Below are 116,901 nucleotides of genomic sequence, written 5' to 3' on the forward strand. Positions count from 1 at the left end.
TTATGTGTCAAAGAACTGTAGGTCTAGGGTTGTGGCTGTGCAAACATCACACTTGATGCATGGGTTTGCCCAGGAAGGTAGGCTGACTTCTTGTAGCAGTTCTGTGTTAGCACTGCTAATGAGTGATGCCCATTTTTGTGCTGAAGGGGATGCTGTGAGCACAGCACTGCTCAGCCCATCACAGCACATCCTCTATCCTGGCAGCATACCCTACCAAATATCTTACTAATCAGTGCATAGCAAAAAATGACTGCAGCAATCTAATGGAACTACTGCTTCCAGCTAATGATATAGTTCTGTTATTGCAACAGCTGGTGTTGCTCAAACTCCTATGAGATAAAAATATATTCTATACTCATGTATTTTCTAATTATAATAAACCTATTTATAAGCAGTTCCATAGATTTTTAGGTAGCTCTGACTGTGGGTAGTTCCCTTTCTCCTTCTTTTCCTGGACAGGCTCCACCCTTGAGTGCTAAGGGAGCTGGCGGGGGTGATTGCTGAGCCGCTCTCTGCCATCTACCAGCACGCCTGGTTAGCTGGAGAGGTCCTGGAGGATTGGAGGCTTGCCGATGTGATTCCCATCTACAAGAAGGGCTGTAAGGAGGATCCGGGGAACTACAGGCCTGTTAGCCTGACCACTGTGAAATTCTGTATTTCAAATTACAACAGTCATTGAATATTACTTAAAACATCTGATTTTACGGATCCATCTGCTCCTATTGTGATGGTGTGACATGTCAGAAAAAATAAGAGGATGAGCACATCTTGAGTGAGCTGGGGGTTGGCCTCTTCTCTAGCGTAATCAGTGATAGAACTAGAGGGAATGGTTTTAAGCTGCGCCAGGAGAGATTCAAGCTGGACATTAGGAAGTATTACTTCTTGGAAAGGGTATTGGAATGCACTGCCCAGGGAGGTGGTGGAGTCACCAACCATGGGAGTGTTCAAGAAACGTTTGGATGTGGTGTTGAGGAATATGATTTAGCTGGGAAGTATTGGTGATGGTTGGACTAGATGATCTTCAAGGTCTTTTCCAACCTTGATAATTCTGTGATTCTGTGATTTGACAGACGAGGTAACCAAGACAGTCTGGATGACACAAAGCTCAACTAGCAGAGAAACCTGATGAGACTGTATCTATAATCTGTGATCCCCTTTGCCAATGTACCGTAAATAAGGAAAGGGGAAAAAATATTGTGAGAAAATGCAAGCAAGCAGAAACGAGTTAATAAAAACATTTTTTTCTGCTGAACAAGCTCTTTCTTATTCCAGGCATTAATTCTAGTCAAATAAAATCTTATAAATTTATGTATTTAAGAATAGCAGTGCTGTAGTATTACAGCACCCTCCTTGTAGATGATGGAGAATGTTATCTGATGATCAACTCTGGCACAGGACTGAAGAATATTTTCTTTGGGAAACAATTTAATTAGAGAAGAAAAATACATATTTTCATGAAGAACTGACCTTATCTTATTTGTTTATTTCTTTTTGTCTTCAATGGCAGCCATTTACCTTTAACTGTTTAAATGTTTAAATGCTATTGAGTTTTATCCCTGACAAGTGTGTTTCACTTTCCCCTGGTCTCTTAAGCAACTTAGAGACTGATTTCTCTTGAACTATCAAAAAATGTGGCTGCTCACCAACCTTTGGATTTTAAATGCCTTTATAAATCTTTCCACATCAGAGTATTGAAAATTAATTAATATTAATTGTGCAGTTGATATCGCAATTCACATTTTTGGCTTCCAAAGCATGTGATGATAACTTGAATTCCGCTGAGGACACAGGGCAATTAAAAGAACATCCAAAAAATCTGCTCAAGAATTCTTGGCGTATCAATCAGCATTTAAATGATTTAATGTGTTTCAAATTGCATATGTGAGAGAAAAAACTTTTGCTTTTTAATAACATTTCAAGAGTGAAACCGCTTTAAGGCAACAAATTATTACATAAAGAGGAATTGCTGCCTTATTTCCAACAGTCTAGCATAACTGACAATAGATGCTATTCATCTATTCTACTTTATAAAGTGTTCATAACACTTGAAACAAAACAAAACAACAACAAAAAAGGATGAATAATGATAGAGGGTTTTTTTTTGGTTTTTTTTTGGGTTTTTTTTAAGTTAGTTACATATTTTCACTGAGACGAAAATTGGAATTACTGAACAATTATTTTTGAAGGCACATGAATTGAAGAAATTGTGACATTATTATCTACACTATAACTTGTATTTTTTTAATTGCTGGAGCTACACACAGGAAGAAAAAAATCTTGAAGAACATAATCATGAAAAAATCAAGCTCCAGCTTGATTCAAAAGTAGTTATAAAAAATGCTTGTCCAAAAAGAATGTACGCTTCTGTTTTCTGAGAAGAGGATGTAATTTTTATACTTAGCCCACACTTGTGGGCTAAGAAACTCACCAGCTATAAATCTCGACAATCAAAAAGTCACAGCTTTTCAATTCCTTCCATTTGTTTCTTTTGTTTTTAGCTTGCTCTAACATGCAAATGTCAGCTTAATTCATCTTTACTGTGAGCAGGTCAAGGTTGGTGATCTCAACTCTCTGTGTGAGGTTGCATGTGGAGTTGTATGTCCAGCTGTGAGCCCCAAAGCCGTAAGTGCTCTGGAGAGAGTCCAGGGAAGGGCCACTAAGTGATGAAGGAACACCTCTCCTTTGAGGAGAGGCTGAGAGAGCTGGGACAGCTCAGCCTGGGGAAGAGGAGACTCAGGAGGATCTCATCCATGTCCATAAATACCTGAAGACAGGATAAAAATTGGACAGAGCCAGGCTCTTGTCAGTCCTGCCCAGTTCCAAGACAAAAGGTAGTGGGCACAGGTGGAAATATAGGAGATTCCCTTTGAACACCAGGAAGCAATTCTGTGCTGTGTGGATGATGGAACATTGGCACAGGTTACCCACAAAGGCTGTGGAGTCTCCTCCTTGGAGATCTCCAGAAGCCACCTGGACATGGCCCTGGGCACCCTGCTTTGGTTTCCCTGCTGGAGCAGAGGTTGGAACAGATGGATCCAGAAGTCCCTGCCAACCTTGGTCAGTCTGTGAATCTGAAATGAATATCATCTAGCAAAATTTACCCTATGTTAAATTCAGCTTTGGCTCACTTGCCTTTTGACGCAGTTGTGTGTCCCCTTTTCTGGGGATTCCTCTTTTTCAGTGGCCTTTTTTGTTGATCTCAGTGACTTCTTACACTTTTCCTAAGTGAAGGAAATGAGGGAAGTGAGTTTGGTTACAGCTCTCAGATGCAGCAAGGTTTGACATAATCCACAGTGGCAGCGTTCTCAGAGGGATGCCTTGGAAAACACATTCTGGACTTCTAATACAGAAAGGTGACTGCAGCAGTGTTTCAGAGGCAGCATGTAAATAGGGAAAATGAGAACACTGCAGTCAAAAAGCACGGCTGGTGAGTACAGAATGACTGTGGAAATAGTTCACGTACTGAGTAGGTGTGACTGCCATGCAAACACGCTTCTCAGCCATGGAACTGGGCTCACATAAAATCAGTCCCAGCCTTTCATGATGCTGCTGGGATCTTCAGTTTAAGTAGACTCACCAGAAAAACTGTTTCATTAATTTGCAAGGGCTCGTATAACGCTTGTGGCTCCAGAAGAATTAAGAGAATTAACTGCAATGTAAGTCTTTATTATACAATGAGGAGACCTTGCACTTCTCCCAAAGGAGTGTCTTTCAAGGAAGCCCAAAGTAGTTATAGATAACAAAGACCTGTCCTAAATTCTCATCTACATAAACTGGAAAAGTATGGTATGGTCCAAAAAAAAATTGCATAGTTACATACATATCTATCTGTGCAAAGAATCTGTAAACCTCTAGATTTCCAGAAACACTTAAATGTGCTATTAAACTTTAAGTGCTTTCAAAATGAAAGCTCCCAAGCCAGCAGCATTTTCTGTGAAGGTCTGTCACGTATTGGCTGCCTCTGATAAATCTGGCTCTGCCTACGTGGAGGACTGAGGGGAGAACAAGGAGAAGTGCTGGCCACGTTTTGTTCCCACTTAAACTGGCATAATTCCATGAACTTCAGTAATGTTGCTTCTCATTTACTCCTGTGCAAGACTTTGATTCAACAAAGCACTTACATATGTGCTGAAAGCCCTCACTGAGCAACAAAATCCCCTTACTGAACTGTAAGCGAAGTCAGACGGACCTCACTGTATCTGCTTGGGTGTTTTGAAGTTAAACGTGCACTTAAAGTCTTTAATGGTTAAAGGCCTAACAATGCAAGAGGGGATTCAGTTCTATCCCCTATAATCTCCTGTAAAACATTCATAATCTTTTTCTTTTTTTCTCTTAACTATAGTGCCTGATCTTGTTTGTCTTGTCTTAGCTCTAAATGCAGTTTGATCCACAGAAGGCTCCAAGTGCCATCAGGCTTCATCAAACCGAGCTGAGGCTGGGAATACTCTTAACGTGGTAAGATTGGCTCCTTATGCTGTTGTATGAAACAGGGAACGTGTGTTACATCCTTTTGTGAACAAATGTTAGTTTTGCAGTGCCAAATAAGAATATTTAGTATTGCTTTTGCATAAGTAGTTGAATTCTGGAGTAAAAAAAATTGTGGGGGAAAAAATAATTGTGACAATCATAGGATCATCCTCGAGAAAATTCAGGAGGGTTTTAAACAGAAGAGAGAAAGATGCTGTGTGCAACACTGCATTGAAAGTGAAAATTCAGACATAGCAATTGTTACTCGTAACTGATAACTTAATATGGAACCAATGGTGAAGTGGGACAGAGGCAGAGCCCTTGCCATTGCCACAGGACTAACACTTCTGGAAGATGTGTTTGGACTGGAAGACATTTTCTGAAGCTGGATCACTTAAGAGTTCTCTGGGTACTCTGCAGGCACTGCACAGTCCTTTTCATACAACAAGGGAGTGCTAACATTTAACAAGTTCTTATTTCCCCCTCAGTCTCCTTGGAAAGCTGTTCCAGAGCTTTTCTTCTGGTTTCCAGGCTAAATTTATTAATCACTGCATAAATATTTACTCGTATGCTGGTATTTCCTTTTATTTAAAGAGTGGTAGAGTGCTTTTCCTCATTAATGTTTACTCTTCTACTGCCAGTTGTAGTTGTTTCATCTCAGTGAACCCTGTACCACCTTTTATCTCCAGGCTAAACAGCTGAACAGATGAAGATATAAGCGTGGCAACCTCAGTGCTTCTGCCCCAGATCTATACTGCCCTGGTACACCCCAAACACCATTTATGTGGTGGTGGTTTGGCTTTTTTCATTTGTTTTGTTGTTCTAAACTTCCTGCTGCACATGAGCATTTGGAGATACGTGTCTCTGGCAGTAGCATGTATCATGCTTCAGATTCTCTGTACAGGCAGCAGGATTCCTCTTCAAGGCAGCCTAAAGGCATCTTTCAGAAGGAAAACATTAGGAGCCATTGAAGATAAGGAGGGGAGAAACATCTGAATTGCTCTCTTCTGCATTCCCATCTGAATTTCTTTCTCAAATATGGGAACAGCAGTGAACTCCTGTGGAAGAAGTTTAACTTGGTGATTTGAGCAAGTTCCACACACGCAAACCTAACTCTGGATTAAATAACACAGATGCCCAAGGCGCTTTTACAAGAGGAGTCTGAGGTGTGACAACGTGAAGAGTCAAAGAATGAGCTCTAGCTCTGGAGGAATCACCTTGCTGTATTAAAATTGCTTTGCTGATTTCACTCTTTGGATCACAGCTAAAATTCAGCTTTAGTCCTGGGAGATCTGTTAGTCCCGTGCCCTCCTTTGCCCTCGTCGTTCCGATGTTTTCTTGCCTTGCTAACTTTGCAGTAAGAGTGCAAACACCAGTTTGGCAGAGTTAATGCAGAAGAACGCAGCCATGTCTCAGATCTGCAGTTTCGATGCTTTTAACTTTACACTATTATGACGAACAAGATTTTCCAAGAATTGGGCAATTACGAATGTTTAGTCAACATGATATTTATGATACTTGCCGAAGTATGTTGTTATATTTTGTACTGTAGCTTTTAGGAGTCTCTGTAAACTATGCTCTGTAAACTGTAAGGGCTGCAAGTTTGTACTGTAATTGTTTAAAGTCTTTTCAGTTAACCAGGTCTGATGTGTTTTCCATGAGCCCCCCGGGAAATTTGGAGGCTGCAGATTATTTGGCACTCACCTTTCTGCTTTGGCATGGAATTAGGGTGTCCAACACAATGTTAGCATGCACTATGTCACCTTGGATGCAAGCTACAGAGATGTAAGAGAATGTTTTATTTCTTGTCTTAAATATTGCTAGGCACTCTTCATCAGCTTCCACTTGAGAAGTGACTGTGTTGATGTGAAGCACTTCTTGCCCAGTCTTTACTTACTTCGTGGACTGTTCAAAGACTTGGTTATTAATAATTCTATTAAATCTCTGGCCTCTCTTTGAAGGATATCACATATTTATTAGGTGCATGTCGCACGGGATTGTTATTTGGTAGTGATGTGTAACTGTGATCATTCAGAAACAGTTTTTCCACACCAGCTTGCTCAATAGCTTTTATTTGTGGTCTGGAAGCATTAGCGCAAAGCTGCAGCTAAACTGGCAGATACAGAATCTTGGCAAAATAAGCAGAGCAGTGTCCTGTAAAGTATTAAAATACAAATAATCCTCCATATAATATTAGCAAGGCTGGTTTTGAATTATTAAACAAAAAAGTTGTGGTTTTTTTCCTTTCAGAAAGGTGGATGAAATGTCTTCTGAGAGATCTACAACTCTGGAAACCCTGCCACAGAGAGGAGAATTAAGAAATGAAAGCTTGATCGATTTGGTTAACCAGGAAACAGATAAAAAGGAGACGTGATAATGTTCTGTGAAACTAAGGAGGAAAAGGATTTTGGAGGGTAGATTAGTTTCAGTGTAACAGCAAAATATGTGATAATGTTTGAGTTCCCATCATGGTTTTAGTCCTGTTGGGTCTAAAAATGTAGTGTATTCAGAAGGACAACAAAAAATAGTTAATAAAGTGGTTATTGAGCTTTACTTGTTGCGTTCATGTTGTTCTTGGAGCATTTTAAAACAAGGCTGGCTATATTTCCGGAAAGAACAGCATAACATGGAGTTGGTCTGCCAAATACAGAAATAACTTCTAGAATACCTGTTTGGGGGGATATAATTATTCCGTTCACCTCTAAAACCAACACGAGACGTTTTTAACTGCTGCACTGTTCTCAGACCTGATTCCCACTCACAGTGAAGTCAAGGAAAGATGTATAAATTCTGCATGGCGTATTGATCCTAAAGCCTTCAACCAGGCACAAGATGCTTTGTTTATTATCCCTAGATATGTGGTTCAGTCCTGCAGCAAGTGTTCAAGAAGGTCTTTCAAACAGTTGGAAAAATAAATACAACTGACATTTCTCTTAAATTGTGGTGGAATGCACTCCAGCTGTATTTTTTATACACATTTTCCCCATGTGCTATGTGCTTGCATTCTTTCATGATGAATGATGTTACTGTGTGTTGGAGTTGTCATGCTATCTTTCTTGTTTGGATCAGGAATGTGTAGGAGGCCATCTGAGGACAGAATACTGTAGGACCTCATGTCATATTTTTCATCTTCATGCTCATAGCGTGGAGCTGAGCAGTGGCTGAGCGCTTTGGTTTGGGGGAGATTTTCAGCTGAAGCAAAGCACAGCCTGCCTTGTTCCTGCTTACGCTGTGTCTATGAGAGTCAGGGTCTCTATCTGGTATCGTCTGATCGCTCGTTTCAGGTCTTCATGCACAGATTTGGCTTTCTGATAGGTAAGGCAAAGCAGGGCCTGGGCCATGCCGAATGCTCCTACACACCATGGCAGATGTGTACATTACACATTGCCATGAATCACTGTGGCTTCACTGAAACTAATAAACCTGCCTTCTACCCAGATCTGGGAGAGCGTTTCATACAAAGGAGGCCTCTGGATCAGGCAGGGAGCATACAAGACACAAAGTTGATCTTGTAAATATCTAGTTTCAAAATAGGAAAGAAATGACAATGCATAGTGCCATAAAGAACATACGTCATCGCACAGTATATTACTCAGATGGCACAGATCTTAATAGGGACATGCATTTTGATTGCTATTTTTTACTTTATTTGTGACTACGCATTAGAGTTACAGGAATGAGAAGAAACACAAACAGCACGTTGCTTAATTAGAAAGTTTCTAAGAAATACAAGAAGTCTATTAATGTCTCTTTCTGTTCTCTCCAGTGATTTCAGTCTAGATTTTGAATTTTGAAGTTTGCTCAGTATTTTGTCTTCCAGTGGAAAAGCAAGCAGAACTAGCCTCCTCAGTCTCCTTTTTCTCAGTGTTCATCTCCCTTCCCCAGATGTCTGCTGTTGCCACTTGGCCAGCCTTCCTTTCTCCTCTCCCCCTTACATTCCTTACTGCACAGTGGCTTATTTAGTGATTGCTTACTTTCTTGATCCTGGTGAAGCACAGCAATGAAGAAACCTGCCTGAGATAGGAATGCAATGGCTTCAATGCATTAACAAAGGCCCACTGTTGGGCAAGTGCTTTAATCACTCAGCTGTTGTGCTGAAACTCCACTTTTCCTGTTCTCTGTAACAAAACCACATAGAACCCCCTTTGGGATGTGGGCAGAATTTAGGGGCCTGACAAAATCTAGACTGCAACAGAGCCACTGATGGCCTCAGTTGGCTCCCCAGACTTGGAGGACACAGTGTTCTTGCAATATGGGCAGTCACTGCAGGATCTTGCAGGATGATCAGTGCACACTGACATGGAGACACCTAGAAGTATCAGGCGATTAAATTCTGGATCACTCCCACATACTTGAGCAAAATTTATGCACCGAAAGTCTTTTAAGCTTTTAATTTTAGAAACATAACACTTATATGAAGCAGCGTGCAGCACCTGAATAAGCTCTGGAAGAATAGATTTGTGTGTTGCAGGTGTCAGGGGACCGCTCCTGCAATAGAAATAAGCTTACAAGAAAAAACACATGCTCAGTTCTTCAGAGGGGCGGCCTGTCTTGACAGTGGTCTGTCCAACCGGTGGGACAAAGCAGAAGTTAATTGTAACTGGAGAAACAATGATTAAGAAGGCACGGAGAGATGAGCTGCTGCTCAGGTGATGTTTAGGAGTCATAAAACTTCTCTAATCATTCCAACTACCATCTCCATCCATTTCTGAGTACTCCTATTAAGAAGTTTAAAACACAGACATCTGAGATGGTTTAAACAGAGAATGAAGACAGAAAAATTGCTGGGGAGCATTGTTGATTCAGCCACTTGCAAACTCAGCCTTTTCTATGGAGGACAAAGCTGTGCTGAGGTCTGACACTCATCTCTGCCTACATTTACCTGGGATACGGATTCAAAACGCTTGGATGGATGTTTGCAGGGAGAAAGAGAAGGGAATGTTTTCATAGAATTATAGAATTCCTTGCTCTGTACATAGGAATGATGCAGGATCCAGTATCGACAAAAACATGAGTCACATATTCCACATGCAGCACGGAGCTTGTAAGTGGGCAGTGAAGTACAGTTGCTGGAGCGTGAGTCATCAGCTTCATGTGAGTGGGCAGTCAAATCCTGCATAAGCTGATTTTTCAGAGACATTTCTAGGAGTATTTTGAAGTACAGTACATGGCAGGCGTGTCCAACTCACAGCCTGCATGCAGCCCAGTGCAGTTTGCAATGCTGCCCCACACCTGCAGTACGCATATACCAGCAATGATCAAACACTGACGTGCTACTAACCCAACCTGGGCTGAAACCAGGACAAGGAGAGGGAACAGTGCAGTGCTAACTCAAGTTATGGCAAATAATTTTAAGCATTTTGATACATTGGCTAAACACAGTCCTGTGAACAGCAACAAATATGCAGCCATGCTTTCCATTGTGATAAAGGAATTTGAGAACAAGTTTCAAGATTGCAAAAAATAAAAAAAAAATCTTTTTTTTGGTCTGCTTGCCACTCCATTTTCAGTTGCATAAATACATGACCTGCCGATTTTCAAGTAGAATTTATAGAGTTGCAATGAGACATTCAACTCAAAAATCTGATCACGTCTCCCTACAGGGCTTTCAAAAGACCTGTCTTAACAGAAAGAAATATTCCTCACTTCACAGTCACACTTTATTCATGTCAGTATTCCATTCCATTTTGTGGCTGTGTGGCAGATGACAGCAGAAGGGCAGTCTGACAGAATGGCATCTGACATGGAAGTGCGCATGAAGCAAAGGTGTGTCATTGAATTCCTCCATGCAGAAAGAATAGTACCCATTGACATTCATTGATGCTTGTTGAACGTTTATGGAGAGCAAACAGTGAATATGAGCACAGTGAGGCAGTGGGTGGTGCGTTTCAGCCCTGGCAACAGAAGCAGTGGGTCACCTCCACAGGGGCAGGCTTTTATGAGGACAGCATACAGCCTCCTGTTTATTGCTAACGAAAATGCAGAGCTAATGGTGATGACTATGTTGAAACAGGCGTTCTATTCATTCTATCAGTGTTATTGTGCTTACTGTATCTGTTGCAGTTTCTATGGAAACAAATAAGAGGCATTACTTTTGGAGTGACTTACGCATACACAGCCAAAGACGTGTGGCTCAGACAAGCCAAAAGACTGGACACCCATAGTATATGTGGTTGGTGGCCCTGCATATGGTGGGGTGGTTGAAACTAGGTGATCATTATGGTGCTTTTCAACTCAGGCCATTCTATGATTCTTTGATTCTATGTGGATCATAAGGAACAGGCAACATGGCCACTTACCCAGTCTTAAGAGGAAGAGAACCAGCTCAAGCATTGATAAGATCCCCTCTCAGTCTTCCCTTCTCCAGACTCAAGAGTCCTGAGTCTCTCAGCCCTTCCGTGCATGGGAGATGCTCCAGGCCCTTAATTGTCTTTGTGGCCCTCCACAAGACTCTCTTGAGGAGATCCCTGTCTTTCTTGAACTGAAGAGCCCAGACCTGGACACAGTATTCTCTATGTAACTTTACCAGGGCAGAGTGGAAGGGGAGAATCACCTCCCTCGTTCTGCTAGCCACACTCATCACACACTTAATGCATACTCGGATCCTGTTCTGGACACAAGGTACACTAACTCATAGCCAACCTGCTGACCATGAGATTACCCAGATTCTACTCCACAGAGCACCTCTCCAGCAGCTTAGCTCATAACCTGTACTGATGCACGCATGAAGTTGGCCTTTAAGGTCCCTTTTCAACCCAAAACACTCTGTACAGGACACGATATCCACGAGTGCATGAGAACCACAATCTCTCTTTAACTCTTAGGGACACATAAGTGAGCAGAGTCAGACCCACAGCAGCCAAATCTGCCCCTTCCCATTTCCAACCACCCCCTACAGCCCGTTCCTCAGGCAGCCTCTTTGTTTTCCCTCTAGTCTCGTTGCACTCTGCACCTCTCCCCCATTTTCTGGGGCTCTAAGGCAGACAACACACTACGACGCTTTTCCAGGTTGTGGGGAAGACGAGGATCCCGCCGGGGCAAGGCAGGGCCGAGCCTCAGCGCTCCGACCCCGCTCCGCCGATCAGGGATGAGGCTCTGGGGACCCCAAACCCTCCCGGGGGCGGTCGCTGCCGCACTCCGCTTGGGACAAAGCGCCGAGGCCCCACAGGGAGCTCAGCGGCACCCGTCCGGATCGCACGCCCCGGCGGCCGGAAGACAGGGCGGGGGGTGAGGGGTGGGGAGAAGGGAGGACCGGCCCAACCCGGCTGAAAAGGAGGGTTCGCTCGCCCGTCGCCCCCACCACCGGCACCCCGCGAGCCCCGCCGGCGTTGCTCGTGGTGGGGGCGGCGGGCAGAGCACCATGGCCGTGTCGTGGAGGAGCTGGTTGGCCAACGAAGGGAGCAAGCACCTCTTTCTGGTAGGGCGCTGCTGAGGGGTTTGGAGACGTTGAGGGGGCGCCGCTTCCCGCCCGAGCGTGAGGTGGACCCGGAGCCGGGTGGGCGGGCGCAGGGCTCTGCGTGTCCCGGTGTCTTTGTTAGCCCTTATGGGCAAAGTTTGGGGTATAAAGGGTGTCTGCAGCCGTTATGGGTAAAGTTTGGGGTATAAGGGGTGTCCGCAGGTCCTGCTCCTCCTGCCTTTGTCTCCGTTTCGGTGCTTTGAGCCTGGAGTTGCGTTTTGTGCTTTGCCGACTCCCAGGAGCCCTCACTCACAGAACTTTTGTATTTTCAGTGTCAGTGAAAACGTGTCACATAAAGGCTGCCCTTCCACGTGCATTACTACTGAAATACTTTTGCTAACCGCTCTAAGCTTGTTTTCCATTTTAAAAAAACCTGTGTGAAACTACGTGCATGTGACTTACAAACTGAATGAATACAGTAAAGTCTGTCCGTATGACTTCCAGTCTCTCTTCTTTTGGTTTTAGTTTTTCTGGCTCTCGCTGAATGCGTGGTTCTTCTGGAAGACCTTCCTGCTCTACTGCCGAGGGCTGCAGTATTACTATCTGCATCAGATGTTAGGGGTGAGTCACCTGGACGCTGAGTTTTACTCTGGAAATGGGGATTCTGGGAGAAAGGAAAGGGACAGAAACTATTTGCAATGACAAAGAATGCCTGCAAGCACTGCAAAGTTGGAGAAGATCAGACAGGAGATTACTGCAAGACTGATGGCAATTACTTAGCAGTAGAAAGTTGCCAGTACTGAGAAGAAGAGCCACTCAAGTGTAGGACAGGAGTCCTTCCCCTCCATCCTGCCTGCTGCTGGCAGGCTTGAAGGGATGCAAACATGCTCAACAGCATGGAGCCCAACCTCTGTCATCAAAGCATTAGCCAAGCTGATAGGTTGTGCTCTTATTCATCCCAATTTGCTTCAGGATCTCTTGATTCTTTTCAATCTCGGGTTGTTGTTCGTTGGTTCTTTTCAGTCTTAGGTAGCCATGCTCATAGGTTCAGTGTAAATCGTTGTAATTAAATAAATATTGTTTAAATTTAAAATTTAAATAAATATTGTGAAAACAAAGTCTTGGAAGGTGAGTAATCTATTGAAGACTTGTCTGTTGACTATAACATCCACCACCACCAAAAGAATTGAGATAGGGACTGGTTCTAAATCCACAGTTATGCAGTCATGGTTGCTTGGAATGATTTTTATCCAAAGAGGCAGATTTGGTGATAGCAATTTTCTGAAAAAGTCTGTAGAGTTGTAGAGGATTTTAAAATCCAAGTAGAAGTGCATGAATAACGCTATGCTTTGTGACACTGTGGACTTCAGTGGTAAGCTGACCTGGGGCAAAAGCAGGGATGCTGCATGTCCTAACCTGCTGTACATCATCTCTTTTATCTTTGGTAGATCCAGGGTGTATGTTTTTCACATGGTTGATAGCATTGCCAGAGCTCTCCAGTTCCACAGATCCTTGTGAAACTTGCTTGAAAATGAGCTGATGTAGTACTTGCATATTTTACAACAGTGGCTTTTTTATGAGGAAAAAAGCAGAAAGCGTTTTCATTTTATTATGATCTCAAATGGCTTTGCAGCCCAGTGCATCCATTTGAAAATAGCTTTGGCTCCTGGCAGAGCAAGTAGGTTGTTTATAAAGCAAATGTTGTTGGGTCAACATGTAGGGTCAGGTTGTCAGCTGATATCAATCAGCAAAGTTCCTCCCAATTCAGAAGACTCATCTGCCTTTTGCCAGCTCGTTTTCTGGCCATTTTTTGGGGTTTTTCTTTTGCTTCGAAATGAGACAGTTAATAGACAGCATAGTCTGCACAGCCATTGGCTGTCTCGTGTTCCATCTCTATAACCAGCCTCATTTCTCTTCCACACATGGGTGAGCGGCTTGCATATTTCTGAATTGGAAAACAAAGATCTTGTGTCTTGGTGAGGTTCACTCAGGTGTTTTTTTTCTTCTCTTGTACACCATGTTAAAGTAAAATCTTAAAGAGTATTCTCACTTGAAGCCCTGAAAGATTTATCACATGCAGTGTTACTGCTTTCCAACAAGAAGTGTTGCTGTAGAACAGGAGCTAACCATATCAAATAAATACTTGAGTATCTGAAATATATTCAACTTGCCATACTTTTACACTATTACTTTCCCATGTGAAGGATGAGGTTATTCTTTCCTTCAGTTGTCACTGAAATGGTTCAGTTTCCATCAGCCTTCATCGGAAGATGGAAGCTCGGTTTTACTCTGTGTTTGTGACCTTAAACAAGATGCTTAGCGTGGGATTTTAAAGTTATTAAGGTACTGAGCTCTTACTCAGGTGTGTCTCTGAATGTGTCTGGTGCTATATTCAATGTCTGCAAAAACTTAGTAATAGTACAGTGGTGTCCTGGGAGTGCAAAGATAGGTCAGGTACAGTGGTGTGGTTAGGAAGAGCACATCATTTAACACTGCAAAGTTTGGTGTGTAGATTTACATTGCATCAGATTTTATCGCTTTCCCCAGTTTGAATCTTGATGAGGAGTCCATGAGCTACTGTGGAATCTCTGTCCCTTGAGGTTTTCATTCAGGTTCAAAAAGTACTTCAAGATCATGAAGTTCAAACATTGACCTGACTTATGGAATCCAATTACTAAATCATGTCCCTTAGTGCCATGAAAACAAATTGGGCAGAACTCTGAGCAAGCTTAGTTTGAATTTCACGTTGAACTTGCTTGAAGTAGGAAGTTGGAAAAGAGAGTTCCTGAGGTCCCTTCCTATCTGAGTAATTCTGTGGTTATAAGACTCTTGCAGGATAAATTAAACCAGAACCTGGTGGACGTAAAAACCCTCCCCAGTACTTCTGCCTCGATGAACTGCTTCTTTCGATAACTGCTTGTAGCACTGCTGATCATAACCTTGTCCTATGAATGGTTTTAGGGCTGTGTGTTCAGGAATATGATACAGATGAAGCAACTCACATTTTTATTACTTAGAAAGTGCCGACTTTTGGCATTGTGTAGCCTAGAGAAAAGAATGGGAAGGTGTGGAACGAGCACTGATTATGTTTAAGAGTGTAGCAAAGAGGAAAGGAATACTCTCCATATGAGAGACACTACAAGACATAGCAGATGTAATTTACAGAAAGGAGGATTCATGGATTCCTTAATGTAACTTCAGTGTTTTAATTGTTGGAGATTTTATGTCTGCTTGGACAGGTAAATTGTCCAGGTAGTTTATTTCCTTTTATACTTCCACATTTCTCCCTTCTCTAGCTTCACAGGTCTTTTTCCAAACAAATTCACTTGCATCTGATAAACAAATTTAGTCCAGTATTCACAGTTGGCCTCATAATTGAGCTTAAATCTTGGTTTTGACAGAACTGAACAAAATACCTTTTTCTTGTTCCTTGGTTTAATTGTATGCATCAGTACAGGATAGGGGCTGACCTACTGGAGAGGAGCTCTGCAAAGAAGGACCTGGGTATCCTGGAAGAAAGCAGGTTTGCAGTGAGACAAGAGTGCTCCTGTGGCCAGGCAGGCCAGAGGTATCCAGGTGTACATGAAGAAGACCATGGACAGCACATCAGGGGAGGCGATCCTCCCCTTCCACTGTGTCCAGATCTGGGCTCTTCAGTTCAAGAATGACAGAGATCTTTTCAAGAGAGTCCTGTGGAGGGCCATGAAGACAAGGGCCTGCAGCATCTCCCATGCAGGGAAAAGCTGAAGGATCCAGGACTCTTGAGTCCTTATTTTGACCTTCCAGTACTTGAAGGGATAACATAAACAGGAGGAGGAATGGCTGATTACAAGGGTGGATGTTGATAGGACAAGGTGAAATGGCTTTAAACTGAGACGGGAGGTTTTAGTTAGATATTAGGAGGAAGTTTTTCACACAGAGGCTGGTGACGCACTGGAACAGGTTGCCCAAGGAGGCTGTGGATGCCCCATCCCTGGATGCATTAAAGACCTGGCTGGATGTGGCTCTGGGCAACCTGGTCTGATGGTTAGCAACCCTGCACATAGCAGGGGGGTTGAAACTGGATGATGATTGTGGTCCTTTTCAACCCAGGCCATTCTAAGATTCTAAGAGAGGCGACCTTACCAACATTTATGAATATCTAAGTGCAGAAGTCAAGTAAAAGGGGTTGAGCTCTTTGTAGTGGTGCCCAGTGACGGAGCAAGGGGCAATGGGTACAAACTAGAGCATAGGAAGTTCTGTGAAAACGTGAGGAAAATCTTTTCTGTGAGGGTGACAGAGCCTTCTGGTTGTTCTAGTTACTTCTATTTGTCTCATCATTTATTGTGACAATTAAATTATGCCAGACTGTGCTCTCAGTGATGCTTGTGCATTTTCCCTTGCATATGTAAGCATTAAAAATAATTGTTTATTTGACCCATTGTTTTCTTTAGTATCAGAGTTTTTTTGCTGTTTAGTTGCCTTGTAACCAAGGTATCTGGGGTTTCTTCTTCAGGTTATTACATGCAGCAAAAATATTTACTAATAGGTTTATGTTACTATGGTAACTGTATACGTGTGTGTATATATGGATACATGTGTGTGTATGTAGGATCTCCTAGTGAAGGCTCAGTGTTAATTCCCAGTTCCTTATCTTGACAGTCTCCCTGAATTTGTAAACTGATCTTTTTTGTGCATTTTCTTTGCCTCATTCCATTTGGTTTTTGCTTGTTTTTGTTGTTTATTAAAACATTTTTTCTTTCATCCCGTTATCCTTCCTGGACAGGTTGGAGTTCAGCATTTGTTTCTTACATGGTTGTAAGTTACAAGCCAGTGAAGACCCTGGGTTCTGTACTATATAGTTCTTATGCAGGTGTTTTGTTGTGGTTTATTTTTTAAGTTCAGGTGGCAGTAGTCCTATGGAGGACACTAAAGTTACTTACACGGGCAACTTCCACCTTGTTGTGTAGCAGTATTAGCAGAGGTACCTCTTAAATGAGTACTGAAATCTTTACCACATTATTGTGTTAATGTCATTGCTCTTACTTTTGCATTGACCATGATTGTAGAGCCTTAGAATCAGTGAATTGCCAAGGTTGGAAAAGGCCTACAGGATCAGCCAGTCCAACCATCCACCCATCACCAGTAGCTCTCACTAAACCATATCTCTCAACACAATGTCTAAGTGTTCTTTGAACACCTCCAGGGTTGGTTACTCCACCACAGAATCACAGAATCACAGAATTACCCGGGTTGGAAGGGACCTCAAGGATCATGTAGTTCCAACCCCCCTGCCTAGCAGGGCCACCAAACATACGCATTTACTAGATCAGGTTGCCCAGGGCCCCGTCCAACCTGGTCTTGAACACCTCCAAGGACGGGGCATCCACAACCTCACTGGGCAGCCTGTTCCAGGACCTAACCACCCTTCTAGTAAAGAACTTACCCCTAACATCCAACCTAAAACCAAAAAGAAAAAATGTTTTAATAAACAACAAAAACAAACAAAAACCACCTCCCTGGGCAGCCAATTCCAGCACCCATGTGTTGATTAGTGAGTAATTATGGCCCAAATATTTCTTCAGTTGATGAATAAAGGTATCCTGTAACAGACCAACAGTGGCAGGTCTTGAAATAGCTTAATTACACACAAGAATAATGGTTTTACAGACTGTTATCCACTGTGTTAGAGTGAGGGTGAATAATTCAGCATAGAGGAAGCCTTAGTAGAAGATTTCAGATTGTACTTGGGCAGCTGTGACTCAAAATGGGCAATCAGCAATTTAGTGCCTTGGCCTTGAGTTACTGTGTGGTGGCTCTCCTTGGGCCTTGGTATCTTTAATCCTGTGTCTCATAACTGATCTTCTGGAGTTTAGGTCATGCTGCACCTCAATCAACCACTCAAGCTGTTGTTGCAAATTAATGTTCACATTACTGTCACACTTTGTTCTGTTGCTGCAGAGGGTGAGTTGAACACTTGGATTTTGCGAGATAACTTGAAATGTATTCCAGTCCTTGTGTGTGTCATCCATTCTGCCTGGCACAAGAAGTATTATTTTTTTAGGATCTTATTTTCTGGCATCAAGATCATAACAGATTAATTAATACAGATGAACGTTTGATCTGAAATCTTATGAGTGTCCTTTGTGTGAAGATTATCAGAGAAATTGGAAGCTAATACTGAATTCCAGATTAAGATAGTTGCTTTCTTTAGATTGCATGAGTGATTTAAGCTGAGTGAGTGAGCTAGCACAAAGGGACTGTATATAAAAAAAGAGGAACATGACCTAAATATGAGAACAGAAAGGGGAAAATAAAAACAACTTTTGAGGATTGCCTGATAGGTGGGGTTTAAGTGGCAATATTGATTCTTGATACTGCATGGAAGATAAGCTGTACCTCATAAAAGAACTAAAAATATCATTACCATTGCCTTATTATCATCTTAGATTATATATGCTCTGTTATCCTAAATAAAAGGGTACTTCGTGAAGAAAAGGAAGCTGGGTTAAACTCATTGCGTAACACAGTTTTTCCTGCCTAGGAAAATATTTTTATCTACTCCAATACTTATTTGCGGAGATGGTCTTCAGAACCTGTCTGTAGGATGTGATGCTGCTTATGGATTTTCCCGCTCATATTCCCAGTTGGAAGGGCCCTGCGAGGATCATTGGGTCCGAGTCATGGATTTGAGGAAGTTCAAAGAAAGTTCTTCAGAGAGAGAGTGAAGGAGTGATCTTCAAGGTTCAAGGTTTTCTTCACTAGGAGAGTGGTTAGGCCCTGGAACAGGCTGCCCCGGGAGGTTGTGGATGCCCCGTCCTTGGAGGTGTTCAAGACCAGGTTGGACAAGGCCCTGAGCAACCTGATCTAGTAAAGGTGTATGTTTGGTGGCCCAGCTAGGCAGGGGGGTTGGAACTACATGATCCTTGAGGTCCCTTCCAACCCGGGTCATTCTGTGATTCTGTGTGAGTGATGCTTTTCCCACACCATGACTTGGTTAGGATTGTTGCATGTAAATGGCAAAGGCCTGAGGATCAGAAGTACCACATTTAGGTATGGAAGTGTGCCTGTTTTTCTGCCATTTTTCCTACGGCTTAAAAAGTGAGAGAGAGCAATATTTGTTGGTTTTCCTGAATTCTCCTCTAGAATGTCATTTGCAACCATGTACTGAATATTAGATTGTAAACCTGGAGTTGCAGCTAATGTTCATCTCTGTTTACAGCTAACAAACTTTGGGAATTCTCTGATACACAGTAAGTTTTTTTAGCCCTCAAATACTGAAAAATCTTCTCTCACTTTGGAGAAGCTCATTTTGCTACCAGCAACACTCCGAGCATCCGATGAGAGCTGACTCTTTGCTTTGCTGTCCTAGTTAGCATGTAATGTTAGCATACAGCAGGCAGTGATGGCTGGAGAGAACTGTGTTCCCTATATATATCTATGGAGCCTTTTTCTGTTGCTGTATAGTGGGAAAATGCTGATTTCTTGTGTGGAGAAGAAATCTGTCCTAGTTTTTGAGATCGCAGCTTCAAGTTAGTAATGAGTCCAATTCCCTCCTACAGGTGCTGCAGGTTTCCTTAGTGAATTTGGTTAATTCTTTAGCTTTTCTATGCCTCTTTTCCCCTCAATAAAATGAGTTAAAAGCATGTGTAGTACTGAATATACAGAAGGATGCTGTCAGATGCTCAGATGAAGAAAGGTGTCCAGCAGAGCTTTTGGAAGTGTTTTTTTCTCTGTTTTTGATCCTGTAGCAATTTCATGTGCATATACATGAAATAACACATTTATTTTTTTTCCTTAAGGCAATGATAATCTTAGGAAAAAAAGAGAATTATAATTCTCTCACTGTTGAACTAGTTAGTATTGCTACGTATTTTCTTCTAGAAGCAGTAAGTTGCCTGGGAGCAAAAAAATCTTTTATTCTCCTATTGTTCCAGTGGCAGAATGTTCCAATCCAGTTTTACAATCCAGGAATGCACTCTGTTAATTAGTTATTATGCCACCCAGTCAATACAAAGGAAGTCAAGAAAGAGACCACTTGGAAACCATTTGGAAAGAATTAGTTTCATGGGGATCTTTTAAGCCTTTGGATATATGTTAAGAGCAAATGTAGTGCTGTGTTATTCTGAGTCTTGCATGAGTTGTGGTTCTCAGAATTGCTAACAGTATTTCTTTACTGTTGTTTTCAAATTACTCTTGAGCTTCTTTTGGCATACGTTGCCTCGTTTTATTTCTTCGGAGTAAAACCTGAAATGAACCATTCATGAAACTATTTCAGTCACGCTTTCCTAGAAGTGCACTGCGTTTCTGGAAAAGCCATTTCCTGCTTTTTTCTTAACCTTTGTACTGATGCTGATAGCATTGAATAGGGTTTAATGGAAGGTGATTGCTCACTAGGAATGACTCTGGGAATTAGAATGTGCTATTTGTCAAAGAATGGCATAGAAAAGCACAGCTCCTTGTGTTTGTGGAAGGACTGGAAGAGCTGGATTAGGGCTGTTCTTTAACTCTGCTCATGGGTCATTCAGGCTCTTTCGCATCAGTAGAACTATTATTTTCCTGATTTGGTACAATTTTTATTCATTTAGAAGTAACTACTTTAGAACATTCCAAAATAGACTGTTCTGTTAAAGTTTTGCAAATACAATAGTTGTGCCTGATAAAGGATACCTGATACATTGGGTGACTGATCCATTGCCTGGTTTATGTCTTAACTAAGTCAATATAAGTTCTTCAGAAACTCATGATATGTCATGTAGACCATACAATAGAAGTTATTATACTCAAGAAATTCAATTAGAAAACTGTAACAAGTTTTTATTATTATTATTATTAGTAGTAGTATTATTTTATTATTTATTTGTTTAATCTTTTGGGTCTTCGTTAAGACATGCAGGAATAATTCAGCTTAGGTTGAAGTTCTCTGGCTCTGGGCAGCCTGGCCTGGTGATTCGCAACTCTGCATGTAGCAGGGCCTTGAAACTAGATGATCTTTGTGGTCCTTTTCAACCCCGGCCATTCTGTGATTCTCTGGTTATTTCTCAAAATGTGCTCGTTTATTGCTGGAATTCAGTAACACATCAGCAAGCTGTAATAAAACTGCATATATGTTTTTAATGGCCGTGCTTTGAATGTGTTACATTTTTAGCTTAGAGGGAAGGTTAATGAAAATACAGGCAGTCTTGTGTAATGCAAGTAGCTCATTGAGGAGGCATTTTACTTGTTCTTAAGTCTAATGGCTTCAGGGGTACTGCTAGTTTCCCTGATAGTCTGAAAATACTTATTGATGTTGTAAATTCACTTTAGACAGTAATGTTGGCAGAGATAAAGCTAAAGTGGGCAAAGATGAAGAAATACTTACTATGGATGTATGCATCATTGCTTAAATCATACTTTGAAGTGGAAATTTTAGTTGGCTGGAGTTGTGGTGGTTGTCCAGATCTACATTAGAAGACAGTGTACGTGGGTGTTACTAATCATGAGAGCAGGCACAAAGCTCCTGTCCCTTTGTGTGTAATAACCAGCCATTTATACACAAAAATGATCTTTCCAAGTTTGGTGCTTTTGGTGTGTTATGGTACAGAGAGCTGTGTTCCTGTTGCTTTCTTTGGTTCTACTAGGTTATGTTTTATCAATTTCTATAACAAGTAGATAAGTCTCTGAAAAAGCACCAAATAGCCTGAAGTTAAAAGGCTTGTGTAATATTTTTAAGATTGAAAAATAAATTTATCTGGTTTTGCTTGATAAGAAAGATATGACTTAATTAATTTTTCTTCGTTTCTTTTTTGGACATAAAATTTTCTTCCTGAAGGTCCATACTGGAAAAGTGATAGATCTTTAGTAACTTGTATGTTATAATATGTGTATGTGCAAAACAAAAACCTAGGCAGCATTTTACTTATCATACAGAGCTATATCAGTTTTTTGTTAATTTCTTTAGGATTTGGAAAACTTGGATTTAGAGAACACTGGAAGCAATATTGTTCTAGAAATCTGTTGACGTTCTGAAAGCACCTCTTATAAAAGCTGGTAAATGGTAATTCAGCCTAATAGCTGGGAGAACAATGGCACATTGCTAACTTCTTTAAAATTCATAAATGAATGAGAAACTAAAATAAGCTGAAAAAATACAGTTATGACACTAATGTGTGCTTTATTCATTTATTTGACAAGTGTTTTTGTTCTAATTATGTAAGTTCCAAATATACCGATTAAAAACAGTAGTGAAATTAGATTTCATTAATTTTCTGCGTACTGAGTAGTTAAGTGAGCCTGCTTTCTTTGGGTCCAAATGTGGCATGGAATAGTGTGAATGAATGAGGAATTTAGTGATGATGCCCGGACAGTCCTTGAAACAATATTATCAATTCAGCTTAAACCAATCTCTAAGCCCCTTTCAGTAGTCTGGTTTTAATTCAAAACTTATTTTGAGTAATTTTTTGATGAAAAGTGGGAGCTGTTTCCTTTCAGAGACCAGGTTGGTGTGCCTTGTGCATCGTTGTATGTGCAAAATGATATGAAACTCTGTTGTTCTGACCAGCCAAGAGAACATGGGAGCTATTTAAGCAGAAACAGAAAGGACCTTTAGTACTGCTTAAAATGTTAAGAGCATCTTTTCTCCCTTTTGTCTGACTCTTCCTGTATTTGTTCAGCTAGGATTGTGTGTTAGCAGAGCTTCAGCATCTGTCCTCAATCTCAACTGCTGCCTGGTCCTGCTCCCAATGTGCCGCATTCTCTTGGCCTTCCTCCGGGGATCTCAGAAGGTGAGTACTGTCCTCAGAATGCAGAAGTTAAGGAGGAAAATGCTCTGGTTTATATTGTCTAAACATAATAAGAGCTAAATGTTTTATCACTGTTTATTCTACGGTATATGCCAACATGGTGCAGTAGCACAGATGTTCAGACTGGACCAGATTCTGAGGAGACTGACTTAGATATAGATGTCTCTGTTCACTGCAGGGAAGTTGGACAGGGCGATTAAAGGTCATCAAATCCAGCTCAAATGACTTTATGATTCAGTGAAATTCATCCTCAATTCATGACCTCACTGACATCAATGCTTTGGCTGGCATTGTCTGGTTTGATTGGACTTGTGATGAGTTTTTTGCAGTCTTTTTGGTAGGACGTGGGATTGCAGTGGAACTTTGACCAGATGAGTTCTGCTCCTTTTCCAACTCTCATGTAAAAGACATCTGTGTCCCTTTTACTGCTATAGTAGAATTGTGGTAGAGTTCAAGAGCAAGAAAAAATTCAACTCTCTATGACTTGTAAAGTGCCACTGGAGATGAAATAACTAACTAAAAGTACTCAACCCATTATATTGGTTATTGCAGGAGGAAAAAGACTTGTGGCAAAGCTAAGAGGGCTTCTTTTCTATGCATGTATTCAGTAATTGAGCTTGTTTGTGATTCACTGGTTAGTTCAAGATAAATGTAAGTTTTTGGGGAAAATGACTGTTTTCTAGATGGTTGAAAATTGAACCCACCAGTCCTATTCATCCTGTGGCAGTACCTGTAAGGCTGGATGCCTGTAGATGCTCAAGTGAGGAGTCAGTGACAGCTACAGCAATTCTAGCAGTTATAATGCTAGAATTATGAATTTTAAGAGCTGAAGAGACATTATTTTATATGCTCTTAACATCATTGTAGCATCTTTGTAACTGGTGCAACTGAAAGTTCGTAATCAGCACCTAAAAATTGTCTTATTCTCATCAACCTGTAGTTTTTAGATTAGGTGCTGTGCTTACAAGGTTATTTAACGTCATAAAAGCTGAAGTTATTGTTAAATCCCTTCAATTGCTGTTAGTATTTTTTTTTCTTTGCTTTGTTTTAGCAGAGAGATTGCTTGAATTCTTCTCTTATTAGGTTGCCAGCAGGAAGACCAGAAGGCTGATAGACAAAAGTAAAACTTTCCACGTGACATGCGGTGCTACAATATGCATCTTTTCAGGTGAGATCTTACTGTTGTGAGCATATATGTGTTCCCTTCTTTGGGAACATGTTGAACAAAGCAGTATTTGGTGGTTCTTCCTGTACAATACATTTGGGGGTACGCTTGCTCTGTGCTTTCCTGCCTTACATTGTGAATGCTTTCTTAGCCATCTATAGGTTTTATTTTCCCTTTAAACACATGAAGTTATGATCTAGATCTCAGGCTTTCACTAAAATTACAGTTTTTTGAAGGAAATGAGATCAGGTCAGAATCCGCCATTGTAAATGATTCTAGATGGTGGTTCAGAAATTTGTGTGAAAAGGTGAGATGCTGCCGAGTGTTCTGCAGTGGAGACCAATTCCACATTCAGTGAGGAAGAAACATTCCTTGGTGGGCACCTTTCAGTGCTACTTCTCAGCTGAAGCCCTTCAGTGAGAAATTATTGCTATAGTGTGGAAAAAGTCTTAAAATACATACAACTTTCTGCTAGGAATATCTAGTAGACCCTGATGCATCCTTCATTTTTAATGGGATTGTTACTTGGCATCTGAGGAGCCACTTTTGTTTTGTTCAGGGCAGAATATACCTCTTGTTGATCTCAGTTTTCCTTCATGGTTTTTTTATTTGTTTTAGTCTTACATGTTGCTGCTCATCTGGTGAACGCTCTTAACTTCTCTGAGAATTACAATGAAGATTTTCTGGCAATAAATGCAGCACACTATCGTGGTGAGGTGAGCCAACTCTCCTTTTAAATTCTGATTATAAATGCATAATTTAAATATTTTAGTGTTGGCATATCTTATTGCATTGTACAATCCATTCTGGGAGCTGTACTGTTTAGATCACTGCTGCTTTTTGCACTGAAAAAACTGTCGTATGGATTGCTATGGATTTTATTCTCCTCTGCACGTAGTATGTTTTGATGATGTTGTTAAGCCAGCAGTATTCACACTTAATTCACTAGGAGGTGGAAGTAAATCCACCAAGTCCTTTAATCTTGCCCTTTATTCTGCTGTTTCTTGCTTCTCTGTGTTTCTTGTGTGGACTGAGCTGGAAGACTTCTGCTGCTGTTTTGAGGCAGATACATTCTGTATTTCCAGTGTTGAGAATGTAGTGCTGACATATATCGGGGCTATGATAATAGTTGGGACTTGTGACTGATCTGCACTTCTGAACTGCAATGGGAACTGTGTATGCTAAGAGTGGAATTACTGGTCTGCATCAACTGGGCTGGAAGCTAATTTCTACTTACAGAAGTGACTTGTCTGCCTATGATGCAGGTCTTTTGAAGGCATATCAGAGTCCGAATCCCTTCTGCACTTGGCACTAGAAATGTGAAGATTTCAGGATTAAGATTGAAGTCCAGAACTTTTTCTTCCCTGGGCTCTGATCTTGTTTACGTTCATTCTAGTCTCAAGTCTTCATCTACCAAATTAATTGGTAAGGATTTAAAATGATTCCATCCCAGCTGCATCCTTTCCTGGAAAAGGAGAACTTGAGTCAGCCCAGGCTCGTAAGGACCAACAACCAAGGTCTTTTGCTCCCTGGGTGAATGACCTAATTCCTAATTCCTGAGCTGTGCTATGGGAGGCAGACATACCAACACCAACTGTTGTGCTGAGATTCTGGATTGAAGTCAAGAGTGTGTGTGTGTGCTAGGAGTGGTCTGGTAGATAGAGTCTCATCAGAAATGTTGGCAAGAGCTTGCCTCAGGGAAGAACACGCCAGGTTATGGATGACAGCCTCCGCTAAACAGAATTAAGAATTTTGCAATAGAAAATGGATACGAAGCAAGTTTTTAGTAACTCTAAGATGGAAGGTTCTTGGATTTTAGGTACTTTAATAGCTCTTGAGCATTTCTGCTTGAATTCCTCTTAAATGTGTTTCATTAATTGTGATGAGCAATCTGGATGCTACTGGCATCCTGTGTTCGTGGTTGGAAAAGTGTGCATATTTGGATGCAGATGATGATGGGGATGCTTAATTTTTCCTGAGTTGTATGAAAAGTGCCTACCTCCCTTCACTGCCTTTTGCTACAAGTCGGCTTGTTAAAAATGTCTGTGCAACGAAGACGAAAATTTTACAAGACTTAAGATCTGGGGAGTGGGACAGTTTTCTGTGAGGATAACAAATCCCCTCATCTCCTTCTCATGGAACTTCTCTGCTTCCACCTTTTCTCTTGTGAAGGACACTGGAGCATCTGGCCTTCTTTTGTTACCTTCTTAGAGTTCAGTCTTGCTTCAGAGGGGTCCACTGCCTACTTCTTGGCGATGTAGTCGGCAGTAAAATGCTCTTCCATTTTATTTCCAGATCTCTCACTCTTGTGTCCCTCTTTGTCCTTCCAAAGGTATGATGTAACTGGGTGAGGTTAGGTTTTCAAGAAATAGTTATCTGCAAAATTACCTGGCTCCCAGTTTTTCATGATGTTATATTTTGTCTTTGCTCAGGAAATGCAAAGGCAAAAGTTTTAGTTGATCTTGAATTGCAGTCAGTATAAACTCTCATCCAACCCATTCCTGCATCCAGAATTAGAGACTACTTATGGCATCTATTGTGTGTGAGCTGTATGAACTACATATGAGCCTTTTTTTTCCCCTACATTATTCACATGCATATAGAATTATTTACTGATCTTTTTTTTCCCCCCATTTGTTTTTTTAGGACCCAAGGAAACTCCTTTTTGCTACTGGTAAGTCTTTTGTAAAACCAAAAGAGAAAGTTTGTTGCTCTTCTTCATCGATCCCCGGACAAAACAATTTGATTATCAGTTTGTGTGATGCATTTGTTGTATCTCAGCTAAGCTATGTTGTTTGTGTTAATGTACCGTGGGTTTGCTTACCCAGTAGTCATGAGGGAGGAATTACATAAGCCTCTGTAGTAGGATGAGCAACATCTTCAAAGCTGTTGTTGTCCAGATGAGTCAGTAGAAAATGATGAGTTTCAAACAGAGATTCTGCATGATATTAAAACCAAATTCCTAAATGATTTAATTTCTAGAAAACAAAAACATATCCAAAAAGCAGTCTTCTTGCTTCAGCAGGTTTATTAAAAAGTTTTTTGAACTTCAGAGAAATTTAAACCACTACCCAGCTATCAAGCTTCAGCACTTTTGAAGTGTAAATAAATAAAGACGTATTTGGGGCAGGAATTTGAAAGAGAGCAACATTTTAGTTTCGAAGGGGTTAGGCACAAGCTTGAGCTGTAGTGCTTTGCAAGTGCAGAAAAGGTCTTCTTCTGATGTTATATCTTTCACTCCTATTTATATCAGATGCAAAGCTACTGACTTGGTAGCATTTAAAGCAAGACCCAAAGGAATCACTCTGAACAGCAGTAAATTTGGGTTACTGAATAGGCCTGTAAATGTGTCAGTCTTGATAAGTTTGCTGTTTACTAGTGACTCTGGGGAAAGTGCTTTCCAAAAACCTTAAGCAAGCTCTAGATGAGTTGGGAGCAGTGGAAGTAAAAAAGTGAGATAGTAGAAATTGATGTTACTACAAATGAATTGGATATATTTGTGTCAGAGGGGAGATTGATTGCAGACTGCATATCCAACTAGGTTAAGAAGTGAACCATAGAATATACTGAGTTGGAAGGGAACCACCAGGATTATTGTGTCCAACTCCTGGTCCCACATAGGACTGCCTGTAAGGAAGGAGGCAGCAGGGAGAATGCATATTTTCTAATACAACTGTTTTTAACTGTAACCTTTCCATGAAAGGATAAAACTGTGCAAAAACTTACACAGATTTTAGGCCCAGGATTCTTCTTACTGCGTGTAAAAGCTGAGGTTTGATTTGAGATGCATCAGTTTGGATATAAGATCTCTCAGCAAATGGATGAAGAGTGGTTATGAAAGGATGAGATTGTCTCTTTATCACTAGAAAGTCTAAAATCGCAATTAATTATTTTAAACTAAAAAGGCTAGCTTGTTCTGAAATATAGGATGTGATCATCTGAAAAGATCTTGGACCCCCTATAATCTGTTTTTACCATTGTGCATCCATGAAATCAATTTGAGACACATTCTGATGCTAAAAAGATACTTAAATCAGTGACTGGCCTAGCTGACTTTGCTTAAATCTAAACATGTGGTTTTTAGACCAGGAGCTATGCTTAAAAACTTCTAAGAGTTTACATTCTTCAGGAAGTGAAGTATTTCGACATAATGCTTCGTGGCTTCTAGTTTCTTAGTTCTCAGTTCAGACACTTAGTTCCTTGGATAGCAATTTTGATGATAAAGTGCTCATCACCAAAGTGTTACTCTGGTTGGGATTTGTCCAATCTGTCTTTAGGCAGATGATATACTGTACTTTTTTGGGCAGGATTCTACTTTAGGATGTGATGAATCATAGTCTAGAAAAACTTAGTTTTCTCCTTTGAGAGTTCATATTTGAGCAGATGAGTCCAATCCTTAATTTTTTTTTAACCTTCTTCAGTTCTGGCTGTAGATCACTCTCACAGACCTTGCTCTACAGGCAACAATTTTAAGCATATTACAGTGCCACAGAGAATAATTTCGGGCTCTTTCTCATTCCAGGATGAAATAAATGGGTTGGCAAACACTTGCAGTGACAGCTTGCATTGAAATTGATTTGCTTGAAATTTTGTCCCTGATCAGGTTTATAATTGTAGTGTTCAACAGAGTTTAGAGTTTAGACTAAAAAAGAAATGCCTAAACTTGTGCAGTCAGCCTTACAAATAAAGATACAGGATTGCTCATCTGTCTGGCAGGTAAATATGCCTCCCCAAAATTCAAATATAAGTTATATGATATTTGTTTTAGTTCCAGGTCTGACTGGAGTCATTATGGTGTTAGTGTTATTCCTAATGTGCACAGCTTCTACATATGCCATCAGGTAAGACATAATCTGATCATTATGCTGAAGAATGCTATTTGAGTAATCATATTCTCCTACAGATTGGAGGCAATGAAGGGCAAGTGCAATGTGAAACAAGAAATATTCAAATGAATGTTAAAAATACCAGCTTTCTTGCCTTTTTTTTTTTTTTTTTTTTTTCTTCTTTTAAAGTAACTTGCAATCAGATTAGTGCAGAGAATTTTTAATTACAAAAAAACTGGTTAAATTGCCTTCAGAGTAGACTTTTTTGGAGGGACTTGCACAGTTAGAAATCTGGGCCTCTACAAATATGAATAGTTCTTTTCTCCTATTTGTATTATAGTATTCAGTAAACTAAACATATGATATGTTCTGTCCAATGCACAAATAAGCTCCGTTTGGAAGATAAGGTGATATCTTTATTTGCATTATTTTCACCAATTAATTTTAAAAACATTGTTTTAAAGAACCAGCCAAAGCAAAGCAAACAAAAACAGAACTGTGCCGTCAAAGTAGAATGTGGCTGTTGTTTTTTTACTTTAAAAGGTGCAGTGCATTACTGACTGAGAATAACTGTTGGGATTCCTGATGGTTTGGTTTACTGAGCTCATGTTCTGCACCAACATTATTGAATATGTATTGTTGTTAATTAAATGAGCAGTACCTTGAAGGACCTAACCCAACATAGTAGCCTTTTATAGGCATGTGTTCTGATGTTGATACAGTCTTTGGTGAATTAAAAGATTGACTGTGAAAGCATCATCCCAGTTCTGCAAACATTGCAGGATATTTTGTCTTCAAACAGGAGGTGCTCAGCTGCTGTGAGCTTGATGTGTGGTTTAGAACTATGTTGGAATAATGTCTTCTCTCAGAAGCAGTGTTACTGGGTGCTTAATCGAGAGAGCAGTTCAGCAAATTCTTGTGCATTCTTCCTAGCCAGAGGTACAGAGATCTTTGTGAGGAATTGGAAGGTACAGAAGTACAGGATAAGACTGCTACACCAGGTAGCAGACACAGTTGCATATTACAGAGCCCATGCAGACTGCTCTTCTTGTGATAGAAAGCCAATTTAGGGAGGATGGAAGAATGAGACAATTACTTCCCGCTACAGTAGTGAGCCAGAACAGTCTTGTTTTCTCCAAGGCCATTAGAAATTAGAATAAAAGGAGACCCCAGCTTTTAGTAATGTTACAGAAACCTGAGAAAATGTTTGCAACTGCATACATGTCCTTAGAATTAATAATTTTAAGGTTCGTGTAACATAAGTTTCCAGCTTTCTGAGTTACATCTTTGCTATTTCCTTCTCCAGTTACTCTAATTGCAAATGTGTTTTTGTGCCATCTAGCCAGCAGAATGAAAGCTCTGAGCAGATCAGCTGCATCTACTATTACTTAATCAGTAACTCTTATTTAAAGACTTGTCCTGGCTTCTCTCTCAGGCGTATGGCTTGAGCTTGTCTTTGTGGTCTGTTTTACTAAGGAAACAAGCTTCTGTGTGCATCTGTCTCTCCGTTCTGTTTCTTTCCATGTGGATTCTCAGGTGCCTAACGATGGCTAAACTCATGCTGCAGTTTTTGGGAAAAATAATTTCAAATGTTTTTTTTCTTAATTAAACTTGTTCATATTGTCTTGGATTTCAGCTCTAACACTCTCTTGCACAGTGAGCTGCTTAATCTTCCTTCATATGTTCCTCCTGAATCTTTTCTGTTCTTGATTTTCATACCATTTTCATGTCTTTACCTGTTTAGTAAACCGTATGAGTAAGTATAGAGAGAACTGAATTAGCTTTCAATGATTTAAAGGTGGAAAGTGAATTATGTTTGAAATTTTTTTACCATATCATACCTCAGAATCACATCACCATTTTTTTTGTTCAGTAATTGTTTATTGGAAGGCGTATGAAGTTGCTAGAAGCTGCAATAAATCATGTGGATAAACGTTGACATTTTAACTAACTTTCAAATTAATGTTCCTCAAGATCATTTCCACTGAGCACAATTACTAGCAGTATTGGAAATTATATGTTTAGAATGGCTCAAATGACATCTCTTTTTATAGTAAAATACTCCAGTATTTGGTTTCATGTACTTAACTTATCTTCCCCTTCAAAGCTATCATCTGTAACTGGGTTAAAAACATGCTGTTTTTAGGGTTATGCTGTTTACTGTATCCCTTTAAAAGTGTTGCAGTCTTACACTGTCCTACATTTCTCAGTAAATTCCCTCTTGCTGATATTCACCTGCTACATTCTCAAGTAAAAATAATTAAAAAATAATAATTAAACAACTTGATCTCCAATTTCCATGAATTTGGGTTGCTGAGAAATAACATTCCTTCTTTTGGTTAATGTCTGTTTTAAACTCTAAGAAGTAGATAAAGAAAACAATGCTCTGAAGAGCTGTATGAATATGACAGTATGAAGGTTACTGAGCATGTTAGAATGTGTGCATCTCTAGGACACAGCTTAAAAAGAATACAAGGAATAAAATACAACCATTAAAACTCACCTCACAATAGAAGGCTGAGGGATCTTGATATCTTTTATTCAGGGAGGTGAGGCTGAGAGGACTTGATTGTGCTTAAGAGAAGTTGCCAGATGAGGAACCGGTGTTTATAATGGAGGCATCTGCAAAGAAAGCTGTGAAGAGGGTGAAATGTTGAAGTGACTGAAAGCCAAAGCTTAGGCTTATTCAGATCAAAGACGTGCGTTCTAATCAGTGATAATGTTAGTTGTTGAAATCAACTTGTAAGGAGTTGGAATTGACTTTCCATTGCTGAAATGTTGAAAACTTCGTCCATTCTGTGGGAAAAAGGAGAAAAGAAAAAAAAAGAAAAAAGTGCTCAATAAAAATAAGTTCAGTGTGTAGCTTCTGGTGTTTTAGCAAGATGCCAGATTAAGCAAGAGCCCCAAAACCTGTTTCAAATTCAGAGGTAAGCAGAGGTATTCTTTCTGCCTTGTAACGTACTTCCACATGTACTTCCACAGCACATATCAACACTCTTTACTTTTGTCTTACTGATGCTTGATCCCACCGCTCCTTACAGATACTGACGAGTAACTTTGTAGAAATGCCTACCAGACTGTGGGTAGTTACAAATGGTTTAAGTAGCCTCAGGGATGGAAAAGTGTTAGTGTGATGCTGAATATGGGAAGGATGATGGGTTGATTAAAGGTTTGCAAAAACTTTGTTGCTGTTGCTAGGTTCCTAAGAACTGCCCTTGCTTGGGTTTTCTTCCAGGTTACCCTCAAACAGATTGTCAGAATTGATTTCTTTTCTGTCTTGAGAAATGAAACAAACCCTGTATTTAGAAGGAAACAATGAAGTGTACTTTTAAGATGTATCAAAGCAAATGTAAGCAACAGTTTATTTATAAGACTGGAGAGGAAAATAATTTGGAAGAAGTTAGCTATCTCAGAAGAATTGCTTCTTAAATGATATTCTTAAGAGTTTGGGTTACTTTTTATTTAATAGTTATTTTGACTTACTTATGTGCAAGCTTTTTTGTTTTGGAAGGGACTTTTCTACCATGTTGTGAATGTGAGAGATGTTTATCTGCTAAGAAGTATCTTCTTGACCATTTGGTTGGATTGTTGTTGTTTTGTTTTGATGACTTTTTTACTCAGGAGAAAGTCAGTTCTTAACCTCAGCTCCAGATGGACATTTTCATTGGAATTGGTTCTGTTTAAATTTCCTAACAAATTACTGCTGAAATCTCTTTCCTCTTCACATGCCCTGTTCTTAATAGTGGTGATGTTCTTGTTCATCCCAACGCCATCAGTCCTAGAGCCCAACCATATGCATTTCCTCTGTCTGCAAAGTTCTGGCTGTCCTCTTGTTGCCTTCTTGCTGCAGTCCCCTTTTTCTGTTGCATCTTCTTTCCCTCCAAGCCCACAAACATTTCTTACACCTTTCCCACTAGCTTATCTTCTTCTGTCTACTGTACCTTTTAGGATGCACTCATGGTACTTTGAACACTGTAGTCCTGTGGCTGCAGAAGCTTAGAGATGCGCTGTGGCGATGTAGGACCTATGGAAGTAGGAAAGTCTCCTAATTTAGAAAATAAGTCTTCAACTGCTCTGAATGTTCATTTCATTCTCTTTTGCTTTTTAATTGTGTGCCAGTTGCCTTTTCTTCTCAATACTTAGCTTGTTTGCCAAGATTGTATTTCTGTAGGAATACACACTGGCCTTTAACTATTCGACATGTGTGCATGCTGAATAAGAATATTCTATGTGCACAGATCTGCTTTTAACTAGCAATGATTCTGTCTGAGTGAAATAGCACTGAAACATGGTTTATTCTTTTCAGGGTTTCAAACTATGACATCTTCTGGTATACCCACAACCTTTTCTTTGTCTTCTATATACTGCTGATGCTGCATGTTTCTGGGTAAGTAAATGAAAAATACTATCCGTTTTCCTGAGGCACAGGAGCTGTTCTCTTGCCTGTTGTTTTTCCTGAGGTCACTTGTATTGACCAACTTCTTGACAAGATACTGTCATTTTCAGTTCTTCAAAAGGTAATTTTTTATTTATTTTTTTTTTTTAAGTAAAGTTCAGGCTGTACCTTGGAGAATCAGCTACCCAAAATTTCTTCACTTTCAAGTTCCTTTGTTGGCCATTTTACCATTTTCTACAGGGAAATCAAGAAAACATTTTATCTTTATGTGCCCGCTCATCTGGCTGCTGAGAGGCGGATAAAAAAATTGCTCATCTCTTTATTCTCAACCTTCCATTTTCAACCCTAAGGAGAGGGAAGGAATGGCCTCTCTCTAATTATTACTCATTGCTGTAATAAGCAAAACTTCTTGCTTTCACAAACATCGGATGCTGATATGTCATCAAGATTGCTTTTGTTCAGGTCTGTATGTGGTACAAAAAACCCAGATGTACTGTAGGTTAAAGCAGCTTTCATAAACTATGCTGTGTGGAAATGTGGTCTGTTAAGATGAACAAGCTTTCCTCTGTGAATTTAAGTGCAGAGTTTGATGTAGGAAAGGAAAGGTATATTTGAACAAGGTTAATTTCTTCATGTCATCAAATATCTATTGAAACGTGGAACACTGGAATGTCTGCACAGCTCTGAGCACTGCTGTTTAAACAGTAAAAGGTAATTAGGCCTAGCCAGATCACAGTAGGAATATGTTGTTGAACAAAATAAACGCAGCTTGAGATCCGCTGAATTGAAATAATTAGTTGAAAACATTGAAACCCGTGGATATAATTCTGGTTTTCTAGTGGGTTTTCTGTATTTTAATTTTCCTTTTTCTGTGGCATGGGTCTTCATCATACCTGGCAAAGATGAATCTAACCTGTTCTCCCCTTCCTGCGTCAGGAAGAACTTTTGCTAGATTATTCCTGACAGGTGTTTGATTTCTTCTTGAAAACATCTGATGAGATCTTCTTACCTCTTTAGACAGTCAGTTCTAGTGATTACCTTGTAAGTGTTTCTCATGTTCAGTTTAAATCATCTCTGCCTTATCCTCCTCCTGTTGTCCTCTCAGCCACGTTGCCACTTCATGAAAGAGGGAGGCTATTCAAACAAGTCTGCAAACCAAGACTGCAGAAATTCACCAAGCTCTGAACAGGCATCTCCTCCTACAGAGCCTCTTTAATGTTGAATTGGAAGATCTTTCAGAATGTATCTGAAAGAACTGAGTGTCAGATGAAAGTGAGAGAAAGTTGAGTCATGGAGAGTGGGAGTCAGTTGAAGATGAAGATGCCTAAATTTAGGTCTCTGCATGTTTTCTGAGTGTCTACCTCCCATTGTAATCCAATGAGTTCTAAGAAATGCAGCCAATGGAGTGTGGAGAAAGCTTGAGCTAACCTACTGCTACAAAGATCTACATGTAAGTTATGTGGATTGTTCTGGGCTCCATTTGTTATACTGATTGGAAGATCTATTCTGAGAATAAAGAAAAGTTTGACTGTCATGCTTATATGCCCAACTGACTCCTACATGGCAAGTCTAAAAGATGCTTAGTCAGTCTATGGAGCAGATGCTTCCTATGACTGGACAGTATAGGCATATTGGGTGAGAATTTACCTTTTTTGGAATCTCTTCTATGAGCATTCCCACAGTATTCTTAGATTCTTGCTTTGTTTCAAACCATTACGGGTATGTTGTTATTGTATCCTCTTTTTCAGGGTATCCAGACACTTCTCAGTGATATGTAAAATGATATGATTCATTTGTCATATGTTATTGGTCTGTTCTTTTAACTTTACCAAAATGAAGAGAAGAATCTTTTGGGGAAATTATCCTTAAAGACTTTCCTTCATTTTGTATTTCTTGCAACGTGATTTTCAAATATTGAAGTGGCTTAAGGCTACGTTAATTTATCTATATTACAAACCTTTAGTAGCAGCAACAAAAAGTATTTTATGTAAAGCGAAAGCTTGATGTTTCTATTACCAATTACAGGAGGTACAAAATCCACAAAGCATTGTGAAGGAAATACATATTTGATCTAATTCGTTATTAATATAATTAAGTTAATAGAAGTTGAGAATAAGGCCTTTGTCTTGTCGGTAGAATTATTCAAGGGTTTATCTCTGGAAGGGTGAAAATTCCAGACATCAGCCTTTAGCAGAAAGAAGAGTCCTCAAGCAGCTCACCTTGAGCTCAGCAGCAGAAAATAGCTGAGAGAATTGAGCAGTGTAATTACTTATAAAAATTGAATAATTTTTGGCATCTGTAGCATATTGTAAAAGCCAGAAGTAAATGTTACCTGTGTTTTGAGGGTGGAAAATCGGGGCACACAGCAGATATTGCTGTGTGCCCATGTGAATAGTCTACATGCTGTATTTCTCAATATGAAGATGTCAGCCACTTCCACGTGGCTCATCCTTTTGCTAAGGATCTGTATCTCCTGCTTACTGATATCCATAGTGAGATTTCATGGGTACAAATGTTGCACTAAATAAATATACGGGAATATATCATAGACTCCTAAGAGTTATGCATAACTCCCCATTTCTGGGAAATGGCCTTGCACATGTTAGAGCACTTGTATTTCCCTGGCATCTTCAGAAATGGAAGTCATTGCAGCTGCCATTAGAGGCAGCTTTGTCATCCCAGATTGCCACTCAGATAGCATGTTTGTAATAGTTCGAACAGGCTAGAGATCACTGGAGGAAATGCTCATGTTTGCAGTTCAGCTATTTGTGTCACAGGAAAGAACTTTGAATCCCCTTTTGGGATGTCCAGAGGCCAGAGAAGCTGTGTGAGCAGCTGGCAGGCAAACATATGTGGTTGGTTGGAAAAGTACTGTACAGGCTGTGATTTTCAGCTAAATCTATCAGGCACCATAATGTATAAGGAGCAGGGAATTCACATAATGCTCATAGTCTCTGTCGCTTTGCAAGTATGCAGTGACCAGCAACAAAGGCAGATTCAAGTGATAGGGATGATCAGGCAATAGATGCATAGTTGTAGGCACACAGACAATTGTCAGGTGATTCTCCCAGGGTCAGGCATGAGATTTAGAGCAAGTTTGACTTTCAACCTGTACGTCGCTCACAGGAAAATGTGGAAAGCATGTCAGCAACTGTCAGTAGGGAAGGATGCCAGTAGTCGGTCAGAGGCCATTTAAGTTGGGAGTGTTGCAAATGTCTCCTACTTCTCTCTGTTCTTGTGAATTAGACTCTGTCACTATTACTGTTGTGTGTGTGTGCTGAGGGTGTGCGTTCTTATTGTGTACTTCAGTCTTCCCAACGTGCCCAAGCAATGCTTTCTCTTTTCCAGGCTGCACAAGCTTAGTTCCCTCAACCTTTCTTCATAAGAGATGTGTTCCAGTCCTCTGGTTATCTTCATGGCTCTGGGCCTTTTCTAACAGCTCCATGTATTTTCAGTGTTGTGGGCTCCAGGCCTAGGTGCAGTGGATACAGTCTTCCAGATGGGGGCTCTTGAGGACACAGTAGATGAGAACAATCCCCTCCCTCACTCTTTTAACCACTCTTCTGTTGATGCAGCCCAGGATATCGTTGGCATTCTGGGCTTCAGGTGTATACTGCTGGCTTGTGTTAAGCTTTTTGTCCACAAGGACACTCAAGTCCTTCTCTGCAGGGCTGCTCTCGAGGAGTTGTTCCTTCAGTCTTCATACATATCTGGGATTGCCTCATCTTGCTCTTGGCCTTGTTGAACCTCATTTGGTACTTGTGGGCTCACTCTTTGAGCCCATTCTGGTGCCTCTGGATGGCATCCCATTCTTCCTCTATATAAAATGCTGCACTCAGTGTCATCAGCAAACTTGTTCAGGGTGCACTCAATCACACTGTGCAGACTTTTGATGAAGATGCTGAAGAGCACGTGTCCCAATATGGACTGCTGAGGGATAACACTAGTTACTGGACTTAGTAAATCTATTGGCTACGGCCATCAAACCATTTATATGCAAAATAGTCCAGTAGTTTTCAAATCCATCTCTCCAATTTGGGGATAAGGATGTGATGTAGAACCCTATCAAAGGCATTACAGTCCAGGTAGACATTATCACTTGCCCTTCCTTTTTCTAGTGATGCCATCACTTTATCATAGGTGACTGTCAGATTGGTCAGGCACAATCTGACCATGATGAATCATGCTGGTTGCTTACAGGTGGGTCTTCTCCGCGATCTTCCCAGTCACAGGCACAAGACTCACTGGTCTGTAGATCCCCGAGTCTTCCTTTCTTTCTTTCTTAAAAATGGGAGTGTTGTTTCCCTTTTTCTAGTCACCAAGGTCTTCACCTGATAGCCATGACGTCTCAAATGTAGATGAGCCTTGTGACTGCTTTCTAAAATCCTCTCCAAATTAAGAGAAGTTGCTTGGTTTGAACTGCTACTTAAGTACCTTTGTTATTTTTCTTTTCCTGTAGGGGAGTGCTCAAGTACCAGACCAACTTAGAGGAACACCCACCTGGTTGCTTTAATCCTAACAAAACGCTCCTAGGGAATATGACAGAACCAAAGTCTTTTGAAGAGCTGTTTCCTGACTATACTACTGAGCCTTTCCCAGAGGACTTAACATTTCCAGAACCCCTTGTACAAAGTAACTTTATGAGAATTTGTTCCAAGGAACCCAAGTTCCAGTCGCACTTCCCAGAGGTCTGTATGATCCGACATTTCAGGTATTACAAGCCATGCCAAGTCTTTCAGTGAGCCATAACCACTAATTATTGCTTTTCCAGACCAGATGTTTTAATAATGGAAAATATTATTAAAACCTTTACAGGCATTCAGAGATCTGGTGGGGAAAAAACAATCTGTATTAAATCTTGTATTGCATTAAAATGTGGTGCATAGAATAGAGTGGAAAAATATCAAGAGACTGTAATGTTCTTTTTTGTACACAATGATAAAGGTATATTGGTCTTGCTACAAATGTGTCTTTAAATTACAACATAGTAGTTCAGAGCAAACATTTATATAACATTCATATGACCCTTTTCAATGCATTGTGTGGCATTAATTAATTGAAATAATCAGGTTCCATTTGTTCTCTTTTTTTAACCATGTGGCTGCAAGTTCTAATAGCATTTCTGGGGTGTGGTTGGTTGTGGTTTGGCTTTGTGTAGTCTCTTGTTTGCAGAGAATACTACTAAATGTGGAATTGGTGCATGGATATGATGATAGTGAGGACAGATGAGCCTTTTGTTTTCCATTTTTTTTTTTTTCTTTTTAATGCTTTGCGTAGGATCTTTGTCTTTGTGCAGATTTGCTCATTTCTTTTCAGAAGAGATGAGCAGAGCTATATGAGCAAGTAGCCTGAGGAGACTTGGGAATACTGCATTCACAAGTCTAAGGCCTACCATAACAGACCTCACAAGAGTTTCTCCTTATTATTACTACTGTTTTCTTGTATGTTCCTTTTGCCCAGAGAGGTTGTGGATGTCCCTTCACTGGAAACATCCAAGGTGAGGCTGGATGGGGCTCTGAGCACCTGATCCAGCTGCAGGTGTCCTGGTTCACTGTAGGGGAGTGGGACTAGATGGCGTTTGAGGGTCCCTAGCTAATTCTACTAGCTTCAGGGTTAACCTGTTCTACCACTGGCATGTATTCATAATAAGAATCAGTCAGTACTACACAGAAGTGTTCCAATAAAATCCTTTGAAATGTGTATTTTATTAGCTCTTGCAAACTAACTGCTGGGCTGGGATTTTGCTACAAATGTGTTCATCTGAGCTGGTCACCCTATGGGCACTTCTAGGGAACAATTTCTGCTGTTATACACATCTTCCGCAAGGACAGTTGAACTGTGCTTTAACTTTCCATTTCTCTCACTTCTCTACACTCTTTTCTATAAATTCTATAGCACAAGGATTGCTTGTTCTTTTTAACTTTTTGCATGTACTTGAGATAATTAAAACAAGGTAATTGTCTCATAGTATTGCAAGTCAGACAGTGTTCTTCCTTGGAAGTAGTTAACCAGTCTGTAATGCTCTAGTCTGTCAGATTTTGAAATGGGCTATGTTCTTTGTGATTCACTTCTGAAAACAGTTGCAATCCAACTGTATAGCACCAGAGTAACATGGTTACAAATGAGATCAATGCTATTTTATAACTGATTAGTTTTATGACTGAAAGCATTTGTGCTTGTGGATGTTGCAGCCAGTTTGTCTAAGTTCCCATTATGTGCTTGGATTTCTGTGTGTAGAAAGATGTGGAGATGACTTGCGATCAAACACTGTTCTGCAATAAATGAGAAATGAGATCCTGCAGGCACTTATGTTATTTTGAAATTAGAAACTGTAAAATGAAATGGCTTTGAATGAAATGAAATTATATGTCTGCTGTTCTCCCATAGACTTGGTTTTGGATTTCTGGACCTCTGTGCTTGTACTGTGTAGAAAGGCTATACCGCTACATCCGCAGCACCAAGCCAGTCACAGTAACATCAGTGATAAGCCATCCTTCCAATGTCCTTGAAGTAAGAATGATCAAAGATGACTTCCGAGCAAGGCCTGGTCAGGTCAGTTAATGTGTCCCTAAAAAAAAATCACTGTTGTTCATGTATCATCTTCTCTAGAGATGACTTTCCCTTTCTGTATACTAATCCATCGCTGAATGTTTTGGACGTACATTTTCTTTTATTTTTCTTTTTTTGATTTTTTAGTATGTTATTCTACACTGTCCAAGAGTGTCTGGACTGGAAAGCCATCCATTCACCCTTACAATGGTAAGAAAAAAGAGCTTTTCTCTGTACTTTCCCATTTATTTGTATTTGGTAAACAAATGGTCTTTATTGCCTTCAGGGTTGGAAGTCCTTCAGGAGAACTTATTTTTCATTAATGAGGATACCAATGAATATGAAATGGCATGATTATTATGTATGATAGTATTGAATGCATATTCAATTTTCCCCACTGTTGAGAAAATAATAAGGGGAACCTTTTTAAAATTCTTCTGTAAGTGGAAAACATAATAAATAAATAGAATCCATGTGGTTTTTGATCATTCAATTTTGTAAGAGAGCTTTTAGCCATCTATTCATAGACCTTAATGCACAATGAATATGAACTTAACTGAATTTTTGGTGGGTTTTTTGCTGTTAATCAAAATGAACAGAGATTCTTGCCTTTTCCAAACAGAGTTAGAAAAGCATCAAGGTTTGGTTTGTTGGTTTTTTTTTTTTCTAAAATAGTTTTCATCAATAGTTGTTTTTTTTTTTGTTTTTTTTTTTTTTTGTTTGTTTGTTTTTTCCTAAAATGTTTCTAAAGTAGTCTTCTGCTTTATTATAGGAAGAGATATATCAGTAGGGGTGTAGGGCTATAAGGGTGATATCTTGCTGGGGGCCTGTTATATGGCTAATCAGGATAAAGAGAAGAACAAGGTATTCTATGAGCAGCTTGCAGAAGTTGTGTGATCACCAGCACTTGTTCTCATGGGAGACTTCAACTTCCCTGATATATGCTGGAAATACAATACAGCGCAGAGGAAGCAGTCCAGGAGGTTTCTAGAGTGTGTGGAAGATTGCTTCCTTATGCAGCTGGTACGAGAGCCTACCAGGGGTGGTGCCCTGCTAGACCGGCTCTTCACTAACAGTGAAGAACTGGTGAGTGATGTGAAGGTTGGGGTCTGTCTTGGGCAGAGCGACCATGAAGTTGTAGAATTCTCTGTTCTTGGAGATGTCAGAAGGGTGACAAACAAAAATGCCATCATCTTGGACTTCCAGAGGGCAGACTTTGACCTGTTCAGGACACTTGTTGCAGGGGTCCCTTGGGAGTTGCTCCTTAAGGGTAAAGGGGTCCAGAAAGCCTGGATGCTCCTCAAGGTAGAAATCTTAAAGGCACAAGAACAGTCTATAGGGGAAGAAGACCAGTGAGGATGAACCAGGAACTGTTGAGACTCTGGAAGAAAAAGAGAGTGTCTTCTGAAAGCAGGGACTGGTTGCTTGGGGAGATTACAGGCAAGTTGCTAAAGTATTCAGGGAGAAAGTTAGAAAGGCAAAAGCTCAGCTTGAGCTCAGATTGGCCACTGCAGTAAAAGAGAATAAGAAATCCTTTTACAATTATATCAGTAGTAAGAGGAGAACCAGGGAAGATGTCCATCCTTTAGTTGATGCAGTGGGGAATGTGACCACTGAGGATAAGGAGAAGGCTGAGGTCCTCAACACCTTCTTTACATCTGCCTTTAATAGGCAGATCAGTTATCCTCAGGGCACTTTATGCCCTGATCTGAGAGTCTGGGGTGCTATGCAGAATCTACCCCCAGTGATTCAGGTGGAGACAGCGAGAGAGCTCCTCCTCCATCCAGAGTACCACAAGTCCATGGGACTGGATGGGCTCCATCCTGGGGTGCTGAGGGAGCTGGTGGGGGTGATTGCTGAGCCGCTCTCCACCATCTACCAGTGTTCCTGGTTATCTGGAGAGGTCTCAGAGGATTGGATGCTTGCTGATGTGACTCCTGTCTACAAGATGGAGCATAAGGAGGATACAGGGAACTACAGGCAAGTCAGCCTGACCTTGGTACCTGGGAAAGTTATGTTGCAGATCATCTTGGTTGAGATCACATGGCACATGTGGGATGTCCAGGGGGTCAGGCCTAGCCATCATGGGTTCATGAAAGGCAGGTCATGCTTGACCAACCTCATTTCCTTCCACAACTGAATGACCACACTGGTAGGTGAGGGTAAGGCAGTTGATATAGTCTAACTAGACTTCAGCAAAGACTTTAGCAAAGCCCTAGACTTTGACATGGTCTCTCACAGTATTCTCCTGAGGAAACTGGCTGCCCGTGGCCTGGACAGGTATACCCTTCTTTGGGTAAGGAACTGGCTAGAGGGTTGTGCCCAGAGGGTAGTGGTTAATGGAGTTAAGTCTGGCTGGTGACCCATTACAAGTGTTGTCCCCCAGGGGTCAGTACTGGGGCCCATCATGTTTAATATCTTCACTGATGACCTAGATGAGGGTACTGAGTGTACCCTCAGTAAGTTTATAGATGACACCAAGATGAGATGTAGTGTCAATCTGTCTGAGGGTAGGGAGGCCCTTCAGAGGGATCTGGATAGGCTGGATTGCTGGGCTGAGGTGAATGGGATGAGGTTCAACCAGGCCAAGTGCCAGGTCCTGCACTTTGGCTGCAGTAACCCCATGCAGCACTACAGGCTTGGGGCAGAGTGGCTGGATGACTGTGAAGAGGAAAGTGACCTGGGGGTGTTGGTTGATGCTTGGCTGAACATGAGCTGACAGTGTGCTCAGGTGGCCAAGAAGGCCTGTGGTGTCCTAACCTGCATTAGAAATAGTGTGGCCAGCAGGAGCCGAGAGGTAATCATCCCCTGTACTCAGCCCTGGTGAGGCTGCATCACAAGTACTGTCTTCAATTTTGGGCTCCTCAGTACAAGAAAGACATTGAGGCCCTGGAACGTGTCCAGGGAAGGGCAATGAAACTGGTGAGGGGTCTGGAGCACAAGTCTTATGAGGAGCAGCTCAGGGAGCTGGGATTGTTTAGCCTGGAGCAGAGGAGGCTCAGGGGAGACCTCATTGCACTCTACAGCTTCCTGAAGGGAGGTTGTGATGAGGAAGGGCTTGGCCTCTTCTCCCAGGCAACAAACAGGACCTGAGGAATTCCACAACCACAGGTTGTACCAGAGAAGGTTTAGACTGGGTATTGGAAGGAACTTTTTGTGTCAGAGAGTGGTCAGGCACTGGAATGGCTGCCCAGGGAAGTGGTGGAGTCACCATCCCTGGCAGTGTTCAAGAGGCGTCTGGATGAGGAGCTATGAGATCTGGTTTAGTGGTTTGCTGTAGCTATGGTAATGGGAGGATGGTTGGACTGGCTGATCTTGTAGGTCCCTTCCAACCTTGTGATTCTATAATGCTGTAAGTGAAGTTGTAGAACATTGTGATTATTTTTTACTCGGCTTAATTCATCTGGAATGGGAATTGGGCCTGAAGGAGATGGATTGGAATAAAATGAAATGGTACATTAATACACCCAAAGTTTTCAAGGAGTGAGCAGTGCATAGTCCTTGGAGATGCTACAGCAAAGTCTAAGTTGGAACAGTTGTGGTTTCCCTTTTAGTGGCAATATACACCTAGGTCCTGTCCACTTCCAATTCTTTGGTTTTGTGGTTGATTTATTTTGATTATTCTGGGTGCCAGGCAGGCAAGCTAGAACTTTCACAGTTCAATCCACAGTGCCTTCCACTAAAATAAACTTCTTGCTGTGAACCTGGTAGTGAATCTCCTAGAGAAATATGCCTCTGTATAGCTTGATGAAGCAATATTAGCATTTGCGAAGCCTATATTTGCAAAGTGCTTTTGGCTAGCTGCATTAACAGTAGAAAGCAAAGCCATGTGTTATTTATCTGTTATTAAATCCAGCAAGCCATTTTAAGGCACTCTGTAGAGCACCTAAAAATAACTAGATATGCAGTGGTAAAAATGATATACACTGCAGTACTGATGGAATGGTAGCTAGACTGTTGTGCGGAATTACTTAGTTCGTATTTATTTATATTTATGATTGGTTTAGCAATCAGAAGATAAATTCAAAGCACTCAGCATAGACCTCAGATTGCTCTTCACTCTCATTTGACAGTAGCACAGCTATATTTATTAAATAAGCTTAATTAAGTTACACCTGTTCTGTACCAGTGGACATCCCTCATTTAAATGCTAATCTCAGAATATCTCGTTGTTGTTTTCAGTCTGTCCATCTCAGTGGAATTTAAAATCCTTGTAGTATTTTCATCATTAGGAATAGGTACACATTCTGGAAAATACAGAGCTCTCAAAGATATACTCCCCTTGTATTGGAATAATGTCATCAAAATGTTAGACCCCATTCAGCAGTCTTTCTCTGGTAAAAATTTCTTGTTTTTCAGAGATTTTCTTTTTCAGAAAGAATGACTGCTGACATGGAACCGTGTGGTTAGATCATGGGTTAAATATGGTGTTGTATTAAAGTTGGATTCTTTGCATGAGTTGAGTTGAGGATTTCATCTGTTGTTTAAAATGGCATACTATAGTGATGCTCATTATTAAAAAAAAATGTTGTTTGAATGAAAACTTCTAAATTTAATAGCTATGGAAAGTATATCTCTGGTACTGAGTCTCATATTCAGTTATTGTACCTTTTATTTCAGTTAAATACACAATTCTACTTGATAAATTGCAGTTGATGTAATTTTTACATGTATATTAAATGTGTAACATTAGAATTGGCAATTTCCACTCCATTTCCACAATGTATTACATGCACGCGCATAAATATATATATAACACACATATATATAATACCAGACCTGGCAATTTCTATTCATGCTGAATTCTTTACACTTTAAAGTACAGTGATGCCCTTCAGCATAACTGCTGGAAGATCGTGTATGGATTTTAATTATTTTAAGATATGAGATTTTAAGATACGAATTTATTACTGGATTTATGACTTTCATTTTTCTGTTACTACAAATGTATTTCAGTTGAACCTTGGCTATGCTAGAAAAAAAATGGCTGTTTTATAGCATCATAAGGATTTGTGTCTGCGTTTGTGAGTGAGAGTCTTCTTGCCCAGTGTAAGCAGGGGACAGTCATTTCCTTGTCTTTTTAGGTCACAGAACATGTCTTGGGCTGCAGCACTGCTTAGAAAGCGTTTTTTGATTTAATACAATTCCAGTCATGGGACTGTGCTTATAGAGTGTGTATACAATGTCTAAGTTCAGGTTTTTATTTCCTGCTTTTATCTGACCTACTTGTTTTTACTAAGCAAGTTGGAAAACTACTACTGCTCCTTTTTTTCGCTGATGGTAATCCCAGGATTACTCCTCTTGGTTAGTACAGGAACATGGAGCTAAGAGCCCTAACGAGAGCTTTTGGGTGCTGAATTACAATGCAGTATTGCCTGCAGCAGATCTGGGGGAAGACTACAGCTTTCTCCCTTTCACCATTGTCCTCTTTGGGTGCTTAAAAGAGAAATGAGCAGTTCAGGCTTACCACTTCAGCAAAGACTAAGTAGAAATGGAAACGAAGGGGTGATTCGGCCTGAAGGAGTCATGCTGATGTTTTACTAGTCCCTTTTAGAGGTTATGTAATATTTGCAGTTTAGCTCACTCTCTTACATAACGCCAGGGTGGAGGAAAACTCTGGGAGACTGCACAAAAGGTCCTGAACCCACTTCTATTGCGTTCTTGTAAAGCTCCCATGTATTTCAGTCAGTGCCAGAGGGAGCTGTGAATTTTAACTGGGTGAACATAAAGATGTGGGCATTGTTCAGAAATGTGTGCAGTGGTGTTTGTTTTCTTTTCCCCTTTGTCGACTGAAAACATTCCTCCCCATGCTGATGGAAGGAATGAGCAGGAGTAATTGGTTCAGAATGCACACAGGAATTTGGAGGAGCAAAAGTCATGTTGCTCTGAACTCAGAGCTGCCAGTCTAGCTTCGTTTCTACCAAGTGACTTGGTTCTGCTGTCACAGACTTCATGTGACAGAAACATACAGTGGTTAGAAAAGACCTGTGGGTCCATCTGTTCCAACACCCAGCGCAGGGTGCCCAGGGCCATTTCCAAGTCACTTGTGGAGGTCCAAGATCTCCAAGGAGGAGACTCCATGGCTTCTGGGGGCAACCTGTCACAGTGCTCTGCTACCTGCACAGCACAGAAGTGCTTCCTGGTGTTCAGAGGGAACCTCCTGTGTTCCAACCTGTTCCCGCTGGCTCTTGTCCAGGCACTGGACACCACCAAGAGACTTGCTCCGTCCAATTTTCATGCTGTCTTCAGGTATTCATGGACTTGGGTGAGATCCCCCCCTAAGCCTCCTCATCCCCAGGCTGAGCAGTCCCAGCTCTCTCATCCCCTCCTCACAGAAAAGGTGTGGTGTTTTGGTGATCCTTTATTGGACTAGCTGTAATGACTATGTTGAGAAGTACTGTTCTGTAGCTGAAGATTTGCTCTGTGAAACAGCGTAATTGAGCTCTTCAGATCTGTTGTAGTTTGCATGGGAATATATAGGAGGCATTACTTCTGGACAAGCCTTCGTAGAATATGAGTTTCAGGAAATTCTCCCTTTTCTTTTGAGCACATAGGGTTCAATTTCTCTAATTTCATTATGGTTTCTCTTAATTATAGCCTGTATGAAGAAGAAAACTAAGGTTTGCGACTTACTGTAGCATTAGTTTTCTTTCCACTCCCCCATTCCCATCTTAGACCTTCCACTTTGAATTGAGGTCCCTGTCTTTCCAGAAACTTAACCACAAACTTACTGCAACTCTTGATTAGTTGCAGTAGCACACAAAAAAAGTGATACCAAACCATAACTGCATTCATCCTTTTTTCCTTTTTTTTTTTTTTTTTTTTTTTTTGCTAATAAGTAACTGAAGAAGTAGTGTCTCTAGAAAAATAAGGTGATGCTCTTGTATGTTTTTGAAATTGCTTCTTGCATTGGCACAGAAAGTTGGCAGTAAGTCCTGTAGAAATAGCTTTGTGTTTTGTAGATGTTAAGTCAGAAGATGTGCTGGATACTTTCATGTGGTCTCTGCTGCAAAGTCAGTGCAAGCCACAAACACTTACAAGCCTCAGTTTTGACAGCTTAGCTACTGAGTCTGATATCTACACCCAGCACCCTCATATAACAAGAATCTTGTTTTATCAGCATTGAATTATTCTGACAAAAGAAGGTAGAAAACAATTACATCAGTTCAGATTGAACTCAGATTGTGACAGACCATGAGGTAAGGACATAACCAGAAACTGAATTCTTCTGGATTTTTGGATGGCTGATATCTGAGATTGGGTGAAATCTTCTGCTCTGCAAAAAGCATCTATGAATACATGTTCAAAAGACTGCCTCTTTCATTTATAACAGTTGTTTGTGTCTTAAATGATTTTTTTCAGGTATTCTGACATTTCTCCATAACAAGATACCTGAAGTCTTACTTCAGCACTCAGGAAATGAGAAGTCAGAGTATTATTAGTTGCATGTAGATACTGAGACAATGCTTCCCATAGAATGATAAAATGTGGTGGAGTCCAACTCTGGGCTCCACGCTGAATCAAAACCCAACGTCTGGGAGCAATATCCCAATGCTCCCTGAGCTCCAGCAGCTCAGGATTGTGCCCACTGCCCTGTGCAGGCTGTTCCCTGTCCACCACCCCCTGGTGCAGACCCTTTCCCTCACCCCCCAGCTACCCCTCCCCTGACAGCTCCATGCCGTTCCCTCAGGCCTAGTTTCAACAAAAACTAGTTTGATCTGTATCCAAATTAAAATTGTAAAGTAATAAAATTAGTGAAACCTAGACAGAGAAACTCCTAAACCCATTAATCATCTCACAGTAAACAGGAGAATTAGCTGAAGGAGGTGTTCAGGACAAATTATCTTAAGCTGCCTACATGTCTTCAGGTTATTGCTTATTTGCATGTTTCCTACCTTATAAGGTTTTTTTCTTTTATTTTTCCTCTGTAGATTGACTTTTCCTTTTTCCCTTCCAGTCTGTTTTAATCCAGATACTAAGTGCATTTAGGCCTGATAGGATTACAAGGTGATGGCTGTGATCTGTGCATTTAGTTTGGAGCCTGATGCCTTGTCAGAAAGGTCTCAGCAAATAATACATAAGTATAAATGACAGTGTCACAATGAATAACATATTTGTTATTATAAAAGAAAAACAGGGTTTTGAAGAGCAAGTTTATCTCTGTCCCTGGATAATGAGAGTTCACCACTGACAGTCTATGGAGCTGATGTAGAAATACATACAAAAACTAGAGAAATAAACACTACTACAGGAAAGGCCCGGGGGCACGAATCTTAAATACTTCATCCAAAAAATGGAGAAGTTTGCCAAAGTAAAAAGGATGTAAGGACATAAAGAACTAAGTTCATACTGACAGATAAATACAACAAAAACATTCTAGCGTGATGACATTCTAGTAAACTTTGTTAAATACCTCATGCAAATGGTTATGAAACTTGGCTTTATAAAATGATTCATGGAACATTTAGGGAAATGCAGATATTATGAAGTATCTTGCTGGCAAACTGAAGAAATCCCTGGAGCATGTCTGCTCTTCATAGAAGTAGAGTCTAGCAGCTGTTCGACAAAGAATTTAAGTAAAACAAAAATAGAATAGTTTAATCTTTCAGATGCCTTTAGAGCACTTCCTTAGACATGTTTATCTGGTTTGGTTTCACATTGGGCTTTATAGTTCTGGGGACTGCATAAAAACCATAAGTAAAGCTCTGTTTTCATTTAAACTTACAAATCTTTTTCTTTTGGATAAAGGTATCACAGAAGTTGTTATTTTCAAGTTTGCTAAATCCTATGTTCTCCTTCTGCAGATATTTTAAACAGAAGGTGTCATATTCAGACGTTTTTTTCTGATATTATAAAAGCAAGTTTATAGTATATGATAAATTTTCTCTGGCTGTAGCAGAGGAGGGTTTTTTCTCCCATCAGAAGCAGTGTTTCTAGGTTAGGTTAGAGAAAAGCCTAGGAAGTGAAAGAGAAAATTTAAGTTTCTAAGCCTTAGTACAGTTAATACATTAAGAAAGTATTAAAGAAATCACTTTCTCCTGCTGTCTTAAAATTAAGAGCCTGCCTGCAGTAAGTGCTTAGGGATGATGGAGACAGAGCCTGATGTGCCATTCTGTTCCCTTGGCTGTGCATTTGTCAACTCAAGGCAGTGCTGCTCAACCATGAGTTTATATTCCTACATAGGACTCAAAGAGCAATCCTGGGTTGAAATACAGTTCTGCTTGCCTTCTGCTCCATCAGGGACAAATGTTTGCAACCTGAGCATCCCATAAAGTTGTGGTTTGTTTTTCCTATTAGCTAGCAACTTGAAATGCATAATATGGGCTGAATGTAAAGAGTTGGTGTGTTTTGAGAAATGTAATGTATCCACTGGGATTGGAAGGCTAGTCTGCAGGTTTTTTTGTCTTGGTTAAGTTACAGAGGCAAAAACAAAAGACTCACTAGTCTGTAAGTGTAGCTTAGTAGTGCATCGATACTGCAAACATTTCATGGGTGAGGCTGTTGCAGACTTACTAGAAATCAGTCTGGGCATATTAATTACTTAATATTAACAACATTTTCTGAAATGCATAATGAAAACTGCTAGTTGTCTCAGACCTATGATACCTCTAGTGTCTGTTTGAATTTCCACTGTCTCTTTTGACCTTTCACAGCCACCAAGGCTGAGCACCTCTGAAATCTGGCATTTGCTATTCAAAAACAGGGGACATTTAACATTAACAAGAGTTTTACATTTTCAATTACTGGTCTGCTTACAGTCTGAAGATGTGTATTATGCTAAAAATCCATGGGTTTCCCTGGTGTAAGAGTGACATGAAGGAATGAATGTTCATAGGCTGACACTTGAAAAAAGAAAAAAAACCTGTTGTTTTGAATACTGAGAGTAATTTCACAACAGAAGACTGCAGGGAATGAAGTAGCAAATACTCAGTTGTAGGCCCACAGGATTTAGTGGGTGTGGGTTTGTGGTTTGTTACAGACAGTGTTAGACCTCAGATGACCAGAATGATCCTCCTTGCTGCTGCAGCTGGCCAGTGATGCATCCCAAACATCCCACAATATTTTGGTGTGTTTTTTTCCACTAGCTAGACTGCAGGTGTTTGGAGTTGGACAGCGAGTAGTGTAAAGGAATGGAAAGTGAAAGGGAAAAGTGCTTGGGATATGTTTCTGCAGCTGGGCTGATTGCTAAGAGTCAGATCCACAATAGGAGGGCTCTGGCTGAAGCAGAGAGTATTGAAAACATGGTGGTCCTGTCTTGATCATCCAGACACCCCTGATGCTTAAATTATATTCCATGGTTAGAATTTTCCCACAGTCAGAGATGTGCTGCTGTCTGCCAGTTAAATTTGGATAGCTATGTGGCTCTCTAACAGGGAAGGCTCTTAGACAAAATCTGATTTGTAGTATAACTTGAAGCAGACAAATTAACAGAGCCTTTCTGAGATTTTCCTCACCTCTGCGGCAGNGCTCCACAGATCAACCTTTTTTCCCTTTGAAATTTGCTTCATATGGGATGCGTTAGTTAAAAAAGGGGTAGCCCAGTGTTACAGCATTCACCTCCTATGAGTCAGTCTGAAGTCTAGCTACTACTTCTTGGCTACCTTTATATAGCATGCCTGTGTTTGTCATCACTCCTCTTCATTTTGTAATGTCAGAATGAATCATTTTAGGAATGTTTATACCAGTTTTATATGAAACCAGACAAACTACAGCTTACGATCTTACTGAGATTATGAAGTTCACATGCTCTTGTCAGTTGACAGTTCAAAAACCTTTTTTTTTTTTTTTTTTTTTTTCCCTTCCCCAGTGTGGGAGGGAGAATAGGTTGGTTGTGTGTAGTTCTTTCTGTTTTTCTTCCAGTCCTGCCTCTTTTCCAGCTATGCTGTCTTTTGTATGTTTTCCTTGATCTGTGCAAGGATTTCTCTTGAGTCTGGAGCAAGGATAGGCTGATGGAGCAGGGGTTGGCAGCACAGCTGGTTCCCCCTGGCAGGCTGTCACAGACATGAAAGCAGACCAGGGACTTATCAGTGTTTGCAGGCCCTGCCAGATTATCTGCAAACTCCTACATTAGAATCAACTTTTTCAATAAGTGAAAACCTCCTTTGAAGCAGTTTACCTTTATTTGAACAAATACTGCAAACATTTTATAGGTCTTGAAAATGGACAAGATGAGGTTTTTCTTTGCTCTTCCAGCTGTGGCGTAGATCTTAGTAGCTCTGAGAATAATTCAGGCCACCTGCTACAGCACCAAAGACAGAAGTTGGTGTTTGCCGTGTTGCATCAGTTTGAGAGCAGTGTCTCCAGCACTGTTAAGCCTGTAGGTAAGTTCAACTGTACAGGAGCGTCTCATGTGCTTTATTCACACAGTCACACGGGGGTACATAACTTGGACCTCCTTTCCCCTTCCATTTTTTCTTTTAATTTGCAGTGTAATTCTCATGTATCTGTCACACCTTCCACAACAGCTCTGTTACTAAAAATAAATAACGTCTCTTCACAGTTCTTATGGACAAAGGTAGAGATGAACAGAAGAACTAGAAAATATCAGGAATTAAGTATGTATTTTCTTGGTAGTTTGCTCTTAACGCCTCTGCCAACACCTCAAAGTCTAAAAGAAAATTTTAAAATATTTCAGTGGTATTTAGAATCATTATTGTTTCAATAAGATGTGACCTCATTCTTGTTCTGGGTAGAATTCCTGACTGGTAATAAGTGATAGGTGAATAGGTGATATCTGGGTGTTGGAGGCTGGAAACACAGTTGCTGACAAGACAGGCTTCACTTCCTATATGTTGTACTCTCATATGCCTAGATTTTCCATTCCTTGTCAATGCCAAGAGAGTTTTATACCGATATAAAGTGGGTGTTAATCATTACCACTGTGAGCTCACAGTAATCAGTCCCCTCACTTTGTATAAAAAGCAAGGCATAGAGGAAAGTAGAGAATTGCATTCAGTCTATAAAACTTATAAAATATATTTCAACTGTATATTAATCTAGTGCTGAGGTAAACATTAATTACTTACATTATTAAGTTATAGATGTATTTTTAATTAATATTTTATTTCGGCATAGACATAAATACCAGAGCTATAACCAGTGGTAAGTGTAATTCAGTTGCTGCTCCAGAGGGTGTTCTTAATTCCTGATGTGATAATTTGTGTTTCTATTATGATCAGCATTTTAAAAAAAGGAAGAAAAAATACTGGAATGTGTTTTCTGTATCTATATTCCAGAAGTTCTGTGCCCAAAATGCTATCCTCATTGCTCAGAATGTGAAAATACATGAAAAAAAAATTTTTAAAAAAAAAATAGAAATAAAATATATATTACAAACTTTCCCACTTGTGATTAGCAACTCTGTGAAAACCTTCCATGCTAAGAACATTGTATTCTCCAGGGGTGTAAATATGCACAGGTCTATTAAATTTCACAGAATTCCTTTGGTCTTCACTTTTTTTGGAGGATGGCCAAATGCAAGCAGACAACCTGATTAGCAAAGACGTTCCTACCTGTGAGAGCTTTCACTTCTTGAAGATACAGATAGCTCGGGGTTAGAGTGAGATTAACGTAGCTTCATGTAATTACACCTATCTGCCACAGTTAATTTGTGTACTGTGGCATTTTAATCAAATGAGTGTATCAAATGAGGTTCATTACAGCTCTTCAAATTGAAGAAAGAACCACTGTGCAACTTGTGACATTCCGTTTAATAATGTCCAGTGTCCATTCTTATTGCAAGTTATTGATTTTTCCAGTTTGGAAAACATTATTTAAGGAAAATAAATTGTGAGAATGATGTGTTTCAGTTTTTATTTCTTATTATGTCGGGATTGTCTAATGTGTCATTGATAAACATATTAAAGAGTACCTGTCCAAAGACTAGTGAGGGATGTCACTCATCACTGGCCTCACCTGGTCATTCAGCTGTTTACCGTAACCCTCCAGCTACAACCATCCATCCAATTTTTATTCCCTGAATAGTCCATCCTTCCGATCCATATCTCCAATTTGGAGATAAGGATGTGGCGTGGGACCATGTCAAAGGCCACTCTGATCACTCTGAACCTTCTTTTTATTCTTTTTTCTGGACTAAACACACATTTTCTTGGATCTCTCTTTTTATGTCTGATTCTGTAACCAAATAATCTTGGTGGCTCTTTGCTGGACCATCTGCACTTTTTCTTTCTCTTGAATGTGGGGAATTTAACACTGTGTTGCCCACATGATGGGTGTGTTTCTTCTGGTAAGATTTAGTAGCACAATAAGATTTTCTAGAACTCACCAACAAACCCTGATGCCTAGTTATAGGTATCAAAATAGGATTCCTAGAGACTAAAGATATATAAATGCCGTTTTTAATGTAGAAAGGAGTTCGTCCCAAGGTTAACATAAAGTGTAATGGATTTGAACCTATTTTGGCTAGAGTCAAGAGTTGTTCAGCCGCTATCTGTAATGGAATGAGGGAGTGACAGACAGTTTTATAGAAGTGCCAAGCTGGGATTTTTCATGTTTGTACTAAGAAAACCAGTCAGTCTCCTGTGAAACACAGAGAGCCGCAGGACAACCCAGAATGAAAAATCAACTCTGTCAAAGGCTCCTACAAAAGTCCCCAGGAAAACCAATATTTTTGTGGCTTGAATGCTTCTTTCTAGCTGAGAGGAGATATATCTATTTTTATGTTGAGAATTGCTCTTATGTTTTTCTTCTGGAGGACAGTGCAAATTGCCATAGCAAATATAGACCTTGTTATAGCAAATATAGACCTTGTTATATGACATTTGTCTGCGACCTTACCTTAATACTGTATTGTTGAAAGCTAAGACTTGCCTAAATAAGTATCCATACTAAATGTTTGTAGGAAAACTTGAAAGCTGACAGCAAATCTTAGTAGTAATCAGTACTCTTAAAAAAGAATGGTCTTCCTCTTCAGGAAGATTGAATGACTAGTGGGGGCTTTTTAATCCTTGGTCTAGGTTAGGCAAGATGTAGAGAATACTAAAATATTACCTACTTCTTTTCTGCTCTATAAGGAGGAGTTTGAATGGATCCTCAAGCCCTGAGGCCAGTGGTTTCCCACTCCAGTTTTATCTGAGACTGATTTAATGTTGGAAATGGTTGGAAAAATGTCCTCACAAACTTGGCTTCAGTGCTTGGCTTCCCTGAGCTTCTTTTATTTATAATGCAGATATGTTCCATGCGTTTCAGCTTTCTCTTGGTGTTTGTATTTGTCTGTAGCAGGAGGAAACAGAGATAAAGTGTCATTGATTGGGTGTTGAATTCATGATGGACCTTAGATCAGTCGTTAGCAGATTCTAGGGAAGATTCTAGGGAAGATACAGTAGTAGTGTCTTTCGTCAAAGCGAAATTAATAGTGTTGATTTATAGAAGGAAAGTGAAGAATCTTTGAGGAGTAACGCTTGTCCTGTTCATGTGTGAAATCATTTGGTGTCTCAGAAGAAATTGTCCAGCCACCAAGTTTGAGCTCTCCCTGTGGCTAACAAGGAGTCAAACTGAGGTGACTCCTTAGACCTTTGACGTGGCATGACTGGAAGTTTCCAGATATCATGGCCTAAATAAGATTGTAAATAACAATTCCTTTGTTGATAGTTACATTTAAGTATCCCTGACATGGTGCAAAGTGAGAGCATAGTGTCTGCAAAGTGATTTTATTGTGTGTTGTGCAATCTGATGTTCTTCCTTTGCAGGCTCTAAGCTCTTGTAAAGGGCATCAAAAGCTCAGTTTTAGTATAAAATAAAGCAACAGCTTTTGTGTGAAAATGATCAGCTTGAAATTAGGAGCCCTGGCACTGAAAAAAACCAGAAATCTCTAAATGGAAAGATGTTTCCTTAAATGCCTTGATTTAGGGGTGTTGGGGCAGTTCCTGATGTTGAATGGTAAGGGTAGGAGGGGGATGTACTTTTGTGCTGCTCTATCCTTGATTGTTATCATTGCTGAGTAATGCTTAGGGAAGTGGTTGTTCCAAGTTGTACCTCCAGGTAAGCAGGTGAAAGGGTTAAGATTGAGTGGAAGAACCATACTGGTGCTAGACCTGTTTTATAAAGGGAGTAGCTGCTGATAGGGCTCCTCAGGAATGACCTATTTACAACAGATTCTGTCTTAACAACTGTATTTTGAATGCATTTATTTTTTTGTTGTTGTTGTTTACTTTCTCATTACTTGGAATTGGTCCTTAATATATTTAATATTTTTAGTGCCCTACAGATTCCAAAGCAACGTTTGGGGTCCACCTTAAAGTAGTAGGAGACTGGACAGGTACGTAGAAAAACAATTCCTTTCAGAGACCAATATCTTTATTCAAACTTTCTGGCTTCAGCATAGTTCTGCTCAATCACAGCACACTTTCAGTAGAGAACATTTATGCTTGTTTTCTCAAAGATGTTCTTATTACATTCTTGATGCACCTTTGCTTTATTGAGATGTGAATTTCTCCAGATAGCATGTTTCTCCAACTACTAACAGATGTTCTGATCACAGTTTAATGATTTGCAGTCATCCTCAAGCTTCTGCCTCTTTTTCCTAGTTTTTTGCTAGCCTGCTGCCCTTGTACAGTGCCTCTGTACATAGCAGAGACTGCTGAAATGTGCAGCTCTCAGATAAGAGGATTTTAATGCCAGTGATTTGAATGGCTGCCAGGTTAATTAACACCCATGGAACAGTGAGATTACAGGTTGCTTTCATGTTCTTCCATGCTCTTCCATTGCTCTCTGAATGTCCTCCAGACCAAAGGTGTAAACCGAGATTCCCTGCAGAGGAAAATGTTAATTTCCTGCTCCCAGTACAGTTGTATACTCAAGTGCTAGTTGTCATCATTGCTTGGCAGCTGACTTTCTTTTTGCTTAGCATAGCATTTCCTTGTAAAGAAGATAAATAAACAACACCATCTTGTTCGTTTCCTACGAAGCAATGTTTTCCGTGTTAATTTGTTTTGGCTCTTGTTTTTTGTGGAATGGAGTCAAACTAAACCCTGAAATGAATTGGACCAGTTCAGGGAAAATAAGTGCATCAGTGTCTGTTCAAGTTACTGGTCCAAGTGTGTACTCAGCTGTGGAAGTATCTGAAACTTTAAAAGGAAAAGGTTGAGAGGGTAATGCCATTTGTACATATAATCACCCCAGTTTTCTGTCCTTTCTTAAAATGCAAGATATTGGTCTGACAATGGCAGAGTATGGGCCTAACTGGTCTTTGTTCTGCCTCAGTATGCTCTTTTTGTACACTCCTCCTACCTGGGTTGGGACAGTACAGTATGAACCCCAAATGGAGTGGAGAAGTGCTAGACAGAGTTTTCCAAGTGAAGAAGTGGCATCTTTGAAGTCGCTCCCTCAGTGCTGTGAATTGCTCTTTAATAATATTCAAATGTTTTTCTTCCAGCTCAGTATCTATATTCTTCATTATGAAGCAGGTCTGCCTAAGCAGGGCTGTAGAAATTGACCTAAGTAGAACACAAAATACTGTTACAATACAAAGAGCATTTGTTGTGGTATAGCTACACAGGGATATCTCCCCCTGGGTCAAATGTGCTGTCAGGAAGCAGGCTGTTTACCCTGCATCTCTACCAAACAGCCCTCTTCTCACTCATTCCCTTAAGCCCTCTAACAATTAATGGTCTCTAATCCTCTGACTGTTCGAGGAGAATACTAAAGATGTACTAAGACATTTGCCATGTTCCTTATAATCTTTCTTAATCATATTTTAATGGTTGCTCCCAGAGACAGGATATTGGGCTGGGAAAGTTTTTATTCAGCATTCTGTCATTTAAGCTCCTCACAACCTATTCCCTCGGCTTTTATCCTATTTATTCAGATTCTCTATGTATCACATTTTCACTTTCCTGACAGTTTATGCATGATACCAAAGAGAGTTAGCAATTTATTTTAGAGATCTCAATTACAGGCTTAAATTAAAGAGATGCAAGAAGAGTGCAGATACGGTGTGAAATACAGGGAAGAATTGGTTCATTTGAGATGTTGCTCTCCTCACTGAGTTCAGTTTCTGCTGCCTGCACCTGAAAGACATACAGAAAGAACTATTGCCTTCCATTAGCTGTAAGGACATGAGCTGGGGCTGAAAGCACAGTGCTGGCAAATCAATTCTGTAAGTTATGTTTCAGGTCAAGTCTCTGACACTGAGTCTCGTGTTTTGAAAATTGAATGGAATACCTTGTGGCCTTAGTGATTGTATTTTGTCAGCTGGGAAAGCAACTGTGTGTCAAGAGGAAAGATAAGGGGTAATAGAATTATCAGCTACTGGTGAGATGTGGCTGTTAAATAATGCCAATTATTGTCCATATCCCAGTGCATGTAACTGTAGATATCCAGTAACTTGGAATCAGCAGCTTCTGAAAAAAAAAACAGTCCCTTGAGAATTATTATTTTTCTTTTTGCATAGAAACAAGTACATAGTGGGTTTTTAAGGCAATATATATAATTATTTGCTTTTTAAAGCCATGATTTGAATATCACAAAATGTGGGACAGAAGAAATAAGGAAGAAAGAACAAATCTTCAGAAATTGTATCTCTAAGACCTTCACAAAGCTAAGAGTAATCCAGATCCACTAAGTGATGTATTTCTTGCTTTATTGAAATCAAATGGAGATGTCTGACCTCAGAACACTTGAGAACCTGCGCTTCTCAGAAGCATTGTGTATATTTCTAATATAAATCTGAGATCTGTCATTTTTTGTCTGTGTTGTGGTAGAATTAGTGGATTTTACACATAGCTCCTACAAACCTGCTGAAGAATGATAATGTAATTATTGCTGTTTCAGACACGTGCTTATGTAAGTCATAGAATCATAGAACAGTTTGAGTTGGAAGGGATCTTTAAAGGTCATCTCGTTAAACCCTTCTGCACTGAACAGGGACATCTGCAGCTCAATCAGGTTGTGCAGAGCCACATCCAGCCTTGAGTGTCTCCAGGGATGGGGTATCCACCACCTCTCTGGGCATCCCTGTACTTACTGTGGGTTTCTGGTGGCTGATGTCTGGTAATGGCAAATGTGAAGCCATGCGGCTTGAACTAGCTCTCATTCTGAGCTACACCAGCATGTCTTACAGTGCAGCTGCCCAGCAGGTAGTGCTGGTGGGTGATGGCTTTAAACCTCTCAGATCACTGGTGTCTCTGCAAGGCTTACTGTATGAATCTGTAATGAGATCTGTAGATGAGCTAATTAGCTGATTTTGCTACTAAACACCTAATCTGTTTTGCTTCTCTCATATCTTTTTGGTTACCTTTTTCTCAGTCAGCTTTGAGAAATTTGGAGCCTTAGTATTTATGAAAGGATTTTAAGTTGTTTTTTCCTCACTTGACTCCTGGTTTGTCCTAGTGTTGTCACCTGTCATGGTGTGTTTCTGCTCTTCTCACTGCTGCCTCAAGTGCCACTTGTTTAGTCTGAAAGCTGACATTCCATCTGACACCTCTGGAGGGAAAAGGAGAGAACCCACAGACTGTGCTTGATGTGTCCAGCCTCTCAAGAGCAGTGAAAACACAGCAATGCAAGACAGTGTGTCTTATTTACTGGCCAGACTTCAGGGTGCTAGACGGAAAGTGGTATTGATGGTGTTGAAATAACAGGCTTTTGAAGCCATGCAACATGTTTTTGTGGGGAAACAAGCAGGCAGCACTCAGAAGTGTTGTGGTGAACTGCATGATTTAAGGCAGTAAAACATTGCCGTTATGCTGCAGGCTGTTTCTGGTAGACATTGAGATGGGATTGTGTTTAAAACACTGCTGCTGTTCTGTGTTCTACAGTCATTTTTGTCTTGTAGTGAAATCATCCTGCTGTTCAGGTGGTTATGATCCTGGAGAATATTTGCAAAAGCTGTCCGCCATTCTAAGCAGCAAGGTATCAATTATGAAAGCCCTATAACAGCACTTTAATACAACCCATTAAATCTGAGACTTCCATGCTCTCAGCTTAGTTAACACTGTGGCAACATGAGATGCTGAGCAAGAACCACAACAGATCTATGGGAGATGCCCCAAAAGTAATGCCTCCTATTTTATTATGTTGGCCCACAGTGTCAGAGGTGGATGCTGATGGTATGGCAGCAGAGGTTGACCCTCCCCACCAGTATTCCACTGCATTTGTATGCTGTGTGACAGATGGCAGCAGAGGAGCAGTCTGACAAAATAGCATCTGACATGGAAGTGTGTATGAAGCAAAGGTGTGTGATTGAGTTCCTCCATGTGCAAAGAATGGCACCCACTGATATTCATAGGTGCTCTCTGAGAATTGCTGGAAGCCAAATAGTGATGGTGATGTGAGAAATAAGTTGTCTGTGAACAGCCATGCACAGCCATACTTCTGAACTTGAGTTTATAGCTTTCTTCATCATCCATGACTATATCAAGGAATTGTGTTTTATAGCTGAGAATTTGCTTTGGGAAACAGTGCTGTTTTGCTCTTTCTACTGTTGTAGTTTCCATGGATGTAAATAAGAAACGTTACTTTTGGAGAGACCTACTTATTTTAGTGTATTGATCTGCAGTACTGTAGAAAACTATGTCTCATCAGAAAACAGGTATCTTATCTTAACTCTTCCTGCTGGAGATGAGGGTAGGCAAGGTCATGAGGTCCTTCAGGTTATGGTTTTTTATCAGATACTATCATAGTCTTTTTTCTTTTTCTTTTTTTTTCTGGAAGATCCAGGTTTGGAACAAGTAATTTCAGGGGAAAGAAAAATATTATTCAGTTGAAAATAACAGTGACACACTGGAACAGGTTGCCCAAGGAGGTTGTGGATGCCCCATCCATGGAGGCATTCAAGGCCAGGCTGGATGTGGCTCTGGGCAGCCTGGTCTGGTGGTTGGTGACCCTGCATGTATCAGAGGGGTTGGAACTGGATGATCACTGTGTTCCTTTTCAACCCAGGCCATTCTAAGATTCTATGATTCTTTTCTCAGAACATGGCAAGTGTATGAAAGCATGGATCTTGTTTAACCCTCTATGAACTAAAATCTCAGCAAGGGAGTACACAACACAGAATTCTTATTTTTAAACAGGAATAATTTGTAATGCAGTTGTTTGACCTGTTGGCAGTAGACTAAGGATTTTTTGACTGCTCTCCGGATGAAAATAAACATGCTTTCTAATTAGCTCTGAAGGAGGCATAACCTAACCTTTGTGGACAGCGAGATTTTGTCATATCTTTGTGGACTATCTTAATTACCCTCATAATACCTTGAAGCTCCTAATATAGAGAAGATCTGAAGTGCACTACACATTGCTGCCCTTAGCTGGTGTGGGAGCTAGCAAAGAAATAGTATTTAGTAATGCAGGGAATAGTTGGAAAGACACTGAAATAGTGGGTCACTCTGACAGTTTCAGCCATATTCCTAGTGGATCTTATTTCACAGGAGGACTGTGAAGCAGAAGGTGATGAGAAGGAATAATAGGACTACAGAGTCTGCCAGCAGGATGTGAAAGGGTTGTCCTGGGGTCACTGTCATTGCTACCAAGGTTCTCTAAAGCTATCCAGTCACTTCTAATGAGCAGTTGCTCACTTCATTTCCTGTTACCTCCAGCTCTGTTTGGGCTTTTCTCATTCCATAGTAACATGAATTTTGTTGTGTTTAGTCATTCCATGGGATTCCTGGCAGGGTGTAAAGGTGTTAATGTTGTGGTAGTGTTGTTCATTCCAGAAAGCTGAAGGCAGAGATGGAAGAGATGTTATTTTTTTCTCTTATGTTTTATGACTGCTGATTCTTATCTTCTCAATGAATCCTACTTATGCTTCTAAGGAAGATTTCAGAATTGAGTGCTTAAAAGGTTTAATTGTGTTTCTTTTACATAATTTGATATTAGTAATAAAAGTAGTACTGTTACATTACTGGGAGGTTAAAATACCTTAACAATATAATTAGCCAAAATGTGCTAGAAAGAATACTAGTTCTATTCTTCAGTGCTATTAGCATTCATTATCTTTTTATTTATGCATGTAAACAGCTCATTAAAGGCAGGATTAGGGGAATGGAGTAAAAGGAAGATAACAGATTCAGTTCACTGGCTGCGTGCTGAAAACCCCTTTTCCCCGGATAAAGAGTTATTGCTGAAAGAACATGTCTGAAGTTTTGACTCCAGCTGAGGATTGTTGAACACTTGAACTGCAGCAGATTGAATACCAAACCCAGTATAATTTATATTGTCTCTGATTTGAGCAGTCAGAACCTTCAGACAGAAGGTTGCCTTGAAGTTTCCTAAGTCCTTTCTTTATACACCTTGTTATGTGTAACTCTGTTACTAAGCTCCTGCTCTGGGGCTCACTAGCATGTAACAACCTATGGGAATTAAATGAATGTAGTGGAAACAGAAAAAAGACAACCCATGCTTCACCTTGAAAATAGAGTTACAGGATAGGAAGGCTCCAAGAGATGTACGTGAGTGGGCTTTTTGCTATAGTAACCTGTGTTTCTTTGCAGTGTTTGATTTGTTGAGAAGATGAAGTTGCTGCTCTAGAGTTGCCAGTTCTTTGGATTCATGCATATGGGGGTCTCATTCTTGTGGTAGTTTCTGTGCAGAGGATCAAAGCTGCTTCAGGCACTTAATATGTGAAGTCTAGCTGGACTTCATGGTTCCTTTGTATGAACACCTTTAACAGATGAGTAATGGTTTCCAGAGGAATGGGAGAGTTGACATAAAAATGCCAGCTTTTCATGCATGTGTTACCCTGAGGCAGTAGCCCACTTGCTTGGATGCCTCTCAGGTTTTGTTGGGCAGTGCCTTCCAGACCAACTTCTTGTTTGTTCTCAGTTCAGTGAAGCTTCTCCCTCAGGGGCAGATGAAAAATACAAACACATTTCAGACTTGAAAATGGGAGCTATCACAATTGTTAGTTAAAATATCTTAAAATTAGCTTGAAGAGGTTTATTTCTGCCACCCTTTCCTAACAGACTGTGATAGTTCTGTAGTTAATTAGGAAAATAGTGTTTCAAATTGGGAATGTCGAAAGAATTGGAATAACTGCTGTAGAAACTGCTGATGTCTGTAAACTCCATAAGCAGAAGGGACAGTTACATATATATTCTCCCAGTTCCTTCATGATGCTTTAGAATTTCGTGGATGAATTTCTATAGAGAAGCTCGCATAAGCCAGAAACTAAATTTGGGATTGAATTAGTCAGCGTATTTTTTAGTTTCAGCCTTTGGATGTCTGCGGGATCTTTCTGTGCGTGAAGTTCAACTCTGTGGTGGCTCCCATGATTTATTGTTTCCATAAAATCACAGAATCATAGAATTGTTTGGGTGGAAGGAACTTTAAAGACCATTTAGTTCCAGCTCCCTACTGTGGGCAGCAAAACCTTGCACAAAATCTGGGCCCCATCCGACTTGGCCTTGAACATTTCCTGGGATGGGGCATCCCAGTTTCTCTGGACAACCTGTTCCAGTGCCAGTTTTTTACTCTCTCAACTTCCAATATTCCTTTGAAATACTGAATTGGACTCACTGTTCAATAGCAGCGTCATCACTGATGTGGGCTGTGGGGATGATATGAAGTGTAGCACTCTGTTAACATACAAATTGCCAACAGTTGTGATTGATGGCCCTCTCAGATGACTGTTTATCATGCTGTCTTGAATTGCTCATTAATCTTTGGTTTCTCCTACCTGTCACCTTATTTCTGCTGATGTCTTATCTAACAACTGGATGGGAAGAGTGAGGGTATTATCATGTGATCTGAATTTGTTCTGTGTTCAGTACAGAAGCACGGTGGTGTGTTTAATGAAACTCTTGACAATATTGCAAATGATACCATGATTTAATAATAGACGAGTCGCATTTTAATATTATCTAAATACCAAATACTGCTTAGCTCCTTATAGGCATGATAGTAATGTTCAAGTTCTGGTAAGGGTTCTTGTATCTAATTTATTCTGTGATCCTTTATAGCTTTTTCCTTTCTCCTTCACTCTAAGGATAAGTACCCCGCTGCTTTTGGCCAGCTGTTTGTCCTCATCCGGAACTCCATACCACATCAAAACAGCAATGATCAGCTTGAAAATCTTTTTGTTCCAAGATGCATTAAAGTCAGTGCTAGTTCTCTTCTGAAGAGGCAGATTAGGCAGATTCAGCTTTGGTTCCCTCTATCCCTTGGCAATCCAGCTTTCCACTGTCACACACATTTCCATGTTGCTCCATCTAGACTTTGACTTTTACATGTGTGTTGATTCATCAAGCAGCAGCTGAAGAGTTTTTCTATGTGGCATACAGCCTGTGATCCAAGAATTTTTGAGGAGTATCTTGTAACCACAACTCTTCTCTATCCCAGACTTCCCCAGGAGGTTTATCCCATTCAATCATAAAGGTTATAAAAAACCTGTCACCACCCAACTATATAATTACCAACGGCGGAAATAAGATTCCTGTGGATAAAAATGAGTGTGACAGCCTCAGAGATATTACTTACCATTCTTCCTTTACCAGCCAAACCTCAGAACATGCACTGAAAGCACTGTCCTGACCCTGGGCCAACATCAGGTTTACATACTTGGCAGTATAGGTGTTTTGGCTTCTGCAGTAAACAGAACAGAAAGGTTTACTTTACAAGGATTATAGCTATGCTTTTTGTACAAGCTTAAACCACGTACTAAGCCACATGCCAAGCAGAGCTCTGTACTGGGCTATGAACTTCGTGTCCCTTTGTGTCAGAAGGGTGCAGAAGAGAGATGTGGGAGCTCATTCCTAGTGGGGTTGGAATGAAACTGCTAATGCCATCCATTTCTTAATAGCACGAACTCCTTCTGTGGCTGTCAGTCCACTGAATCCATTTGTAACTAAAACCTGCTTTTTATCTCTCAGGCTTTGCCAGGGAGCAAAGCAGAAATGCCTTAAACACTGTATAGAGAGTGAGATTCTGCAAAGTAGATATTTACATTTTCTGGTTCATGAGTGAAATTTGAAATGACTCCTGTTACGTGCTGAATGTGACATTCCCAAATGAGACAAATGGCTCAATCATCTAATTATTAACTCATGTGCTTCAAGGAGAGTTTGTAGGAGAGAATTCATAGGCTGGAATTCCCATAGCCAAAATGTAAATAGGATTGCAGTGTTGTGCAGTGGGATGTGCGAAGCAGAGTGTGCGTTCTTGTTCATTAACAACATGCTGGTATGAAAGGCAGTAGGTGAACACAGGATGATGCCTGTATATTTTTCACTGACATTGTAACCCACATTTCTGCAGCTCAGCCTTAGTGCTCTTCCTCTTTATTTAAACCACTTCTTGCTATACATAGGAGTAAAGTCACGGAGCTTGCTTAAAAAAGGATATTGTGATGCTTTTTATTTATACTGTTTGTGACATTCATACCAGATTAGCCCAGAGTACTCTGTAGTGGAATAATATTCCATGAGGTGCAAGTTTTGCAGAGGGAGGTAATATCTTTTATTAGATCAGCTGAAATAGCCAGAAAAAAAAACTGTCAGGCCTTCAGGCATGCAAAACCTTCAGCAGGTTTGATGAAGAGGCAGAAAAGTGCAAGCAAACAGCAGGGAATACAGTAATATTTCCTCTTATTTTTATGGGTTTTTTTTGTTTTTTTTTTTAGGGGGGTGGGGGGGGGGAAGGAAGGGTAGGGGTTGAGAAATATGAGCAGGACTTGGTAAATAAATAGCAGATGCCCTCCTTCACCCCGTAGTTTTTTAGAAGCTGATTTACTGTTTCCATGAGAAATATTATTTGTTTTTCCAAAAATTCAGCTTGCCAAAAACACCGTCTCGAGGCCAAAAATATCACTTGTAAAGGCTGTCCCCACTGCCTGTTAGGATTTGTATGTCTCCAGCTTTCCGTATCTTCTGTTGGCTGAGTTCCTGATTTCACAGAATCATAGAATTATTTGAGTTGGAAGGGACCTTTAAAGGCCATTTAGTCCAACTCCCCTGCAACAAACAGGGACACCTACAGCTCCATCAGGGTGCTGTAGGATGTATTTGCAATAATGTGCTGTGACCTCTCCTGGAGGGGAAGGCACTTGCATCATGGCAGATTCAGTTTAGGTTGGCAACTCTTAAGTGGGGAAAGAGAGACACGAGTGAACTCTACTGTCATTGTGATTTGCATGAAATACTAAATGTTATTTATATGACTATGGGTATAATTCCTTTTCCTTCCAGCATTTAGATATGTAGATATATAGATATTCACCGTTTGTTTGCTTTTTTTTCTCTGTCTTAAAATCTCATGATGTTATTTTTAGGAAAGTTTGGATTCAAAATGTTTGACCATCTAGAGAGAGTAAAATTCAGACATAGCTTTATGCAAAGCATTGTTGTGTGCCTGGTAATTTGAGAGAAGCCTATATGGTGGACACTGTTGATAAACTGTTTGGATCTGTGACTTATTTTCAAGCTATAACATTTAAGTGTTGCTGCACTAAATGCTGTGGTCATGGGGATGGGAGAAAGCGTGAGAAAAGGGGTATGAATGCAAATAGTTACGTTGCTGTTTGTTCGAGAACCGGGGGCTCAGGAAGGGAGTTTACAGAGGGCTGTGGGCCCATTTTTGAGCACTGAAAGAGGGATTTGGGCTTGAGGAAGAGTTCCAGCAGTCTTTGCCTGGTTGAGGTTTGCTGAAATGGCTGCTGTGACAATTAGCACACAGTTAGCGCACCTAGATCCTCTGAGAAGCCTCTTGTAAGAGCAAATGAAATAAACCAGTGGGCAATTTGTGCTCTTCGTTGCAAGAAACAGTTTTAAATTCCATCCCTTCACATAAACTTAACATATTCCCTTACTCACTGTGGGCACTGTAAGTGCTGTTTCCTCAAGGAAGATGCCAGACACCCACGTGGTTTTGGAGATGAAGCTGAGATGCTTTGCTGTGCTCTGCTAAGTGGCTGCTGGCAGCCTTGACAGCACAGGGCTTTCCCTTGAGGATTTCACTCGCGCTGTGTGAATATCTCTGCAGCTCAGCTGTAACAGGTTTAAAAACAGAAAAATCTATAATTAAAGGAACAAATTTTTATAATTTCTTTTTTGTTTTTAATGTTTGCATTTATTTATTTATTTATTTATGTGACGAGCTGAAGGGATTATGCTAATTGTGCCCTGTTATTAACAAGCATGGCAAATGGAGTTTTTTCTCTGTGCGGCTTCCAAATAAAGTAGCATTCTGTTAATCCAAAAACTAGTATAACAGTAATTTAAAAGCCTCACATATCTCTCAAGGCAAATGTACCACCATTTCTGCATGCAGAGGGCTTTATTACAGAAAATGAAGAAACGCCTTGGAATTCCTTGGCAGAGGATGTGGAAGGGATGAAGAGGTTTAGATGGACAATTGGACAAGTACTTCAAAGAGAATCCAAGGGCTTAATAGAAAAATCATGTAAAGCTTAGCTTTTTAAAGGCATATCCTCTGTAGCTTGGCAGTGCTGTATAGTACTGAAGTAATTGTACAGTTGGAGAGTAGCTCATTTCAGTGATAAAATTCTGTGTAGATTTTTAAAGGTTGGGCTTTCTCTAGTTTCTGTATCAGATTACAGATTACAAAGAGAGAATTCAGCTGAGCCTCCCTGCCTGTAAGTACTTTGAGAGTCTTTTTCTTTGGTGAGTATAAGGGTATTTTACATCAAGTATCATGACTTACAGATAAAGAGAGGTAGAGCTATTGCCTCATCATTTCTTGTGGCACATTGTGAAAGACCAAAGTGCATCACTAATGAAGAAAGAGCTAGTTGAGCCTCCCTGCGTTGAGTCACGGAGTTCAGACAGGAGGGAACAGCCCTTCACAGCCAAAGGGAGCAATTGTAGGACTCACTGCTATAAAATTCAATGCAAATAACATTTCTCTCATAGCATGTATTTATAATGATATTTTGAGGTTAAAGCTACGTTCTACTGTGTTGTGGAATAAACTCTTAATCCTGTGGAGGAAATACTCTTCAAGTATGGCACATTTGAGAAAAAAATAAATCTCTTCATTAGGACAGTGGTTTTGAACTTTAGAGGTCTAACAAATCCCCGGCTCTGCTAGTGGGCTGCTGTATAACTCACAGGATTTCTGACAGCATTGAGCTCTAAAACTGTTTAACGTGACATTTGCTTTACTTCAGAAATTCTGACCATTAATAAGTCACAGGTCAGAGTAAAATATTGGACGTTTTGGTTTTATCCGATCTTGTTACTCATCATATTTTTATAGCCCTTCACACTGGCAAAGGCATCTCCCTAAATCCTTTTTTTTTTAAAGCACCGAGGAAGTTCTTATGACAGTATTTCCAAATTTACAGACCTTGAGAACAAGACAGATTAGTGGGTCTCAAATCTTTTCTAATGCCGTTGGCAGTTTTAAGAAAGCTGACCTAATTATTTTTTTTATAGCTCCAAGGCACTGAGGAGTTGTCCATAACTCAGAAGGTTCCAGACTAATCAGCATTTTGCAAAACAAGAGGCAGATGTTTTTAGGTAGAAATTATAGAGTTTACAGATGTCCATGTAGTGAAAGATGGAGCTGAGATTTGTGTCTCCAGTGACAGCAGAAACCCAAGGTTAATTACAGAAACATGTCTGCTAAATTTTCAAAGGTATAATTATATAGAGAGATCTTTCGGTAGGCAAATAGATTTCTGGACTGCAGTGTTCTGTGCTTTACAACTGATAACACTATTTAGTTTTTCCAGTTCCATTTCTATAGTATGAGGGTGGCAGAACACTGGAATGAGCTTCTTGGAGAAGTGGAAGAAGTCCTATACCTTTCAGTTCAAGAGACATTTAGATAATACACTTGAAGTTTTGGTTAGCTTTGAAGAGGTCAGGCAGTTGGACTCGATGATTTCTGGAGGTCCCTTCCACCAGAGCTATTCTATCTTCATTTTTTGACATCCCCCTATCTCCTCTATCTTCCACCTTTGTCTGTCTTGGAAGATGTTGTGATTTGTTGGTTGTTTGCTTTCCTTTGTTTGTTTGTTATTGTAATTTGAAAAGCATTCCCTTCGTGTGCTTTAGGCTTCTGATATACTGTTGTAGAAGCATCAAGCGTATGTCTCGTCTCTCACCACCTCCCTCATTCCATTGCTGGATTGTCCTTAAAGACAGTGGTGTCATTTGTACCAATTTGACTTTCAAGCTGTGTGCTCATGTGTAATGGAGGATATCATAGTCTTGAAGGGTGAATCCTGTACATAATGATGCTGTGCAGAAATTAATCCTAAAGAGTTCTGTTCAGTGTGCCCTTCCTCTTAAGATTTATAGGACGTACTGGAATAAGTTATAAGTTATATGTGAGATGAGGTGGAATACTACCATATAAGCATACGTGTTGCCATGGAAAAATGGATAAATTCATATGGTGAAAAGAAAACACGTCTGCCTGGGAAATTTGCCATAGGGCAGGAAAAGAAAAAAAAAAATAGAGTTGACTTTAACTAAAACATGATCCAGTAGGAGGGCTGTTTAAGCCAATTTCAGATGCTTTGGCTGCTTTCACTCCCAATACTGGCCAGCAGTGTCGCATTGCTATTTGAAATATTCTCAAGATGGCAGCTTGCTGAACTGAGTTATGGAATGCAGCCACCAGGCCTAGGCCAAGGAGAAAGGGTAGAACCCTAAGAAGTCAGAGAATGGAGGCTGGTGATGGAATATGGCTCCCAGCCTGGATGCAGGCAGAACACTGGTGTGAGACATGTCTGCACCCTACTTGAGATGAGTTTTGTCTCTCCCAAATTACAGGCTCTTGCAACATTTGCTAGGCCAGCCTGCCATGCTTAAATGTACTGTAATGTTGCACAATATTGAACTGAGATAGTTTCTCCCAGTGTTCTCCATTGCTTTCTCACCTGGCTGTACATGATAAAAACAAATAGATTAGGATCCAAGAAGACATTTTACTAATCAAATTCTTCATTGTGGTGGCTTAAACCATGTACTGATGGTCAAAACACTCTAGTCACGGAGGGAGGTCCTCTTATTCAGTGTTTGTCATTGAAAACTTCCTCTCACTCCTCCACCAGACACATACAAAGGCTGCTGTTGTTCATAGGAAGCCTATTTATAAAGAGCTCCTGGAGTGGCACCAGTGGTATGCAGCATATTGCCATGTGTCAAGGGACTGGTGATAAAAAAATCTTTGCCTCTTCTTGAAAGTTCATAAAGAAGTAAATAACAACAGTGGGAAGGTTTTTGTGAAGACAGTGAGCAGGATCTTCTTTGACAAACGCCCAATGAATTTCGCTTCCATCTTTACGTCATTATATTTATCGTTGTTGGCCACATCCTGTCTCTTTCCCAGGCGGGTACAGGGACCGCTAAGAGCTACCTTTGAAGATGTGGTAAGAGTTTTATGGGTACAAGTGCTTCAAAAGTTGAATTTGAAGAGATGTGGAAGTGAAGGTAGCAAGTATTAATCCTTGTTTCTTCATTGCTGCCATTTTCTTTGAGATATTTGCAAAAATTCATTTAAATGGTTACTCAGCAGAATTGTATCCAAGTTGATCTATTTTAGCTGTGATTACATAATAATACATAAAAGTTAATGCTGAGAAAACTATCACATGCTAAACTGAAAGAAGTGGGAGATTACTCCTTTTTGGAGCTGGAAGAGTCATCTAAATTGATTCTCTATCCCCTGATATCCTTAGCTGTAAACAGTATTTTGCAGGATGTTTTGAGATACCTAGGGATACAGAGAAAGGATGGTCTACATTTGTTGGAAGTTCACTTCCCAGAATCAGAATGGTATATGGAAAAGATGCTAGTTTAGAGAAACATGTAGCACAGCTACTACACACAACACAGGCTAGAAACAGTAGTGGCTCAGCAGGTGGTAGCGGCTTAAACTCTGTAGCTGGATCCTTTAAGTTATATAGATGTTGCAGGAAAAGCAGGAGGTGCCAAGGTGGGAAGTGTATCAGCAGCATCCCACAGTATCTGTGCTACTGGAGGAGTAGTTAAATAAAAGTTGCAGAGCATGAGAAGAAGCAGAGCATGCCCATGCAATGGAGAGCTGAGAACTGTGCTAAAGGAGTTTGACGTGTGTTTCTTCTTCTTTCTATCAAGAGAATTTGAGGAAGCTCCCATCTGCAGCAAACTGAGAAATTGATACTGGTAGAAGCTTGTACGGATCCCACTTCTCTTTTACATCGAGCTACGCATAGAACATCAAGTAAGGGCAGCTACCCAAAGCAGCTGCCCCCACACCTATTGGTCAGAGAAGCCAAGTTAGAAAAACTTAGCTACTGTAAATGACCCCATGGTTTTGAAATAGACAGTTGTGGTTTAACCTGACAGGTGACTGAGTGCCACCCAGCAGTTTGCTGCCTCTACCCCCTTCCAAGTGAGGTGAAGGAGAGAATTGAAAGAAAAAAGAAATCGAACTTGTGGGTTGAGAGAAAACTATTTACTACAATAGAGAAAAGGATAATGGTTAGGACTATGTGTGTGTATATATGTGTGTGTGTGTGAGTGTGTATAACATGTATATAACAAATGATGCACAAACAGTTGCTTACTACCCCACGACTGATGCCCAGCTAACCCCCCCAAGCAGCAGAAAGGAGTGAGATGAACTCCCATGCACTTCAAAACTTCTTCCTCATGATATCTTATGGTATGGAATGTCCCTTTGGCCTGTTTAAGTCAGCTGTCCTAATTCTCCCTTCCAGGTCCTTGGGCCATTTGCTATCAGTAATCTGGGCTCTGTACAATGCTGTTTAGCAGCAGCTATAACCACCAATATGTTATCAGCATGGTTTTTCTCCTAGAACCAAAATGTAGCCTCATACCAAACTCTAAAATAAAACAATTCTGTCCCAGCTGAAACTGAGGCAATAGTAATGAGCAAAGAGCAATGCACTCTTTCAGCCTTCCTTAGAAATGTGAGTAAGTTTTACCCAAGGACTTATATATTGATCTAATTTAGATGAATTAATTTGCATTCATTTAGACTACTATGTTCTTTGAGTGCTTGGTGAATTATTATTTGTTCCTCCTCTGTGTTTAGACTGATCTCCTCAAGTCAGGGACAATTTCTTGCTATGTGCAATACCCAAAAGTCCCATATGCAGACCTCAGAAACTTTATAGAGTACTATTGGAGTTCAGCATTATATGGAAACAAAAACATTTTAAAATACCAGTAAAGGAGCTTACAGGAAAGAGTGATTTCTAGTCTTAGGAGTCTTGTCTATGTGGATATATAGAGTTTCTTCACTACAAACCTAGCCTGGCCCTTTGCTAATAATCAGTGCTGGAGAAGGGAGTTCACTTATCCTACTGCTTGCTTACTGGTTGCCTGAACATAAAACGCAGAGTCACAGTCTGGGTTTGTTGTTTTTTTCCTTTGTCCTGACAGAGAGATTTCGGGATTTACTGCTTCTACATTCAAATCAAGATGCAGAGATTCTGCCCATCTTTCAGCAAAGGCGCTATCCCAAGTAAGTAACGCTGTCTTCTTGTGAGAGATATAATCCTTATCTATTTGAAGCCAAGGAGGGTGAAGCATTTATAGCACTGTGCATGCTTTTGGTGTGAAGTCCTAGGGCAGAACTGTTACGGAGCCACACTTGCACAGAGATTTTCAGTCTTTCAACAGTGTCAGAAAGAAGCAGACATGCTCAGCAAGCATGCCCAGCTGTCAGGGGGAGGTGGTGGCAGAGTGCAGACATTAAGCTGCCTGGATCAGTCTAGTGGAGCTTTGTTTTGCTTGGCACTGTGTGTTGACATAGGCAGATGTTTTGTCAAGCTAATCCCCACTCCTCTCTTGTGGGATTCCATCATTTGCAATGACAGATTCCCTTGGATTTTAACAGGCTCCCCTCAGGAAGACTACAAGCTCTAGAAAATACTTTTTTGCTGCCATTTTTTTGTGGATGTACATGCAGACAAAACAAAAGAGCAGTGTTGTGTGTTTTTTCATGGTGTAGTTGTATTGACTTCATCTCTTTCTCTTATATGACATATACAAATGAAACAATAAGCATTGCTTGTTGTATTATTTTAAAGAAACTGAATTTCAGTGAAGTCTTGGAAAAAGGCAGTGAGGGGGAAGGAAGAAGAAGAGATAGTCCTCCTATTAATTGCGGACACAGTGAGACATGGAGGGAATGTGTGGGATGAATGGAGGGAGGAAAGGGAAATATAAATTCCTGGAGACAAGCCAGCAACAATGATGGTAGTCAGCAAAGTTATTCATTTTAATCATCATTATTTTAATCATTAACTGGTTCCTGTAATATGTAAGAAGCCAGTGGAGCTACTTGCTAAATACAGCTCTGAAAATCTTACGACTGTTTTTAAAGCATGCAGCAGGTAGAGGAGCTGAGTGCTGAGAGCTGGTCACCTCTTCACTGTAAATACTTGAAAATAAAAGCAGTTGGGTGAATCCTTATCTCCCAAACAGTGAAACTTTTGCATTTACTTCAAGGGTGAAAGGTTTCTACCCCTGATTCTATTGTTTGCGTCACGTATTGTTATTGTTTTACTGGACTATCGTAGAGGTACAATATATGAGACTCTGGGAGATACCTTAAGTTGTCTGACTGCTCTGCTTGTTTCATTAGGACTTCCATGTATTATTACTTTGGTCTTTCACCCGTAGGAGCACTACAATAGTAATTTTTCCACAGTAGCAAAAAGCTTTATTTAGCTTAGCTGTTTTTTCTCGTGGTGTGGATACCATCAGACTGGCCTGAGAAGGAAGTTTATCCTCCTTACCTCTGTACAAATCATTCATAAACTACCTGACTTTCCATTTTTATATGCAGCTTATTGCTAATATTGTTGGCAGCACAGTATCATCATCACCAAATGCATTATCAAATCTGTAGGGGAATGAGTATCTGTTCTTTTCTGCTCAGTCCAAGTTACAACTCTTTCAAGATCATACATGGGGATATTTGAACTTACAGTGGCCCTGTAAATGAAATGATAAATGTTTTCAGCCACGTTACTTGGGAAATTGAGTGATTTCCATTATGCAAAAAATCAGTCAAGCTTTGGCACTTGATTGAAAGAAAATTTTGTATATGTTGTTACAAACAATAGATTCCTTCTTATAGCATCATTAATCTTTGTATATTTGCTTGCTTACAGAAATTCATTGTTTATTATACTTCATTTACAAGTTAGTTGAATGCTGTTGACATGTCCTAATTTCCCTGGGGGTTCTTTTTCAGGTGAAATCCTTGCATTCAGCAAGGTAGAAAACATGCTCATCTTCATGATGTATTCTGTCTTATTCCCATTTCAATTTTTCACTTTCATGTGCTCATTTTCATTAAAAGATCTGTCAACAGAAATCAAGATAATAAACAGACAGATCTCATAGATGAGTGTTCCTTCATTGACTTCAGCTAAGCAGTAATCATTTGTACTATGTAAGGATCTGAGCAGTAAGGTCATTTTAATGTGACCTTATTGTGGAGCACAGGCTGAAACTTGTAATGCTTAAGAACGACCTACAGATACGGAAGGTTAAAAACTGAAGAGCAATTAGAATGAAGGTTTAGATGAATAGCCTGAATGAGCGAGGTTTAGTAGTTAGAATGAGCAAACATTTGCACATATTTGAGAGACATGTACCCAAAAGAAGGAGGTGGGAAAAGAAGATGATCAGTATCACCCAGGATATTCAGAGCAATAGTAGAAATATTAAAGGCAAAATGAGCAAACCGTAAGGATTCATCAGTTCTGTAAGGTGTAGAAAGCTTGGTCTTCTGGGCTGAATTATGTTCTGGTTTTATTAAGATCTGAACTCCATCTCATGAAGTAGCATGTTATCTTTGAGTACGTGTTTGTTCTCAGACATGTCTGTGCACTGGAATATCTGCAAGTAGATTTCTAGCATATTGTTTTGAATTTTTTGGGTAAACATGTCAAAGAGTTATACTTTGCAGACTTAGTTGACGCAGGAAGAAATGTCAGATCTTTTGATGACCCTTGTGTTTGTCTGATTTATTCTGCTGTTGATGACTAAATGAAATATCTGGTCTGACACGTCAGGCAGGTTATAGAGGAGCCAGAGCTCATGGAGATTCAGGCTTGTAAAGCCACTTTGCTCATCTCAGTGCTTCCTTGGCTTAGCTGTTCATGTCCGCAACTAGCATGGAAACTTGAGCACTTGTTATCAGTGCAGCCCATGATTTTAGATGAAGCACTGCACCAGTGCTGGCTTTTCATATTGAGTTTGCATAGTGGGTGTTGAACATCATCTTGTGCTTCTTTCACATGACAGTGCAACTGTGTCTTGGGAAAACTGCAGTTATTAGGGAAGAGTTATGAAAGTATGTTCTCGCATAAATGCGGTAGGGTTTCATAATGAAACATACTGTACTACAGTATTACTGCAACTACAGGTTACTGAACTTGGGGGAGAAGTCCAGTCCAGGTAAATCTTATCCATACCTCAAATGAGCTTCAGAAGATGAAACTGGACATTACCGGACCCCCCCCCCATCCAGCTCATCAGGAAACTGCCCATCCACAGTAAAATGTTTGGTGGGGAAAATCTGTTTCCTAGTTGACGTGAAACCATTGCCCTGTCTGTAGGAATTCACATTCCGAACACTAAGAATAAACCTGCAGCTGTGGGCAGGCAGGGGCTGATATCAGCCTCCAAATGGTACCACCTGGGGAGAGCCTCAGTTGGTAAGTTAACAGGGCAGGATTGAGGCCAACACTGCCCAAAACTTCCAGTCATCTTCTACTATTTAAAAGGAGATTATGAAACAAGAGGAAATTTAACTTTCTACACATGTAGGTAGTGACAGGACAACTGGGATTATCCCTTCCCCCCCAAAGTAACATGAAATTGGTTGAAAGGCTGCAGACAGAGGGTGGTGGCTAATGGTTCTATGTCCAGGCGAAGGTCAGTAATGAGCGTTGTTCCCCAGGGGTCAGTCTTGGGTCTGGGGCTCTTTAACATGTTTGTCATTGACAATGGTGACAGAATTGAGTGCACCCTCAGCAAGTTTGCTGGTGGCACCAAGCTGAGTGGTGTGGTTGACAAGGTGGAAGGAAGGGATGCCATTTAGAGGGATCTCAGCAGACTTGAAAGATGGGCCTGAATGAATCTAATGGGGTTCAACACAGCAACACAACGAAGTGCAAGGTTTTTGCATTTGGGCTGGAGGAATCCCAGAGTGGGAGGAGCAGTCCTTGAAAGTAGCCCTGCAGAGAAAGACCTGGAGGTCCTGATGCATCAAAAGCTTAACATGAGACAGCAGTGCTCTCTTGAAGCTCAGAAAGCAGATGGTATCCTGGTCTCCATCAGAAGAGGGGCGGCCATCAGAGACAGGGAGGTGATTGTCCCTCTCTACTCTGCTCTTGTGTGGCCCCATCTGGAGTGCTGCGTCCTGGCCTGGGATCCCCAGTACAGGAATTCTGTGACATTAAAACGGGAAAAATCATAAACTGTTAGATTCACTTGTTTCAGTTGCTTCACACATGCATAGCATAAATTTCTTTATCATCAGTTTCCAATCTGCCATTTCATTGTACCGTTGTCTGCCAAACAAGGAAGCTCTACAGGAAGTGACACCTCCCTATGAGTGGTTAGAGGTTATTTAAAAACATTATCATATAGATAAAACTTTGTTGCAGGGTGAAGTTCTCTAATAACTTATGTTCTCTTTTTAAAACTTTTCCGTTTTGTTTTTTTTTTTCCTTTTTTTTAGGAATGTAGACAGGAATTAAGTATTTTTGTTTCTTTAATGCTCATATGCAGACATAGCAGTACTTCTTTATAGTTAATTGAAAAGTGACTGAAGCCAAACACTGTATTATTATTTAACTAAATAACAAGATGCTGAACTTCGGAGAAAAAAGAATAAACTTGGAACCTAGAAGGTATAATAACGTAAAAGAATATTTGAAATATATTTAATTTCCACATGTCATAAACTTATAAGCCTTTCTTTGCCATGTACTCTTCATAAATTAAGGTAGACTTGGTGTATGTGTACCAAAATACTGGTCATTTTCATGGCACAAAAAAATCCAGAAAATCCCAAACCCATACCTTTATATATATGTAGGCTCAAATATATATCTTTGAAGGTCGTCTCTGTTGAGGTGTTGACATTTTTAGCTCAGACAAAGCCAAATGATGTTATTCAATTCTCATCATGGAGCAGTCTAGACAAATAGGCGGCTGAAACTTAGTGCCCTAAACTGTTGTGCCATCTGGCTCCCAACTGCTATTCATTTTAATGATAATGGATCTGTAATGGGTTCATGCCAATTTACTACATCTTGAGATCGGAGCCAAGAAGCTTCAAATATTTCATAAATAATACCCCAGAAATAAATGTTTCATCTTATTTGTAATTGTCTTAAGAATGTTTTTCCTTTTAGAGATAAAAGTAATTTGTGGCTAACCAGAAAAAGCAATGAGTCCTGGCGTGTGGCTCCTGGAACTTACAGTGCATAAACATCACATCTGTGGAGGTTCCCCCTGCATCCCAGATTTACTACACAGGAGTAGCAAGCAGGTTCGTGTCCTAGAAATCCAGTTCATTTCACATTAGAAGCAAAGGCAACACCAGTTTCCTTGGTGTTGAGCAAGGGGTAACAGTATGACTTAACATCTTTTGTCACTCACTCTTCAATATAAGACAAGGAGTTTTATAATTTTAAAAAGAAGAGTCAAATTTTTACAGTGATTTTCTAAAATTGGGTTTCTGTGAAGTGCTTTACAAAAGCTGTTCTCTATTGTTACAGAAATAGAAATACACCAGGAATAGAAATCAGGTCTTCTGCTGTCTTTTCAGGTTTGTGCAGTTGGCTCTTTCATATAAAATAGCATCCATCCTGTTTCCTGCTACAAGAACACGTGGTCTGTTTATATTGCTGAAATCACATGGGAAGATACCAAGTGAAAGAGCTTTTCAGTAGTGCCCACACAAGCAGTACAGTGCTTTATGTACTGTACTAAGTGCTCCAAGCGTGAAGATTTCTGTTTTTGAAGTGTTCCAAGATTTATTGCAAAATGTGGGCTGGAAGTTCACTATCTCACAGCTGCACTGAGCCCTCAGTTAGTCTGAGTCTCAGGGAACTCAGAGCATTTAGATTCATTAGGTGATTAGAAAAAGGTACCTGCTGAAGGAATCAGCAGTGGCACTTAAATAAGCTCAACGTGTTTATAGAGAATAATGTTTTGGGGTGTTTTTTAGTAGTTGGTGGAGGTTTTTTTGGCTCTTAAGCTTTCATCCATTTTCCTTTTTTTTTTTTACATTGGCCTTTCAGCAGTATCATGTTATCCTGTATAGTTTGCTATGCAGCGCAGAGTTGAATTGCATGAACATAAAATCTCCACTGTAAGAAAAATGACATTTCATTGTAATTTGGGATTTTTACCAAATGGCACAAGCAACAGTGACAGCAGGATAAAGTCTGATAGCTGTTTATAAAAACAACAGTCATGTTGTAGGAGTAATCATGTTAATAAAAATGCAAATATTGGCTTGGTTTTCTTGAAACCATAAGGAAAATGGAAAGAAGGAGGACTGTAATTTGTTCTGTACGTTTGAGCTATGAGCCTACTAATAGATATGTGGACATATCCACATAATATCAAGCAAGGAAACTTGATACCTTACAATATTTATAATGGTACATTAAATTCAAATATGGGTCATCTATTCCTTGAGACAGGGGTTTTATTTGTTTATAATATCAGTGCAATGCCCCAGTAGCTTCTAGCGCAAAATAAAGACACTTTTGTTTTGTTTCCAAAGGCCTTGAGTTCAAGTACCAACGATGTAGAGGGAGTGAGTCCCCTTAAAGTAGAAGGGAATTTTGCTGCTGCCTTCAGAAGTGCTCAGACTTTACATTTCAAGTTCAACTTAGCTCTGTTTATGATAGCATAGCTGTGGCTCATTAGCAGGCATAATCTGCTTTATGCAAAACATTACAGTGCTCCCAGTTGAGAAGGGAGAAGGGTTGACTGAAAATAAAAGATTCCTAAACCTTTCAAAATACTTAGGAGGTGAAATCATTGCTTTGTACAGAGTGAATGGTAGAAGACAGAACATTGCAGCTGGTTTTCATTTTGCTGTTTGGGAGCGTGAGTGCAGTTCTTGATAAGCCCTGTTGATTTAGTTAATATATACCTGCCCTCTACTGAGCACCAGATTTCTTGAAGGAAGTTTTTTTTTAAGCAGCTCAAATAGAAGTGATAGTAGTTTGGTGCAGAAAATATTAGAAGAGTTCTTTGATTCATTATGCAGGGGAGTTTCAGTGATCCCTTCTGGCCTCGTATCCAGTTTTATCATAGTTTTAAATGTAATGGTTAAGACTAGTTGAAAAAAAAAAAAAGTTTCACAATTACCATAGCTACAGAAATCCAATCACTGGGCTCTTCAGAGAGAAAAGCAAATGCGATCGAATCGTGGTTGTTGACAGTAGTGACTTCCTCCTTAAGTCCGTGAACAAAAGGGAAGATTCAGTCAGTCAGTCCTATACACCTACCTGCACATTAGCAATTTAATTTGTGGCCCTGTGCTTTCAGCATGTGACCGCTGAAGCTGAGTTTTACACAGAACCTGTCAAGGAGCCAGCATCTTTTGTTGGTGCTTTGTTAGTCTTGGTGAAAAAAGGGAAAGAGGTGAATTCCAGTTAGAATAAAGAAGACAATGGACAATATTATGCCCCTAAAGATGTTAAAGAAATTGGAAAGGAAAAAGGAGTTGCTTACTGAGTCTTCCTTTGTATTTCACAGAAGGTGCAACAAAAACTGTATTTCCCGATGTCTAAGGAGGGCAGAATTATAGCAGTGCTCATTGCTGTTCTGGCTCTTGCCCAAACAAGGTTTGAAGCAGGAAAGCTGTGAGATCAGTCTCAGCTGTGCCACCAGTCTCCCTTCAAACCACTTAATGCTTCAGAAAACAGAACACTCTGGTGCTGTCCCAAAGGTGGCAGAACGAGTATAAGTTTTTCATAAAAAAAAAAGCTTTTAATTTTCATAGTTTTCCATAAAATTGGCAGGGATGGTCTCATCAAGTCATGAGCCTAAATTTCAGTTTCATCAACCTTTTGACAGTAAGCACTGATGGAGTGGTTCAGTTCTGAGTGCCAGGCTTCCTTATGTACATAACAGATACTACACAATTCTTTTTCATGCAGTATTGGACTTGAAGCTCTTGGTGCTAATCAGAAACAGAGAGAGATGCCCATGTTGATCTAACAGCCATCCTGTACCATCTCTGAGGAAGGAATAGGAGCTCTGGGCAGTGGGATATCAACCAGGCCACGCTGCACTGAGCATCCTCAAGTAAACACATACATCAAACACTCTTCATGAAGGAACGTGCCTCAGCATTGAGTCTAGAACTATGCTCAGGAGTATCTTTCTAGTCTTAAAAAACTGTCTGTGTTGGGAATTCATTTAATCCCATAATAAGTTATTGCAGCAGTTAATTATCTTCAATCACTGGGACAGGAGTTGGCTCCTGGTAGATGGTGCCTAGTAGGCCAGTCTTGCCCAAAGGTAAATTCTTCTACATCCACGTCAAGTGGTTTGTAAGAAGCACAAGTGTTATTGAGCAGCCAGACAGCCAGCAGCTGGAAAACATTGTTAGCAGCTGCAGAGCAGCAACAGCCCGTGATATTAGCTGCCAAATCTGTTATGAGTGTTGCCTAATCAGCTAGCTCAAGCTGCTCGTGACTAGAACTGGAGACTGAAGTAGAAAAGTCCTACCACAAAAGCAGCTAGAGTACAAGATTTGTACAGTTATTGCATGGGGATGATGAATTGGGTGATATTCAGAGATTCTAGTGGCTGTTTTTAATGAAAAAAAGTGTGTGGGTTATAGATTTGACAGAAAATTACTAGTGTAAATGTCTGCACCTGAACTGAAGCATTGCGTGTAGTGAGTGAGGTGCCTCACAGTGCTTCTCCCTTGGTATCATAAATGTAATGACATTTTTTCTCCCCTCAAAGCAATGGCAGCTGAGCTATAGGCACCAACTGGAAAGAAGAGATACTAAATAATTTACTTTAAAGCCTAATTGTTTTCATGTAACACTTTATGTGTTTATTATCCATTGCTGTCATGGTATATGTAATACGAGATTTAAATTAAGTTTGTGCATGGTGGAAAATAATTTAAAACCAAGGAAGTTTCCTCATTCCTCCGGGAACCTTTGCATGCTCCAAAAAATACATGGGAATAGTCCTGCTGCCCTAACTCTTATTTAACTTTGGAAACTGTAACCTGTCCTGTAGCTTGTGCAGTGTAAGTGCTCTCGGCTCTTGCTTTCATAAGGAACAGTGCCTTGTGATGTTTTGTCATGATGTAATAGCCGTGTATTTCCCTTCACTGCTTACCATATTTTTAAGGCATAAATTAACTTCTAGGTGTACTGGGCAGTGGTGGGGCTTCACCTTGAGATCTGTGTTAAGTTCTGGACCCTTCATACAAGAAAGACATTGAGACCCAGGTGCATGTCCAGAGAAAGGCAGCAATTCTGTGAGGGGTCTGGAGCACAAGTCTTATGGGGAGCAGCTGAGGGAGCTGGGATTGTTCAGTCTGGAGAAGAGGAGACTCAGGGGAGACCTTCTTGCTTTTCATCCATAGAGATGTTAAAAAAGAGTGTGAAGATGTGGCACTGAGGGACATGGTTAGTGGGCATGGTGGTGATGGATTGATGGTGATCTTAGTGGTCTTTTCCTAATGATTCTGTGATTCTATAATATTGTCTTCTAAGATTGGAATGTTTACAGTGTAATTACATCTTGTTTTAGATAAATCACAATAAAAAAAAAAAAAAGAAAGAAAAAAAAAAGAAAAACCCTGAATTTCTTAATTATACTGCTGACACTTTGCTAAAGTATTTCTGAAGTTCTTTTGAATAGGCTGAATTGTCCTTTTTTACACGGGTAAGTGAACAGTATTTGAAATGTGGCCATTTATTTGCAGGGTCTTTTCAAAGTGAGCTTTCTGCTAATCATTTCAGCAGTAGGAGTTTGAAGTGTACTGGAGAGATCTCACTCCCTTTGCTCAAATGGAGGAAATAAACACTTGATTCAGGCGTATTCTTGCTTATCTTTCAGCCCTTCTTTGTTTCAAGGAGAGGACAGGAAATTTTGCTTCAGATCACATATGTCAGAATTGCTGATGAAATTAAGAAAAAGCTCTGTGTTTGAATTTGGTGCCTGAAGGGCTTGAAAGGAAGTGGAATGCTGCTGGATATTGTGTGATCGTAGTGGGAGGAGGAAGGGAGGGAAGGGAGGAAGGGAGAGACAGATGCAGCTTTCTATTTTGCATGCAGTCCTCATGTTACATGAAGAAAGATACCTTAATTCAAATGAACAGGTTTACCTTATGGGTTCAGCAGAACAGAATTTAATGAGCTTGTTCAGCTTTATAAGGCTCTAATTGTAATGAGATCCTGTAGGCACTTATGTGACAGGCAAGAGGTGCTGATATAGACTGACAACGTGAGATCCTTCTGTCTTCTGCTGGGGAGAAGGGTTTAAGGAAAGTCTGGCTAATTTATTTGCTGAGCACTATATTCCCTGGAGAAAATAGTCTGAGTCTGGTGTCCCCAAGGCTTCTTTCACCCAGGGAGTCATTAGCATGCACTTGAACATCTCATTCCAAGCTGTAAATGCAGCAGAAGGGCTGTCCCTAAGGGCTCAGTCCCTGCTTCCCTCTTTCAGAGTCAGCAGAAGCAGCACTTCTGAGGTGGGAAACTTCTAACTTTCACTGCCCCATTTGCAGCAGCAATTTCCTTTTTGAATATGTGGGTTGTTTTCTTTTCTTTTGTTTTTAACAATATGCATTTTGTTTACATATGATTTAAATAATGGGAACTAGCTCTGGGGTATTTAATAGTACGTCTTAGTGTAGAATTGCACTGCAATTAAGGAAAGCACTTTAAGAGATGGATGTAAATGGTGGTTACCAAAATTTGGACTGACTTTCTGAAGTCATTTGATAGCAAAATGGAACAGGTTGGATGCAAGTAACTAAGAAGCATCACTGGACCTTAAGAAATCTATTTCTCTGCTCATTGCCTGTGCGAGCTGTACATGGCCAGATGAACCCCCGTCATTGGATTAACTTTGTTGTTAATTACTTGGCCCTGAACTCAGATTTTGGCACAAGTGAATAACATCTGCAGAGAGTGGAAATATTTTGGCAATTAAAAACCAATTAAGTTTGACTTGTTTCCTTGTTCTGTCTGTCTTATGATGTCAAAAGTAGAGACCTTTGGCTGAAATATTTAACATCAATTTTAGAAAAGGGTTTCATTTTGGTAAGGTGGGGTGTCTTGTTTTGTCTGCAGCAAAGGTGGCTTCATGGATGATACTTCAAGGGACATTGCCCATAAAAATTGTTCACAGAAAAATAAAAATTAAAAAAAGAAAATCAAGAGTGCTTCTAAATTATGTGTGGTTTCGTCATCATTGGGTCACTTGCGGTTAAACAACACCCTGTTCGGTCAAGTGCCATGTAAGGTCAACCAAAATGATGACACAGAATTCAAAGGGAATTTAAAGGACTGAAGCTTTTACTTGAAGTCATTTTTATCCTTTCTTTCACGTTTGGCTTGCTGGATGTTCTCCAATGAGATACGAAGCTATCAGTTTAAGCTGTGTATCTGAGAGGTCCACAGATAAAAGCTGTCACTAGAAAAAATATAAAACAAGGCAACTCTAGGAACAGTCATTTGTGTGTTGTTGCCTTCCCTCTCCTTTCATTTACTTATTAGTGTCATCTATATACTTATATGGTTTATGACCACCATGAGAGATGTTTCTCCAGGTCTCTCAGCCTTTTTATGAGGTCATCGTTGCAGTGCTTTGCAGTGTTGGAAAAATATATGAAATTATTCCTGTGTATAAATACTATCAGACAGTATCCAGCTGACATGCCCAGGTTCTCCTGGGGAAGGTACGGCAGAGAACTCATTTAGTCTGGGGTCTTTGAGTCCCAGCAAAGTGCTTGAGTTGCTACGTTCATCCTTTCTTTTTGTGCTCTTTATAAAGTTCATGCTAAAAAAGATATTTTTGTCCTTGAAGGAAACTGTTTTGTGGCTGGACTTGATGGGCTTTAAGTTTTTTTTCCAACCTGAGCAGTTCTGTGATGCTATGATTCTGTCTTTTCATTGAGAGTTGTCTAAATAAGAACTGTAGAATCGTTTAGTTGGAAAGGACCTTTAAAGGTCATCTAGTCTAATTCCCCTGCAATGAACAGGACAGCTACAGCTTGATCAGGTGCTCAGACAGAAAGCGTCACCTTGAACGTCTCCTGGGATGGGGCATCCATGGCTTCTCTGGGCAAAATACTGCAAAATACTGCATAGTATATGGAAGGAAGGAAGGAAGGAAGGAAGGAAGGAAGGAAGGAAGGAAGGAAGGAAGGAAGAAGGAAGGAAGGAAAGGAAGGAAGGAAGAAGGAAGGAAGGAAGGAAGGAATGGAGGAAGGAAGGAAGGAAGGAAGGAAGGAAGGAAGGAAGGAAGGAAGGAAGGAAGGAAGGAAGGAAGGAAGGAAGGAAGGAAAAGAAAAAAAGAAAGAAATCAGGTAAAAAACAGTGAATAATTTTTAAGCAGACAATTTAAAATGGAGTGAGGTATCAAATATGCAGGAATTAATCTTGGGACTTGTTGTTTTTAATATCTTAAGTAATGACTGACAAGGAGAAAACTGTAAACACCAAGGTAATTAAATGCTTAGATGGTGTTGGGATAGGGAAGATAACACAGTGCAGAGCAGACGGATTGAAGCTTCTGCACGATCTGGCAAGTTTCAGGTGTGCTCAAGTCAAATAAGATGAATCAGATACCTATTAAATTAAGCTCATGGAAGCTGAGAAAGTGTTGCTGCCTTATTATACTAAAACGAAGAGCATAGCTGAAGAATTGAATGACATTCTGGAAATGACAGTGGATCAGAGAGACTGTATTAAAAGTCAGGAGTAGTGTTCCTCTCAGACCCATATAAACTGGCATTTGAGGTCAGACCTGGGGCACAGTTCTGTGATCTGCATTTTACAGTGACAGAGAACATGACAGGGATAAGCTTAACCAGCGCAGAGCTGCAGGACGCTCATTTTATGCAAGAAGTCTCACAAATCAGATTTTCTGTGTATCTCCTGAGTGACAAGACCAGTCACACACACTGTGATTTCTCTGTATATTCATAGAACTTCACAGTGCCCGCTCAGTAGAAAATGCACTTGGACCTACAGCAAAAGCCCCAGGGTACCTTTTTCTTAGGCTTGGAATCTGTGACAGATGTGTTCTGCAGTGATGTCCAGCCTCTGCTCTTGCTATTTCATCACAGTGCCCTATAGCAGTGTTTTGCAAACAGCAGGTTACAACCTTCACTATATTTACGAAAAGCAAGAGTAGGACAGGCTATGAGACAAATGTTCTATTTGAAGTGCTTAGAGTGAGTTTAAACACCATTCCCTCCACTCTCTCTTGCAAAGTCTCTTGCTCATCTGTCATGGTTGGGGTCATCTTTTCTCTCTCAGCTTCTTAATAGAATTTCATAGAAATGCTAACTATAAGATTCTCTTTGTTATCGTGTACCCTCTTGTGGTACACAGAAAGATAAGAGCATGAAGAAATATCAGAATTAAAGGGATTAAAAATGCTTCATTTCTGGATAACCCAAGAGACCAGAGGGTGGTACAGGCATATCTTTGTATGTCTGGAAAGGTAATAATGATGACACTACCACCTATGAATAATGATGCCATTATATAGAGTCTTGGCAGGACTGAAATTGGAATACTGCAGACAATAATGGGCCATTCACTTTTAAACAGAACTCAAAATGAGAAGTTGGAGCCTATTCAGAGAAAAACAATGAAGAGGTCAAGATGTTCAGGGCTGGATTGAGCTCATCTGTGATGTAATGCAGTAAACGCTCCAGTAGCTTGATAAGCTTCTGCTTGTGAATCTCTGTATAGATTAATCTATAGGCTTCTATTGACTTCAGAAATTCCTTCTGCAAACAGTGATCTCATCCTTAATCTGCTATTTTATTGTGCCTGTGTGTGGTTCACTCTGGCTTTCGACAGGTGTTCCTTCTTTCAGTTTAGCTTAGCCAGTTTTCTGTATTACTTTACAGATAAGAAGCTGCTCATCTAAGGAAATGAGCTTGTCTGACTGTCCCTGAACATCTGGAAGCCATTTGAAGTTGCTTTCTTGCAGACCTCAGTTCTCAACAGTCAAAACAATATTTAGAAAACTTCTTTGTAAAGCAGAGATGCTTAACATAATCCCAAACCAGTAATCATTTTCTTGCAGTGTCATCCCTGATCACGGCAGGGAGCTGGAACTGGATGATCTTCAAGGTCTCTTCTAACCCATTTTATGATTCTCAGTATCTGCCCTGAAGGAAACCTATTCCTATAGGCACAGTAACAGTCTTGTTTAGGATATGAGGCTCACAGAGTGCATCTTTCCTTAAAGGAAGTGCAGTTGTGAGAGACTTCCTTACAAATGGAGTTTTCCAGAGAACAGATAGACTTATGACTGAACTAAATTGCTTTACCTTACACATTGTATGCCCAAGGACAGAGAAGAGGTAGCAGCAGCAGCACATGGCAGTTTTTCTCTTGGGGACATTATGTTTCTGCTCAGTTTTGCTATATACTGAGGATCCCATTTTATTCCAGGACTGACTGTTTCATTGTGACTGCAGCATTTGTTGTGATTTATTCTTCTTTGCTTTGTTCTTCTAACAGCCATCACTTTTAATTTGTCATGTCTACTCAATACAGTCCAGAGAGCCTAAGTGGGCTGCTTTTGAATGGATTCAGATCTGCCTGGCCTTGTCTTCAGACTGATCTGCTGCCATCTCTGTCTTCCAGCACTCTGGCCAGCTTCTTCTTGCCTTTTGTTTCTCCATCTACCTGTCTAGGACTTCAGTTTCTGCTTGTCATCCTTGGGATTTGTCGGTTAACTTTTCTGTGGCCGAAGGTGTATGGAAGCTTGGCTGGAAAAGACAACCAGCAGTGTGGATGTCATCTTACAGTGATTTTTCCCCCAAGTCATGTGTCATGTAAAGTACTTTAATCTTTGATATAGTATGTGCTTCTTACATATGTATATACATGTAAGTGCAAAGCAGCTTTCATAAGAGGCTGCTACATCTCTTGTATATACTGTTAGGCTCTCCTGAGTACTAAACTCTGATGAAAATATTTGTCTCCTTTTTTTCATTCTTTATTTTAATAACAACTTGAAGATACCTGAACACTGGCTGAGGGGAGTGTGGTTTACCAAGGGAGGAAAAGAGCTTAGTGCTAATGTCATCACTCCTTGTGAGAAGGATCTATGCACTCTGCTAGATGGCATCTCTGAAGTGGCCACCAAAGCCAACAGTATAGTCAAGGAAAAGCTTCCTCTGACTATTACGATAGACAGAAGGTCAAGTACTGAAGTTAATTACTTCAAATCAGAAATACTTTGTGCTGTAAGGTGGGCAGATAACTAGAATGGTGGCATTGAATGAGTTGTGGAGAAACCTGGCTAACGTCCAGTCTGGTTGGGGGTATTGGTCTGAAGCAGCATCTCATCACTTAATGATACAACAAAGTAAATTTTCAAAAGGCAAGTTAACAGTGGGTGGTGCAGCCACCACAAATACTCTTCCTTTTAATTTTACTTCATTATCTGGAACAGAATTGGTAGGAGACAATGTTCGGAAAGGCAAGGCGCCTCGCCAAAGTTATTGTCATTATTGAGGAAATAAGTGGCAAATTGGATTATTTCTTCTTGCAATAAAATTAAATCATTTGTGATCTTTAATCAAAGGAACACTTTTTGGAAACATTGTATAAAAATGGCAGTAAAAAGGATGCCATGGAGGAGAATTAATGTAACATTAATTAAAAATATTGAACCAAGAATTTGGTACAGAAAGTACATGTACTTCTTTGAGAGAACAGAGTTGTTTGAATATATAATTATATTTGATTGCAATTTTCATACTGATTTTACAGACCTTTTTAATGAGGTAAGTGAATGGTCTAAAGCAGTAAGAAAGGCTATCCATAAATTCTTCTTCAGTCATCCCTGGGCCTTTTGAGGGTATAAGCTGAACAATAGGTGATTTTGTTCTTCTATACCCAACCAAGGAGAAATAAATGAAACTGAGAGGTTTAAAATCCAGTGGCTTTAGTAAAACTTGGAAGTAATCAAATCACCATGTTACTACAAGAAGAAAATCTGATGATAGGTGATTCTTTGTGGTTTAAAGCCATATGCTTAGTCAAAATTTGGTACTGCACCTACAGATAAAAGAAGGAACATCTAGAGGAGAGAGAAGGAAACTACTATAGTATGTACTTTAAAAAGTATGATGTTAAAGACAGAGTATGCAGTCAATCAGAAATTAACCTCAAGATGTCTTTAAAAAGGTGATGCCTAATGAAATCTGAATTCAAATAACAATATGCAATCTTGTGCAAAATAGTGTATAAAGTGAATTGAACCCACTGGGTTTTAGAAGCTTGCTTGTCTAAGGGACTGCTGTTTTTGGTAATGAAAACATCATCCTTCACAGTGTCAGAAGATCACATGAGAATCTCTGATCTCACATGCCAGCTGTCGTATCTTCTTACCCTTAGAAGCCCCAGAAGGCATCAGTTTTGGATATCCATCCAAAATGAGGGTGATACATACTTTGTTCAGTGTTGGTTCTTCAGCTTTGAAAGGATGTTGGTACTGAATTTTTCTCAGTAATGATAAGTGTTCTGGAAGCATAATGTCAAAGTGTATGCTTTATTTGTTGAAGTTTAAATGACATGAAGAGTCATATTGACTTACAAAGGTGAAGTGTCTCAGTGGATTTTTGCTGCAGAAAATGGTTAAAAACACCGATGATAGTGTCTTTGAAAAGTAAAGTAATGTAATGTGTTGTATCTCGGTTTTTATTGAAAACTGCAAATCGAACCCTTGGGTCTGAGTATGTGGAAACACTTTGGTGATCTGCTTTGCTTTCTACAAACCTAGCATATGAAACATTTTCTCATATGTAAGTTTCAGAATTGGATAATTTCCAGTATTAATCAGTTGTATTATCACGGTGCCCTGAATTGGCATCTGGAACACATCCATATACACACAGCCACACAGCAGAGGCTCCCTGACCAAACCAGTGCCAACTTGAACTGGAGACAACAGATGGATGCAACCAGACAGCACAATTCAGGGCAATATTATAACAGTACTGGGCCAGAATATCACTGAGCTGTGGCCAGCAAGCCAGCAGCCTCACTGCTGTAAACTCCTGGTTTATTGGTTTTTTGGGTATTAGGGAAGCAAGAAGTCTTCATAAGGAATTTGGTGGGAGATAGTGAAATAGCTCTGCAGATGTTTACAGAAATTCCCTGCCAGGCATGAAGGGCAGCGTGGGAGGAACACGAAGGCACTCGACTGAATATTTATCACATGGGGGTGGAGGCTGGTGCTGTGGGTTATCAGAGGGAGGTGATGGCATTTCATTGGTGCATAGGAGGGGAGAAGAACTGCAATAGAAGAGCAGTAGTAGAGAGATTCAGCCATCTTAGTTGATTCCTTGGACTTCTCAGTCTGTATCAGTCGTGGCAGCACTGAGCTGAGGCTTCAGCTCAGGGTAAGTTTCTGCTACCACTTTAGTTCTCCTTGGCCTTCAGCTGCCGTTCAGAGCAGGACTTGAGGTCCTTTTGAGCTGAGCCAGTGTGGTCAGTGGGCATACAGCTCATCATACGCCACGTACATTATCTTGTCTGCATCTCTTTTGACTCTAGGAGACTTGGTCAGTATATTTACACAAAGGTATCTATGCTCAGGTCATAGCAGTAAACTGAATAGCGCCCCAAGGATATCAAATCCCATTCTGCTTGGGGAAGTCCTTACATTTTTGACATTAGTTTTGCCGTAAACTTAAATCAGATGAGGACTTCTCTCTCTGCTTGATACAGTACTTAATATCCAGGCATTTTGTTCAGCTTCCAAATGCCGAGACTTTAATTAACATTTCCTACAAGTTCTTTATTTAAGACTTCTATCCATCTGTTGTCCCACTAATACCCCTGACAATGTATCACAGCAGCTCCCTAAGCTGCAATGTAAAGTTGAGCAATGAGGTGCAGTATAGGCAGTAACCTTTTCTCAGGGCACCCTAAAGCAGAGCATGGCACTGACATCCAAGTTGAACAGATGTGGACAGGTGCCTCCACACATCCCTGTGCAGTTCCTTACAGAAGAGAATAGCTTGGGTCAAAAAAGCAGTGCAGCTGCTTGTGTCAGCAAGACCATGTCAGTTAGTTTAGGGATGCCATGTGGTACTGCAGTTGCATTGCCCTGCACTGGAAAAAAAAAAAAACAAAAGCTGTCTTGGTGCTTGCTGGGATATTTCTGTACTACCATACTGTAGAATATGTGTGCTTTAAATAGAAAGTGTGTTCACCATCTAGCTTTTTAATATGGCACTCCACTGATTTTTGTGGTATATCCTGTTTTGAAGGGCTTTTTTCTGTTTTGTGAACTGAAAAGTTGTGCCAGAATAACTGAAAGCACTCTAAAGTCTGGAAATGAATGTATGTGAAAAAATCAACTTGTTATTTGAATAAGTTTCCCTGAAGGGGAATTGCTAAACTTTTACTAAATTCCGTTCCCTTCCTTCATGTTAATTAAATTAAAGCTTAGGGGGAGACCACAGTATAGTAGTGTGATATATGTGGGATACAACTGAAGAAGCAAAAAGTCATCTTAACTCCCTTGGCTTGTCTGTCTTTTTATTGAATGCTTTGAGATTTCATTTATAATGATGAACTGCTTTTATTCAGAACTTGCATTTCTACCAAATGAAATGAAGAGCACTTTGACAGGAAATACAAGTTGCATAATCTTTGCAGAAGCCCACGACTGAATCCATGCTCTGTTCTTTCTGCTGATATATATGGCATCAGCTTTCTTCTTCAGTGTTGAAATCCTATCCGAGCATTGCCATCAGGCCATCAGAGCCACATTTCTTTTACTTATAAATTGTTCCTATGGTAAACAGGGATTAAATAGTATGTTTGTGGCATCCATTCAACAAATTCAACCCAAGAGGTCATATTATTCTTTGAATTCTTAATCCTGTATATGAGTACAGCCTGGGAGGAGAACTCTTTGAGAGCAGCCCTGTGGAGAATGACTTGATGGTTCTGATGAACAAAAACCTGCAGCCTGGTAGATTGAGTTAACTCTGTAGCAGTAGTTTTCCTGCTTTTTCAGTGATTCTTACAATTGGAAGCCATGACTTCTGGCTCTGTGCTGGACCACATGCAGGCACAGCAGGAGGCCCTTGGCTCCCCTGACTGCGCTTGCTGTCCAAACAACTGCTCCTCACTCCCTTGTCAGAAGAACCAGCGAGCAGATAATAGATAGAAATATTTTGCAGGCCAGACCTGGCTAACAAGTCACGAACTGGAGCAATCTGATCAAAATGCATGTTTAATTGAGGGTTGTTTCTTAAATTTCTGGCATGGAATAGAGCACATGCTTTTCTGGTTTAGAGTGACCATATCAAGTTTTACGTGTTTCAGTTTATGAAGACTTCAGTGTTATTCCATGTCACTCAGACTTTCCAGGGGTTTCTTAGTCCCATGTGAGGTCAAGAATGCATACTTCAGATGGTCCTCAAGCAGGCTTGAATGTGTTGTATGGCATTCATGCAATTTCTGACCGTAGTCACATCAGCCATGGTAATTTCTGGGAAAGCTGTGCTTTGCTGGTTTACTTTTGCTTTATTGGCTTGTTGTCTCCCAAAATGTTGGCTTTAAGTCTGCATATAGAAATGAAAATGCTTCATGTGCAAAATGCAAGAAATTGCCCTCAGGGCTGTGCTTATGCCCTAGGTTCCTTTCAGGAATGATTCTCCAAAACTTGACCAGCTAGGCAGGATCTGTTTAGGAGCACATGTATAGGCGGTATGCCAGGACTGGCAGCAGGATTCAGTTGCTGTGCTTGGTAATTCAGTACAGAGTTTCATCTTCTTGCCCAACCCAGATATCCACAAATTAGATCCCCATTCAGACACACATCAGAGACTCATAAAATTTGTAGACTTCTCTCAAAATTTCCCTGGACCAAGTTCCTGTCAGAGTATTTACCTATTTCTCTGCATTGCTCCTGCTGATAATTTAAATAAGAGATGCCATTTTACTTCTTCAAGTCGAATGAAAGTGCAATATTGAGAAGATCTCTTAAAGAAACTACTGCTGCACTGTCCTCCAGCATTGGTCCCATTTCATTTATGGAAAATAAACCCTTGGTAAGCAAGTGGGGAATTAAGCCTTATGTAACAGGAATCATTTCATGATTAAAAAACACACTTAAAATTCTGTTTATATTTTATGCATACATCCAGTTAAGTTTTTCTTGGCCCCATTATGCAAATAAATTCATCTGTCCTGACTCAGGAATTTGTTTTTCTATTATTCTCATCATGCTGGTACTAAGATATCTGAAATGGAAAGAGTTTTAGATTCTCCAAGATAATGTTTGTAGAGTACTGTGCTGACTTCAGAATAGAAAGCCTGAAATAGGAGTAAGCATATTTAGGTTGCAGATTGATGAGTCATGAAATTCTACTAATCCCTAACTGTTACAGGCACTTGTGGTGCATTCTGATAGTAGGTGTGATTGGCCAACCATCTTCTCCTTCTCTGTCCATTTTGAACACCAGGAACCAAGGAGGAGATTATAAGACAGACCATAGATGGGGATCAGACCCTTTACCTCCAGATCCATCAGAAAGTAGATAGACATCTTTAGATAAGACATTGTAGAATAAGGAGCCTAACAAAGCATCAAGATGTCAGCAGTAGTGGAGTTCTGAAAGAAATTCCCCCAGAAACATTATGTTGGCTGCTCAGACAAGATACCATCTTGAATCATAAGGGTCAAACCACAAAGCTAAAAGAAAGAGAATCAGACTGTACAATGTTAAGTTACAAGTAAGAGCCAGCCCTCAACAGGAAAGAAACAGATAGGAGTTAGGAGACATTTTGGGGGGAAGTGGCATCTCCTTAGCCATTAATTCTCACTGATTGTCTGAAGAAGAAGCTTGTGCCCATTTATTAGATGTGCAGTATGTCTAGCCTTGTTGCATAATTCTAGTAGCATGAATATGAACTAAAATGTATAATTTGGAGGTTTTTTCTGGAGTCATGCTAAAGGTTGATCTCGGTCAGCCTTACTGTGAGTCACTGCACTGCTGAACACAGTGCAGGTCCCACTGGTTACGTAAAATGTGGTCCAGTGATCTCCTAAGTAGTTCTCCTACACAGAATGCATCTTGACTAAATTTACCGTTTGAGTTCTCTTTGTAATCATTTGTAAAGGTGAATCTATGGCTGAAGTCAGAAGATGCACTGGGTATTACATAGGTAGAATAGGGCTTATATGAATCCTACTTTGTATGGAGCCCTGGGCAGCCTGGTCTAGTGGGTGGCAACACTGCCTATGGCATGGGGGTTGGAACTAGATAATCTTTAAGGGCTCTTTCAACCCAAGCCGTTCAGTGCTTCTATGATGATTCTGTGATTCTATGATGATTCTATTAGAAAAATTACAGTCATATATTTTGATTATCTATGGGTGACCTTGGACAGACTTCAGCAGTGTAGCAACGATTTGGAAATTGAAGCTGAGAAGATGTCTAAAGACCCATTTTAAATTACAGTTGGCTGACTTTTCACAGTCTTTGAAGTACTCAAAATGGGTTGGAAATTGGACTCAGTCTCCTAAGTGGTTTTTAAAAGCAATTAGACAGAAGTGTTGCTAAACTGAGGGGTGTGAGTTAAAGTCATACATCTCAGTTTTTTTTTTCCCCTCTTCATGTATTCTACATGTTTGGGGTAGATCGCATTCTCAAGAGTCTACACATGAAATGAAGGAACAGACAGATGGTAATTTATTGCTTTTGAATGATGTAAGATGGATATATGTCACCCCTTCTTTATTCCCCAAAGGCCTTAAAAAGCATAATGAGAAGCCAGGAAAAATCAATTTTCATATCCCTTTGTCCTTCTCAGATGTTTCTGATGTTCAAGAGATGGACATTCTAGGCAGAGTTAGCCATACTCTTTGTGCTCCTGCATATGACCCATCAACTTGTTATTGTTTCCAGTGCAGCACCTTCTTTGTCCTCTAATACCAGACATGAAGGGTAGAAAAGGCAGTCATGATTTAGTCGACCAGTTTAATTAAAGCAGGCTTGTCTAATCATGGAAATCATGCCAAAAATTTTATCTGGCATAATATTTTGTACCACCTGTACATTGGTTTCTCTCTGCAGTCCTCATTCACACAAAGCTGTCCAGGAAAAGCTTTTCATATATTGCGATAAATAATATTTTGGAATAAAGAAAAATTGAAGGAGATTTCTTCGCAGAGTTTTTTAATTCCAGCCTACTTCATCCCTCTCTCCTTAGACTTTAACAGCTTTCTCTATAAGTGTTCTTTTTGCTTTTCTTGCAGACTGTATGTGGATGGACCTTTTGGAAGTCCCTTTGAGGAATCCTTGAACTATGAGGTCAGCCTCTGCGTAGCTGGTGGTATTGGAGTTACACCATTTGCATCAGTACTGAACGCTCTGCTGTAAGTGAGCTTAAACTTTGTAAAGCCATTTCTTCTCCCTTTCCCTCCAATTTACCATAATAGTACATGTCAGAAGGGTTCTCAGAGTATTTCAAAACTTAGCATAGCACAAGTGAATGTTTCCTTGAAGAGGGGCAGAGGGCTGGGGTATCTGGGAGCATAAGTAATCTCATAGTTATGTAAACCAGAGTTTGGCAGAGTTGTGCCACTAATGCACGAAAATTGGACAATAGCATAATATTTATACTCTTACACATGATAGAGTGTGTTTGATGCTTGGTATGACCACAGACCCTTCAGCTAGATTTATTGCCCAGTATCTGCTTAGAGGAAGCTGTGGACGGTGATATTCGTTTTCAGTCAGTAGTTTGTGACAGTTTTCCAGCTGGAAGTGTAGTTCAACTCTTGTGTTTTGATATAAAATTCTAAGTGTGTACCCTGTAGATGTTTAACTCTATCTGAAAACTTAAAAATGTAGGTATGCCTTTTTCTTTACTTTCTTCCCTCTGTATTAAATTAAAACCTTTGAAATTCTCTTCAAACCAAACCTTTCTTCTCTTGCTTCTCTGTCACGCAGGCAACATGGATCCCCCAAAATTTTACACTGCATGAAATAGGCTTGTTTTTGTGATTGTTGTTGATGGTTTTTTTGTTTTTACTTTTTGCTGGAGCATTAGCTCAGACATTCAGTCACTTAAGAACTTCACTTTCACTCGGCCAATCAAAGCAACAATCCTTCTCTGAAGTCTTATAAGGCTGGATGGCTTTGGGCAGGTTTTGCACTACACAGCTGAAGCATTTGTTCTAAGATGGACATGTCAATGTGCAGTTCTGACTCACAGAAATTAAAAACTGGACTTAAATGCCATGTTGTTCTTCCATCCTTGATCTGAGTTGGACCCGCGAATGCTGAGCACTATTGAAGATGAGAATCTTAGTCTGTCTCATAGTGCAGCCCTGAGAGTCCATATTGGGCCCCTTTATTTTCTTTTCCTGTCAGTATATTGAACATCTTCTCAAAGAGATAAAAACTGAAATCTGGGTACAGTTTTTCTTAAAGCTTACAGTCCAGAGGGGTAAGCTGCCCATTTGGCCAATCATTTTCTTTGGGCTGGTTTATCCTTGACAGTGTTTAGTAAAAAAGTCACAGATCAAAATGATAGGACAACAGCAGGTAATGAGATGGCTGCCTCTAGCAGTGTGTTATTAGATGCCATAAAAACTCGTGCAGATATTGCCATAGAAACTTGCCATCCAAAAACTTCAGCAATCCATTCTTTTGGTTAAAGCCATAAATAGGTTTCCAGACAGCCTCCTCCCCCCCCCTTATAACCTGACTTTGTAGCCCATCTTCCTCTTGTGCACTGTAACATTATGCAGAGGAATAATTCTGTGATTCCGGAAAAATAGCACTCTCAGCCTGCTTTTATTTTCAGTATTTTAACATCAACAACAAAACACCAGTATCCTGGACGAGCTGCCTATTGTCTCTGCCCTGGCTGAGAAGAACTTGGCAGGTGTGAAAGTACAAACTGCCTTAGGATGCCAGCACTGCAGAGCAGCGAGGCCAGTTCTGTGGTGTCAAGGACATGCAGACCTGGGGGAGATCAGAACCCTACCAAGCAGGGAAGTCATTTGCTTCCTTCTCAATTACGTTCCTGTTCTGTGGGCACAATTTAATTCCTGCCCTTCCCTGCACTTGACTCTTGAACCCTCCACCCTATTTTTAAGAAATCATGACTTACTTACATTAGAGAAAGCTGGTGGCTTATGACAGGAGGAGCTTTAAATAATGGTTGCTATTGTGGGCAGTGGTAACATTTAGAAATGTGCAAGAAGTGCTGTATACATGTGGATATGTTTACAATGAGAGATATACATCCTCCTGAGGTTAGACCCAAGTGTGTTGATCTGAGGTGAGATTTTGAATTTACGCTTGACTTGTTTCCTGAAATCTTACAGTGCAGCTGCAGTGTTCCATTGCTAAGAGTGGTGATCTGTTGCTGAGCTGTAGTAATTCCTTACAAATTCCTTACATTTTTCTCTTTTATCCATTTTTTATTTATTTTTTATTTAACAGTGAAAGGCACTTACTTTCCTCAGTTCTGCTTGTGGTTATCTTGTCACATCTGACCAGATTGTGACCCTTTGTAAGGGCTTGTCTTAGAAGCAGTCAGAAGAAGATGGAGAAAATCCTACTCCACAGGTCAACAGCTTACAATTGCAAAAGCTGTAGTCAGGACTTGGAAGACACACTCCTCCCCAGTCTTAGTGATCTTTCTTTTCATATGATCCATGAAGTATGAGTTCTCAGCTCCTATATGTTCCTAAGAGTATCTCCATCCTTGCTTCTTAGGCTTATGCTGTAAGTGATGGGCACAGGGAGGCAGAACAGTAGCTGGATCTATCATTTATGTGTACCTGTTAGTACAGTACCCTGGCTGAGTACGTGAGCTACCTTAATAATATAGTGGGTTGTGTTATGAAGCCTTCTCACTGAGGTTCACTCCTGGAACTGCTATTTGAAGTTGCCAGTCTGTCAATCTGTGTAGAGGATGTGGACACAGACTGTTCCCTGGACATTTCTGTGATCACAACAATAGCAAACAGCCAGCTAAGGAAAGATTTCCAAGATGTTTTTGTTTGGTTTAAACTCATTAATCATCAGGATTATTTTCATTTATAATTTTCTATTCCAGTTTGTTCCAATACTTCTTTTGTGCCATAGTTGCATTTTGTTTGCTTTAGAAATATGACATAATGTTCATGTTTTTCTAAACAAAATGTCAGAATCTGTCCATGACTGCGCTTCACCAGCACCATTTTCAGAGGACTGTAGCATTTCTTACTGTTGCCCAGCACAACGGAGCTGTAATTTGAGTTGGTCTTTGTGATTTGAGTATTAATTATAATCAACCACAGCCTTTTGCATACAATGGCAGAATTTAGTCCTGACATTATTGCATTTGTCAATATTTTTCTCCTAGGGGCCACTTTATAAACCTAATAAACATTTGACATAATACACTTGAACTTAGAATGTCTGCTTTGCTTTGAAATAAAAGTCTGATGATGGTGATGCATGAATCCATATTTGCAGCCCAAATTGTCTGTGTATTTGAAATCTTCCTAAAGCAGAAGCAGAATCTATGAGGGGTGTTTGTTATGTGCTTAAGATTTATTATTCTCAGGATCATTCACATAAAATGTGCTGATCATTTCAGTGTCTGATGTATCATAAAATGAAGAACAGCTTTGCAGCGGGCTTCTAATGGAAATTCCTGTTTCCACTAATGAATATAAAGCATCTTAGCTAACATTCTCTTTTTGAATGATAATTTTTAATGCCTTAAACATTTCCTTTTCAAGTGATGGCTGGAAGTGCTACAAACTGAGAAGACTCTACTTCATCTGGGTGTGCAGGGACATCGAATCTTTCCGCTGGTTTGCAGATTTGCTCTGTATGTTGCATAGCAAGGTAATAGGTGTTGCTTGGAAGGATACTGATAGTGTAATAAATGAGAGATTTGTTCACTCTACAGCTGGCATGCTATAGAAAAAACAAGCCAACACCATCTTTGCCTGGGCTATCCACAATCAATTGTGCTTGAAGCTACACAAACCAGTTTGAGTATATCTCACTGGTATTTCATTGCACATAATTGCTGGAGAATTATCTGTGAAATTTATGAGATAGAAGAACAGGCCAAGCTGGGGAGTCTGGGTGGCTTTTGCCTTTTGGTTCATACACAGATTAAGAATGGAGAGGGTTTTACAATTCCAAGTGCATTTTAAAAGCGGTGTAGTTTTTTAAAATAGCATTTTGTTCACAGCCTGATGGGCAGCATTCTGGGCTGCACAGAGGGGTGCTATTCAAACACATCTTCGTTAAAAAGCTTACTTCACTGATGCTAAAACTTCAGTCTATCAATATAGTAGTCACAAGTTACTTTACACTTTTTAAAAGAAAGGATGTTATTTCACTAGCTGTTTTTTATCATCCTCCCAGCTCTGGCAAGAGAATCGACCAGACTATATAAACATCCAGCTGTACCTCAGTCAAACAGATGGAATACAGGTATGTGGTTAAAAACTGTTTGTAAACCAAACTAGACCTTGGGGTAGCAGACAATGCAAACTGCCAGTCATATGCAAAAGAGATTGCTGCAGATGGCCAAAACAGGAAATAAGGCTATAAACCCTGGTGATTGATTCATTAGTAGGGCAAGAGAGCAAGTTTCTCCCCACTGCATTAAGAGAATCTAGTCTAGTAGTCTTAACTTGATTATATGTGGGCAGAAATCCATATCTTCCTTTTCTAGGAAAGAGGTCCTTCCAGGCCAGGCCACAGACCAGACAGTTGGCAGGGTTTGATGGGAAATCTACATCATTGCTGGGCTAAGAATCAAAGCTGGATAGTTGAGCGTGGAAGCTGAAATCTTCTTTTAAACTAAATATTTTGAGAGAAGCTAGCTACTTTTGAAAGCTTCTGATTGTTTTTGCCTGAGGTATAAAAGTTACAAATTCTTTGATGTATGAGACTGGAAATTATACTGAACTGTCAATTGTCCTGTTCTGTTTTTGGGCCCAGCTCCCTTCCCTTCCCTTCCCTTCCCTTCCCTTCCCTTCCCTTCCCTTCCCTTCCCTTCCCCTTTTTGCTTCCCATTTTTGGACCAGGGGCCTGTGGGCATGCTGTCCCCTGGCACAGATTGATCCAGATAATTCCGTGACAACTATCAACCGCAATGCTGTTCTCATTCCTCTACTCCTGTAATCTCCCATAGCTCTTTATGCTTATGATCTTACATTATGTAGTGCATAATCCTGAGCTTGATTTTTTTACTGTGCTGCATCTAGAAGCTTCACCATTCACTGCCACAGGCCCAGGAATGAGCCTGACAATTACTGCAAAACATGAAATGCAGTGAGAAGCCTTGCCCAAAGAATTTTGATTTACCTAGTATCAGGTAGGGGCAGCATAATATTTACAGCTCCAGCAAGGGCACTTTGCAATAGTTAGATAATGTGATAGCTATAGCAGTTATGAACAGTGCTCCACAGATTTAATGCCAGGATGACATATGTCATCTTGAATGGAGTGCATGAAAAGAACCTGATTGTGAACCTGGTATGCAATAAGGTTAAAATTAAAACTTGAAGCAGGATATTGTGGCAAAGACACAGCAAGATTCTAATAACAGACAATTCAAAGTAAGTTTTCTGATGCTGTGTTTGAAGCAGACTCTGAATTTATTATTTAAGTCAACTTTGTTTTAAGTCTTTCTTTAAAGTCACTTTTCCTTTGTGGCTATTGAACAAAGCTGGCATGAACTGTAATGCTGCTCATGATTTCTCAAGGGGGTGTTAAACTCAGCTCTCCATTGTCTTGCAGCTTATGTGTTCACTGATGTCAGTCCAAGTACTGAATGCTACCAAAATCAGGGCAGTTTCATTTCATGCTCCCTTTGCTCAGGATCAGTATGCCAGTGTGACAACAGGGAGTCAGTTCCATCCTTCAGCAAATACCTCTTGAATATAAAAGGCCACTGGAGGATGAGTTGGCCAAGACTGCATTTGCATTGGTGTGAGCAGATAATTCAGCAGTGGAGGAATGTGGGACCCTGGAGAAGATGTAATTCCCCTCTGCTTTCCTATTATAGTAGAACACAAAACCTAGGAAAGGTAATGCCATGCAGTCGGAGGGCATTTGACCTTGTAAAAGTGCTGGTGATCTAGCACTGCTGGAATGAGTTGGGTTCTGTCTGGGGACTGATTTTGGCTGTTTTCTACTGTTGAAGTAGCACAGAGCAGCTGGTAAACGACTCTCAGGGAGAAATGTAAGATTTCTCTAGTTACTTTTTCAGGCCTGCTCTTAATAGTTACTTGTACGAAGTGGAAAAAAGAAATACTCTGGGTGGAAATACTATTTTTGCATCAGCAGTGTTTCTTCCAGCTAAGCATTAAAGGCCAATGAGGGAATGAATAATAGGAGCATGGTTATTGTTTTATGGCTCAAATAAATTAGTTTAAAAATAATCAGTAGATTAATGAGCAGCTGCATAAGGAACAATGTATAGCAAACACCAAGGAGACTCATTGAAAAAGCAGTGAGCAGAGGTATTGATGCATGAAATAACTCCAGTTTTAATCACAAATGTCTGATGCTTGTGTTCAGGTTTTACACCTCATCGATATGGTAGGCTGGGCAATGTCAGAAATGGGAGCCCTGGGTGATATGAGGCAATCTGCAAATCAGGCGGTGTGGAATTTTCCTTCTCTTGCAGAAAATAATAGGTGAAAAATACCAAGCCCTGAACTCGAGGCTTTTGATTGGACGACCCCGCTGGAAACTCCTCTTTGATGAAATAGCAAAGTATAACAGGCGGTGAGTACCAGTGTTCTTGAAGGATGCCACAGTCTGAAGGTTGGGCATAGTAGGCAAAATAAACATTTGCATCTATGTTTGTATGAAAATGTTGGGGTTTTTTTGCAGTTTATCTTAAGAGTGTAACATTCAAGGTACTGATGTTGAAATTAACTAGCTATTTGCTGTAGAAGATAACCTGCACAAACTGAAACATGGATCAGGGCAATCCTGAGCACAAATACAGGCTGGGCAGAAGTTGTATTGAAAGCAGCCCTGAGGAGAATGTCTTGCGAGTGCTGAGGGATAAGAAGTTCAACCTGACATGGTAATGTGAACTTGAAGCCTAGAAGGCCAGCTGTATCCTAGGCTGCAATAAAAGTAGTGTGGTCAGCAGTTTGGGTAGGTGATTGTCACCCTCTGCTCTTTCCTTGAGACCCCACCTGCTGTAGTGCATCCTGGACAGCACAAGAAAGATGTGGAGCTGTTGGAGCAAGTCCAGAGGAGGGCCATGGAGATGCTTAGAGGGTTGGAGCACCTCTCCTGTGAAGACAGGCTGAGGGAACTGGGCTTGTTCAGCCTGGGCAAAACTCCAGGAAGATCTCAGTGTGGCCTTCCAATACCTAAAGGAGCCCACTGAAAAGCTGGTCAGGGACTCTTCATCAGGGACAGGTGAAAGGAAAAGGGGTAACAATTTTCATCCAGACAGTGAGTTATAAGGAAGAAATTCTTCACTTTAAGAGTGTGGTGAAGCACTGGAACAGGTTGCCCAGATGAACTGTGAATACTACATTCCCAGAGGTGTTTGAGGCCAATTTGGATGGGGCTGTGGCCAACATACCCCTGCATATGGAATGAAATTATAACCGGGTTGTTTTAAAATCCCCTCCAACCCAAATTTTTCTGTGGATTTTTTTTAATTTTTTAAAAACTCAAAATAATTCATCTTCTTATGCAGGTTGGGTATTCAGTGGCCCAAAAAATGATACTGATATATTTCCATCTCACTCCACAGACGTTGTATATTCTTTATCCACTGCAATATCTTGCTTGCAACATAGACTGCTTTTACTATAAATTCTGTAATTGATAACACTGGATTACAAAAAAATAAATTGCACAAGAAAGACTCTGACTGCCCTGTATTGTTTTTATTCTGAGGATATATTTTCTTTGGAGATTTCTGGCACTTCTTTATTCTTTGTTAAGACCTGGCAGTGCTTTTTTACTGGTCTAGGCAAACATAGTTCAGTCTAAGCAAGACAATTGTAAACCACAGAAGACACGCATTTCGACCGTGGAATATACTTTCCATATATAGCTTTATTGATTGGTTATGTTACTGACAGTTTTCTCCCTCAAAAGCTGGTCTTGAAGAAAAGATCGTGTGAGTTTTCCCTGTTCCACTTCTGTCAAAGTCAGTGGGTAGGAGCAGGCTACCTGCAGTAGCTGTCCAAGGAAGTCTGGGTGCACCAGCGGGAGAATTACTCTCCCACTGTCATTCACTCATGTCAAAAAGGTTTTGTCTTCTGTTTCACTTTTGACCAGTTGCCCATGGCTTATTGATTCTTCTGGAGCTAAATACGAATATGGAATATCGAGCCTTGTATCTTGAGTAATATTGAGTAACCAGTATATTACACTGTTGGTAGTGAATAAGGTGCTGCTGAGAAGTATCTTGAATTCACATCCTAGAGGAAGGACGTTGTAGAAAGGGTCCCTTGCCCAGGATGCCTCAAGGACTGCTGCAGAGCAGGTGAATACCACTTCAGTGGAGTTTTGTTTTGCAGTAAAGAGCTAAGGGAAAGAAAGTTAAATAGAGAGGGCAGAAAAGCAAGTTGGCTTTGTCTCAGGCTCCTGCGTAGTGAGGACTGGTACTCTTTTCTGGTACATTCTAATATCATTTTTTGTTTAATGGGGCAAACCCAGTTTTATAAAATGAAAATGGAAACGGTGATGCTTCTGCCACTTCCTTAGCTGCAATTGCACATAATATGGATGAAGCTTTTAGTGGTAGTCCTACTTGCTTTTTCTTTTGTGCTTTCTATTGCATTATACGTAATTAGACCTTCAAGTGCCATTTGCTCTGCATTTTCATGTCAGGTCCTTGAACTGTGCCACCATTTCCAAGTGAGATGTCTTTCATTTCCTAAATAATGTTCTGCCCATTTTGATCATCTCGCAGCTGGCTAACATGTAGGCTTTCTCACCATCTGTCATCCCTTTACCACACTTTATAGACACAGGTAGTTCTCTATAGATGTAGTTATGTGTATGCTGATATATGATACCTAGGCAGTAGATAGGTGGTACTACCTGTAACTCAGTATCCCACAGATATTCAGATATTATAGAATATGAATTTTCCCTGAAATAGAGACAGGGATTTCCATTATTCTCTGTAGTTCATATCTTCCAATTTCCTAGTTTCCTACTAACTTTGTTTCAGTTCCTGTTATTCCACCTAAACAACCCTGCTGCAATATGGATGCCAACAAAAAAAAAGCTGGGCAACCAAGTCTTTTTCCGGCATCTGGTGCCAGTGTTCAGATGTTCACATTTGTAATCATCCCCTTGGGCTTGTGTATGGGCAGCCAAGAAGGCAAGATATTTTCCATTTTTTATCTTGTGATTTTAGTAAAAGCTGTGTATAAATAAACACACAGCTGGCAAACCTCTCATCAGTTTAACCATCTGATTGTGGTTTGCGGATTGTTGCTGTTGTTGCTGTTTGAGTCCCAAATAGTCAAAGTGCATTTGTAAGTGTGAGCTTTGCCAGAGCATCAGAGCATGACATTGGTCAACCCGGCATCAGGTTCCTAACTCTTTCCTCTGAAGAAAGCAGAGCAGACGCATGCCATCTACTGTTGATATTTTACATGACATCTGCAGTCCCAAAGATGCACACTGGGACTTTATGTAATAAATTATTAGTCTTCTTTTTCTTGCTTTTTTTTTTTTTTTTTTTTTTAAGGACAGAGTAGAACTTGTTTCTGGTCAGTTGTAGCCTGAGTGCAAAGCTTACACTATGGCAGTGCTGCTGTACTTCCTTAAATTTTGTTCAGTTCACCTAGATTTCTTGAAGATGGAATCTGACCTAGAAAACGATGTGAATACCTATAAGAGAGGAAGGCATGGAGCACCACAATACATTTCCCATGCACTGCAAAGAAGATATTCCTCCATACGAGTAAATGTGGGGTTAAAAAACTGGAATATTTCAAGACTGTCTTACTATAAGTAGCAAAATATTTCAGTTTTCCATGCAAGTAGGGATGTGGTGGGCATAAGTAGGGCATAAGAATCTGAGGGCAAATAGTGGGAGGTAAGTGGTACATGGAGTGATGCCCAGAATAGCCGTCATGTGGAGGTATCCCTGGGAATCTCTCAGGATATGAGGTAAAGGAGTAAGTGTTTCTGGAGACCTTGTATGTCAACCACAGATCTCTTGTGACACCTTAGATAGATTGCTTCACTTTTCTTTGACTCTGTTCACCCTCCAGAAATTCTGTTTACTGGGATGAGGGTACATTAGCAGGATGTGCTGCTTAGACATTTCTACAATGCTTGGACATGTCTGTGCTTAGGAGGTATATGTATGAAATGAAAGGGAGAAAGGCAGACGAATACCGGGTTTTGTTCAGCAGTTTTCTATGCTAATTAAAACAGTAACCTTCAGTTAAATGCACAGTAGGAAACAGATTCTTCCTGGCAGCTTGCACCCTTTGTTTCTCTGTGCACAGAGTAGAGGATGTTCAGATTCTTCTAGTGTTGAGGAATTTTGTTTGAGAACAACAAGCAGTAGCATTCTCATTATTTCTGCAAATCCAGCCACCAGCACATCATCATTTGCTATTAAAAGAAGTTCTGCCAGGAGAGAAGAGCTTAGTAGATATACATAGGAATGAGGAAAAAAAAAGAGTTACGAATATTTGACATGGTTTCCTATGAGAGCATTGAAAAGTGCCTGCACAATGACACAGTTGCTGTTACCTCTGTAACTTTGTGATGCTTTTTAATGTCTGAGACCTCAGATTTGCTAAGCCAGTGTTTGCATTCAGTTATGCAGCATGGACTGCTGTGCGTTTTGGGCAGCTGCTTAATGTTCAGCACATACCCTTGGCTGTATGCATCCGAGATTTCTTTTTCTATGCATTAATTTTCTTCTCTCACCAAGTACATATACAGGCACCATTAAACTGTGCGTTTGAGTATCCTTGTGTGCTAAGACATGTTATATTAGTCACTGGACAAAATACTGAAGTAGTCCTGAGGCAAGGAGCAGAATTCAAGTCTCCAGCCTCCTGGTGAATGCTGTAAATCTTAATAGTTAGAGCCACATTCCCTTTTGTGTTCTCTCTCCATCCCAGTAAATCTTACAAAATGTTCTGTGCAGTGCCACAGTTTCATCAGGAAGCTAAAGAATTTCTTTTAATAATATAGAAGAGACAGCACTATGTCATCTTTCCCTGCTTCATCTGTCTCTTCATCTTTAAGAAAAGGAGGTGATGAATATCATGAGTGGCTCAGTCCTGCTTTTGTATACATGCCTTGTTCTACTGCCTTGAGCCCTTAAAGGCTGTGTGACCATGAGTCTGACTTCAAGTCTGTGTTTAGGGTGACCAGAGAGCAAAGTGGTGGTGTCAGTGGAGTGGTGTGTAGAAGTTGTGTTAAGTAATGGACCTGACCTGATAACTGTGGATGATGAGCAAAGGTCTTACTCTTTTATGGCTTTTCACAAGGTTTTCCAATGCAGCTGATGGAGGAAAGACTGCATGCTAATGTGAAATGAATGCAGTAAAGTTATCCTGCTACTGCCAGAAATAATCATGGGTTAGTAGCGGTCTGCTTTCATTAGTGTAACAAATCATCACTAGTGGCTACATCTCCCGCCAGTGTAAATCACAAGTTACACTATAGAAGTCATTAAGATGAGACATGTTAAGAAAAAAAGTGATTAATTATGGAAAAAATGAGAGTGGGGTGTATTAGTTTTTTGGTGCTTGGTGTCTAGAGGCTGAGATGAGGTACTTTTTTTGCAAGAGTTCTCATTGTCAAAATATGTACCAGGGTTTGATGTGAGGATATTGGCTTCTTTAACATGGGTTACATGACCTTGTGAGCTGTCCTCACCCTGAAAACAGTGGACATTTGTATAATACAGTGAGAATTACTTAGAATCCAGTTCTGTCAGTTGTTAGAAGTCACTGTTTATGGGCAAAGTTGTAACTTTTTTCTTCTCTTTTTTTTTATATAGGAAGACCATTGGAGTTTTCTGTTGTGGACCAAGCAAGATGTCTAAGGCACTTCATAAACTGAGCAACAGCAGCAACCCTTACGGGACAAGGTTTGAGTATAATAAAGAATCCTTCAGCTGAAAGTCTGTTGGACTTGCAAGAATCTCTAAAAGATAAAAGTGCAATTTTTTGTTTATACAACTTTGAAGTTCCATTGTGGTTTAAACAGAAATGTACCAAAGAGTAGCACAGTTTTTCTTATTTATGATTATTTAAAACTCTGGAAAATGATGGATATGGCAGCATACCAACAAATATTAAGTGCTTATGCTCAAAGCCAAATGTGCTCACATTTGTGGCAGCAGCAATTCTTTGGAGTTGTTTCTGTTAATTAAAAAGTGCTAATGCTGGGGAGAAATGCAGTTAAAGCAGTTGCTTTAAAAGCCAATGGAAGTGGAATGTTCTTCCACTTCAGTCCTCTGAAGCTGCATCTGTAAACAACACTCCAGGTTAATCCAAATGACAAATCATAGGACATTTGAAAGAAATACTGCTTTTATTGGTATACAGACCTTGTGACTTCAGAGTGGAGACACTCCATATTAAGGAAAGGATTTTATGCATTACAGAACTGGGATTCTGTATTTCAAACGTACTCTGTAACGGGTGTCAATGTTCCCACTTACAATAGAAGAGAGAGTAGAATTTAGGGGAAAGATGTAAATCAACATAAGGAATAGTGAGCACAACTGCCCTAGCACCTTTGGGCAGACTCAGCCATGATGTATATCACAGCCTTTTGGCAAGGAAACATCTGTACCTGGAAAACTCAGTACCCAGCATCAATTTAGCATTCAGTGAGTTTGCAAAATAAGTGTGATTTATGCAGCCAGAATGATGGAGCAAGAAAAGCGATTAACAGGAGGAGACAGGATATGATGTTTTATTATACCACAGGCTCAGCGTGGAAGTCGCACTCACTTTGCACTAACATGCCCTGAATGTCAAATACATTCAACATTCAGATGTTCTTAGTGATTAATGTACAATGCAGCAGGCTGAAATCCTATTTTAGGAGTTGTGGAGTGTCTTTGGTTGACTGTGGCCCTTGGACTACCATTGCTGGAGTCATGCCTGTTGTTCAGTCTCACTCGTCTCTTCTCTGTTCAGTCCTGTTGGTGTCCCTGAAAGCAGCATCAGGCCAGATCTGCAGCAGGGTTGGAGTAAAGCTTTCTTTACTGTGGCTCTTTGCATCTTGTGTACACATAGAAACTTTGCAGGACGTGCAGTGTGTTTTCAGTGTGTTCTAAAAGGGAGGGTCTGAAACATCCAAATTTAAACTCTTCTTCCCTTCTCATTACCACAGCTGCTTTCCTGACTTCTCGTAGTTCCCATGAGGTTGAAACAGGCACTTTGAACCTTTTTGATTCAGAGTAGCAGCATTTTACTTACTCAGTTTAGTAACCAAACCAATCTTTTCTTATTTTCTCTTGACCTCCTTTCTCTTATTTTTCCAAGAAAGGAACATCTAAGCTGGAGTCAGAAATGTAGCTGGCAAAAATAGGCCTCATTCTAGAACATCTTTATACAACAGCATTGCTTTACATTTGCTGAGAACCTGGCCCTTCAGCAGCAGCTCGCGAGCAAAGCCTGTGGTGTCTGCAGCTTGTGCAGGTGTACGATTGTTCAGCATCTCCCATAGCACGGTTCACCTGTATTCAGCACAGTGCAGTGATTCAGTGATTCAGTGCAGTTGATTCAGTGTAGAGCTTTCCAATGCATGATTTTTTCATTTTAGTGAAAACAAATCAGTACTTTGTCACAGCACGGATTCTATGCAGGATTCTTCAAGCATCGGTATCAGCAGACAGAGGCAAGGTGTTCTCGGGTAGGTGATGTTCGGGCATGTTGTATGTGTAAGTAGTGAATGTGAGTTTGGTCTTTGCCATGGCAGTTTCTGCTCAGGAATTGCTCTAGATGGTGCAGCTGGATGCAGTGCAGCAGCACAGCCCCGCAGGGATGTTTCTTACTGCCTGGACTTTGCACTGAATTCTTGCCTCTGGCTCTGCCCAATTTGAAATTCAGGAGGGAAGGGAAGAGCCAGAGATGGACTAATTTCTACCTATGAGGATTCTTTAAGTAGCCTAGAGCAGAGAGAACCCAAAATTGAAATGTGAGGTGGAAGCCTACATTGCAGCTTGTGATTTTAATATTTTTTTTTTAAGTCCAAATCATCACTTTCCCATTGGATCTCCTTCCTCTTGTCCCTGTGAACCAGAAGTATGCGGAAGAGTATCAGTTCTTCTTTAATTATTAATATTTATTCTAATACTGCCTGCATAGACTTCATAATAAGCACAACACTGATGTCAAAATGCATAATCAGGTATTGCCTGTATTGCAGGCTTTTTTGTTTGTTTGCTGTTAGCTTAAAGCATGATTGAAGTCATGACTGTGATTGAAATCATGACTCCATCTGTTAGCCACAACCACATGGTGATCATTTTTCTCTTGTTTTAGTATCTAGCATCTAATGATTTTTAAATATGGTATAGAGTCTGCTAATTACAATGATGTTCTTTCTGATTTCACATCTCCTCTGATAGCTACCAGTTCTGTTACTGCATAATGAGCAGTTAGTTTTGTAGTCAGCTCTGTGCTAAAACAGATAATACTTTCTGGCTCAGCTCTTAGATAGGTAGTGCTTTATAATTAATAATAGCACTGTGCTCTTGTGCTGAATTCTAGCAGGAGCTGACACTGTGTGGAGGAGTGCTATCCCCTGTTGTTACATTAGCAGTGCTATCATAAGCAAGAAGCAGAGAGAGCCTCTGTCCTGTGCCAAGCTCAGCTGACCCCAGATGACAGGCTGGGGACTGTCTACCTGTCTGGGGAGTGGTGAGATGTATGTGAGCTGTAGTGGTGAGATTGATGTTATGACATCTCTTCAGTGCACCTTCAGCAGGTCTCTGTAGTTGCTATTGAGCTGTATTTGTGTTCCGTTTTTTGTAATTTCTTTCCTTTGACTGAACCTTTCTGTTGCTCACGTGGGTATTGCTAGACTGGATGAGCGTGGGTTTGGTGGAAAGTTAAAGTTTCAGTTGTTTTTTTTCCTTTTCTTTGTGCTTTGCTTTTCAGAGGAGCAGAGCGTTTATGGGTGAGTGACTGTGACTTGGCTTCAGGAGGGGCAAATGTTATTTATAAAGGCGATTTGGTCTGCATTCTCCTTGCCACTTTGTAGTGTTTTACTTCAGCTTGCAAAACCAAACTGAGCTTGCATTTAAACTACATATAGTTTTTATCTGTACACCAAACATACATGAAAACATAACTGTGTGCTGGCACATAAATGAAGGCTGACAGCACTTAATTCCACATTTACTCTTCAGCCGGGTTTATGCAGATGAATGCTTCTTTATGCATTACATTTGAGTCCTGTGAGTGTCTGCCATACGCTTCCTGCTGACAGGGGAAGGATCCTGCCATGTATTGTGCTACTTGTCAAAAACTACAGACCCTCAGTGGCATCTCTGTGTTTTATTCATCATAAATGTTTTGGGACTTTTATTTAAAACAAGAGGGTTTTCATGCCGTGATCGAAGCCAAACTCCTTCTCTGCAAAGAAAGCCCGGTCAGTCACTTTGCCTTGCATCCCCATTTCTGCTTATAGTACTCAGGGCATGTGATTTCTTCCTTGTCCTTTGATCTGCTCTTCTAGGAGACAGGATTAAAAGGGCTTTGAGAGTTCCCTGTGCACATCCTTGAACCTGGGCTGAGGAGAGGAGGGCGGCATGTACCACATCCCTCTTGCTGCTGACTGCACTGCTTAGGGCACTGGTAGAAATGTTAAGCCAAATCTTTCCAACAAAACGCTTATTGTTTTGCCACACTAAACTAGAGAACAGTTGCTGTGAAAGGCAAAAAGAAAAATCCTCTCTGTTTGAAGTCTCCTGCCCACATAAACCTGATGTGAAGACATGTATGGAAACACTGCACAGATTCAGCTTCCAGCAGCACCAGGGGTCACACGCTGCGTCCCTACAATGGTCTCTGCCTCAGCACTCAACTCCCATCATTGTTCTTTGTGGCAAGTCTTCACCTATCTTGTCATTGTAGACTCACAGAATTGTAATCTCACCGAGTATTGAAAAATCCCTTAAGATCATCCGGTCTAGCTATCCACCTTCCATTATTATTTCTCTCTTAAACCACATCCCTAAGTGCACATCTGCACATTTCTTGAACACCTCCAGGGACAGTGACTCCACTACCTCCCTGGGCATCTTGTTCCAGTGCCCAACCATGTTTTTGGTGAGCTTGCCTTTCCAGATATCCAACCTGAATCCCCCTGGTGCAATTTGAGGCCATTAGTGTTGCAGTGAGAGAACTACCACATAAGCTTGCATGCACACAGAGAGTCAGATATAAACACAAAGCAAGTTGTGAGCATTCTTTGCAGCCAGGTGCAGAGCTGTCCTTTCGCTTCTAATGCCTCTAGCACAGAGGTGAGGAAGCAATTTGGAGCTGGCTGCAAAGGGGCAGATCGAGCCTCCTGGGGAGTGGTAACTGAGCTGTAAAAGCTTGTCACATCCATGAAGCAGCCTAAGAGAAAAGTCTCTGCTCAACACCACACATCAGGTTGTAGTTTCAGACTACAAGACGTTGCTTACAAAAGCCAGCAGGAGGCTAACTAGTCATTGTCAGTAGGAGTCTGAGCCCCTTAAGTGAGAGCAAAGTTATTAAAATGCAATGTTTACTTGTTTAAAAAATAAAAGGGCTTCTAGGGAGATTAATTTTCACTTCAGTCTGGCAGTCATTTCATAAACATGCCAGTGTGATTTAAGGCAAGCTGGATCTGTTCTTCTCAGTATTATGCATCTGATTTGTCTGCAAATTTCCCACCCCTCACAAATAAAAGCAGTTTTATTGTTTTAACAAAGAGGATTTAACAGCAAAGTTTAATCAAAATGCCGCTGGTGCCCATGCTGAACTGTGCTTTTCTGTAATGAACGTACATTTATCAGGGATATATAGAAAACAGCTGAGGACTCAACTCTTAGTGGTGGTTTGGAGTTTGAGTCATCTCTGCTGTTGGTGTATTTCAGTAAGACCACTGTGATAATGCACTAGTGAAATGCATGGAGCTGAAATGAGACTTCTCATTTCCATAAAGAGATTGTTCCACCACTAAGCACAGTAAATTCCAGAAGGTCTGGAATTTCCTTTATAGGAACCCTGTGTCCTCTGCTAGACCAGCACATACAATGAATGTGTAAGTTTTTGAGCAACAGATGCTTCTTCAAGAGCTGTTTGAATATTTGTAAAGATTTCTCATTCTGCTAATTGCATCACTCTTGTTGTAGGAGGTATGGGATATTTTTTCATCCTGTGGAATGCTGTACACTATCTCTGAGATTATGAATAGCTCTAAACTTCACTGTTGTGAATGCTCAAGGTTTTCAGTGTCTGAAGCATAATGTTGTCTGAGAAGATCATATCATATGGACATGGTTTAGTGGGCACGGTGATGATAGGCTGATGGCTGGGCTAGATGATCTTAGAGGTCTTTTCCATCTTAATGATGCTATGATTCTATTTGTATGCTGCAGAAACAGGTAAGGATCTGCTCCATTATTTGGAGAATACAAGGAGAAAGCTGGAGAAAGCAACCCATCCCAATTGCATATTGTCTCTTAACAGAGTCCTTAGATTTTAGGATCTGTCATACCCTGTGGAAAGTACTATTAGGTATTTTAAGTGGCTCTTTCTGGCAAAAGTCTGTCTGCCCTACAGTCCCAAATCTGCACCTTCTTCCTAATGATCTGCACTTAGTCCAGGAGGGGAGATCTGTGAGTAGCTCGTGAAGCTGTTGGCTGAGGAGCAAACCATGGAGGGTGGAGGAGGATGATGAATTCCAGCGCGTGAATAGCTTGAAATATTTAGAAGCTGGAAGTAAAGGGGAAGGTGAGAGACATTCTCCATGGCTCTTCAGTTTCAGAAATTAAAAGCAAACCCTATTGCCTGGATGTGGATGCTAATTCTCCCTGGGGTTTGAGAACTGTTGTATAGCCTTTCAATGCACAACTCAAAGCTAAAGCACAGAAGAAAGCTAGTGTATTTTAGTAAAACATCCTGGAAATAAGTAATTTACTTGAAATAAATTCACCATTGATTCTTTCTAGTTAATTTGCTTCAAAAAAACATCTACTACCATTTTGCAGCTTTAGGGTTTGGGATGGTTTTACCTTGATTTCACCGGAATCATGGAGTATATATAGTTCTCTGTGCTAGATGTAAGTAGCTTTGACAGGTCAGTAAATACATTCTGTGTTCTTTGCTGCTGACCCTAGGTAAGGACAGCCTTGAGGATGCGAAACTGTTGCATAAATGTGTAGAGTACATAGCAGCACTGAGAAGAGAGGTGCTGCTGCATTGCTTTTGGTGCACTAGGCATACATTAAAATTCTGTCATTGCAAGGTCGCATTGCTCATCTCATATTCTACAACCCTGGGTAAGAATGGAAGGTGGGGGAGGAAGAGCAAAAACTTCCACCTTGTGCTATAGCTGAGAATATATACTCATTGGCAGCATTTCTTTCTATTTCCAAAGATGCTATTTCTTTTTTAGGGATAGTGGATTCTTTCTTGGTTCTGAGTAGTGGTATTTGCATGCTAGTGGTAACATGTTGCTTCTGAGCTGAATAAATAACACGTCTGGGTCTTTTCTTCTCCCTTAAATTATCTAAAAGAAATACCAAGAACCAGACAGCATACAGAGTGGACTGTGTCCTGAGCTGCTCCCAGTGCAGCCTGGTTAGCAGTACTGTTCAGAAACTCTGCAAGCTGATGGAAAGAGGCAAGGTTTAGGCAAAGAGGAAAGAACTTTTGAAGGAGAAGCACAACAGTAATACATGATTTGAAGCCAAAAGTAGGCCATGTCACAGCACTGGGCATCACATCCGAATGGTGCTGAGTCAGAAGCCTACCCTACAAGTATACCCAGCATCAAGGAAAGCTGAGAGCTCTCAAATTGAGTCTACAATGTGAGATGAAAACAAGTTGAAATGCAGTTAGGTGAGCCACCTGTCTGGTTTCCAACTTGGAGCTTGGACCTGTCCTGTTTGAGAGTTTCTCATATAGATGATGAGCTGATCAGACTCCCAAGTGTGGGCTCAGTTATGTAGATAACTGAAGGTATGTACATCCGCTTTGTATTTCTACGGCTTAGTAAAAGCAAGTTACTTAGTGACTGGGAGCAGAGTATCTTACTGTAGGGTTAGTTGCTTGAAATCCTGTTCTTTCCTGTTAAGCACAACGTCCTGACAAGATGGGGATGATGACTGCCAGTTTCCATTGGTAAATGAACATGGCCTGCCCTTATTCACACTCGTGTTCACAGGGAAAAGAAAAAAGGGGTTGAATTCTGCAGAGAATATGTACGTTCTTTGTTTTTCCTTTATTGTGTCAGAACAACATAATTAGCTGATGGAAAAGAAATTATTAAAATGGGAAGATTCATCCATGGTATTCTTTTTGATTCCTTAAATGCTTGTAATTAGTCAAACTGAGAGAAACTTAATGGGCATAATGCCCTCGAGCAGAGTTAAGCAACATGGCTGAGATGCAAAGTGACAAAGTATCTCCTATCGACTGTGAAATATCGTTGTCTATTGGAGCTGGAGGCATCGGTGCTTTCGTTAGTCTCAGAGTATTCCATGGAGACCTAGTGGGAGCTGACCTTTCAGCTACCCCACTTCTTCCCTGTATACCTCCAGTCTTCATCTGGGTTTGGTGTTCTTGCCTCTAGATGACTGGAAACAGCCTTGTATGTATATCCCCAAATCACAGAATCACAAAATGGTTTGGGTCAGAGGGGGCATTTAAAGATCATCTAGTTTCCTTTTCTGCTGTCAGTCCCCTCCCTCAGCATCTTGTTTGTGTCAGGAAGCTCCCCTTGCTTCCCTTCACTTGGGAAAATGATATAATGGGAAATAGTTTATTTTACTCACAGCCGTATTCATAGCCATAGCCACAGCCTAGTCTTCAGCCTTTATAATGCTCCCAATGTATCTAGTCACCTTGAATAGCATTAGTGAAGTGGATGCATGATCCTAGCCCTGAAATGCTTTTCTAAAATGGGAGGAGAGGTCATGCCATGATGATGGGTAAACAGGAAGAACGCACAATAGCCAAGATTATATCATCATCTGGATAAGAAACGGGAACCCATTTTGTGAAATTCAGACTGTGGCCATCAGTGAAATTAAGTCATGTTTCTGCTTTCACACATTGGCACTGCAAGACAGAGGTCAGTGATGGAAGAGTTTGCTTCTTTCAATTACATTCTCTATTTCCATGCAACTCCTAGCCTATCAATGGCATATAAATTCCTCCTTTCACTGATTAAATATTTCCTCACCTGATTTCTTTGCTTCAGGGAGCTTGAGAGCTCCCTGTTCATAAAGGGAAAGAGGGATTGTGCTGTTAAGCAGACAGCTCCCAGCACATATGTTCTGCTCTGCATCTTTGAGGAGGCACTGATGCTTCTGCAACTGCAGAGGGGCAATTTTATTGAGATTCAGAGGCAGCCAAGAGCCTCTTCCAGGATTTCGATGTTGATGAAGCTCTGGGTTAATTAATTAGCCTTTTTTTCTGAAACAAGAAGCTTTAGCCCATCTGTGCCAGGCTGTGAAACCCTTAATCCTACTTAGCTTTTCTTTCCCCATGTTCCTTTCAGTCATTTGCAAGAGTGAATTTGATGAAGCACATTCGGGTAAGGAAAAATTTCCTGATCTGTGAGAATTTAGGGCAAAAGTCCTAACTGTGACGTTTCCCTCAAACTGAGAACCAAGGAGATGGATAGTTTGGGCCAGCTATATTTATTTCATAACGTGCAAATGGTTTTGTTTGTGGTTGTTTTTTGTTTATTTTATTTCTGGTTCTATTTTTATATTGTTTAAATAAATACGTTTTAGTTTCAGAGCAACAACAACAGACAAATACATATATATATATATACTTAGAAAATATCATGATGTCCCAAACATATCTGTTTATTTTAAAAAAACCCTTTAAAGTTGTTTTGAAGGTGAGAAACTTCTGGAAGCCAAGACTCTCCAAATTCTGCTGCAAGAAGCTGTTATTTTCTCAAGGCAAGGCATTCTCTGTTGATTCCTTGCCTTCCTAGCCATTTTTCATTAGTGAAAAATCCTGTTCAAACCAAGCAGTGCTACCTAAATCTGAGCTTAGATAAGCAAACGGCTTCCTTTTAAAGCAAAAAGCACTTGGAGAAGTTTGTCTCCCTGAGCCCTCAAGATGATGTCTGAGGCACATTTAGACTTGGGTGCTCAAGCCCAGAAGTGAGCAGGCTACCAAGGGCTTGCTCGTGTACTGGGGGCAGAGAGCATGTTGGGCATTAGGCTTCAGCCACGGGTTAGATTATCTCATAATGGTGTATGAGGTGATGAGGATATACAGGAGGAAGGGAGGAAGACTTATTTTTTCTTTGGTGTAGGAGGTAGGAAGACCAATTTTATCTCATTTAGGATAGCTATCTGGGACTCATTAGCTGTGTGAATTACACACAGCTGGTCCAAGAATTTGACTGCGCTGATACAAGCATCGGTGTCCAATGGAGGCCTTGGTCTGTGGTCCCAATTGATCAGATCAACAAACCATTCTCAGGAAAGACGATGGACTCTAGATGGATATATTGCCGTTACTAAAATTTGGAAAGCACAGTAAATGCTTTCAGCTTTCTAGGTTTCGTATAGGAACTGAGTCTCGGAAGTAGCTATTTCCAGTTAGTGTGATGATATGATGAGAAATCTCTGTAGATGCAGATCTTGGCTGTTCCACCACTGGCCACTTTCATTCCTTGTTCTCCAGCAGTCTTCCAAGTCCTAAAAGAAAGAGGGCTGAAAATTCTTCTCCAGAATTTCCAATTCTGCAATTGAATAATTTTCCTGGTTGACTGAAATAATAAAAAATACTTAAAAAGAAGACAGCATTTACTTTTATCTGTATACAGTGTACACAGTAACTGTTTTAGAAAGTACTGGTATAAATGTCCACACTTTTGAGTACTCTGTGTTCTTTTCAGAGATGCCTGTTTACGTTAATGCAAATTCAATCTGTTCTTATGTTTTTATAGATCAAGATGTGGTATGATTCTTTGAAGAGAAATAATTGCTTAGTTTCCAAGTGGAATAGACACCAAAATTTGGTCCTGAACTTTTATTTTTTAATGTTTCCCCCAGGCTTGACTTCAAGAACAAGGGCAGCACTCAGTAGGTTCCTGTCATACTCTTGCCATATGAAATAGCCCTTTTGTAGCTTTACTTTGCTGACCCATATCCTGACACAGGAACTGTGTTTCCCTGTCTGGGTTTAGATAGGTCACTAACCTAAGTGCGTGCCAGTAGAACTTCTTCAAAGAGTAAGCAATAAGCTTCTGGACTCTGCTCATTCCCATCAAATGAAGCAGACCTTTTATCAGTTAGATATATAACAAGACTGAGCTAGAAGAGTGATCATAAGAAGTCTTCTTTTTTTTTTTTTCCTTTTCTCCTAAGTTGCATGCAGAATTTTTTTTCCATAGAGTCCCTTTCTTAGGTACACAGTGTTGTGAGGGTATATGCAAGCTATTGGCTAAAGAAAGGATCAGACAGAAAGAATTCCTGGGCACTATTCCATGTTCTCACTGAGTTTCCTTACATACTCCTCTTAGGATTTTCAGTAACGTGAGGTATCCAGGGTCAGTGAGGTTTCAGTGCCCAACTGCACTGAGCTTCTTGCTAAAACCCCATCCTTGTTTTTTTGCCATGATCACAATTGGTGAAAAGTTTTATGGATTTGCCTGGCATCACGATCTGTTGTTATACCAAGTGCTCATGAATCCCTAAATAAATTACTCTTTCCAAATTTGTTTACCTTAATGGCAGGATCCTGGTTGCATTAAAGAAAATATGCTTAATTTCCAAAAATAGAAGGCTGAATTAGCCATTTCATATTAATGGCAATCCTGCTAAGGAAATTATTTGGCTACTGAGTTCTTCTGCTGTTCAGATGTTATTGTTGCATTCTGTTATATTATTATCAGGACAGCCTAACTTGAGTTTATGTCTTGTATTGTATCTGTCAAAGCACCATCCATTTATTCATCATGTAATTATAGCACTGTACTTTCGAGGTATTTGCTTTACAGGAAACTTTATGACTTTGGAATAAACAAGCATTCCAAGATCAAGCAAAACGTGACTGAGTTGCTGTTTATGACATGGTACTAATGAATGACATACTGCTTTATCATGGAAGCATTTTGTGTGCATTTATGCATACATATTACTGCTGACAGGAGAGGCTGGGATTTCACTACTTAAACTGAGGCTCTTAACACCACTTGAAATACCCATAACCAGATGAAACAACCATATGGAGATAGCAGAGAACCTGTTGGAATGGCAGCGGGAAGCCAGAAGTACCAAAATGGTGCTGGACATCTTTCTTCAGCCATCCGAAGTAATTTTCTGCACATTTTAGGCACATATTTACTCCATATATCTTCTCTTGGGATTTCTGATAAATATTTTTGAAATGAAGGACTGTGCCAGATTCATTGTTGTTGTGTCTTTGACTGTAAGACCCATCTCAGTGGTAATGCGTTAAATGGTGTCAGTGCAATACTGGACAGACTTACTGTAGAAAATTCTGATACTTTCAATTACAGCCTTTCTCATTTAGAAGGATATCTTTCCCCACTCACCTTCCACTGGCCAAGTAAGGAGGTTTAACAAAGTGTGTTTTGGCTCATGAGCTTTGTTTTCCATGTAGTATTTGGAGATTTTTTAATGGGAAATGATGCATTTCACAAATGCATTGGTTCAGGAGAAAAGTCTCGTTGTTTGTGCAAGAGTAGGGGAGGGGAATCGCTAAAACTGGTTTATTATGACAAAACATAGCTAAAAAATACTGAAGCAGGAAAGGGAACTCTTCTTGTACTGGGCTTGTACTGCAGTCTTCTGCTGTTATTCTATAGCTGAAGTGAAACATTCTGTTTCTTCTCTCCGCTTCAGCTCTGTACAGGTATCTTTGATCATGGTAAATTCTCAAAATCACAGTGAGCAGAAGGGTGGGCAGTGAGTGCCCTTACTAACAGCTGAGCATTTCTAGGGAGAAAAACAGAAGCAAAGG

At 40.3% G+C, this 116,901-nt stretch overlaps 1 protein-coding gene and 1 long non-coding RNA gene across 4 annotated transcripts; both read left to right on the forward strand.

Annotated features, from left to right (window-relative positions):
* Positions 1-2,478: 2,478 nt before the first annotated feature.
* Positions 2,479-7,020, forward strand: LOC107308451. The gene is made up of 2 exons (XR_001552806.2): positions 2,479-4,455; positions 6,718-7,020. It is a non-coding gene; the product is annotated as an uncharacterized LOC107308451 (long non-coding RNA).
* Positions 7,021-11,681: 4,661 nt separating this feature from the next.
* NOX4 (NADPH oxidase 4) lies at positions 11,682-115,963 on the forward strand. Of its 3 annotated transcripts, none has more exons than XM_015852360.1 (18): positions 11,683-11,884; positions 12,389-12,484; positions 22,495-22,605; positions 23,707-23,791; positions 24,407-24,504; positions 26,435-26,462; positions 28,557-28,629; positions 32,921-33,001; positions 37,470-37,698; positions 39,398-39,562; positions 39,707-39,769; positions 54,776-54,836; positions 70,867-70,948; positions 92,989-93,108; positions 96,478-96,586; positions 97,118-97,186; positions 99,393-99,493; positions 104,730-115,963. In XM_015852360.1, the coding sequence occupies exons 1-18, from the start codon at positions 11,828-11,830 to the stop codon at positions 104,848-104,850; spliced, it is 1,749 nt and encodes a 582-aa protein (XP_015707846.1). In that variant the 5' UTR covers positions 11,683-11,827; the 3' UTR covers positions 104,851-115,963. The 3 variants fall into 3 exon arrangements, with proteins under 3 accessions (XP_015707847.1, XP_015707846.1, XP_015707848.1); XM_015852362.2 differs by having other exon boundaries at positions 11,739-11,884; positions 22,499-22,605; XM_015852361.1 differs by lacking the exon at positions 32,921-33,001 and having other exon boundaries at positions 11,682-11,884.
* Positions 115,964-116,901: the final 938 nt, after the last annotated feature.

Source organism: Coturnix japonica, chromosome 1, assembly GCF_001577835.2.
Source record: "Coturnix japonica isolate 7356 chromosome 1, Coturnix japonica 2.1, whole genome shotgun sequence".
Lineage (NCBI taxonomy): Eukaryota > Metazoa > Chordata > Aves > Galliformes > Phasianidae > Coturnix > Coturnix japonica.

Coding starts and splice junctions, on each gene's coding strand:
- NOX4 (XM_015852360.1), top strand. CDS start 11,828: ATGGCCGTGTCGTGGAGGAGCTGGTTGGCCAACGAAGGGAGCAAGCAC. Junction 37,699..39,397: donor TCCAGTCGCACTTCCCAGAG/GTCTGTATGATC, acceptor GTTCTCCCATAG/ACTTGGTTTTGGATTTCTGG. Junction 39,770..54,775: donor ATCCATTCACCCTTACAATG/GTAAGAAAAAAG, acceptor TAATATTTTTAG/TGCCCTACAGATTCCAAAGC.